The sequence below is a fragment of the Onychomys torridus genome, chromosome 1, assembly GCF_903995425.1.
Source record: "Onychomys torridus chromosome 1, mOncTor1.1, whole genome shotgun sequence".
Taxonomy (NCBI): Eukaryota; Metazoa; Chordata; class Mammalia; order Rodentia; family Cricetidae; genus Onychomys; species Onychomys torridus.
Genome location: NC_050443.1, coordinates 130,248,698 through 130,371,267, shown reverse-complemented (window position 1 = coordinate 130,371,267; position 122,570 = coordinate 130,248,698). Strand labels below are relative to the sequence as shown.

At 39.9% G+C, this 122,570-nt stretch overlaps 4 protein-coding genes and 1 pseudogene across 6 annotated transcripts; 3 read left to right on the top strand and 2 right to left on the bottom strand.

Annotated features, from left to right (window-relative positions):
* Positions 1–18,846: 18,846 nt before the first annotated feature.
* On the bottom strand, positions 18,847–19,510 carry LOC118577719 (annotated as a pseudogene).
* A 29,869-nt stretch (positions 19,511–49,379) lies between these two features.
* On the top strand, positions 49,380–56,617 carry Oosp2 (oocyte secreted protein 2). Its single transcript, XM_036184899.1, has 4 exons — positions 49,380–49,455; positions 51,958–52,139; positions 54,125–54,228; positions 56,485–56,617. The coding sequence occupies exons 1-4, from the start codon at positions 49,380–49,382 to the stop codon at positions 56,615–56,617; spliced, it is 495 nt and encodes a 164-aa protein (XP_036040792.1).
* Positions 56,618–62,335: 5,718 nt separating this feature from the next.
* Ms4a3 (membrane spanning 4-domains A3) lies at positions 62,336–73,696 on the top strand. The gene is made up of 6 exons (XM_036183923.1): positions 62,336–62,422; positions 63,266–63,403; positions 66,517–66,573; positions 70,430–70,588; positions 72,158–72,259; positions 73,625–73,696. Exons 1-6 carry the CDS (start codon positions 62,336–62,338, stop codon positions 73,694–73,696), a joined length of 615 nt encoding a protein of 204 aa, XP_036039816.1.
* An 8,107-nt stretch (positions 73,697–81,803) lies between these two features.
* Positions 81,804–88,585, top strand: Ms4a2 (membrane spanning 4-domains A2). 3 transcript variants are annotated; one of them, XM_036179938.1, is made up of 7 exons: positions 81,804–81,865; positions 83,163–83,286; positions 83,788–83,922; positions 86,392–86,448; positions 87,180–87,224; positions 87,555–87,653; positions 88,487–88,585. In XM_036179938.1, the coding sequence occupies exons 1-7, from the start codon at positions 81,804–81,806 to the stop codon at positions 88,583–88,585; spliced, it is 621 nt and encodes a 206-aa protein (XP_036035831.1). The 3 variants fall into 3 exon arrangements, with proteins under 3 accessions (XP_036035831.1, XP_036035823.1, XP_036035839.1); XM_036179930.1 differs by having other exon boundaries at positions 87,069–87,224; XM_036179946.1 differs by lacking the exon at positions 87,555–87,653 and having other exon boundaries at positions 83,788–83,802.
* Positions 88,586–103,080: 14,495 nt separating this feature from the next.
* Positions 103,081–117,312, bottom strand: LOC118584086 (membrane-spanning 4-domains subfamily A member 6B-like). Its single transcript, XM_036188477.1, has 7 exons — positions 117,204–117,312; positions 115,020–115,182; positions 113,734–113,868; positions 109,170–109,226; positions 106,129–106,332; positions 104,511–104,612; positions 103,081–103,735 (listed from the first exon to the last, which is right to left on the bottom strand). The coding sequence occupies exons 2-7, from the start codon at positions 115,164–115,166 to the stop codon at positions 103,640–103,642; spliced, it is 741 nt and encodes a 246-aa protein (XP_036044370.1). The 5' UTR covers positions 115,167–115,182; positions 117,204–117,312; the 3' UTR covers positions 103,081–103,639.
* Positions 117,313–122,570: the final 5,258 nt, after the last annotated feature.

Genomic DNA, 122,570 nt, shown 5'->3' with positions numbered 1-122,570 from the left:
AATAGCTCCCAGGGGTGGAGATTCCTGAACCCCTCCCCTCTCTGTGCTGAATGCTAACTGATTTGATGTTGTACAGGTTTTATGGAGCTGCTGAGAGTCCATGAGTACAATACTCCTGTCATGTCCAGAAGACACTGTTTCTGCCTGGTCCTCCCTGACCACTATACACAGAGAAGACACCAGTCAGCGACTGACTGGCCCTGTTGGATCCACATTACTTACATCTTTCCTTTACCTTTGCTTCAATTAGTTCCATTTGAATTTGACTTAAGTGGAGTAGGAACAGTGACCAGACAGTGAGGATGGAGCAGAGTGGTGGTTGGACTCTGTAATATCAACCTCTTAGTAATTCTGTATTTTGAAAAGATACTCACATGGTTCAAATGTATATTAGAGTTTAATGTGCCTTCTGCAGGTCAGAGGGACTGGGAATAAAATGCAGTTGACAAGAAAAAACACATAGACTTCTTATTCTGAGGAATAAAAATTTCTCTTCTGCTTTATTATTCTTTCTGTTGCTTGTTATACTCTGTTCTTTTCCTGTGTTCTACCCTGATGTTTCTCTTCTTGCTCTTTCCTGATGCCTTCCTTCTAATTACTTCCTCATGTCTTCCTTTTACATCTTTCCTGGTGTTTTCCTTCTGACTTCTGTATTTTTCCCCTTACAGCTTATATATCCTAGCAGAGTCTTTCAAGCAATATAAAAATTACAATGTGGTTACATTCTATTTTTTAAGTGAATGATTACAATTGAATAAAAGTAAAAAAAAACCCCATGTTTTCCATATTCCTTACATGATTAAACATTTAATGTATTATGGGTGGAAAACAAATTATCCCCAAGAACCTACATATAGTTAAACATTTATCTTTTTGACTTCTGGTAGATCAGGAGCCTTTAATCCATAACCATTTACATAGTTAGTAGTCTTTATAATTGCCAGAAAACAGGTGACTAGTTTCACTTTTCATATTTAAAGTCCAGTCCAATTAACTAACCATCCAATTTTTTGTTTTTTAGTTACATGAAGTCAATTGTTTAAAGCTTAGTTTTAGCTGTGATGCACACTGAAACCCGTGAACACATTTTCCAAAATCAAAAAGAACTTGAGCTAATTCCTAGGACTTGATTGTTTTCCTTAATCATTAACTTAAGCCACAGTCTGTATGGCTCCTCAAGAGCAACTCCTAAGTCCTAGCTTTGAGATACTTCTTTATTCTTATTTTCTACCCTCTGCAGCCCCTGCTTTATCAGGGGTGGGGGGCAACACTATATGCTACCTTCACCTGTATTAATTTTCCCACTAAACTAACCTCTATCATAATCCCTTACTGTATTTGTTAAAAACTCTTAATCATCAAAATTCTATTTAAACTAACACTATTATCATATAAAATCATTACTTCAATTAAACAGTACAGTTTAAGAGGAAATCATCTTCACAATAACCCACAGGTAAAAATGCCCAGCAGAATGGGGGGGTATTTCCATGATATAATCACACTATGTTAAAGGCACTGGAGATTCCCCCCAAACCCATTCACAACATGCTAGATAGGCCTGTTGGTATTCCCTCATGGAAGGAGCAGTGGCAGCAGGGGTCCTGACTCTTAGATGAGTCTACAGCCATTTACTCCTTCCTGCCCCACCTGCTGTACCTGGGCCTGCCCAACTCCATGTGTTTTGGGAGGTGCTAATGTACCTGAGAGGTGGACAGTAAAAAGAAAGATTCATCTACACAGCTTCTGGGAGATCATCACCTAGGGGTGAGACTTTTCTATGTTATAATTGTTTTGGGGCTCACTCATGCATCTGTAAGTAACCGTCACCCATGTTCTTGTAAGGAAGTCCTTGGTTCATCATTAGAACCAAGGGGCTGGAGAGGTGGTTCAGTGGTTAAGAGCACTTGCTGCTCTTTCAGAGAACCAGAGTCCAGCTTGATGAATACAAACAAAGGCAACACATCTTTGCATAGTCAAACTAATATTCTGCAACAAGTGTGTGCATGTTAAATTATTAACAACATATACATAGACTCATTTTCACAGTATGGAATGGAAATGTGTCTTTATTATACAGAATATAAAAGTGCTCCTATGTACCCATACTGTCCTCTATCAGTCTCATGGAAGAAGAGGTATCAGGTCAAATGGAGGGCCTTAAACACTATGCATTCATTTAGCTAAATTCATCTCATATGTCTTGTCTTAGGGTTCCTATTGCTGGGAAGAGATACCATGACCATGGCAACTCTTGTTGGGAACCTAAAATTGGATGACTGCACCTTGACCTTTCTTGCTTGGATGATCTGGCATAACTACACCCTTGACTTACAATACAACCATTACTGACTTACAAAACAATCGTTCCAGGAAAAAACCACAAAATGTACTTTTAGATTAACTTCTTGGAATATGTTTGATTGATCAGTTGTTCAAGCATTGGACCAAAGAGACCTCACTCGGACTCTTTTCTAACAATATTTTCATCTCCCTCCCTTCCCCTCATATCTACCAGTATATAAGCTTACTTCACTTTGCAATAAATGAGACCTTGACGTGACTCAGACTGACTCTGTCTTTCTTTATGCGCGTGGTCTCATTTCTCTCTCGCCCCCATTGGTCTTTCAGGTGGTGCCTCCTCTGGTCTGACCTAATAACCTGGCCTGCAGGACGGGTCAAACTCTTATAAAGGAAAACATTTAATTGAGTTAGCTTATGGTTTTAGAGCTTTACTCCATTAGGATCATGGTGGAACATGGTGGCATGTAGGCAGACATGGTGCTGGAGAAGTAGCTGAGGGTTCTACATCTTGATCTGGAGGCAATAGAGTGTCACACCAAGCCTGATCAAAGGAGACCTTGAAGCCTACCCCCACAGTGTCATACCTCTGCCATCAAGGCCACACCTCCCAATAGTGCCACTCCCTTTGGGGCCATTTTCTTTCAAACCACCACAAACACCATATCTTTAAGATGTTAAATGTTGGTGTCTGTGGCCTGAGCTATACAGAAACCACATGGAAATCCATGATCCATGCTGCAGCTGACTGTAAAGGACAAGGAAGCTTCTTTTGCAGTGGTGTCAATGACTGCAGACCCATAGTTGAGAATGAGAGACATAAGGCTGCTGTGAAATCTCTCTCCCTACCCCCAACCCCCAAAAAGACATAGTCTAGACACAAAGCCATTGAAGAGAACTCTTAAAAATTATGATAGGGAAGCTGAAGTGTATCTCTTCACAATTGGTGGCTTCTGGCAGGGGTGGGGTTGGGGAAGGACTCAGTTTTCTTTAAGGGCCTGGCCACCAGGTGTTTAACCATGCTCCAGTGAGTATATAGGCTGCACAAGTTGGACTTGGTATTTTCTTTTCTTCGTTTTCTTTTGTTGTGGGAGATGCCACAAAAATTGAGGGTAGACCTGGGAGGACTGGGAAATGAATGTGATTGGGATGCATTATGTGAAATTTCCAGATAATCAATAAAAATAGTATGTTAATAAAGATGTTAAATGTTATAGTTAAAGACAATTTACATGGGAATACTGGCTCAGTTATAGATATGTTGAGTGCTCACTCTAATTTTGACACTGCTTTTTGTTTTCCAATTCTATACTATACATAATTTAATTGTAGCACACCTACTGATTTTTCACTTTCCATGGAATCTCATATTCTGAAGATGTGTGTGTGTGTGTATGTGTGTATGTGTGTGTGTGTGTATGTATGTGTGTGTGTGTGTGTGTGTGTGTGTGTGTGTAAATAAATGAGGTATGTCATGACACATGTGTAGATGTCAGAGGATAAATTGTGAAGGTTGGTTCTCTTCTTTACCGTGTTGGTCCCAGAGACTGAACTTAGATGGTCAAACTTGGGGGCAAGCACATTTACCCATGAAATCATCTTGCTGGCTCTTATTACTGAACATTTTATTTCACATATAAACTCCAGATGTAATTAAGTAGCTGCTTTTATACTCTTCTCCTCTTCACATGTATCCATGGAATGTGCTCATTGGAAACTCAATATGCATGAACAGGCAAATTCAAATATCAATGGTCGTCTGCTAATAGTGAGGGAGGAAGCATGGGCAGAACTTCTGGGCAGTGAGAGTAAGTACTGAAACGATCAAGCAGACACGATAACAGGCTGTCAGTCTTCTTTCAGAGATCAGGCCTCAATTTCAGTTTCCTGAGACTTGAGCAAGCCGTTTCCGGGAGGGCCGTGAACAAAAGACCTTGCAGTAGCTCCCTTTCTACATGTACTCTGACTGCTCAAGGTTCAGCCAATTGTTTACTCTCTGGGACCCCTTACAGACTTAGAGCTACATGCATGAGTCAAGGACAAAGCCTGGGCCACTGAGTCAGCCCCTATGTGCTAGGCCAGCCAGCCTCCATGGCAGCTCAAGGACAAAGCCTAGAACTTGTCCAGGCCTGCCCCCAAATGGAAAACTGTAACCCTCAACTAACCCTAGCCAATTAAAAGTTAATAACATGATTGCCAACTCACATAAACCAACCCCGGGTCTGTTCCTATGTAGTCTGTAGACCCTCAAGCCCCCCTTGCTTTAAAAACCCTGCCCCATTGCTACTCAGGGTCTCTCCTGCTCTGCTGCTGTGTCAGATGGACAAAGCGTCCTGAGTTAACTCATAACAATACAAAGACTCTTTGCTTTTGCATTGGATTTGGTCTCTTGGTGATCTTTGGGGGACTCTGGGTACAACAGTAGTAGGAGGATTTAGGTTTGAGATAGAAGAAAGAAAAGGAAATGACAGGGAAATGCTTGGGGCCAGCCAGCAAAACATGGAGGAAGCAAGAAAGTAGGACATACAGAATTTAAGAAAGCCCTGAGGTAAAATGTAGATGAACAGAAACAGGTTAAATTAAGTTAAAAGAGCTAGTGGGACAAGCCTAAACTAAGGCCAAACATTCAAAATTAATAATAAGTCTCTGTGTCTTTATTTAGAAGCTGGTTGTCAGCCCAAAGAAAATTTCAACTACAAATATCACCCAGTGTGGGGCTTGAATTTCCACATAGGAACTGAGAAAGCTGGAAAAAAAAAAAAAAAGGAAGGATATGGCTCCTTTAAGAGGTGTGGCTGTGCAGCAGTACACTTAAGCAGCAAGCATGCTAAGTAGAAGCAGCAAGCTAAGTAAAAATACCTGCTACAGTGTGGCACCAACTTCTTAGACCTGGGGTGGTTAAACATAGCTTCCAGTTAAATGCAGCTCCCAGCCAGGCCCACAGCCTTAAAGTGCAGCTCCCATGGACCTGAGGAGGAGGTGGAGCCAACTGCCAAAGTAGCAAGGCTGGAGGCCTAGCTGCTGCTTAGCAGTTTAAGGTTTGGTTTATGAGGTCAGAGAACACTACAGGTACACATAAAACAGGTCCAGACCAAAAAACCCTTTAAAGAGTTTACAGTGTGCACAGGTACTTTTTATTTATTTTTTATTTTTTTAATTTTTTTTATTAAATGTCTACCCCTTTTCTTCCTTTGTCCTAAAATGATAGTTTTGAGAAGCACTTTAAGAATTTCTTATATCACTCCCCATCAGTATGTTCTAGCTTTTAACTGATTTTAGTAATTTAATAATTGCTTACCTTTAGACATAAAATTAATAATTGTCATTAAGAGTGTAGTCAAAATATGACATTCATTACCTGTGCAACTTTATCTCCTTTTTTATTATATTTGTGTTTTAATTTTACACATCAACCATGGGTTCCCCTGTCGTCCCCCCTCCCACCCCTGCCCCCACCTTCCCCCCAGCCCCTCCCCTCCATTCCCATCTCCCCTAGGGCCAAGACTCCCCTGGGGATTCAATTCAACCTGGTGGATTCAGTACAGGCAAGTCCAGCCCCCTCCTTCCAGGCTGAGGAAAGTGTCCCTGAATAAGCCCAAGGTTCCAAACAATCAGCTCATGCACTAAGGACAGGTCCAGGTCCCACTGCTTGGGTGCCTCCCAAGCAGTTCAAGCTATTTAATTGTCTCACTTATACAGAGGGCCTGATCCAGTTGGGGGCTCCACAGCTTTTGGTTCATAATTCATGTGTTTCCATTAGTTTAGCTATTTGTCCCTGTGCCTCTCCAATCTTGTTCTCAACAATTCACACTCTTACAGTCCCTCCTCTTTCTCTACAATTGGACTCCTGGGGCTCCACCTGGGGCCTGGCTGATGATCTCTGCATCCACTTCCATCAGTTATTAGATGAGAGTTCCAGCATAACTGTTAGGGTGTTTGGCCATCTGATCACCAGACTAGGTCAGATCAGGATTACTCTTGACCATTGCCAGCAGTCTACAGTGGATGTATCATTGTGGATTTCTGGGGACTTCTCTAGCACTTTGCTGCTTCCTGTTCTCATGTGGTCTTCATTTATCATGGTCTGTTATTCCTTGTTCTCCATTTCTGTTCTTGATTCAGCTGGGATCTCCTGGTCCCCTGAGCTCTCTTTCCCTGGAATCTTGCCCTTCATTACTCCCACTGTCGTCCAGGTTGTTCATGTAGATCTCATCCATGTCTCTGTCATTGGGTGATCCCTGTGTCTTTCCTAGGGTCCCATTTTCTAGGTAGCCTCCCTGGAGTTGTGTAGCAGTCAAGTCATCTTTGTTTTACATCATCTTTGTTTTACATCTAGTATCCTACTATGAGTGAGTACATACCATGTATTCATTTGTGCATAGAGTAATCATGACATCAATGATTCAGGAGATGTGTAAATGGTGATCTTACCCAAAGCAATCTACAGATTCAACGCAATCCCCATCAAATTACCAACACAATTCTTCACAGATCTGGAAAGAATAATACTCAACTTCATATGGAAAAAAAACCCCAGGATAGCCAAAAGAATCCTGTACAATAAAACAACCTCTGGAGGCATCACAATCCCCAACCTCAAGCTCTGCTATAGAGCTACCATAATAAAAACAGCTTGCTACTGGCATAAAAACTGACATGAGGACCAATGGAATTGAATTGAAGACCCTGACATTAACCTGCACACCTATGAACATATAATTTTTGACAAAGAAGCCAAAAATGTACAATGGAAACAAGAAAGCATCTTCAACAAATGGTGCTGGCATAACTGGATGTCAATGTGTAGAAGGCTACAAATAGATCCATATCTGTCACCATGCACAAAACTTAAGTCCAAGTGGATCAAAGACCTCAACATAAATCCAGTTACTCTGAACCTGATAGAAGACAAAGTAGGAAGTACTCTTGAATGCATTGGCACCGGAGATCACTTTCTAAATATAACACCAGTAGCACAGACACTGAGAGCAACAATCAATCAATGGGACCTGTTGAAACTGAGAAGCTTTTGTAGAGTAAAGGACATGGTCAACAAGACAAAGCGACAGCCTACAGAATGGGAAAAGGTCTTCACCAACTCCACATCTGACAGAAGGCTGATATCCAGAATATATAAAGAACTCAAGAAATTAGACATCAAAATGCCCAACAGTCCAATTAAGAAATGGGCTATAGAACTAAACAGAGAATTCTCCACATAGGAAGTTCAAATGGCTGAAAGACATTTAAGGAATTGCTCAACATCCCTAATTATCTGGGAAATGCAAATCAAAATGACTCTGAGATACCACCTTACACCTGTCAGAGTGGCTAAGATCAAAAACACAAAAGACAGCTTATGCTGGAGAGGATGTGGAGCAAGGGGAACTCTCCTCCACTGCTGGTAGGAATGCAAGCTTGTACAGCCACTTTGGAAATCAATATGGCGCTTCCTTAGAAAATTGGGAATCCATCTCCCCCAAGACCCAGCTGTAGCACTCTTGGGCATATACCCAAGGAATGCTCAATCATACCACAAAGGCATTTGCTCAGCTATGTTCATATCAGCTTTGTTTGCAATAGCCAGAACCTGGAAACAACATAGATGCCCTTCATCTGAAGAATGGATAAAGAAAATATGGTACATATACACAATGGAGTACTACTCAGCAGAGAACAACAATGACATCATGAGGTTTGCAGGAAAATGGATGCATCTAGAAAAAATCATCCTGAGTGAGGTAACCCAGACTCAGAAGGACAAACATGGTATGTACTCACTCATAGGAGGATACTAGATGTAAAACAAAGATGACTAGACTGCTACACAACTCCAGGGAGGCTACCTAGAAAACAGGCCCCTAGGAAAGACACAGGGATCACCCAATGACAGAGAAAGGGATGAGATCTACATGAACAACCTGGACGACAGTGGGAGTAATGAAGTGCACAGGTACTTAATAATGAAAAGAAAATGGGTGTAGACAGCCATAGGAAAAATAAATAGCTTAAAAATAATTAAGTAAGGTCTTTAAAGAAAGAATAAAGTAATATAAAAAATGAGTCACATAAAGATAGGAAATACACATGGACAGAGGTTTGGTTATACAGTCCAAACAAACTCATAAAGTTGACATATGTCTTTTACCTGCTCATACATAAAACAAAAAAATCGTCTTTGACTGCCTTATGTACATGTTGTGGGCCATGTGCATTTTACCCTTTATTATTAAGCATAGAAATTAAGATATGAATTCTGGATGAGGATGCAAGTCTACTAACCAGGGGACTGTGGCTGTCTGGGGAGTGTATTGCCTGTGGAAATTATCTTTAAACTATTCCAAAATTACCATTCTAAATAAAGGACGTGCTTGCAATCCACACTTAGGAACTCTTTAGGTGAGAAGCTGGAAGGAAACTTAAATTTGTAATGGTGTCATTTTTAAAAATAAAGTTTTACAATAAGTTTTTAGATTTCTACATTTTATTTTATGTGTATTACCGCTTTGTCTGCAACTATGTTTATGTACCACATGTGTCTGGTACCTGCAGAAGTCAGAAGAATGTATCAGATCTCTTGGAACTGGAGTAACACATGGTTGTGAACTGCCATGTGGGTGCTGAGAACTGAACCTTGGATGATCTGCAAGGGCAACAAGTACTCTTAACTGCTGAGCCATTTCTCCAGCCCCAAAGTTTTACATTTTTAGTAGCAATTTTTAGTCATTGTCAATGCTTAAACCCTGACTTGCATAATTGTGAGATGATTGATATTTGGCTGCTCTTCATCATGAACTCTGAGCGACAATTTGGCAGTTCTTACACTCTAATCCTACTTTAGCAGAACAGTACATAAACCATTGGAATTATCTGAACCAGGAGAGAGCAGATACTAGACTAAATCCTCAGTGAAAAAGCCCACTTGCTGTTATTGGAAGCTTACGGGCCTATTTTTGTTTTCTTTCTTAACATGCCTGCATTGTTTTTGTAAAAAAAATTAGGAATCAGAAAAATTAAATAAATATGAACCTATTTCATTTTATTTTATTCTGTACATAATGAACATATAAACATTGTTATCTACCTTGGTTGAATGATCCTCTAATAAATAAGTAATTTGGCAAAAAAATTTCAGCATTATTTTATGTTTTTCTGTATTGTTGGCTAGTTAAAGCTGTGTTCACCTCTTTAATAATGAAGAAAAAGGGAAAGGCGGTGTCAGATTAAAGCTACTGATTATGGTCCTTATAGATTTGAGAAAATGAATACTATTCATTTTACAGAATAAGCAATGTAATAATATATGTTATTGCAAGAAACAATTTTGATGTTCAAAGATGAAAAACATTCACTTGTTCCTTTTTTTTTTTATCAGTTCATAATCCTAAAGATTTGGTTATATAATTAAACTTTGCAACATACACCAAAAGTTGTCCTGCACTTAGAAACTGGGGCAAGCTATGACATGCTATGTCATCTCTAGTGATAAATTATCAAGTTTTACCCTTTGACAAGAAGATTTTTCAGAGACTAACAGCTTCCAAAAATTGGAAACAGGTGACACTGATATTTGTGCCAATTATTTTCTTTTAGGATTTTTTAAATTATCAGCTTCAATTGTTCAAAATGTCCCTTGAGGATTTTTCTTCAGTACTCTTGACATGCACACATTCATAATGAAATGAATTTGGCAAGCAGAATTTCCCCAGACTTTTGGATTACAGTCATGTGTTCGTATTCCTGAATCAGAGTCTGCTGGAGCTCATTCCAAATACTGGATATGCATCTTGGCCCAAGTTTACTGGGTCTGAGTGACTGACTAGGAGATAGAGAGTACCCCAGAGTGAAACACAATATCCTGTGTCTCCAACCAACTCATAAGTGATTCTCTGATACTGTCCTGTAGCAGGAACCTTAAAGGTCTTATTAATAAAAACAAAGGAGCCAGGTATTGGGGTGAACGCTGGAAGATCAGAGAAGCAGAACAAGCCACAGCTACCTCACCTTGACAGTTCCTAAGCTGATCCTATTTCCTCAGACTGGAAGCCTCTGTGTCCTCAGGCAAATGGGTCTCAGCTGAACTGCTGCTCAAAAGCCTAAAAGCTTAACCAGCCAAATGCTTCTAGTTTCAGGTCCTCACGTTGTATATACCTTTTTGCCATCACTTCTTGGGATTAAAGGCTCACTTCCTGGGATTAAAGGCATGAGTCACCATGCCTGGCTGTTTCCAGTATGGCTTTAAACTCACAGAGATCCAGATGGGATCTCTACCTCCCAAGTGATAGTATTAAAGGCATGTGTGCCACCATTTTTCTCACCTCTATATCTAGTGGCTGTTCTGTTCTCTGACCCCAGATAAGTTTTAGAGTGCACAATATTTTGGGGAACACAATATCACCACACTGTCCAAGTGCATTTCTCAAATCATCTCACAGCGTCTTTTAATGTTAGCAGAAATGTATCAAATATCACACAAGACTACAACTTCAAATATGTCTACATCTTTGGAGAGGATGCCATTGGAAGGAGTAGAGTCTAGGACCACTTTTCATGTTTTCTTTTCTGATTTTTTAATTTATAGCTTCAGCTGTGATGTGGGGGAAAAACGCTGGGATTCCAGCACCTTCTAGGGTGATGAGTCATTGCCTACATCTGAGGAGACAAGAGGCTTATAGACACCTGCAGAGGCTCATTCACCTTGACATCCTGTTTCCTGTGAGCCCTTGGGTCACATTTACAGCCATGGTGAAAATCTCTGGCGTGTTAGGAGGACTCCTTGTGTTTTTTACCTCAACTCTTGGCTGTCTTGACAGTAAGGAAAAGATGCAATTCTAGAGGTCATAATTAAAGAAAGGGAGGTGTCATTTCTCTAAGCATGCTACTGACCTTGGGGCTATTTAAAAGTAATTTGCTGATCCATTACTAATAATTAATGACTGTAATCAGGTATGATTTTATGTATCTGTCTTCTCCACTGAATTTTCTCCTAAAAGTATCCACCACACTGGTCCCAGGATGCTGCCTTTTCCTTGAAAAATATTTTCAGATTAAACCTTTCTCTGCACATTTGCTTATTGATTTGCAATATGTGAAAAATACTTATCTTGAGAGGAAGTTGTCTAGGATTGCATGTTTTGACCATGTGTTATAAAGTTTAGACTGATAGTAGTCAGCTACGTTCAGTTCTAAGTGATTCCTTTGTAGACTGAGCCTCTCAATAGATTTACATCATTTTAATTTTGCTCTGCCACACAAAAGCTATGGGATAAGTTTATCTTTTGTAAATATGGGAAAACAATGAATTGAATTACACAGGAGGTAATAAAAATTGAGATTAAACAATTTGTTTTGAGTCTTAGAAAGTTATCAAAGTAGGCACAATATTGTTTTGTTTAGAACTCTTTAGTTTCATCTAGCTAATCGGGTCATATTAATAGGCTCAAATATTTTAACTACAAGTTAAGTTTTACATGTAAATATGTGGTACATTCTCTTAGTTATGTGTTCATCTATTCTTTTTATTTTCAGGTCTAGATCTTTTTTTATGTTGGAAATATTTTGAAAATGTACTTATGAGATCTGTTGGTCAAAATTTGAATGATATCTAGGAATGCAGGGAATCTTTGCCTTAGAGACTCTCAGGAAATCGCTCTTGAATCTTTCATGTTCTCATGAAGGAACTGAATCATAGAGATGAACTGGCCAAACTAGAGGAAGCTGCAACCAGAAATACCCATTCTCATTCTGTATTTGGGAATTCAGCTCAGTCAAGACACAGGAAGTTCCTTGAACTATCATTTTGGGACAGAAATGTAATACGATGTTTTCCCTTTTTTTCTTTTAACAGTAAATGTATCCTGTGACATATACAGGGTCAAGGTGGAAGTGATACATTTTTATGGCATGGGAGACCTGCTACTTCAAGCCCATGAACTCTCCCTAGGATGTGGCTGTCCTGTCTCCTACATTGATCACTACACTGATCATGAAATATTTGTGTTTGTTTATCTTCTAAAGTCCTGTGGCATCAGGGTTCATGTAAGAGAATTCATTTTAACAAAAAAACATATTGTTTGACAATGGCTAAAAATCAAGCTATTGAAATTTAATTGTCAATTGATTTAGCTTTTAGTCACACATTTTATTTTTGTGTGTGTATGTCTTCCCTGCCTGTGTGTGTGTGTGTGTGTGTGTGTGTGTGTGTGTGTGTGTAAGACAGAGAACATTTTGTTGGAGTTGATTCTCCATCTATATTGTGGGTCCCAGGGAGCTAACTCAGGTCATTGTAGCAAGCACCTTTACCTCCTGAGCCATCTCTCTGGCCCTGCCAGTTGATTTTAAACATCATGTAGTGTTAACTAATCTATTAAGCATGGTTACTTCTGTGGTAGAAGAGAAAATATAGAATTACTAAAGCTATGCTATTCTTTATACATTCTACTATTGTGTACGTTTTGTCTTGGTTATAGTGACCTTTACAAATCTTTGTGATTAAAAATCTTACCAGAAATGAATTTCTTTCTCTAACAGCCTTTAAAATCTGAATTCTCATTATTGACTTCAGATTTCAATAGATTCAGGGCATGTAAGGGTGTACTACTGCTATAGGAATATGAGAGGGCCCAATCTTTTCTGAAATCAGAAAACTAGTTTTCTTTATATGAACTTGTTCACTGTGATTGGTAGCGATAGCTTCCTGTTCCTTCAGAACCACATTTGCCCCAGTCTTAGTACAATTTGGGTGAGCTGGTTTCCACCTGGCTTCAGGTGCATTCCTTGTTTGTTGACTGCTGTAACTTTAACACTTAAAGCAATAACCAAATTTTGGCAAATACTCAGCACACAGGTTGCTCAAATGCAATATGCAAATGTTGTTTAGTAAGATGCAAAAATACAAGTACTTAGGAAAAAAGAGGCCATGTCAATATTCATTTCAGAAAATTGTGGTAAGTCAAGTGCCAACCTAGTTTTTTCTTTCTGGGATATGTTAAGAAGAGATTCCCGCTCTCTCTCTCTCTCTCTCTCTCTCTCTCTCTCTCTCTCTCTCTCTCTCTCTCTCTTTCTCTCTCTTTCATTGAGGTCATAATGCAGTAATGTTTAAGCAGGCAGTTTCCAGTTGCCACCCAGGAAAGAGAGGAACCAGAGAAGAGGGAATTCAAAGGCACATAGAGAAACAGGAATTTAATAATGAGACTTGTTTTATTTTTACTTTTTGAGACAGGGTCTCAGTATGTCATCCTGATTTGTCTGGAACTCATTTATATAGACCAGGCTGGTCTAGAACTTACTGTGATCTGCTTGCCTCTGCCTCCTGAGTGCTGGCATTAAAGGTGTGCACCACCATACTTGACTTGATAATGTGATTTAGATTCTGTTATCCATATGTTCCTTGAATCACATTGTCCTGGGAACTGTTTATCGGAACTCCAGATTGGAATGAATTTCTTTCATGTATACTGCATGTTGTCCTGAAACCATATGGCCAATGCTAAAATTTTTTACTATGAACATTTTTTTTTGTTTGCTGGTTATCTGTGGGCATTAGCCGAAGTTTAGAACATCACATTGTATAGATGTTAAACAGTATGCTTGAAGATGAACTACATGCAAATATTGATCTTAGGTGAATGCATGGAAGAGGTGAAAACAGTTCTAGAGTAGAAGTACTCTAAACATTAGCACATGATTAGATGCATGCAAATTGGCTTTCATTTTCAATGAAACCTAGTCATCTGATAGTAATTAGTATAGGAATGACCTCAGTTGTTTTTCTTTGGAAATATTTGAGTTGACTGCTCTCATATTGAATGCAAGATGTTCTCTATAATGCAATTAATGAAAACAGAGTCTAGAAATTTGAAAAAGAGCAAGGAGGGGTTGGAGGGAGGGAAGAGAAGGGGGAACGATGTAATCATATTATAAGCTCAAAATGTAAAAGAAATAATAAACATTATAATTAAAAATAGTAGTTATATAAGTGTCTGGCAGCTATGATCAATAGAGCACATTCAGAGAGCTGCTGAGGTTTCCATGTTGTTTTCTTGGAACAAAGTGACACTTGTTTAGCTATTTTTGTATGACAACCTTCGCACCCCACAGCGTGAGAGTGGATGGAGTGATAGACACAATATGGCCTGTCTTGCAAAACTTTTGCCAATGCATGGTTCATATTATATTCAGTTTATAAACAGGAGACATACAACTTATGAAGTTGTCAAGTATTTAGCAAAAATTTGCACCAGAGTAATTTAGATCCTCTTCAATCACACCCTGATTCTTAAGTATGATTATCAAAAATTCTTAAGTATGATCAGCTATGAAAATTCAATTCCAAACACATCAAAGACCCTGATACCATGTCTGATAGGGACAGACATTTTATCAGTCAATTCTTTGTTCCATTTTATATCTTGCATTTGTATCTACTTTATATTATATCTACTTTATATTATAAAGCTGACTGGCTCATTTTCATATACTACATTTTAAAAATTGAAACAATTTGTAAGAGATTATTTAAGATAACCAATTTTTTTTTCTTTATGTATTTAGGAATTGCCACAAGGCATACTCATTGAAAGTTCAATCACATATGCTTCAGTGCAGCTAAATATCACTCTCCAAATACCAGTATCTTGTTTCATTCCAAGGTAAGTGTAACAGTATACTGACGTTTGGGTTATCTGGTACTGTCTTTGGTTACTAGAGAAACTATTGGACAATATGCTGAGATTGAGTACAAGGCTGAGTTGAACCTAAAATGTTCTACTTAATGTAAGTCTAAGCACAACTCAGTTGATTAGCTCAATGTGTTTTCAGTGTGAGGAGGTATATGTCAGCTGGTATTTGGCCTAAAATCTACCATTACTGAAGAGATTCTAGCTGGGAATGGGGTGTTATGAATTTTTTTTCTAGGATGTTCCTGTCAGTTTTTCTGTGTCACCTCATCTGTGACTATTGCAGGGGCTTTTAGATTTTTTGTGAGAATGATAGCTATATGCCTGCAGATGAGATAAGCCAAAAGATTCAAAATCAGAATGTGTATCCAATTTGAAAGCTAGGACAGAAATGGTCTTTGATTTTTTTTTTCCCTATGAGACATAATCAAAATTTAGACTAAAACTTAGAACCCGTAAAGAAGAAGACGTTGGCACAGGTGACAGAAATCTACTGTCCTTCGTCCTGGGTGGACTGTCGCTGAGGCTTCTCGTTTCTCTCTGCACACAATTTTCATTCCTACCTCCATGTTTGAGGCAACATGTATTTAACACGGACTTAAACTGTGCTCTGCGACAGTGTTTAACTGACTCGTGTCCTTGAGCTTTTGCACAGTGAACACAGTTAAGGAAGGACCCATAACTTCAGTTCTATCAAGTCTCATTCTTTAGGACTTCTAAGTCTAGTCATAAAGGATTTAGATATGAGGACATTTTAGTACAATGGATAAGTATAGTCCTGTTTCCTAAAAATGGCTTGGACTATGATACTTTCATGGAAATTACTTAGTTATGCTGTTGTATATTTTGGGGAATATGCACATCTACTCTGTACCATATTTCTACCCTCAATTCTCTTCTGTTCAAACCTTTTGCCTGACAGGTAACTACCCTCAGTGTTTGTGGGATTGTCTTAATGCAGCTACTAATGAGGAGACTTATAATGACCCCGGTTACCTATCATAACTAGCGACACAAAACTGTACACTTTAAAAATTTATACATATGTTGGAACACATATTTATTTATTTAAAAACCCCTAGTAAATATAAAGCAAATAAAACAAAAATAATTTTCTCTCCTAAAACTGGAGGTGGTTGTTCTGGGGAATTCACTTTCCAGCTATTTTGTGCTGGGAACAAAAGCAGCTATTACTTGGGTAAATTTGTCTTTTGTTGCTGAAAATTAGTTATGTGGCCATTTATCAGTTGTAAATCTTTAATCATGCTCTGTGGATTCATGATCAGATAGAGACAATAGAGCCTATTAAGAATTTCTGAAACCTGACAATTTTAGGACATTAGCTTTGAGTCTTATGAGTAATTTTAGAGGTAATGGAAAGTTAACATTTCCCTGTGAATTCTGTGAATCAACTGCTTTCCATGTTTGCCTAAGCAGTTGACTTGGTACTTTATGACTTACAGCTCAAAGACACCTGGCTTCTTTTGTCACTAACCCAACTCCTTCCCTATCCCTGAGAGTTTGATAGAGACACAACATCTACATTCATTTTCTTGTATTCAGAAGATGTTTAGGCTACTCTGTGATAAATAGAAAGAGGAAATAAGCATGAATTTAGAAAGCTATAGAGATAGAAGTTTTTACTGTCACCAAAATTGAATGTTTGGAATACCTAGGTAAAGGAGAGGTTTTGAATTTGTGCCATAAATGTTTACATTGATAAAAAAACAGGAAAGGCCCAATAACTTGATGACATATACCAAATCAAGTGTCCTTATGATTTTCTTCAGAATTATTGTAATTATGATTTCCTTTGGCTAGTAGGTATTTCCTCAGTATTTCTCATTATTTCCTTATGTAAACAGATTAATTTTGCAGTTTCACCCCCAATGTCTGTTTTATAATATAATATCTTTTAGATGGGAAAAATCTCTTTGGTAAATAGGTAATGGGATTGTGTTTATCTTTTATGTAATTAAATTAATAAATTTCTTTATCATTATGTGTGTTCCATGGCACATATGTAGAAGCCAGAGGATAACTTTATGAAGTGAATTCCCTCTTTATGTGTGTTTTAGGGATAGAACTCAGGTTTTTGGGTTTGCACGTATATTTTACTTAGGGATCCATCTGACCAGCTCCAATATTGGCTAATTAAAAAAAAATTATTTCATTTTATGTGTATGAGCATTTGTCTAAATGTATGCATGTGTACTATGTGCATCCCTGTTGCCCACAGAATCCAGAAAAGGGCATCAGATTCCCTGGACTTGGAGTTACAGATAATTGTGAGCTACTGTGTGGGAACCTTAGTCCTCTGGAAGAGCAGCCAATGCTCTTACCTACTGATCCATCTTTTCAGCCCAATATTGGCTAATTTTTAATAAGATTTCCTTTTTCATCCTAGAAGAATTTAGTGCCTATTACAGAGGTCATTATTTTTTTTCCTTTTTGAGACAATGTCTCATGTAACCGAGGTTAGCCCTGAGCACTGTAGTCAAGGATGACCTTGAACTCCCAATCCTCCTGCCTCCACCTCCTAAATGCAGAAGTTGCTAGAGTGCACCACCATGGCCAGTTTGAGATGGCTATTGTTCAATGAGCCAAAGAGTTACTTAAAAAGTCGATAGTCTTGGAACTTAGTTTGCCAAAATGAGTATTATTTTCACGTAGGAAGGAACCCTCATAATTCCAACTTGAGATATTGCGGTCATATCAAATTTGTTACCTAAACATGCTCCAGAAAATAATGACCTACAATTTTTTTCCAAGCATCTTTTAACAAAGAGCGTGTGTTATGCATTCTCTTATAAATGTGCTACTTGAATTACTAAAATATTGTAGCCAGGTGTGGTGGTGCACACCTTGAATCCATTTGGGAGGCAGAGACAGGTGGATCTCTGTGAGTTCAAAGCCAGCCTGATTTACAACGTCCAAGTTCCAGCACTATCAGGGCTATTATACAGAGAAACCCTGTCTCAAAAAACCAAAAAAAAAAAAAAAATTATAATAGCTTCTGGGAATAGAATAAATGCTTCTCCCATGATTTTGCCTGGTCGGATCTCAGTGCTTCTGGTCTCTGTGTTACACCATAGCTTCTCATCAGTACCAGTACTGCTGTAAGACTGTATTTTCCTTCTTTTCAGGAACACTTTACCATTTTTGGATCAGAAAAGTCCTCTTTTAGTTCAGTATGGGGATTCAACTGAAGACTTTGAAAGATACTATAAGTATAGATGCTTCAAATTTGATGGCCTCATGAGGATTTCACAGTTTCTTTGGAATACAACTAATAATGTCCATGACCACCATCCTTTACCCATTTCAGTGGGATATTTTTTTAAACAAGAAATTTGTCATACTGTTCACATATAAGAATAATTTCAGCGGGGTCAAGGGCTCCCCTGGATTTTAAATTTGTTACAAAGATACTTTTAAATAAAGTTTAGTGGTTCCTTTTTTTAAATAAATTGTATTTATTTGGAAGCATTCAGAATGTCAACAAAACAGCTGCAATTCTTTTGTAATTACAGAGTGGTATTCAGTTAACAGAACAACAATTATCTTCATATAAGATACATCAGCAACAACTGAAGATGAAGGACAACAAAACAAAACAAGACAAAACCTACTGTTCCCATACCTAACTAATTTGTGCTGTACACCAACAAGAACCTGCTTTAAAATTTCATGCCAATTTACAACCTCCAGACTGTACCAGGCAAGATTAGTGGCTATTGAAAATACCACCAGACAGGGCTCTCTGAAGACACATTCGATAGTGTGTTAACTTTACAAAAAGAGACACTGTACTGTTTAAAATCTTACACAGCATTACATTTCAATTTTTTTCTTTAAAAGGAGTGAGTTATGTGTGTACAGGGGGGTTAAATGCTTTATAGAAAAAGTGTGATAGAACCAACTTAACATCTTCCTCTTCGTCTTCCTCTTCTTTCTCCTCTTCCTCATCCTCTTCACCCTCCTCATCATTTCCTCTTCCTTCTTTTCCTTGCTTTTTAAAGCCTTGACCACCCTCCTTTTCACCACATCGGGTTTTCCTTTAGCTCTGTGGGCAGCAACATCCTTTTCATATTTTTCCTTCAGCTTGTCACGTGCAGCAATGTTGTTCCACATCTCTCCCAGTTTCTTTGCAGCATCACCAATGGATAGGCCAGAGTGTTCTCCTTTGATTTTGGGGCACTACTCAGAACAGAACAAGAAGGCTGGCTGAAGGAGGCCTCTTGGGTGCATTGGGGTCCCTGAACTTCTTTTTGGTCTCCCCTATGGGGGGGCGGGGGATGTAGGTTTTCATTTCTCTTTCATAACGAGCCTTGCTAGCCTTTGCCATGTCTTCAAATTTCCCCCTTTCTTTAGCAGACATGGCCTTCCACCTTTCTGCGTACTTCTTCGAGAACTCTGAGAAGTTGACAGAAGCATCGGAGCTGCTTCTTGTGCTCCTCTGGGCAAGTTTGCTCAAATAATGCAAGTGAGGACATTTTGCCTCTCGGCTCCTTAGGATCTCCTTGGCTCATGATTAGTTGATTTTTCTCCGTGAGGCACAGAGTCTCCCAGTGCCCATCTGGCTCTCGTTTCCCCTGGTGCTGTCCCTGTGGAGCTCAATGTACTGCAGTGCCTGTCAAGTTTAGTGGTTCTTAATATTTCTATTTTATTTGGGATAAACCTTAACACCTGAGTTACAGGGTGTAAAGTGCAAAACAAAATTGCATTTTGCTTACTTAAGGGGCTATGTATTTCCATTTATTTTATTTCCATTTATTAGCTCAATCTGCACTGATTTTCAATTGAATAGTTAGTACAGTGGAATCTATTTTTTTAATCTCTCATTTTCATCTTTCTCATTTTCAAATTTCCATTTTCTTTTAATGATCTATGCATAAGATAGGACAATGCATTAAGTCATATTTCATGTATATTATTTATGTAATGAAAATGTTTTCTTGGAAATCCAAGAAATGTTTATTGTAATATTTGGCAAATCTTTTCTTTAAGGAACCAGCTAGCAAATGTTTTTATATTTGAAGAACAAATGTAGGGTCTGTCACAATTAACACACTCACCATTGTATCAATGAAGAAACTGGAATTGACAAATGTGTGTTGGTGTGTTCCAGTAAGCAGGACATGAGATGAATTTCACTGTCAATGCAAAATAAAGAAAGTGAGGCAAGGGTCCCAAGTAGAATAATCAGAAAATTCTCAAGCATAAGAGGTTAAATTTAAGTATAGTGTATTACTGTTCTAGTAACTTCCATGTTGATTTTTTACCCACAATTAAAATAAATTAAGGCTTAATTTTTGTGTATGTGTGTGTATATGCACATGCGTGCAGGTACCTTCAGAGGCCAGAAAAGGGCAGATAGTCATCTGAAGCTGGAATTACAGGCAGGATGAGGGTGCCAAGAACTGAACTCTAGTCCTCTGTAAAAGCAGTAAGTTCTCTTAACTTCTGAGACTTCTCTTCAGTCACAATTGCCTACAATTTTTAATAAAAGTATTTTCCAGAAAAAAATCAGAATTTTCCTTAAAATATTTTGATTCTGGTTAACACATGGGATTCAGTGTGACTTCAGTAACCCACATATATAGTATGCACTAATTAAGTCTAGCCTCCTGGTTTTTTTTTTTTTGGTTTTTTGAGACGGTTTCTCTGTGTAGCTTTGTGCCTTTCCTGGAACTCACTTGGTAGACCAGGCTGGCCTCAAACTCACAGAGATCCGCCTGGCTCTGCCTCCCGAGTACTGGGATTAAAGGCATGTGCCACCACTGCCCAGCATCTAGCCTCCTTTCATCCTCTTTCTTTCCTATTTCTGACCTCCAATAATCAATATTTTGCATTCAGGTTGGTATTTTTTTTTACTTATGCATATGAAAGAGAAAATGTGACTGTGTGGCTTATTTCACTTAAACCCCTCAAGTTCCATTTTCCTGCAAAACATAGAATTTAATTCTTTGTAAATGAATGTCATGTTTGATTTATCCATTCTTCTATTGATATACAGCTAGGTTGTACATCCTATATCCTAGGTGTTGTGAAGAATGCTTCAATAAGCATGGGTCTGAAGGTCTCTCTTTGGCAGGCTGTTTTTATTTCCTGTCTACATACATTGCAGCATGTGACAGCAACGTAGATGGTCTTTTCATTTTTAGGAACCTCCATACTGTTCTCCACGATGGCTATATTAATTTCAATCCCCAGTTGCATGGGTGTTTCTGCTCTTCATATTCTGGCCATCACTTAATATTTTTATTGTTCTGGTAATAGCCGTTTACATTGTAGTAAGATAATATAGCTCATGGTTTTGATTAATTTTCTCTGACTAATGGATGATCATATTTTCATAATTGTTGACGTTTGTATTTCTTCTTTTGAGACATTCGGGTCATTCGCCCATTCTTTCATTAGATTAACTTTCAAGTTTTTTAATTCCTTACACAATATTAGATATGAATTATATGTAAAATGCACAGTAGAAAACACTTCCCACACTCTGCATGGTCTTTTCAGTCTCTTGGGTGTTGTCTCAGCTTTTGGAGCTTTTTAGTTTGAAGTAATACCATTTGTTTACTTTTTGTTTCCCATTCTTTTGGGGTTATAGGAAAAAAGTCGCCTATTTTGATAGGGGAAGTGTCTCTCCTACAGAATTTTCTAACTTGTAGACTATTTAATTTTTTATTTGTATTTTTCTGTATCTTGTTTTGTTCAGTCCTTTTCTTTTCTTTTTCTGTCTTTTCTTAATATTGTACTAATTTCAAGTCAGTTTGATAATTTAGTTTATCAGTCTTAACTCACAAAAGGTCATCATCTGGACAGGGAATGAACTGTAGTTGTTTTCAGTGTAGTTAATGACATTTGCAGACCCAAAGTATATCTTCCTTGTTCATGTGTCTTTATTTTAGAAGTAGTGGATTAACTGGCAGCATTTGAAAAAGTCTTGTCAAGAACATATTCTTGGGGAGGCCACACGGCTCACTGGGTAAAAGAGCTTGTTATTGAGTTAGTCAACCTGAGTTCTATACCCAGGACCCACACAGTGAAAGGACAGAATTAACTCACACAACTAAGTTGTCTGCTTACCTTCACATGCATGATGTGGCTCGCGTGCGCTCGCACACACACACACACACAAATAAAATATACTTTAAAATTCATGTGAATTTAGGTAGTTTTTTAAATCTCTTCACTCCTGATCTCTGGACTAAAGATTAGTAACCAGGAGGTGCAAGGGCTGGTGGAAAATCATGACAATACATTCATTATTCCTAGTTGCACAATTGAAATCAAGAGATTAGTATCCTGAAGGTAGTGGGATCAGGACTTATCCCTGGCACATGAACTAGCTTTTTGAAGCCCACTCCCTATGGTGGAATACCTTGCTCAGTCCTGATGGTGGGTGGGGGTGGGCGGGGCTTGGTTCTGAGTCAACTTGGTATGCCAGACTTTGTAGACACCCTAAGAGGAGGCCTTACCCGACTCTGAGGAGTGGATGGGGGATGGAGTGGGGAGGAGGGGGGTGAGAAGGGGAGAGAGGAGGAACTGTGGTCGGTATATAAAATGAAAAAAAAAATTTAAATAAACTTTCTTTGAATCTGGACTCTTCAATAATTTAGACATAATGTAAAAGTTCAATAATTGAAGAAACCTGTGGCCTGTGAGATTTCAACACCAGATAAAGATCATGAAGTGTGTAGAGTGATTATGAATAGTTTAGACTGGGCGATGGTGGTGCACGCCTTTGATCCCAGCACTTGGGAGGCAGAGGCAGGTGGATCTCAGTGCTAACCTGGTCTACAAAGTGAGTTCCAGGATAGCCAGGAATGTTATACGGAGAAACTCTGTCTCAGAAAAACAAAAACCAAAATCAAAAAACCAAAAAACCCCCAAACAAACAAAGGAATACAGTTCAGCTGTGGCAGTGGTGCATGCCTTTAATCCCAGCAGAGGCAGAGGCAGAGGCAGAGGCAGAGGCAGAGGCAGAGGCAGAGGCAGAGGCAGGTAGATCTCTGTGAATTGGAGGCCAGCCTGGTCTACAGGGTGAGCTCCAGGACAAATTTCAAAGCCACACAGTGAAACCCTGTCTTTTTTTTTTTTTTAAGAAATTTTTCATTCACTTTACACACCAATCAAAGATCCCCTCTTCCCTCTTCCCACCCCACAGCCTCCTCATCCCAACCCCCCTTAACCCCCCCCCCCACAAGAAGGCAAGGGCTCTCATGGGGAGGCACATCCAGTAGAGGCAAGTCCAAGTCCTTCCCCCTGCCTCAAGGCTGCATAGGGTATCCCACCATAGGTAGTGGGATTCAAAAAGCTTGTGCACCAGGGAAGGATTCTGATCCTACCACTAGGGGGTCCCCCAAGCAGATCAAGCTACACAACTGTATTGTCATGCAGAGGGCCTAGTCCAGTCCCATGCAGGCCCCACAGCCACTGATCCAACTTGCATGAGTTCCCACTAGTTTGGTTTGGTTGCCTCTGTAGGTTTCGCCATCATGATCCTGATACACTTAATCATAGAACCCCTCTTCTCTTTCTTTGACTGGATTCCTGGACCCTCTTGCTTCCCATGCAAGAGTTTTGTTAAGTTTGGTGGCTAACTGTCAGTGCCGTTAATCTGTATTCATAAGTGGAAACCTTGTTGTGAAAAAATAACAAAAATACAGTTTAATGGCATTGACAGCTAGCCACTAAGCTTAACAAAACTCTTGCATGGGAAGTGAGAGGGGTGTCATCACATGGAGCATATTATGTCAATACATCTCAAGTGTTAGTTGGTACTGATAAATATATTAACCAGTAAAAATTAGAATTGTTGAAAAAAAAAAAACTTCTATAGCCATGAATTATTTTTCAAAACTCCCATTTATAAATTTCCAGGGCCAGCTTGCTTTATTTTATTCTACCACACATACAAAATAAATTGAATCAAAAATAAAAGCTTCAAGAGAATTGAAGGGGGAAAATTTTAATCTCATTTTATGAAGTTAAATTTCTAAAAGTCTCTCTGTGTACGTGTTATGTGTATGTGTATGTATTCATGTGTGAGTATGGAGGTCAGAGTGTCCTTATTTTTAAATATATTTTAAAACATATTATTAGTGTATGTGTGTGCACACACATCAGCTATATATGCTAAAGAGTGTGTATGGAGGTCTGAGGACACCTATGTGGAGTCAGATCTCTCTGCCTTGATGTGGGTACCAGGGATTGACTTGGGCTGCCAGTGGGTAAAGAGAAGAAAATATATGATTTCCATGGATGAATGTAGCTGTAAAAAGTTTAAAATGTGGGCAACCCATCCAGAAATATATGATCCCAAATAATACCTGATGGTAAATAATTTTATTTGTAATCTAGATAATACATTTTAAGACTAAATAATGGAAAAAACTAGATTTTTATCACAGTATCAGATTAAAAGATAATAGTCATCTCAGATAGATGCAAGGAGTATATTTGATAAATTAATCAGACAATGATAATAAACTGGGTGAATAATACAAAAAAGTTTACTCAGTGTGGGAAAGCTTAAAATAGCCTACACCAAACACCATAGACTTCATAGTGAAATGCCGTTCACTTCCCCTGTGTGGTCAATGTACCTGTAACTGCCCCATTGACTCAGTTAGAGGTTGGCTGTTCTAGGCAGAACATGTGGCAGCATGAAGAAAGTAAACATTAAGAAAGCAGTCCGGAGCCTAGATATGAAGAAAACTAATTGTTTATCTTTCAGAAGGGAACATAATTTCACAATTTTTATATTAACAAACTACTTATTGAAGAAAATATAAAAACTGTGTGTGACGGCACATGCCTGCCATCCATGCACTGGAGAGCAGGAGGTAAAAGAGTCAGGGGTTCAGTCATCCTCAGTTACATAGTAAGTTCAAGCCCAAACTGGGCTATGTTAAACTCTGCCCTCCCCCGCTCAAAAAAAAAAAAAAAAAGTTAAGGGGCTGGAGAGATGGCTCAGAGGTTAAGAGCACTGACTGCTCTTCCAAAGGTCCTGAGTTCAATTCCCAGCACCCACATGGTGGCTCACAACTATCTGTAATGAGATCTGGCACCCTCTTGTGTGTACATAATAAAAACAAAAACAAACAAAAAGCCCCCCCAAAACCTTAAATAAATAAATAAAGCCATGTTACCCGGGTTTGCCTCTGCCTTCAGCCTCTACCTGATGCAGTCAGCCCTAGTTAAGTTTTTTTTTAAAATTCAAAATAGAATCTTTTCTCATATTATATACCCTGATATCAGTTTCCTCTTCCACTAATCCTCCCAGTTCCTCCCCAGGTCCCCTCTCCTACAGATCCACGCCCTTTCTGTCTCTCATTAGAAAAGAACAGGCTTTTAAACAACATGATAAAACAAAAACCATCACAGTGAGGCTGGATCCAGCAAGCTACCAGAAGGAAAAGAGTCCTAGCAGCAGGCACAAGAATCAGGAACCCACTCATTCACACACTCAGAAGTCCCATAAAAATACTAAGCTGAAAGCTATACTATATAGAGAGGATCTGGTGCAGACCCTTAGTCACACTTTACAAGCAAGCTAGATTATTTAATACCTAGATAGATAGCCATATGGTGTAGTGATTTTTTTTTTTAATCAGAAAAATCAGTTTCAAGCAGATTCAAAATATCAATATGTTAAATAACATTCTAAGGCTTTCAGAGTGAGCACTAGGAAATATTTTATGGACTCCAGGTCTGGAATGCTTATTAAAAGAGAGAGTATTGTGGTTGATATATTGTGCACCCCAATAAACTTATCTGGGGTCAGAGAAGAGAAAAGCCACTAGATAGACATAGAAGCCAGGCATGATGCCACACACCTTTAATACCAGGACTTGAGATCTCATGTCTTGCTTGGGAAAGACACACACCTTTAATCTCAGGAAGTGATGGCAGGAAGCAGAAAGGTATGTAAGGCATGAGGACCAGAAACTAGAGGTCTTTTTTAAGCTTTTAGCAGCAGTTCAGCTGAGATCCATTTGGATGAGGACACAGAGGTTTCCAGTTTGAGGAAACAGTATCCGATGAGGAATTGTCGAGGTGAGTTTAGCTGTGGCTTGTTCTGCTTCTCTGATCTTTCAGCATTCACCCCAATATCTGGCTCCCGAAAGATTGATTAGAACATACTGTAACCAATTATTCTGTTTACCAAAATTCTCTACTGTATTTTCTAGGGGTGTGTGTGTGTGTGTGTGTGTGTGTGTGTGTGTGTGTGTGTGTGCAGCATACATAGTTATACAAAGCAGTGGGTTGATTCATGTGATTATGGAGTCTCAGAATGCTTACATCTGATGTTAGTAAGCTGGCAATCAGGAGAGGTGACAGCAATATTGTTCTTACCCAAGTCCAAAGTGCAAGAACCAGGAGGCAGTACAAATAACAGGTTCTAGTCCCCATTCAAAGGAGAAGCATGCTGTCACAGCTTGGAGTCAGGCAGGGAGGGGAGGATCAGGAGCAAGTGTCTTATTCATTTAAATGTTAGTGTCACAGAGAGAGAACCTCCAAGCCACACCCAGGATAGCATTTTCTAAAGCATCTACAAAAGTAGAAGATATTCCCAATGTGGGCCAGGAAGGTGGTTTAACAGGTGGGCAGTTACCAAGCCTGGTGACCTGAGTTCAGTCTGTGGGACCCACATGTTGGAAGAGACTCAGGTTCCACAGTTGTCTTCTGACCACCACAGACAGACAGACACACACCATGGCACAGAGTTCTCCCAAAATCTAAAAACAAATGTGATGAAAAATTTAAAAACAATATCCACAATGTGTGTAAACCAGAAGAACCATGTTTAGATGATATATAAGACTGTATGCACAACTAACTAGAAAACCAGGAAACCATTTCAAGAGTTAGCACCCACATAGTCAATGAACACAATGTCACAGGAAATCATGTGATGAAAAGGTGCTCAACCTCATTAGTGGTTCAGGGAATTTAAAACTAAGTCACAATGAGGAAAAAAAGCCAATCAGAAGCATGTCACCTGTGTCAGCCCCTGACACTCAATGATTCTTGTTCCTTAGGCTGTAAGTGACAAGAATCAAACAGGTGTGTGGAGCGTGGCTAAGGACATTCATATACAGAGGGGTGCTGGGGAGATTTATTGTTTTTATTTGTACTATAATTTTCAATACTAAGGTAATTAAAAATAATAAAGTCTAGTGGACTAGGCTAAGTGTGTGCTAAGATAAATGCCTGTCAAATTTAATATGTGTGTGAATGACCCAGTAATCTTGCTGAAATGGGATTTATGATTGATTCTGTAGATGGGAAGTGGAACCTGGTATTTTGCATTCTAACAGGCTCCCAGGTGAGGCGGTGCAGTAGCTCCAGGCTGCTGGACCACATTTTGAGAAGATTTGAAGAGTCTCCACCCCTGCGCATCTAAGTAGAAAGTAACCGCAGACAGCTGAGTGTAGCCCAAAGGTTTATAAACTGTCAAGGACGTCTGTTTCCTTCCAGTTGGTTCTCCGAGGCTGCTGCACTTTGGAGTTCAACAGAATGAAGCCTACAGCTGCGTCAGGCGGGGTCTTCCTCCTTTGTCTGTTGTTTTGGAATGTTTCTGGACTTGAGCCAGGTATAAATAAGAAATATCTTTGGGAGATGTTGATTTAAAGAAACATTTCTGAGGAACGTCTTACCCTTCCCTCACTGATTGTACAACAGCAAGGGTTGATGTTTCCAATGAAGCTTAGTTTAAACTGAAGTTAGCATGTTGAGGCTGTGCTTAAGGTCTTTTATTTTATTTTATTTTATTACAATCAATTTGATGGTTCTTCAGATTCAGTTTATATGATTAACAGCCTCTTTTTGAAAGGTTAATTTTTTTAAAAGTTTATTTTGTGTGTGCAGGTCCGTAGAGGCTGGAGAGGGCAGCTTTCCAGTAGTCCATGCTCCTCTGGTTTGGAGGAGAGGAGTTTCTGCTGAATCTTCTGCCTCCACCTCCCTTAATTTATCTATTTATTATTATTATTACTATTATTTTTTTGAGACAGAGAGTTGTGAATGCAGCGTGTAGTGGCTTGGCATTCACTAGCTTAGGTGCTGGCCTGAAACACTCAACAGTCCTAAGCCTCTTCTTTCCTTTTCAACAACTAGTCCTGTGTTTCTTTTGTAACTTGGATTTATGTAATTTGGGACAAAGTCAAAAAAGGCTTCATCAGCTACAGGGATGTGCCTATATGTATGAACCTGGGAAAGGAAGGTGCTCCAGGGAATGAAAATTTCAGGTGGAATATAGTTGCTTCTTTTATATACTGAGGTTCCAGAAACGGATAAACCCCAACTCTGGTACTTAACTGGGTGAACTTCAGCTAGTTACTTGAAGTCCATGTGTCTAATTTTGTCCATGAGTGAAAATTACTTGGGGTGTGTTATATCCTAAAATAAGATGATAGTTGGGCCGATAAGATGGCTCAGTTGGTGAGAGCGCTTGCTGCTAACCCTGACAACCTGAGTTCAGTCTCTGGGGAACCGACATAGAGGAAGGAGAGAACTGACTCTTGCATGCTGTCCTCTGACCTCCACATGTAAAAGGTGACACGTGAGTGCCCTTCCCCCCATAAATAAAAAAAAAATAATAATAAAGGAAGACAAGAGAGCCAATGACCTGAAAACACCCAAATCTGTCTTGGTATTATGGTGCAGGAGATGAGAGAATGTCTCCAGCTTGCATGAACGTGGCAGCCCATTAGCTGTTTCTCATGCTGCCATGAGGTGCTTGCCTGTGAGCTTTCTCCTGCATTTGTAGGGGTACCCACCCCCACACCTGTAGGGGCACCTCCCAAATCTGTAGGGGCACTCACCCCTCTTTACTTGGCACTCTGGCTCTCAGATGGGGGAGTTTGCTGTTCAGGGCAGCTTGGCAGTTTTGCCTGTTTCAGTTGGGTTGTGACTGGTACATCTGTGGCTGATCAGGGATGTTACCAACCATTCTACCATGTACAGCCAACAAAGCCATCCCCAAGCATCCACAGATGAGCAAGCAGCCAGGCAGGTCCTAGATCAGTGGTCCTCAACCTTCCTAATGCTGTGACCCTTTAATACAGTTTCTTATGTTGTGGTGACCCCCAACCATAAAATTATTTCATTGCTACTTTATAACTGTAATTTTGCTACTGTTATAAATTGTAATGTAAATATCTGATATACAAATGGTCTTAGGCAACCGCTGTGTAAGGATCATTCAATCCCCAAGGACATTGTTACCCACAGGTTGAACCACTGCCCTAGAAAGTTTTGCTTCTGCTTTGAAGTGCTTTAAAAGCACATGTTTTTGAAATCTCCCTTTCCTTTCAAAACTCATCTGAAGGCACTCATTTTCTCTTCATGGACCTCTCAGTGAGTAACAAGCAATGGCAGGTTGTCTGTAACAACCCTGAGGCACCAACTATTGCCGTTTTTTCATGATTGCACTTGGTATCTGGGGAATGGTGGAGCTGCTATTGTCCTGTCTGGCTGGGTACTCTCAGATCTGCTTGGTTGTTCTTCGTTCTGGGGTTCTCCTGCCCAAAGGCACTTTTCCTTTTGTCATGTGAATGTTATATTTACACAAGATGGAAACAGTGTTGTGTGGCTGAGGGTAGGGTTGGAATTAAATATTTTTGAGTCAGATTAGCACTAGAAAACTCATGAAAAAAATAGGTTTTAAACTCCCTGCTCCAATGGTATTACCAATCTATTTTATTTTGTTAAATATCGCCGTTTTCCTGATCTTTCATGCCTGGTACACACAAAGGTTGCAGTCGGTTCTTCCTCTAGAAGAGACTAATGTTATAAAAATCAAACAAATGGCTGTGTGCCACGATCGCTCCCATCTGTTCTTCATAACTTTTCACTTCTGTTATTGTTCTTGGTCTTCTTGCAGTTCTTGGTACCCATTATATTAAATGTACTAAAGTGATGTGTGAGAGAGCTCAGGGTCTTATTAATACGTGTGAAGTGATTAAGCAGGGCAGGAATGCCCAGGTGGTGCTGATGTTCTCCAGCCTCAGATCCAACTTTGGTTAGCAAGGCCTTGAGTGAATTACTAATATCGTTAAAGGGAAATAGGCTACCTGTGTGAAGAGAAGATAATTTACTTATGGTGTTCTAGTTCTCACCTTTTCACTCTAAGCTATGGCCCTTCACTGGAGAGACTGTAGTCTCCAGACTTGACAGGCTTTGTGCATTATTTAACATTTTGAGCACCCCATTTTCATTTGGGAAAGGAATAGATTACCTGTCCTATCCATGAATCTCCTGGTACTCAGTAGCAAGAACATATGATGTGTTGATCTAGCAACAGTAGAACTCTCCATCATGTGGGAATTAAAGCAAACTTGTGGTATGATTTTTTTCCTCAAGAATGATAGCTAGCCTGCCCAAGAATGGTTTAGTTTCTAAGGGAAATGTGTCCATCATTGAGTTTCCTAGTTCACAGATCTTGGACTGGATAAAAAGAAAAATGGACAATTATTATTTCTGCTTGGGCCTGGCCATTAGGATTATATCATAGTAATAATATTAAGAGGCAAAGGATTATTGGATATGTTTCATTCCCACTCCAAAATCTCAACTCTAAAGGTGTCAGTACTGTTCTGGCCATCTGTGTCCATCAAATTCTTCATAAGGCAATTGGTGCTATTCATTTTTACAGCAAAGATACGTTTCCCATCAAAGCTAAATAAGGTGTGTATTATTATTGTTGTTGTTGTTGTTGTTGTTTTAGCAGTGACTTCAGTGTGTTCTGATGATTGGCTGATAGTGAGAATGAAAAGGAAGCCATTTGATAATGACACAGAAGTGAGAGCTGATGACATAATCCTGGGGGACAACTGCTCTGTAACCAGGCTACTGAGCTTCAACTATGAGTTTTCCTATCCTGTTGTTTCCTGTGGGATCAATAAATTTGTAAGTGGTACATGATTTTCCTTTACTCTGCATATTTTCTGGGTATATAGTCTCATAATCCCTTTATTCTGCTGAGCATTGAATTCAAGGTCTTGCCATGGTAGGCAAGTGCTCTACCCACTGAACCATCTTACCAGCATCAGGATGTTTTTTAAATTAAAAACTTTCACCACAATTATATCTCATGTGATTGTTTCTTGAAAAAGGTCTAGTACACACACACACACACACACACACACACACACACACACACACACGATAAAATTTCTAGTTAGGAGTTTTGTAAAAGTCCATAGTTATAGCTTACATCTTCTCTATTCACCCCATGTCCTGTCAAATTATATATTTTAGGACACTGTAAATAGAAATATATAAATAGGGACCTGTTTTGGAAAGAGAAAACATACCTTAAAGTGTTCAAAGTTGGGGGCTGGAGAGATGGCTCAGTGGTTAAAAGTATTCCAGGGGACAAGGGTTTGATTTCAGGCACTCACATAGTGGCTCACAACTGTCTGTAACTTTAGTCCCAGGAGGTCTGGTACCCTTTTCTGACCTCCAAGGTCATGGCACAGTCACATAGGCAAAACACCTATATATATATAAAATTTATATGAATAATGTATAATGTACATAATATGTAGATAATAAAAAATGAAAGGAGTTCCCAGTGTTGCCTTTTGTTTTTCTGTTTGGTTCGTGGAGATAACAGCAAAAGAGTTTAAGGTCAAACACACACAAAAAAATGGAGAATAAAATGTTTTTCACATCTATTTTATTTCTGCAAAATTAATGTAAAATGAAAATTTCCTATATTTCTACAACTGATAGATTATATTCACATTATTAAACCACACAATTCCATGCCTCCTCATTTCAGGTGTTCCAGGGAAAGGTTTTCATCTTGTCTGAGATCACATATAGGCTGGAGTTGGATCTCATCTATCGATTTCAGGTGGTTTGCTCTGTGAAGAAGTAGGTATGGGTAGACAACTGCTCTCCTTATACATTTCTAAATTTATCTGTTGATGTGTAGATGTTTGGAGACAGGTATAGCTACTGAAATGCCTTAGAGGATGTCTCTGGTACATCCATGTTTGCTAAAACATACTCTGTTAGGAAAAATTGCAAGTGTACAGAAGAATTGAAAGGAATTTGTAGGGAACTTCTGTACACTAGAGTCTATCATTCAAAAAAATTTTAAAATTACATGTTATGTGTGTGGATGTGTGTGTAGATGTAGATGTGTCTGGGTGTACTATTCCACAACATGTGTGTGGAGGACAGAGGACAACTTAAAAAAGAGTCACTTACCTACCATATTGGTCCCTGGGGTTAAACTGAGGTAGTCAGGTTTGGTGGCAAGCACCTTTACTCACTGAGTCATCTCACTGGCCAAACTTTATCATATATATATATATATAGTTTAAAAGTATTCAACTTTAATATGTATATACTTCCCTACCATTTTAAATTGAAATGAGTACATTTCCCTCTAAGTATTATATGCAAATAATGAATTAGAATGCAATTGCAGAAATTTTACATACAGTCAAATGTAACTATACAATTTCTGTGGAATGCAGAAAAGTAGGAATTCAGCTAACTATGGCAAAAGCTATTACCTGGAAGAGTTAAGAACTCTTCCAGAGGATAAAGCCAAGTCTTAGAGAGACTTGGTGATATTGGCTTTTGAATATTAGCTGTTTTCTGCTATGAATTTCTCATGTGCTATTTTTCCACTCCCAGAACAATGTGTTTGATCATTCATTGGGCACAATTTCTTCTATACAATTCAAGTATTTGGATAATATCTCCCAACTGTGATAAAAGCAATCACAGTCAAGACACCTAATTTCAAGCCTTTCTGTAACTATTATCATTAGCAACATCTGGCCAGGACCTTCTCCAGATGAAAGTATCTTATCTGAGATACTTTCCAGACTTTCTAAAGAACAGACCACAGATAGCATCCAGACTATCTGTTAGAGAAAGCCAGGCAGATGTGCTAATTAAGCTTAACCCTCCTCTCTTCCAAACGTTGTCTCTAGCTCCAGATCTCTCTCTAACAATTAACTCAGAACTAAAGGGCTTTTACTTACCATGTAGGTCAAGCTGTGACTCAGGTTGCCTAGCTACTGAGTGCACTTCCCCTGCCCTGCCAGAAAACAGCACAGCTAAGTTAGATTTGGGGCCAAAGGAAAAATAAAGGCAGTTTTATTTTCACTCATGACTGATAGACTGTTAACATTTTAACTAACCACTTCTAAGAATATAGTTTGAGCACATAATTTCCCCTTCCAACTGAATTTAGCCCTTATTTGATTCTATTCCCCATTAGTCACTTCCTTTTTGGGTTGTAAACGATAGCTGATAATTACTACTCATTGTGTGGATCTTATCTCCTTTTTTGACCCTGAAAGAATTCAAGCCTGTGTGACCTTGCCTTAGCCAGAGAATTGCTGCTTTGTGTGGGTCTATAACTGAAATACCTGGGAGATAAGGAGAAGTAGAAGACAGAGACTCGAAAGGACTAGAAGAATGAGATGGAAGATGGGAAAGAACTAGATGGGAAAGAGCTAGATGATGGGAAAGAGCTAGATGATGGGAAAGAGCTAGATGATGGGAAAGAGCTAGATGATGGGAAAGAGCTAGATGATGGGAAAGAGCTAGATGATGGGAAAGAGCTAGATGATGGGAAAGAGCTAGATGATGGGAAAGAGCTAGATGAAGGGAAAGAGCTAGATGAAGGGAAAGAGCTAGATGATGGGAAAGAGCTAGATGATGGGAAAGAGCTAGATGATGGGAAAAGAGCTAGATGATGGGAAACACGCTAGATGGATGGGAAAGAGCTAGATTGATGGGAAAGAGCTAGATGATGGGAAAGAGCTAGATGATGGGAAGAGCTAGATGATGGGAAAGGCTAGCTGATGGGAAGAGCTAGATGATGGGGAAAGAGCTAGATGATGGGAAAGAGCTAGATGATGGGAAAGAGCTAGATGATGGGAAAGAGCTAGATGGGAGAATTGAGATGAGAGAACTTAGAACAGCAGAAAAATGCAGAGAGAAATCAGGTAAGAAAGGAGTTAAGTAAGAGCAGAATGGAAACTGTGTAGAACGAGAACTGACTCAGAGGAATAAAATATATGGACTAAAGTGTTTCGTGTATGTGTAGATTCATTTGAGAATCCCTCAGATTAATTAATCAACCACTGGTAGCATCTCTTCTGGAACTCTGGGAAAAGACTATAGAGGAGTTGGACCCTAATAGTTTTTGATATACAATTGTAAGTATTTATCTAATAAGTTCTATGTTCTACTTTCTCATTTCAGTTCCATTGATGTACTTGATCTTTGTGTCAGTATCACACTGTCTGGACTACTCTTAAGTTACCCTGTGACTTCACAACGTTATTTTCAGTCATTCGGGATGTTTTCCCACAGGTTGTCATTATAACCTCATGTTTCCTGATGGGTGGAAAAAATCAGACTGTATTAGGAATCTTAAAAGTACTTGTTAATGAAACTCAAACCCAAGGCCAGTTATTGAGGTGATTGCTGGAAAATCAGAGAAGCAGAACAAGCCACAGCTTCCTCACCTTGCTAGTTCCTCAGCTGTTTCCTCAGGCTGGAAGCTTCTGAGTCCTTGTCCCCATGGTTCTCAGCTGCACTGTGTTGCTCCAAAACCTAAATGTTTATCCAGCCAAATGCTTAACTAACTACATGCTTTTTCTTCTAATTCCTGGTCCTCACGCCTTATATACCTTTCTCTTTCTGCCCACACTCCCTGGGATTAAAGGTTGGGTTTCTGGAATTAAAGGCGTGGGTCACCATGCTTAGCTGTTTCTAAAGTGGCCTTGAACTCAGAGATCCGATAGCTCTGCACCACCGCCTAACTTCTGCTATGGCTTACTCTTCCCATTTTCTAGCCACCATTTTTGGCTTTGTTCTAGTGGCTGTCTGTTCTCTGACCCCAGATTTGTTTATTTCGGGGAACACACAATATTTCAGGGAACATAATACCCACCACATTTCCCCTGTTTTTGTCTAAAATTAAAAAAAGCTTATAACTAATACAAGAAAAATCATATCCAATAAGTATATACAATATACATAGTCAAGATTTACATTAATGATGTCTAGTCCATTAACATATGACAGATTCAGATAAACAACTCCATTAATATGTAACAATGTCTAGTCCAGTAACATTTGATAAACTCAGACCAAAAATTACTTATCCTATTTAAAACAAGTAGTTCCTTTTTAAATGTAGATCCAATAATTGACCTTTTTATCTGATCATATCCATATTCTCTTTTTTCTTTTCATAATAGCTTCAGTAATCTACCTTTTGTCATTTTTATATTTTCCCTTTTTTTACAGTAGATTCAGTGATCTACCCATTTATCCTATTATTTCTTTATCTTTTACCTCAGAGTAGATTCTATGATCTACCTCATATCTATATTCTTTTTCTTTCTTCCTTTCTTTTTTTTTTTTAAATCTCAACTCTATTTTTGGGTTAATTGTCAAGTCCTGTATCATTTGTTCAGCCGCTGCATAATGAGAAAGTGCAGGGCTTGTTTCAAGTCCTTGTTCAAGTAGTCTGTCAGGCTGGATCATCTCAGCCAGTCATCTCGAATTGTCCTGACCAGTTTGTAGTCCAGAGTCGATCTTTTCGTGGTGCTAATGGCTTTACATGAATTCACCTTTGTAGGGTCCCATCATTCTTTTGAAGATTTCAAAGTTGCTGTTGGGCATGTTCAATGGTTCTCTGAAGACTTTTTTTTTTGTGCCTCTATGGTTTGGAGCAATCACAATCTCATGTCTGTCTGTCTTTCAGAACCATGAACGTTCTTCCCTAGAAGAGAAAATCCTCACAGCAATTTCTCCCCACCATTTGTCTTGCCAACCTTTTCCAAACTGACCTTTGCCGATGCTTTCTTGTAACACGCTGGTCCTGGCAATTCTTCTCTGAACAAGCGGCAGTAAATTCTTTGTCCCAGGTAGCAGCATCACCACAGTCACCAACACGATGAGAAGCAGCTGGCAACTCAGAGCAGCAGTCACTGCCTCCATGGTCCCACTGACACTGTTTGTGTCTCTGCCCCAGCCAAAGCTTCTCCTAGGCCGGCCTCAACTCGGGATCCTCCTGCCTCTGCCTTCTTCAGTAAATCCTACCAGCATGTGCCACCACAGACAGCCGAGTGTAGCTCGGGCCTGAGCTGGGGCTCACAAGGCCACAGGCAAGAGGCTTTTTCATATATTCCTACCACGAACGTTGGGCGCCAGATGTAGTAGGAATCTTAAAAGTACTTGTTAATGAAACTCAAACCCAAGGCCAGTTATTGAGGTGATTGCTGGAAGATCAGAGAAGCAGAACAAGCCACAGCTTCCTCACCTTGCTAGTTCAGACAGGGAAAGTTCTGTGTCCTTCAAACATTAAGTAACCTGCACACCATCCTGTCCAGCACTGTAACTAGAATGCTACATGTAGCATTTATCTTTACACAAAACTGAAGTTTAGTCCTTTAGTCAAACAAGACCCCCCAACCCCAGGTGCTCAGTGATGTCTGCTTGTTTGCAGTGCTGATTTAGAATACGTCCTTTGTCATAGAATGTTATAGTTAGTGCTGCTTATGAGAATACACATGATTCAGATTCATCACAAATATTTAGGGTTCTCTTGATGTGCCTTTGAACTTTTTCTTTATTTAAAATTTTTTTTTAATTTTATATATTAATCTCAGTTCCCCCTCCCTCTCCTTCTCTTGCAACCCCCACCTCCCCTCATCTCACCCTCCATCCACTCCTCAGAGACGGTAAGGCCTCAGGGAAAACACACAGACAGCTGACCCAAGCTGTGAGCTCATGGATTCTGGCATGTCAGCTAGGGAACACACATGCAACCGAAATAGGCCCTCTGAATGTGGGTGACAGTTATGTGGCTAGATCTGTTTGGGGAGCCCCTGACCAGGACTTATCTTGGGTGCATGAAATAGTTTTTTGGAACACATTCCCTAGGGTGGAATACCTTGCTCAGCCTTGACATGGGGGAGGGCCTTGGTCCTGCCTCAAATTAGTATGCCTCTGAATTTTAAAATGGCATTTCTTCAAAGTCCTGTATTTAAAAAAAATTATTTTAATTATGCATATGTCTCAGTGTATGCATTCATATCATGAATACAGATGCTTGTGGGGCCAGAGTGTTGGATTCCTTAGAGCTAGAGTTACAGGTTGTTGTGGGCCACCTCGTGTAGATGCTGGGAATCAAACTTGGCCCCTTTGCAAGAGCAGTATATGACTTTAACCGCTGAGGCATTCCTCTAATCCCCAGTCCTGTATATTTTTTTTTTTTTTTTGATGATAGCTGACTTTAAGTTGTGTTCTAATACTAGAGATGAAGACAAATATCAGATGATTTGAAGGATGAGTGGTGAGCAAGACGTGAAGCACAATTGAACATTTCTGATACTCCAGCTAATATGGTGACAGCCTTCTTCAGTCATCACACTTGAAATTAATTCTGTAAAGAATGTACTATAAGCTTTCCTCTCAGTGAAGGCACTGAGGTTGTAGGCATTGTACAGCCCCCTAAGTAGAAAACCCCCATACTCAAGACATTAAGACATACTAAAGCCAGGATCTGATTGTTTCACAGGTGTCAGGTTATATCAGTGCTTCTGCAAATCTTTGACCAATCTGTTCTTTGTGGTCTTCTCTAAATAAAGCATAAAACTGTAGCCCCAAAGCTGAGGCTAGGGGAACCTTTGGTTTTCTGAGGAACAGGTATGCTTCTCTGGTTGTGAAAAAAAAAAATTCAAAGTAGTATGACTTCCACATACACCTTGGAACAGTGTCAGAAATGTGCCTAGGTCCTTTAACCTGAGAATTGTTTCCCAGCCTCCCCTCAACCCCAGTGGCTTCAGTAATAGCTGCTGTATTTTTTGTAAGAACCATGTGTTTATCTGTCATGTGATTAATCCAAGGTTAGCTCTTGTTTCCAAACTTCAGTTGCAAAGCAGTTACAGGCAATGAGGTATATGAAAAGGCTGCCTTCCTTTCATTCATGTGTAGAGAAAGAAGTAACAGCATGGAAGGCACATTGTAACTCCTAAAATGGAATTTGGTGGACCAGGTTGGTGGGATAGCCTTTCTTCTTAACACTTTGAGAGGACAGCTCACCTCCCTAGTGGATTGAGTCTGATGGTAGACTTGTTTTCTATATGGTGGATGAAAGTCTATTTTTATTTATTTTACATCCTCACTGCAGTTTCCCCTCCCTCCTCTATTTCCAGTCCCCTCAACCAACGCCCCCTCCAATCCATTCCTCCTCCGTTTCTATTCAGAAAAGGAGAGGACTCCCATGGATAACAACAAAACAAAGCATATCAAGTTGCAGTAGGAATAAGCACCGTCCCCCATATTAAGGTGGAGCAAGGTGACTCAGTATAAGGACTAGGGTCCCAAATGCCAGCGAAAGAGTCAGAGACAGCCCCTGCTCCCACAGTTAGGAGTCCCATAAGAAGACTAAGCTACACAACTGTCACATATATGCAGAGGGCATAGGACAGTCCCACACAGGCTTCCTGGTTGTCTGTTCAGTCTATGTGAGCTCCTGTGAGCCAAGGTGAGTTGATTCTGTGGGTTTTCTTGTGATGTCCTTGACTCTTCTGGCTCCCACAATCCTTCCTTCTTTTCTTCAGCAGGATTCCCTGAATTCAGCCTGGTATTTGGCTGTGGGTCTCTGTCTATTTCTATCAGTTATTAGATAAAGCCTCTCTGATGACAATTGGACTAGGCATCAATCTATAAGTATAGCAGAAGTATCATTAAGCATCCTTACATTGACTTTTTTTCTCTCCAGCTGTGTTTGGTTCTATCTTAGGTCTCTGGGCCACCCAGCCTCTAGGCTCTGGCACACCAGGCAATGTCAAGGGTGGGATACTCTTGTGGCATGGGTCTCAGACTGGTCTCAGTCATTGCTTGGCCACTCCCACAATCTCTGTGCAACCCTTATACATCCCATAGGCAGGACAGAGTATAGGTCGAAGGCTATGTGGCTGGGTTGATGTTCCAATCCCTTCACTAGAAGTCTTGCCTCGTCACAGATGATGACCAGTTCAGACTATATATCCCCTATTGCTAGGACTCTTATCTGGGGTCATCCTTGTAGATTCCTTAGCACCAGATTCTACCTGACCCCAAAATGTGCCCCCTTTCCAGTCATCTCTTTCAGTATTCTCTCCCTAGCCCCCACTCCACCTGACCCCCCATGTTCCCATCCCCACTTGTGCCCAGTCCACCTATGAGATCTCTTCTATTTTTCCCTTCCCAGGGAGATCCAAGCATGCCCCCCCTTGAGCTCTCCATGTTACTTAGTTTCTCTGAGGCTATGGATTGTAGCATGGTTATCCTTTACTTAAAGCTAGTATCCATTAATAAGTGAGTACATACCACATTTCTCTTTCTGGGTCTGGGTTAGTTATCTTACTCAGGATGGTTTTTCCTAGTTTCATCAATATGCCTTTAAATCTCCTGTTGTCCCAGTTTTTAACAGCTGAGTAATACTCCATTGTGTAAACGTGCCACATTTTCTTTATCCATTCTTTACTTGAGGGACATCTAGGTTGTTTCCAGGTTCTGGTTATTACTCTATGAACTTTGAACAAGTGCCCTTGGGATATTATTGAGCATCCTTTGGGTATGTGCCCAAGAATCTATTCTATTTTCATTGTTAATCATCCACCCTACCCCCCACCCCCCATACTAGGTAGCTGCTGCTGCTATAGTGTGTGTGTGTGTGTGTGTGTGTGTGTGTGTGTGTGTGTGTGTGTGTGTGTAGGCTAGATGTAACTGGTGTGGAATCATAGTCTGTCAGTTCCAGATAGAATATTTGTCATATTAGATGATGTTTGAGACTCTTATTCTGAGATTCTAGGGCCAATTCTAGATAGATCATCTGGGTAAATATTAACTTTATGATTCTATTAAAAACTTCATATTCATATTCATTAAGCTAACTTCCCTTTCTCTCCAATCATTTTTTGTTTTTGTTTTTTCAAGAAAAGTTTTCTCTAAGAGCCCTAGCTGCCCTGGAACGTGGCTTTGTAGACCAGGCTGGCCTTGAATTCACAGAGATCTGCCTATCTCTGTCTCCCGAGTGCTGGGATTAAAGGTGTATGTCACTATGCCTGGCTCTCTCCAATCATTTTTAAAGTAGTACACAAATCGCAAAACATCTAATTTTCTCTTAGATTATCTGTACAACTATCAATTCTATGCTTTTTTTCTCTTTGCTTTGCTTTTAGGCCTAAATTATTTTCTATGGAGTCTTTTGGATTAAATGGGTATAGTGTGAGTATCTTCGGTAGTGGCACTCAAGTAATCGGACAACAGTCATCAGTTTCCTTGCAAAGTAAAACATGTGAACCTATTTTAGCAGTTCTCATAAGGTAAGAGAAGTCTATTACTTCATGGCTAATGGTAATTTGTTAATTAAAATTTCACTGAAGGAACTGTGTGTTGAATTCTGTGTGTTCAGTATGCTTGCATTTTATAATAGATCTTCCAGGCTTGGGCATTTGTTTCTATCACAGACAGTTCCTTGGTTAAATGTCCATAAACATGAATAGATTACACCCTGTCAGGCTCCTTACATTTTTATTTTGAGCACTAAATTGTTTTCAAGAAAGTCTGTGATAAGGAGAAATAGCTTTCATAGACAGCCAACACTAGATCTCTGGTTTCTTAACATCTATAGAAAAGCAACTAAGAATATACATATATGATTTGGGGATAATAGATGAAGAGAAATAGGTCAGCAAAGCTTAAAAATTTCAAGAATTTGTTACTTCTCAGTGTTTTCCTCAGATAATACCTTCAGATAAGTATTTTTGATACACTTGGGTAATGTCATTGATGATATTTTAACGATAGAGATTTGATTCTTCCTATTGCTTCAGGTTGAACATCTGAGGTTTCTGAAAAATTTGCTGGGTGAGCTTTCTATGAAAGTGATTTTAACTGCTTTCCTCTTAACCCACAGGACTAACTGCCTGTGAACCACTGGCTTAATAATCCCTGTGTTAAGACCCCCTGTGTTCCCTGAGATACAGAAGCAAGTGGTGCAATACTAGCCTGGGACCCAGTTTCGGCCACGCTGTTGTTTTGTTCAAGCCCAGTAGTAACATCTGTTAACCTGTTTAAATGCCTTCTGGGATTTAGGAAACTATAGCTCTGTAATGTCATGTTTAAATGTTTTACTGAGTTAATTCTAAGGGTATTTGTCACCAGAACTTTCTATTTGGAGGCCAAAGTTCTAATAAAGCTGTTACCGTGTGAGAGCTTGCTTGTAAGTCAGGCCGCATGATGAATCCTTCTCCCACATTAAAATATGAAAACCTCAAAGACCATGTGTCTCTCAGCTTGAATTTGGGCTTGAAAGGGGTGTTCTAATTCATCTGTGAATTTAAATTATCCAATATATCTGTAAAGGTAATTTCACAGCAATATGGAAGTCTATGCGTCTGAGCACACATTGTTAAGGGTGCTGGGCCAAACTCATTCTCATTGGCCCAAATCACATGAAAATGAGGACAACTAATAAAGTGAAAGAAAGTACACTGACTATTAGTTTCAAAGCTCAGCCCTGAGCTCACTCCAGAATCCTACAACACAACAAACAGGTCCAAGTAACTGCTAATGGGATGCCCTCTACAGCTTCCATGCAAGTTTTGGACAATTGGAAACAGTTCTTTGATTTATTTTTCTATTTCTGTTTAGAGACACCATGGCCAGAGCAACCTATGAAAGCATTTAACTTTTTTTTTGGAGTGGGGGTCATGGTCATAGGGTGTCTAGTTAGGTCCATAACCATCATGGTGGGGAGTGTGGCAGCAGGCAAGTAGGCATTGCACTGAGCAGTAGCTGAGAGCTTACATCGAATACACAAGCATGAAGCAGAGAGAGGAACAATTGGAATGGTTTGGACTTCTGAAGCCTCAAAAGCCACTTCCCAGTGACACACTTCCTCCAACAAAGCTATACCTCCCAATCCTTCCCAAATAGTTCACCAACTAGGCCAAGCATCCAAACATGAGGCTACAGGAGGTCATTTTTATTTAAACCACCACACTCAGTAAATATGAATGCTCATTTTCTTTTCTTTGAGATTGTGTCTCACCATGTAATTCTGACTGTCTTGGAATTCACTATGTAGACCAGGCTGTCCCTGAACTCAGAGATCCTCCTACCTCTGCCTCTTGAATGTTGAAAATGAAGACATGCACTAGCATACCTGGTAAGTGCTCAGTTTTTTTAATGTTGAATTTTTGATATTTTGGTAGACTTGACTATGTCATTTGAAATTGAATAGGGTCTTTGTTTCAAATATACATGGGCTTACTTTATTGGTGCTTGCTTTTTAATAGAAATCCCATTTAGTATGCTGTACCTCTGGGTGTATTATTGATGTACTTATTTTTCCTATTAATCCATAAATAGTTTCTTTTAAAGTGTAGACAGTTATTTATGTTGATGTGAAGTAACCCTATACAGACTTTTTCTGATCTATTATGTCAACCCTGGCTAGCAAAGCTAAGTCTCCACACATTGAAGGATAGCCCAAAAGATCTGTGTGGGATAACCCGGGGCCTCCAAGAATTTGCACTCAAGAGTAATGCAAACAAAGCCCTTCTCATTTTTATTATTAAATCAAGCAAAAACATGAGGTAATGTTTATAGTTAGCTTAAGCAAAAAAAAAAAAAAAAAAAAAAAAAAAAAGTACGAGGGACTACACTGGATGTTTTGTCTTATCTTTTGGTCATGTCAAAAGAGCCAAAATATTTCTCCCAGGTCTTTGCCTTTCCCACAGAGATAATGTGCACATGTCCAGACATTTCCCTCATGTCCTCGCTTTTATGTGCATTCACTTATTGCAGCTGAAATTTTCTCTGGTCCTGCCCAGCCACTGCTCCCTGGATGGCAGGCTGGCATCTTCTGACTCAGCCTTTCTCTTCCCAGAATTCTCCTTGTCTGTTTATTTTGCCTATACTATACTTCCTGCGTGGCTACTGGCCAATCAGCATTTTATCAACCAATCAGAGCAACACATTCACTATGGTGATATTTCATTTGTATGTTAATAAAGTTGCCTGGAGTCAGAGCTAATAGCAAGTCATAGCAGAAGCTAGGCGGTGGTGGCACACACCTTTAATCCCAATCACATGACAGGCAGATCTCTGTGCGTTCAAGGATACAGCCAGCATGGAGACACACACCTTTAATTTCAATACCAACCATACAGACCTAGAGGTCTGTATAGACAGGCAGTGACGAATTCATGTGGTTGGGTTTACAACCAATAAGAAGGCAGAACAGAAAGTCAATAAAAAGGCAGACGCACAGGAAGTAGGCCTCTTTCTGAGAGGAAGGACAGCAGTGGCAGTGAAGGATAAGAAAGGGTTTTTAGCTCTTAGCTAATGCTCTGACCTCTTGGGCTTTTAACTCTGCATTTTAACTCTGTGTTTCTTATTTAATAAGACTGTTACATCTACAATTCACAGCATACATAGCAATATCACCCACCAACTTATTATAGTTTATGCAATTCTTTCTGGAAAGCTACCTTGTGGGAAGAACATTCTGCACTCTGCATCATCCACAGTTCACATCTTTCTTACATGGGACCCCACATACTAAACTTACTTCCGTCAAGCCTTCACTAAGACAGTTCATGAGTTCCATATTGACAAATCCAAAGGCTGCATCTCAGTCTTGGCAGCAGCACTAGACACAATGGAAAAACATAAGAATTCCAATTTCCTATTGGAACAATGTTAAGTGGGGCCACTTCCATGACACACCACCATGACACACCACCCTTCCTTAGTGACTGCTATCTCAAGAGATCCATCCTGACTGAAACTTCTCTTCCTATTCTGGGGTTAAGGGTGAGTCCCTAGGTGGCTAATCTTATGTCCCTATAGTTCCCTCTTGGTGAGCTCATCCGTATTAGTTACTCTAATTAGCATCTCTATGCTGACAGGCTTAAGTTGTATTTCTAGTTTAGGCTCTACCTCTTAGCCCCTGTCTTAGAATACACATTTAAATGTGCATTTTCCTGTACAAATCCATCAGGTTATTGAATAGCAGGGTTGGTCAAGTATGTGATACAAACCAGTGTACACAGCTTGCCATGAGATCTTTATCCATCGATGTGCAGCTGCAATGCCTTCTGTGTGTTTTCTGTTTCGCCACTCACAGTGTTGAGAAACTTGCACTTAAGGGCTGATATTTAAATATTTTTTACTGCTTCAGGTCTTAAATGAAACCAGCTTTCTCTCTTTACAGCAAGGACACAGGAATGAAGAATATAAGGATGGCCTCAAACTGTGTGGGATGCTGTCCAGAGGCACTCAGCAGGCAGTGTGTGCAAACATCTGTACATGCATCAACAAAAGATATTATAGTATTCAGTTTGAGTCTGTGAGCCCTCAGACTTCCACAGGCCACATATCTACTTTGTTTGCTTAAATAAAGCCAGGCATGGTGGTGTACAAAGCCACAAGGAAGTAGATTCAGAGTCAGGAACTCAAGGCCAGCCCGAGATACACGAGGCCCTTTTTCAAAACACCTGAAAAGTGCTTAAGTAAGGTTTAAGAATCTTACCTGGAAACAACCTAGATGCCCTTCAACTGAAGAATGGATAAAGAAAATATGGTACATATACACAATGGAGTATTACTCAGCAGAGAACAACAATGACATCATGAGGTTTGCAGGCAAATGGATGGATCTAGAAAAAATCATCCTGAGTGAGGTAACCCAGACTCAGAAGGACAAACATGGTATGTACTCACTCATAGGAGGATACTAGATGTAAAATAAAGATGACTAGACTGCTACTCACAACTCCTGTGAGGCTACCTAGAAAACAGGACCCTAGGAAAGACACAGGGATCACCCAATGACAGAGAAAGGGATGAGATCTACATGAACAACCTGGACAACAGTGGGAGTAATGAAGGGCAAGGTTTGAGGGAAAGAGAGCTCAGGGGACCAGGAGATCCCAGCTGGATCAAGAACAGAAAGGGAGAACGAGGAATAACAGACCATGATAAATGATGACCACATGAGAACAGGAAGCAGCAAAGTGCTAGAGAGGTCCCCAGAAATCCACAATGACATATCCTCTGTAGACTGCTGCCAATGGTCGAGAGAAAGCCTGATCTGACCTAGTCTGGTGATCAGGTGGCCAAACACCCTAACTGTCGTGCTGGAACTCTCATCCAATAACTGATGGAAGTGGATGCAGAGATCCTCAGCCAGGCCCCAGGTGGAGCTCCAGGTGTCCAACTGTCGAGAAAGAGGAGGGATTGTAAGAGAGTGAATTGTTGAGACCAAGATTGGAAAAAGCACAGGGACAAATAGCCAAACGAATGGAAACACATGAATTATAAACCAAAAGCTGTGGAGCCCCCAGCTGGATCAGGCCCTCTGGATAAGTGAGACAATTGAATAGCTTGAACTGTTTGGGAGGCCCCCAGGCTGTGGGACCCGGACCTGTCCTTAGTGCATGAGCTGGCTGTTTGGAACCTTGGGCTTACACAGGGACACTTTGCTCAGCCTGGAAGGAGGGGACTGGGCATGCCTGTACTAAATCTACCAGGTTGAGCTGAATCCCCAGGGGAGTCTTGGCCCTGGAGGAGATGGGAATGGAGGGGAGGGGCTGAGGGAAGGGGGAGTGGGGGCGGGAGGGGGGAGGACAGGGGAACCCATGGCTGATGTGTAAAATTAAAACACAAATACAATAATAATAAAAGAACCTTACTTCTGCTTCATCTCTGTTCAGTTTTCTTTGTAGTTACATTAGATTTCATCACTAACAGCAAAATTCTGTATTAAAACTGGATTATGAAGATGGATTTTGTTTATTCCTTGCCTTTGTGTAATCTTTGGAATATCCCTTAAACTCTACAACCAGCTGAGCTTAAGTTTGAGGAAAATGGTCATATGGTTTACACACACACACACACACACACACACACACACACACACACACAGACACAAATATTTATATGTATACTGATAATTTGGAACAGAGTGTTTACACTTGTTATGTCTTTTAGTATTCACATTTACGTAGTATTTCTGTTTTCTTTGTACAGACACATACCTTAAATTTTCTTTATTTTTGAGAATTTCATGGATGAATACAATAAAATATGATTATCCCCCCTTTTTCCTCCAACTTCTTTCATGTCCCTCCCAACATGTCCCCTCCCTACTTCATGTCTTTTTAAATTAAAACAAATTTAAAAATTAACTTACTCTACATGTATGGGGTGTTTTGCCTGAATGTATGTCTGAGAACCACATGTGTGTCTGGTAACTGAGAAGACCAGAAGAGGATTTTATATGCCCTGGAACTGGAATTACATATGGCTGTGAGCTGTCATCTGGCTGCTGGGAACTGAACCCAGGACTTCTTGAAGAGCAGTCAGTGCTCTTAATCACAAAGCCATCTCTCCAGCTCCCACCCCTATTTCAGATAACTCAGTAGGTCCAGTTAGGGCTGCCCATATGTGCATGGATGTAAGACCATCCACTGGAATGGGGAAACCGACCGGTGGCCCCACCCTCAAAAAGAAAGCTTCTTCCTTTCTCAGCAGCTATCACCTGCCAATAGCTCCTCAGTAAGGGGTGGGGCATGGACAGCATACCTCCCATCAGTGCTGGAGTTCCAGCTGAGCCTTAGTTTATTTAACTTTCTAAAATTTACATGAGTGGACTGGAAAGGATGGTCAGTAAGTCTAGAGGTTAAGCTATTTCCTAGTCGAGGCCTTTTAAAATCACCTTAAATGTTTATACAGGCATTGTTTAAAATGTAAATGGAGCCCAAACAGATGTTAGATTACAGCAGAAATACTAGTAACATTGGTGAAATGTTTAGAAAAGGAAAATGAAAGAAAAATATCCGATGGTTTATCCCATCTTATCCTGGTAGTTGGAGACTGGGCTTATCAAGCTTACTTTACCTTTTTTATTGTTATGTGTACTGGGGCTTTGCCTGCAGTTATGTTGATGTACTATGTGCTTGTAGTGTCCACTGAGGTCAGAAGAGGGTGTCTGATCCTCTGGGACTGGAGTTTCACATAGTTGTTAACTGCCATGTGGGTGCTAGGAATCAAGCCCAGGTCTTCTGGAAGAGCAGCCAGTGCTCTAAACGGCTGAACTATCTCTTTGGCCCTCATCCAAGCTTTCATGATACAGAGAGTGGTGTGGAACACAGACTTGGGGATCATATTGCTTATCTGCTCATGTGATGCTGGAAACGGAAGTTCTTTTGATAACACTCAGAGAAGCATTGTTTGTGCAGCTGCCCAGACTTTGTGGGGGATTTGCTCCAGGACTCTCCACAGATACCCACACCTCCATATGTTAAAGTCCCTTTTATATCACATAATTTGCCTTTTGTGTATAAACTATACATATTTCCAAATCTTGTAATCATCTCTATATTGCCTTTAGCAGTGGGTGAAGTGCAAATGCCACAGAGAACATCACACTGTGTTATTGAGATAACAGCAGCATTCTGAAGATTTCAGCGCAGATACATGTTTTTTTTCAAATATTTGCATGCAAAATTGGTTGTATCTGCATATATGGAACCAACACATACAGGGAATTGACCATACCCTTTGAGACAGACTGAAACCTTGAAAATATAATTAACATGTAACTGAGCAATAATAGACATTCAATCCAGACTCCTAATCTTATGTATTGTTACTTGTTGACATCCAACTTTACTTTATACAGTCAGTATTCCTTAGCTTCTTGTCTAGAGTTGGGCTCCTGTGAGCTTTCCCTTTTCCATGCTATCTATCATGTATGCTGATGTTGTCATTGTTCAGGTCATGCAATTCCCTGACGTTTATGGTCCTCTGTCTCTTCTAAGTTTTTTGACCCCTCTTCCACGATGTTCCCTGAGCCTTAAGTGCAGGGGTTGTGGGGCTGGGCACCACGTGATCCTTTCTTTTCTGCATTTTGATTAGTTGTGGTTTCCTGTAATGGTCTCTATTGCAAAGAGAACTACAGGTGAATAAGGAATGCTGAGAGCAGGAGAAAAGTCTTCTCAGAGAGGAGTCCCCAGCTGGTTATCTAAGTGGTCAGCCCTGAAGTCATATACATACAAATAACATTATATAGACTGAGCAGGTCATCGCTACATATTTAGGTATCTCTCTCTCTCTCTCTCTCTCTCTCTCTCTCTCTCTCTCTATATATGTATATATATATATATACATATATATATATATATATGTATGTATTTACACACACATACATATATATGTTTAACCACAAAAATAAAAGAGGGCAGAGGCTGTGAATTTGAGAGAAAACAAGGGTGGAGTACATAGAGGGGCTGAAGGGAGGAAGAGGAAAGAGAAAGGGGAAATTAAGTGATTATATTTTAGTTTCAAAAATAAAAAATATAAAGACTACACTTCCATGTTCATGTCATGATTGACACAACCAGAATATGAAGTAGACATACTTGTCCCATACCTATATTGCTCAGTATTAGAATATGAATAAAGTTGTGTATTTTATATCCATATGAAGTATTTTCTTCTGATCAAATGATAGAGAAGTTTGAAAGGATTGATATAACTAAAACACTACTAGGAGGGGTCAACAGAGTTGGATCTGTGGGGTTTTGTTAGTCCAAGAAAAACGTTTTTTTTTTTTTTCCCTTTGGGTTCCCCTTGTCTAGGCATTTATATTCCTAATCAATACTTTTTTTTGTCATATTTTGGTGACTCAGCCATCCAAACTCATGTCAATTAAGAAATAATTGTCTTTTAATTTAACATCTATGTTATTTAGAGTATTCGTACATCAGCTCAAAGCTTATGACACCTGAAAATTATGCAATAAACACTATTTCCAACAACATAGTAGTTACTGTCAATATTGTAATTGTGGGTGTCCAGGTGACTTTAACAGTCCATATGCAAACAGTTATCAATTGACACATCTTAAAAGATAATATTTTAATTAATTCTTTGAGAATTTCATATGCTATACAGTGTAACTTAATAATATTTACTACTGGCTCTTCCCCATAATTTTTCTCAGCTCTACCCCTCTCTTGATGCTCCCCCAACTTCTTGGTCTCTTTTTGTTATACCCCACTGAGTCTAATTTGTGCTGCACAGGTCTGGGACCATCCACTAGCCCATGATCAACCTACCAGGTATGCCTCTTTGAGGTTTGGGGTTTAAATAACTGGAAGAACCTGATTTGTAAGCAGTTAGCATATTGATGAGAGCCCCTCACCCCTGCAGGCTACCTAAATAAGTAGAAAAGTGAAGACAGCTGAGCTTGGGCTGCCAGACAAAATCATTTAAACCAGACACGCCTTCCCCTTTGTTTCCATACTGGTTCTGAGCTGGAGGTCTGCCTAAATGAAGGTCTCTATGGCTTTGGGGGTCTTAGTTCTCTTTCCTGCCTTGGTTTGGCCTTGTGCTGGGAACATCGAAGGTAAATGAGCATTTGGAGATACTTCCTTTAAAGGGTTGTGCATGGGGTTGCCTTCTATGCAGGTCCTTTTGGAGAATGCCTCCTTGAAAGGGTAGTGTGAAATTTTTTTTTTTTTTCTCCGTGCAGGTTCTCTCCTCTCTGCAGAGCTGTGATGTTGCTATAAATTTTCTGGAATACAAATACTTTCAGGCCAAGTAGACATTTTCCTCTTTCTGTCAAATGTCTAAGTTCTCAGACATCTCCTATGTTTTTGTCTTTTCTCTGTCATGCATCTCATTTACATAAATACTCCATGCTCCTGTGTCTCAGCCTTTTCAAACCTACTGGTAATTATTTGTTCTTGATAGTATTGAAATCAATCGTATTCTGACACTGACCTTCCTGCTTCCAGAATCTTCATATTTCCACTTGATGGTATCACTTTTTGTTCTTTTAAAAGTATTGCCTTGGCTAGTGGTGGTGATAGAAGTCTGTAATTCTAGGACTTGGGAAGGGGGAGCTGAAGATCAGGAGTTCAAGGCCATCTTTGGCTACATAGCAGTTTCAAGGCTAGCCTTGGCTACAGAAACATACACACAAAAGTACTGCTCTGTGAGTTACCCACATCAGATCTTTGATGATCCTAGGAAGCCAAGAAGATAAAAATAAATCAAATTTGTCCTGTTACAAGTTTATTTTGATATCTTCCCCCCATTTTACCTGGAATCAAGGTATTTCTTAGCTTTAAGAGCTGACTAAATGCTAGCTTTTCTAAGGCAGAATTCTCTGTTATTATTTACAAAGTTGACTTGTCTATTGCCCTCTGTTGGGAGTGGGGTTTCTTTCAGAACCGATGTGCAGGTTTCTTATCTCTTTGGTCTGGAAGCCTTGTAGGAGTAAGGACCATATACAGTGACAGGCTAGTGCAGCTGGATTAGTGCAGTAGTTAATTGCTGAAATTAATGGCACAAGCAGATACAAAGTGATAACTGGCCTATTCTGGCTCTCAGGGATGCAGTGAGTAAGGCATCTGTGCCCTGGTTGTAGTTAATGTTTTGGGGGCAAGGAAGAATTTGCTTCAGTTAATATATCCAACAGTTATCTATACATGGTCCTCAGTAGTTTCTCAGATGTTGGACGGACCACTGTGCAGCATCAAGCTGATTGGAATGTGGGGATGGGTAGCAATAGAGACGCTGAAAGCACAGACTTTCAGTATGCCCAAGTCTACTTACTCTTTCAAACCCAGTTTTAATTTCAGATGTTGAGATATATTTTTTCTTTTAAGGAAGATCTTCCTGATTCTCCTATTGAGGGAATATTAGAATAACATTTTAAACACACAAAGATGCATAGATGTAGAACACCTGCCTTTTCCAAACCTGAATTTCCCCAAATTTGCCTTTCTTCTTGATGGTGGATGATCTGTAAAGGCCAATTACTCACAGGCTCCATTGATTTTGGAGGCCTCTGTGGCCATACTCTCATTGACTACGTATATTTTACATTGTGGTAAAATCCAGTATGGGAAGCTCCTCCTGATGCACCCATTAAGAGCAATGTAAGTGGTTGACTTCCTGAAAATTTCAATGCAGAGGCCAATAGTGAGTTGTACCTAAGGGTGGGTTTTACAACAAAACTCTTACAGCACTTCCAAACCTGGAGGTGGGGGGTGTTTTCTCTCTTCTTACTCCTTCCTCTCAGGCTGAGGCTGTTCTGAGTTCCTCTGGACTTTATTTTCTTCTTGTCTTCTCCCAAAGATTGTGGGAATACATCATTCCCTTTCACATACTGCTGAATATAGCATCGTTTGTGGAATCTCAGTTCTTCAGTGTAGTAGTAGTGTTACTTTTGTTTATGTTGCATTTGTTTAACTTTGTGAAGCTGTGTTACTATGCCTGTCTAAAACACCTGATGGTCTAATAAAGAACTGGCCAATATTGAGGCAATAGAGAGAATTGGGCGAGGCTGGCAGACAGAGAGGATAAATAGAAAGAAAAATCTGGGAGGAGAGGGAAAAAAGAGTGCTAGCAGCCAGAGAAGGAGGAGGACTCCAGGGGCCAGGCACCAGCAAACCATAGAGTAAGAGTAAGATTTATAGAAGTAAGAGAATGGGAAAAACCCAGAGGCAAAAAATAGATGGGTTACTTTAAGGAAAGTGGCAAGAAACTAAGCCAAGCTAAGGATGAGCATTCATAAGTAATAATAAGCCTTCGTGTGTGTGGTTTATTTGGGAGCTGGGTGGCGGGCCTCCTATACAGAGCAAAAAAGAGCCAAGAAACAAACAATACTTCAGAAGGAAAAAATAATTTTATTTTGTAATCTTTGTATATTGATGTTTTTCACCTGTGAAGTATCAGACATCTATGTATGTGAGAGTAATTAAAGAGATGTATTTTGAAAATAATGGTAATCTCAAAACCTTCCATAGGTTATTTAAGCCCTGTTTGCCTTTGACAGAAAAGTAGCTCTCTCTTGAAGGTAATACACACCTGACACTTTCTCATGTGTATCTTTCTGCAGTGGTGATAAATTGTTCTATAGACTGGGTGATGGTCTTTGTTAGCACAAATTCCAAGAACAGAATCCATCCATATGTTTTTGCTGATGAGTTAGTTCTGGGACAAGGTTGTCCTGCAACTCAAATACATACATATCAATATGATTTTGTCTACCCTGTTCATGACTGTGGCATCAGGACAAAGGTGAGAATGATACTGTCTATAAAATATTAAATGTTCTGTTATGCTTATTTGTTTACTGTTAACATTATGGTCCTTTAATCAAACTGCATCCCTGATCCTATTGATATTATCTAATGAGTACAGTACATACAGCTCCCCAACTTACCTCTCCCTGATTATTTGGTCAATTGTTTGTAGCATATATCTGAATAGATTCTAGTCTATTTCACAATAGCTTAGCAAACAGCTTTTAAGCAAGATTTTATTTTTCTTTATCTGTATTTGTGTATGCATATGTGCATTGTATCCAGGTACCTGTGAAGGCCAAAAGAGGACTTCTGATCCCCTGAGGTTGGAGTTATAGACAATTGTGAGCCACCTGACATGGGTGCTGGGAACCAAGCTTGGGTTCTCTGCAAGAGCCTCATGCATTTTCACTCACTTAGCCATCTTCCCAGCCCCTGGCAAACAGATTTACTTTTTTTTTTTTTTGTTTGTTTGTTTCGAGACAGGGTTTCTCTGTGTAGCTTTGCGCCTGTCCTGGAACTCACTCTGGAGACCAGGCTGGCCTCAAACTCACAGAGATCCACCTGCCTCTGCCTCCTGAGTGCTGGGATTAAAGGCATGCGCCACCACTGCCTGGCTCAGTTTTACTTTTTTAAGTGCTCCTAATGTGCCATACCATCAATCCTCCCAATATGCATGATAGTCAGTGTCCAGTCATCTGAAATCTGTCCATGCTCCAATAGGATGTATGCCTACAGGGCAGTGGATTTTCATTGGAATTGAGTATCTGTTGGCTATTCAGCTAGGGATGAATCTGAAACTGTACTCTCATCCTGAGACATTGTTTTCCTATAGATTTTAATTTATATTTTTACTATAGTATTATTTTGAGCCATTCACTGATTATCTTAGTCACCTATGATAGGGCCCTGCATTTGAAAAATGAGGCACCTGCAGTTTCAGATGGTGTTTGCGCAGTCGGCCTGGGGTGATTAAGGTGGAGGTTACAATATCAAGACAGACCAACTTCTCACCAAAACACATGGTTTAAACCACTTTTGTTATTTGACTCTAAACTGTTACTCAACCAAACAAACAAAAACAAAAAACAAAAACAAAACTGCCAAGGGCTAGAGAGATGGTCGTATGGGTAAGAGTGCTTTCTCTGCAAATATCAGAACCTGAGTTTGAAGCCCACAAACCATGTAAAAGGCCAGGCATGGATGTTTAGGCCTGCAATCTTAGCACTGGGGAGCAGAGATCATTGGATGCTGAGGGTGTGCTGGCCAGCAAGCTGAGTCCAAATGGTATGCTTTTGGTTTAATGAGAGTTCCTCTCTACTGGCGATACGTGGAGTATGACAGAGGAAGACACTTACATCATACTTTGGCCTCTGTATGTGCACACATGGGTGGGTACACCCACACACTCACATATATCAGTACATAGAAAGAGCTGGAGACAGACAGAGACAGGCAGACAGACAGAGACAGAGACATAGAGAAACATAGAGACACACACTGAGACAGAGACAGAGTCAGAGAGGTACAGAGACACACACAAAGACACACATAAAGACACACACAGGGACACAGAGAGAGATGACAGAGAGACAGAGAGATAGACAAATAGACAGAAACAGGGATCCACAGAGAGAGACACACAGAGAGGAATAGAGAGAGACAGACACACACACAGATAGAGACAGAGGCAGACATAGATAACTATTGAAAGCTTTTCATTGATAATTATTATACAATCTCTTAAGTGGCAGTTTGTTTATTGCTATGTCTTAGGATGCTCCTATCACAAGGTACATTCAATTCACTATTACAGTCCTCCTTTCCTGTCTCATTCTTCAGTGGCTGGACCTTCACATGCACCTGAGAATGACAGAAACCACCTTCTGACAGAATTGAGGCTTCATGTTTTGTGTTCACATCTGTGCATGGCTCTTCCATTGCTGGGGCACTCTCCTCCTAAACCATGTGATTTCCTAGGTTATCTCAAAGGACACTCTCCATTTTGAAACTGAGCTGCACTTTATTCCAAGGAACACTCATTGTGAACCTCAGACAATCCCTTTGCAGTGTTCTGCCTCTCGGTGAGTCCTCCAGACTGTCTCCTTTGGTCTGCTTTCACAGGGGCAGAGATTTTAGAGGCTGTATCCCAACTTACCCATGAGAAGAATTCAAACAAACCCCAAATTATTATTAATAAACTAGTTCAGTAGATACCCTCTTATCTTTCATTTAAAAAATTAAATATATCACCTAATTTTAGAATCAAAACACTACGGAGTGAAAAGATTCTAATATATAATCTAGTGGACTGAGATTATTTTACAGTTTTGTAGTTTACAGCTGCAAATCAAGATAATCAAATACTTTATCATCTTTATTAAGTAGAAGAATTAGACATTGAGACATACATATCTTGTATAAAATTTTATATATATATATATATATTAATTTGGGAATCTGGAAATTTAGTTTTTGTAACATTTACTTGTTCATTTAATTATTTTGTGTGGGGGTATGTGCCACAGTGTTTATATGAAGGTCAGTGGACAACTTGTGGGAATTGTTCTCCTTCCAGTCTGTGGGGTCTGGGCATTGAACTCAGGCCATAAGACTTCTTGACATACACCTTTTCCTGTTGAGCCATCTCACTGGCCCATGGCATCAATGTATTTTGCTGTTGTCATCTTTATAGTACACTTCTCCTGATAAACTTTATTTCATGTGAGGAGACTGCATGGCTAAAATGTGAATGGAAAATCAATCTGCCCCTTTAATATGAACTTGCAGAGGATGAAGAAGAACTTGTCCACCTGTATGATTAAATGCATTTGTTTACAGTTTTATGGAACTAATATTGGATCCTGAATGTCTTAGTGTAGGTTTTTATTGCTGTGAAGAGACACTGTAACCATGGCAACTCTTATAAAGAAAACATTTATTTGAGGTGGCTCACTTACAGTTTTAGAGGCTCAGTCCATTATCATGGTGGGGAGCAAGGTAACATGCAGGCAGATGTGGTACTGGAGTTGAGTGTGCCACCTCTTGCAGGCAACAGGAAGTCAGCTGTCTGAGCCTGCCAGCACAGTGACACACTTCCTCCAACAAGGCTGTGCCTCCTAACAGTGCCTCTCTCTTTGGAGGCCGTTATCTTTCATAGCACCATATGCCCGATAGGAACTTTGAGATGAAATGCAATAGCATTCTTGTGCACTGTTTACCGTGTCATAGAAATGTTTACATTGGATGTTATAGACCCTTAGGGGACAAGTGTAGAAACCACAGGACAACTTATATAACCTTGTCTAATATATAAAAATACTTAATATCAGAAGAGAATTTAGAGCTCAGAGCAAATGTGCAATATCTTTTAATATGGCAAATCATACTTCTGGTTTTTTTTTTTTGTTGTTTCTTTCTCTGTAGTAAAGTACAAGATAAAATTGATCATCTTTACCACCTTTAAGTATGGATTTTAGTGGCAAAAAATATGTTTACCTTGCTAGTATTTCTGACCTTCCATATAACTATTTCCTAAGGTAAACAAAGTTGAGGGAATTAATGACATTCTTGGGTATATCAGAACCCCTAATAAAAGCCAAACTTGATTAAGTCATGCATATACATGCATAAATACATACAACTTTTCTATATACTACCAATTTTTGGTGTAATGTGGAGTTCTGACCTGTTGCCTCAGGCCTAGGGCTTCTGCAGAGTCTTCCAGATTAACAAGAGATGAATGGGCATTCCTCTGCAACAGTAATTACTATCTTGTTTCTTGCTTACCTTCCTTAGAAAAACGATGGCTATGGGCTGGAGAGATGGCTCAGCAACTAAGAGCACTTATTTCTTTTGCAGATGACATTGGTTCAATTCCTAGCACCCATGTGATTATTCGCAGCCATCCATATCTCCAGTTCCTGGGGAAACAAAGTCCTCTTCTGACTTCCTTAGGCACCAAGGCAGGCACATGGTGTACATGCTTACTTGTAGGCAAAACATTCATACACATAAAATAAATCTAAAACTTTAATATGATGGCTGGTCAAACAGACATACACTATCAGAGTTTTAGTGCATAGATTTTTAAGGTTGTACACAAATACACATCCATTCATTCACGTTCAAAAATTCAAATCACTTACTGGCCAGAAACTCTCTATGTAGACCAGGCTGGCCTTGAACTTGCAATGATTCTCTTGCCTCTGCCTCCTAAATCATTATATTGAAAATGATGGTGTTTAGTATAGATAAGAATGATTTGACCCCAAGTCTAGACTCAGTAAGACGTGGCACCAAGAACTCCAACTTTGAATCTCTCTTCCCTTTTTCTTTAGGAAGTCAGCGTGGCTTACAGCAGTGTCTACAGATGAGGACCCCAAAGTGGGTTCAAATTTCTTTATGGCTGACTTTGAAGCGACACCCAAAGAGTTGGGGTTATTAAATGTTCACCAATCTACTTCCTCCTGAATAGGAGCTGAGAGTAGTGCTGGCATGGTGAACTTCACTGGGAAACAAACCCCTTTTCAATAAGAAGAACAATGCTGGAATACATTTCTCCTTAGACATCTCTTTCCTGTATACCAATTAAATAAAGGCTCTGCTTATAGAGATGTATTCTTTAGTAATTTTACTCATGGCTATGGCTTATGAATTTGAGTTATGTAGTAGACAATTTATATTATCCATTTAAGTTTTGTTTTCTGTTTTGTACCTAGATTCAAGAATATGTCCTTCATGGCAATTTTGAACATTTAAAGTTTTTTTTTTTTTTTAAGTTGTGGTATGTGAGTGTACATGCATACCAAGATACATGTGTAGAGGGCAGAGGACAACCTGTGGGAGTAGGTTCTCTTCTTTAGCAATGGCAGTCCCAAGGATGGAACTCAGGTTGTCAGGATTGGTGGTAGTAACCATTATCTGGTTATCCATCCTACTAGCCCACATGTTTTGATCTAATAGAAATATGTTCTAAATGTTTTCAGTAGGAATGATGAACAGTGATAGGTATATTAATGTCTCAGAATAGAAACTTTGGGCTTAATTTAGATTTTAACATGCTAACTCTCAGGAAAGATAAATATTCTCTTGTTTGTAGACACTTGAATATGCTTAGTGTCCTAATTTAAAAAGCTATGTTCTCACCCTAATTTAATGTGACAACATACTCAGATGACTAGAAGAAAATTCAACTCATGGTTTTTAATTTAAGCAAACGGCTTCATTGTTCAAATTTGATATCATCTCCTTTCAGGTTGGCAGGTATGGACTCATCCTCTGGGGGCAGTTGACTAGGAGATTATTTATCGCCAAGTACTTCTGTCTTTTTTCCTCTCAGACAGAGCCTACCCTCAGAGCATGAGCCCATAAGCACAGAGGTAGGTGAGTATAGGTTGATGTCACTGAATCCATGAGACAAAATATGTCTTCCTTCAAGTATGGTTCTTATAGTCTATCACGGCAGTAGAAAAGCTGACTAATAGACAAGGCAGTTCAGTTTTTCCCAATCAGCATTCTTAGGGTACAACATGAACAGTGCTGGGCTTCAGGGGGATGATTCTAAAATGTCTTATCCTGATGCTCGATCTCACAGTCCAGTGGTTAGACTGAGGTAGGAAAGCAATGTGTCTTAAATGCACACGAACATTTAGGGATGAGCCAGGAACAAATTCAGCTTCCTCCTTTATTTCACTAACTATTTAACCTTCTTTAATTACCACAGCTGTTGTTTTCCTATTAGAGAAATATGTGCTGGTTTAATGCATACAAAGATGCCTATTTTGGCCTATAAAATGCCACTTCATGTGACTTAAAAGCTTTACATGCATTCTGTCCTTTGAACCTTTTACTAAGGACTGTAGTGGGTGCTCTAATTTTCAGGTTACAAATGAGACAGCTGAACCCTCAAGAACTTTTTAAAATGACTTTTCAGTTCTAAATTCAAAGAAAAATCTTAGATCCATTTTATTACACTTCTGTATGTTCTTTCTTTCTTTCTGCAAATCATGTTCTTGCCATTTCTTTTTTTGTGATATTCCATCTGCAATGGTTTTCACTACAACAGTAAATGGGTGCAGTGGGAGTAGGGGTGGGAATGTGTTATGCCCTTTACCACTGTCCTTTCTACCAACCCCTTGTGACTTCTGTCCAGGTTTACTTCTCCATCTGTCCCTGTACTTGGGTCTGGGCTCAGGTGTCAGCCTTAGCTGCAGAGCTCCTGCTGAGCCTCTGCTTGCCTCATATCCACAGTCTTTCATCCCCAAACTGTCCTTAGGTTGTGGTATCATACCTTCTTCCTCTTTCATGTGCTCTGTCCCCACTTATAATCTGGCTTTCAGGACTAGGACCTCACTTTTTATTCTTTTTCTCTTCCACAAACCCCCCACTTTACCCTCTCTTATCATTCAGAATATTGGTGGTAACATGGACATAAAAGGCAGTTCTGATGAGATCTTAGCAATGAGGAATAAGAAGCTGGAAACCAGAGTCAAATTTATCCTTTTTATATAGCTGCAATAAAGTTGGCAAGATTTCATGCATGAACTGGAGGTGTATTTGGTAGAGTGCTTGCCTACTATGCACAAAGCCCAGACTTTCATCCCCAGCACTATGTAAACCAAGCATGAAGATGCGTGCTTATAATCTGAGAACTTGGAAAGGGAGCAGGCTCAGAAGTTCAAGGGCATTCTTGCTTCTACAGTGAGTCTGAGGCTAGCTTGAACTACATTAAAAGGGGTTATGTTGGTATCCTAGGATTTTATAGAATGTAGAATGTAATGTGATCATTTTAACAACAGATAGTGAGGTTCAAGAAGGAAAGAGCTCAATGTGGAATTTGTAATTAAAAAAAAAAAAAGAAACCAAAATGGAAGGAGTTGAAAATATTTACAGAATGGCCAGGTGAAGAATACAAAGTCATGTGTGTAGTTAAGGGACCGAGATTAGCATAGACAGAGGGGTCATAGGCAATGAGAGAAAAGTCCAAGGATTTGAGAGCTCCTCAAGGCTTCGTTTTCAAGCCTGGAGCTCTAGAAGAACAGAATGCTTTGGGAGATGGGCACAGGCTGTCCTCCAAGTGCTCCCTGACATAGCCCCTAGAACTCCACTCCTAATATTCTAGAACAGTACTGCTCAGATGTTTCATCCATGGCTCAAGTAAGCCGAGGTGTGGGTTAGCCTGCTTCAGAGAAGGTGCAAGCTGTGAACCTTAGTACAGCCCATAGATCACCAATTCTCCAGGTGTGTAAGATGCAAGAGCTATGATGCCATTTTAGAAGAATGTTGCAGACATTATGGAGGCCTAGGCATAAACGGCTAGGCATAAAGCCCTCAAGGAGGCCAGACTGTGGGGGACAAACCATTCCCACCATACAGAAACCACCTGAATTCTAGCCTTGGAGGGTTGCAGGCACAGGGCCCCAACCCGAGAGCTCCAGAGCCTCAGATGGTTCCCAAAAGGGGTAGGGGGAGTCAAGGCAAGGCACTGGAGGACCATCATTCATCCTAGCACAACCAGATCATGAGACATGGCTAATGCCATGATCAGCAGCATCATGGGAGTGAGGTATAAACAGAAGTATGTCCTAATAGAGGACAGAGTTTGGAGTCTGTTAGTTATTCTTATTGCTGTGACAAAATACCAGATAAGATCACCTCAGGAAAGGAAAGTTCTGTCTCTGTCCACAATTTGGAGGTCAAATGCCAAAGGAGGTGTGATGACAAGGGCTGCTCCAGCTGACACCAGGCTGCTCTCACTCTCTGCAGTCAGGAAGCAGAGAGAGGTGAATGCTGGCGCTCAGCACTTTTTACTTTTCATCCAGCCCAGGGCCTCAGACCGTGGAATGTTGAATCCCATATTCAGGATCTGTATTCCAAGTTAAGCTTCTAAGGTACCTCATGGAAGGACTCAGTTATATTTCATTTTCCAGCTGGTCTTAGATGATCCATTCTGAGCACCTATCCTCTGTTTTCTTTCATGTATTCTCCCTCGCTCTTATTCTGTTATGACATGGCATGAAGGACCCCAGCAGGTGCCAATGTTCTGACACTAGACTTATCAGCTTCTATGACCATGAGGCAAATAAACTTTTATTCTTTATATCTCACCCCAGTCAGTGGTATTCCCTTATATTATCAGGCAATGGACAAATGTAGCTGGTTAAATCTGGTTATCTTTTCTATGCTAGTTTTATCTTCCATCCCATTGGCTCAGGAGTGTTATCTAGGTTGTGGGTTGTCCTGAGGATAGAAGAAATAGATGCCCATGAAGCAAATTGAACAGCAAGCAGCAGTTGATATATAGTAACCATAATATATGTACACACAGTCCCTTAGTGGCCCTGGTATGTCCCTCCTTCCATTCTGCCTGGCTTCACCTTTCATTACATAGCCAGACCTATTCTTCCTCCATTCCACAATAGCTTCCCACTGACCTACCCATATTTTCTGCTTCTACTTCTTGCTCCATTAATGTGTGAAGCAACATCTTAGAGCCAGAGGGTGATGGCTCCTGATACCAGCTTCCTTCTTTATGGGTGAGCCTTGGGGAAGTGGATGGGTCATTGGAAGCCTCAAATACGGGTATGATTAGCACACCTTCCAGGCAGCCAGCAGAAACACTTGCACTGGATCTGCTGAGATATTGCATAAGGAAGAGATTCGTTAAACCTGAGGAAGAAGAGACTGCTGGATTTGAGGGGCAGACCGATTCCTCTTCTGTAGTGATATGGACTTGCAAGGAAAGGAGTCTGTCAAAGCCTGAAGTCTCCAAGGTAAATCCTACAGGCTCCTTACTCCATAGGAATCCTCCTTTCCTTTCTGTCTGCTAATGGTGCCTCCTGATGGCCTTCTTGGGATGCCTAAATGCTTTCTATTTAGTTGCTCAGTAGAGGTTTGGATTTTTAGATGTATGGATGACTGCCCTTAGAATGCAGATGTTACCCTGGGTGCCATTATTTTTGGCATAATACAGCTATTTATTTGGAAAATGCAGACACAGACACAGACACAGACACAGACACACACACACACACACACACACACACACACACACACACACACACACACTTTGATATATTAAGAGGCTGCCTCTGAGTTTGGTGGCCAGTTCTGGCTATGAGAGGATACTCCTGAACTATGAATGAGTTTTGGTGAGACAATTCCTGCACAGGCTCAGAGGAAGATTGTAGTGATAACTAGAGGCAGATTTTGACCCTCAGCTCTTTGATTCCTGCCTGGTGGACTTGGGGGATGTTATTTGATGCTCTATTTCTTAGCTTCCCCATCTAAACTGTAAGATGGAAAGGGTCATAAAGACAATACCCATTCCAATGGATGTCCTGAGAGATGATATGAATAAAACACCCAGAAGAACTTCGGCTACTCAGTTAGAGCTGGGGAGGTGAACTACTTAATATGTTGTGAAAAGGCTTATGTTTTATTGATTTTCAAAAAAGTTTAATTGACCATATTTTATAGAACATACTTTGCTTTAAGTGAAGGCAGAAGCTCATCTTTGATTCTTTCTAAAAGAAAAAGAAAAAGTCAATGTGTGTGTCAAACTACATTTTCTTCCCTCCAAGTCCATTCTATGGCGTTTTCAACATAAAAAGACCTAGTGCCTGCTGATGGATTTTCTATTATTATCCTTAGACATGGCTCTTTCTGAAGTATGTATTAGCTGGGTACCAAGTGTGAGACAGTGGGACAATAGAGCAAAGATGATGAGCACATAGAGAAACACAAACAAACACCTTGAAAATTGAAACTCAGACTGAGGAATGTTAAAGGGTTGCTGAGTGGATTCCCAGAGCAGGCAGAAATGGTTCATCATTCGGACTGGGCCAGGACTAAAAGGAGTTTCTTGAAAGTTTGACTCATGGGTTGGAATTTGGTTTGGTAAAAGAGAGGTACTATCCAAACCAAGTTGTAGCAGAGAGGGAGGGGTTGCTTTGTGAAGGGAGCAGTTCTAGGGTGGAAAGGGACAGAGCAGGTTATGAATCCTGACACTCGGGACAGTAATCATGATGAATGAACAAAACAGAAATTTCCTGTTACACTAAAAATATTACTAGAAACTGATAGAAGGGAGCATCAAGCTTTTGAGTTCTTTTCCAGGACAGCCACAAGCAGCCCCAAATGGCCTCCCAGGGATTGGATAATGCAGGACTGGGAACCTCAGCAGGTCACATGAACCAAGAGGAGACTGATGGTTCTGGTTATCAGCTCCTGGATGTATCACGTGATGTTCAAAGAGGAGCACTGCAAGCTCTGGGGGTAAGTCAGCCTCTGTCACAAAGTCGGTTTGTACAAGAAGGAACAAAAGATTACATGGATTCCCTCTGAACTTGCTGAGTTATTTCTCACTAAGTCATTGAAGACAAGATAGGGCCATGGAGACCTGAGGAACAGAAATGGAGACTCAGTCTCTCATAGGGTAGAGTGTCCTAGCAAACCCTGGAGAGTTTATTCTAAGACTATTCATTGTTTCTTGGTGCTTTCTGACCACTCATATCAGGAGGTTGAGTTCTGTGAAGTCCCTCCCCTCCCCTCCCCTCCCCTCCCTTTCCCTCCCTTCCCTCTCTCCCTTCCTTCCTTCCTCCCTCCCTCTTTCCTTCTCCTCCCTTTCCACTTTCCCTTCCCTCCCCTACCTCCCTCTTTCCTTCCCCTTCCCGTCCTTCCTGCCTCTCTCCTTCCTTCCCCTCTTTCCCTTCCCTGTGGTCCTCATGCATGCCAGGAAACCACTCTATTACTGAGCTACAGCACCACCCCTTTGTGCATTTTTAGACAGGGTCTTACTAAATCACACAGGTTGGACTTGAACTCATTTTGTAGCTCAGACAGATGCTTCTGCCTCATTCTCCCAAGTTGCTGAGATTGCAGGCCTGTGTCATCAATGATGGCCATATTCTATATTGTAAATAAACAATTTTAAAGTAAAAATTTAACATCTGTTTTCCTTTGTCCTACATGGTTCTAAACAAAATCTTCTTAGAACAAGATCTTGCTTGGTTAATTTAGGCTTCGCATTTTAACCATTTAAAGCTATAGGTATCTGCTCTTTTCTGCGGAAAATAAAAAAGTAGTATGCCTTTTATCTTTTTTTTCTTCTTTTTACAGGCCATCCAAATCCTGAATGGAATACTGATTCTGGCTCTGGGTGTATTTTTGGGTTGTTTACAATATTTGTCTCACCACTTCAGACATTTTTTCTTCTTCACCTTCTACACAGGCTATCCATTCTGGGGTGCTGTGTTTGTGAGTATCCATTCCCTCGGCCACAAATGATTTCTTATCCTGCACAGCTGGTGTGCTGCAATATGAAAGTGTTCTTTGAAGATTAGCGGCTGTGGTTTTGATTTATAATTTCTGACAAAAGTAGGCAAAATCACTTTTTCTTTCTATTTTGTAGGAACCACTTCACTTTGTATAACAATTTCCAGTTCCATCCATTTTCCTATGCAAGTTATGGCTTCACATTTCTTTATGGCCAAATAAAATTCCGTTATGCATATGTAACACATTTTATTTATCCATTCATGAATTTTTTATTAAGGTATTTTCTATTCATTTTACATATCAACAACAGATACCCCTGTCCTCCCTCCTCCCACCCCCCACCTTTCCCCCCAATCAACTCCCCCTATTCCCACTTCCTCCAAGGCAAGGTCTCCTATGGGGAGTCAGCAGAGCCTGGTCCATTCAGCTGAGACAGGTCCAAGCCCTTCCTTCCTGCACCAAGTCATTGATGGGCATGATGGGCATGGCCAGTTCTATCTCCTGGGTGGGACTTAGAGTTCTTGGATATGTACACACACACACACACACACACACACACACGTGCACGCATGTACAGAATCCCATATCTTCAAAGCTTTCTAGACTCAGGAATATAAATTCTGTATGTTTTCTCTTCTATGCAGTGCCTAGATTTTAATTTTTATATATGTGCCTAAATATGTGTGTGTATGGGCATAAGTTGTGAAACTAGAATAGAGACCAAGGGAGGAGAAAAGAGGTCTTAAGGGAGTGAGGAGGGACAAAAGACAACAACAGACTATGCGCGTCATAAAAGTAGACTGAGGGCTGGTATCAGTTCTCAGTTCGATAAAAGTGTGTGCATTTTCAGTTCACGATGTGAAGCATGTACTGTGGACTGGACATTCCTAAAATTGTGAGATAGTTAATATAAATTTTTTTTGATGGAAGAGCTAAACTCTGAAATATTCCTGAATTGTTCTGCATAATAAATCTTGACAACCCAAATGAAGAGTTTCTGTTCTGAATTTTAGAAAAGATAGAAAGGAAGAAGCACCAAGTTTTATTTTCTCAGAAAGTGAGATTAGTTTGTTTTAAAATAGAAGGGAGCCAGAGGGATGACCTAACAGTTAAGAGCACTGGCTGTTGTTCCAGAGGACCCAGCTTCGATTCCCAGCACCCACGTCTGTAACTCCAGTTCTAGATCTGATGCCCTCTTCTGACCTCTACAAGCACTGCACATATGTGTATAGACATACATGCAGGCAAAACACTCACACACATAAAATAAAATTTAAAAAGGGAAGGGATCAGAGAGCATCACCAAAAGATTGGGTCATTGATTCCAATTCTAGAAGCTTCTCTCTGGGTCAGAGAAACTTTCAGGGTAAGTCCAAGGCACATGACCCATTCTCCTTATCTGCCCTTGCCTGTAGTCAACAACTCTGGTCCAAGCCCTCCCTACCGTGAACATGCCTGCTGTGTGCCCACATTACAGTGCTTTCTTTCTATTGCTTCATCTTCTAGAGTCCTATCAAGGATGTGGCACTAGAGATTAAATGTGAAATTTTGCCCTCCGTTTCCTTATTAGGCTGTCAGAAATAGCAAAAGGATCTTCTTTTGGGAATCTCTGGAACTAAATGAGAGCTATGTATTATTGTTAATTTGGATGCTTTTTGTATCCTGGGCAAATAGGTACTCCCATTTTTGTATCAATCATTCTAGCACCACACTAGTAGGTGATGTTAACATGGGGATATGATGATAGATGGGGAAAGAAGCTGAGGTGAAGAAACACTTAGTCATCTGCCCATGAGATGAAGCTGGTATTGAAAACAAAGGTGCTCTTTTACGAAGTACAGTGACAGGAAGACCTGTGATAATCTCTTTTTATCTGAGGCAGAGCTCAAAGCCTGTTCCTGCATTTTCTTTTTTATTCTTTTTTCATACATTATATCCCAACCACAGTTTCCCCTCCCTCCATTTCTCACAGTGTCCCCTGCTCCACCAAGATTCACTCCTCCTCCATTTCCCTTTAAAAAAAAGTGCAGGCCTCCCAGGGATATCATCTGAACATGTTATAGCAAGTTACAATAAGACTAGGTACAAAACCTCATATCAAGGCTGGATGAGGCAACCCAGTAGGAGGAAAAGGGGCCCAGCACAGATAAAAGAGTCAGAGACACCACACTCCCACTGTTAGGAGTCCCACAAGAACACCAAGCTACAAGATATATATGCAGAGGAGCTAGCTCAGACCCATGCAGGTTCTGTGATTGCAGCTTCAGGCTCTGTGAGCCTCATGAGCCCTGCTTCATTGATTCTGTAGGACGTGTTTTTCTAGTGTCCATGACCCCTCTGGCTCCTACAACCCTCCCCCCAACCCTCTTCTGCAGGGTTCCTCTGGCTGTAGCTAGTGTTTGGCTGTGGGTCTCTGCGCCTGCTCCCATCAGTTGCTGGATGATGCCTCTCTGATGACAATTGGACTAGGCACCAATCTATGAGTATAGTAGACTATCATTAGGAATCATTTCATTGACTTTCAGAATTCAATAGTTGAATTTTATTTAGCAAGCCTTTATTCTCCAACATTTGGTAACTTGGTAAAGGATTCTAAAATCTTACCAATTTAAAATATGGTTTAGATAATCATAAATATATAGAAAATTCTATTTACCAAAATTAGAGTCATGGAAATAACAACACATTAAAACAGTAATTTAAAAACTAGAGAATACAGAGATGGCCATTTAGATTTATAAATTCTCTTTTGAAGCATCTAGACAGATAAATCAGATGCATGGGTAGTGATACAAGAGTTTTAAAAATATATATCATTTATATTAACATAAACAAGAGCATGACCATAGTAATCATTATTTATATCCACATATAAACCTGTTAAAAGCTAGACATAAACAAAATGAAATTATGAATTTACTTAGAATACGAAGTATGTTAAAATTTTAGTTATATAAAATAATGAGTAATGTGAGATACACTTGTGTAAATTTGTGTGACTTCTGTTAGATAACTACTGTCAAGGGGGTGCTGAGGAGAAAGTGGTCAAGACTAAATGTCCCTTTGTCTGTCTTACTTCCTATTTTAAACAGTTTATCAGCTCAGGATCCTTGACTGTTGCAGCAGGGAGAAAACCCACAAGAATGCTGGTGAGTGTCAATTCTTCCTCTTTTTCTCTGTAACCTGAGGAGTAGAAAGAAACTACTCAACAGTAGGAAAGCAGAGGCTGGTGAATCCAGCTGAGGAACCAAGTCTCATTTAATTCACACACACACACAGTCAGCTTTCTTCCAACATTCAGTAGTAGACAATAAAGGAAATCGGATAAACCATGAATACTCATATCTGGAATTGTTATTCTAAACAGCCAGTGAATCTGAAGCTTAGAAGCAGGCTCCATAATTTTTGTGTGTTGTTAGGTTTAACGAAGTATTTTTAGTGAATGGTCTTTCACTACTACATCCCACACTGAAAGCAAAACTTTCTATTCTTTTAATCCTTTTCTTTCTTTCTTTCTTTCTTTCTTTCTTTCTTTCTTTCTTTCTTTCTTTCTTTCTTTCTTTCTTTCTTTCTTCCTTTCTTCCTTTCTTCCTTTTTTCCTTTCTTCTTCCTTCCTTCCTTCCTCCTTCCCTCCCTCCCTCCCTCCCTCCTTCCCTTCCTTCCTTTCTTCCTTTCTTTCTTTTGAGACAGGGTTTCTCTGTGTACTCCTGGCTGTCTTGGAACTAGCTCTGTAGATCAGCCTGGCATCAAACTCACAAAGATCTGCCTGCCTCTGACTCTTGAATGCTGTGATTAAAGACATGAGCCCCCATTGCTTGGCCTTTTTAATTATTCATTACAAAGTTACTAACTCTCTGTGTGTGTTCTCTGAGTTACCTAGCCATTTAACCCCATCTGCTCTGTTTTCCCTTGTCCTGTCACGGCTGTTTCATCATAATATTTCATTCACAAACACCTGTCTTTTTCTCTCATCCCCACTCCATGATGATGGGCTTGCTCCCTGTTCTGAGAAACCGGAAGTCATGGAGAGACTTTCAGACACACACCCTGTAACACCTGTGTGTGTGTGTGTGTGTGTGCGTATGCATGTGCGCGCGCACGGCTCACACACATGCTAGATCTGCTCCAGTGTATGTTTTCCTCCAGCCTTTTACTGTGGAGGAACTCTTTAAAGTTAATCCTTCTACTTGGGTGTTCTAGACCATGTCCTTTTCTGCTATATAAATTTATCACCCCAATTTGTCCCCGTTAAGTCCTTTAAATTAGCATATAAGCACATTACTATCATCTGTCTGTCTATATATCTATCATCTCTATATCTATCTATGTATCTATCTATCTATTTATCATCTATCTATCTCATCTTGGCATTATTTTTTCCTGTTGTGGAATAATCATTTTGTACACTGTGAAGATGTGCCACTGAGATTGATTTAATAAGAAGCTGAATGAATGGTCAGCAGCAAAGCAGGATTTTCAGGGCAGAGGGGATGCTGGGAAGAAGGAGAAGAGCTGAGTTGCCAGCTAGACACAGGAAGCAGGAAAGCAGCATGGACAGTACAGAGTAAAGGTAATAAAGCCACAAGGAAGAAAGTAAATTAATAGAAATGGGTTAATTTAAGTTATAAGAGCTAGTGAGACAAGATATAGGCTGAGCTTTCATAATTAGTAATAAGTCTCCATGTCGATTTTTGTGAGCTGGCAGCCCAAAGAAAAACCTGCCCACATTTTCCTGATAGCCAGGTGCAGTTTATGCTTCTGTTTGTGCCTAAACTCTTTTTTGTTGTTGTTGTTGTTGTTGTTGTTGTTTTTGTTTTTTCAAGACAAGGTCTCTCTGTGTAGACTTGGCTGTCCTGGAACTTGCTCTATAGACCTGGCTGGCCTCGAACTCACAGAGATCTGCCTGTCTCTGCCTCCAAAGTGCTGGGATTAAAGGCGTATACCACCATTGCCTGGCCCTAAACTCCATTTTACACTCTGTCTCCAATTCTTGTCTGTTCTGCTGCAGTTAAACCTTCCCAGTTCTTTCTTTACTTCCTGTCCTCTGTAACTTCTCTGCTATTGAAAGTGCCCAGGTTGCTAAAGCAGTGTTCAGTTCTTGTCATCTGACTTTACCTATGGGCAGCATTTAGCTCACCACCTCTCCTGATATTTTTTTTCTCCTGGGCTCCAGCACATCTGAATAGTTCCTCTGTCCTTTACAGTCTTCTTTCCCGTTCCTTTTCTTTAGACTGCTTAGTGTGGGTGCTCAATGTGCCTATCTTTGGCAGCTACCTGTGATGATATTTTATTTGTCCTTTAATAAAAAAGCTTGCCTGGAGATCAGAGGGAAAAGCCAGCCACTATATTAAATATTGAAGTCAGGCAATGGTAGCACATGCCTTTAATCCTATCATTCAGGATGCAGGGATCTGTCTGGATCTCTGTGAGTTCAAGGCTACCCTGGGAACAGAGCCAGGCGTGGTAGCACATGCCTGAAATTCCAACACTAGTTAACTATAAATGTTTGGAGGTCTGTATAGACAGACAGGAAGTGACAGAGCTGGGCAGGAAGAGGAAGTGATGTTGCTGAACAGAGAGCGCAAATGAGATAGCAGAACAGAAAGGCATATAGGCTGGGTAAACAGGAAGTAGGTCTCTTTGGAAACTGACAGTTGGTAAGGTGAGTTTGGCTTATGGCTTTACCTATTCCTCTGATCTCTCAGGTTTTAATCCCAATATCTGACTTCAGTTTTTTTTTTTTAATTTAATAAGACCTTTTAGCAATTTGTCTACAGAAACCCTGCTCAGTCCATATTTACTTCAATGATTTCAGCCATTTTCATTGCTTCAAATGACACCTGTATGGTCACACTCCTGAAATACATGTTCTTGCCAAGATTTTTCTCCTGAGCAGCAGGAGAAAAATCATCGACTTTGCTTTCACTTAGAAGAAGTCTGAAAGGTCTGAAACCCAACTTAAACTATCCCTGGAACCTATTCTGTGACATCTCATCTTCATGTCAGCTGATGGAAATTTCATCTTTCCAGATTCTTAGGCTGACAATATGAGCATATCCCAATCTTTTTTCCCCATTCCTGAAGCTAATATCTCAGCAAATCACATGGGCTCCATCATCAAGTTAAGCTTGTGTTTGACCTCATTTTTCCTCTGATGGCATTCCAGGTAGTCTCTTAAGTGGGCTCTCTGCTTCCATTTGTGAGCCTGATTCTTCCTGTTCTCAACAAAAACAAAGTGACCCTTTTTAGGCTATTTATTTGTCACCTCTTTGCTCAAAATCCTCTAACAATTTTGTATTTTTCTCAGAATTAGAACTCAAGACTTTTTTCCCCATGAATTACAGGGCTTTATATAATACATCTCTCTATTAATTTTGACTTAGTTTCCTAATCTTATCCACCTTGGCTCCCTTGTATCCTGGGGACACTGTGGCCTCAGGGACTTTGACCTGTCTTCTTTACCCAGACTTCCTCTGGACCACCTGGGGAAATGCTCAATTATATATCCCTGACTCTGTATGTTATTATTACTTAATGTTACAAACCTCCACTCCTTTCACTAGATTTCCATTCTTCTTATACCATTCTATTAACCTCAATACTTCATTACTTAAAAATATGGCATAATTTATATGCTAGTGTATTTTCTTTTTAAAATTGATACATTAAAATTCATACATTATAGGGCAGCTTTGAATTTTAATTTCTGCTATCATAGAATACTGGTATTACAGGCATCCTCAACAACACCCAGATTATGCAGTACTAAAGATTGATCCCAGGGCTTCATGCATATTAGGCAAGTGTTCTACCAACTGAGCTGTGTACCCCAATCTCTTTGTCTTTATTGCTAGATTGTACCAAGGGGGAATCTTTGCTCATAGGAGCTTGTGCTGCATCTAGAATGCTCTTGGGTGTGTAAATAGATACTTCTTTAAATGGAATATTGCCAAGGTGTTGAAGAATGTTCTACATATATTAATGAACTATTTTTTTTTATTTTAGATGCAAAACAACTTTGGGATGAACATTGCCAGTACTACAATTGCATTTGTTGGGACTGCTTTCCTCTCTGTACATTTGGCAATCAATACCCAGGCTTTCAAGAGTTGCCAGTCTTCACAGTCACCTGACTTATGCATTTACCTGAGTTCCTCATCAAATGTAGGTTTTTAAATTGCTAATAACATATTTCAAACCATGCAAAATACACAGAAAAACAGTGTGTTATGTACTATGTTAACTTGAATGTTGGCTTTGCTCTGTATTAGTTTTGTAATGAAGGGCACATTAGATAAACTGTCTATATTTTAATTTTCTTATCTTTGAAGTAAAGATAATAATGAGTAGCACCCATCTAATGGATTGGTATAAAACTCAATATGTTAATATTTGATAAGTAATAAAAACAGGGCTTAACTATCATGTTGTATTATTATTACTACTATTTATTATACTCTCCAGAGAGAATACATTAAACAATTTATTTCACATACCTTTGTTTGATGAAACAAACTTCAGAGACACACAGCTTATTCTGCAGTCTGGAATGTTTGGTCGTATTAGGAACACACTCTATTAACTAAGCCACATCTATTTTATCTATCTGTCTGTTTGTCCATCCATCCATCCATCCATTCATCCACCCACCTGTCTGTCTGTCTATCTATCTATCTATCTATCTATCTATCTATCTATCTATCTAAATCTAGCCCATATATATGTATACGTATGTATATAAATATATGGGCTAGATTGTGTGACTATGTGACTATGTTGCCTATGTTCCTTGCATTATGTATGTATGTGCATTGTGTGCATGTCTGGTGCCTAAGGAAGTCAGAATATGGCATTAGATCTCCTGGAACTTGAGTTACAGATGGTTATGACAAACCATATTGGTGTTGGGAACTGAACCCAGGTCCTCTGTAAGAGCCACAGATGCCCTTAACTGCTGAGCCATCTCTCTAGTCCTTCCTTTATTGTATTTTTTTAAAAAAAATTATTTATTTTTATTATGTATCCCTGAAGGCCAGAAGAGGCCACCAGATCTCATTACAAGTGGTTGTGAGCCACCATGTGGTTGTTGGGAATTGAACTCAGGACCTCTGGAAGAGCAGTCAATGCTCTTAACCATTAAGCCATCTCTCCAGCTCCTTTATTGTATTTTTAATCACCTAAATTTATATTCATCTGAGTCTATTTTTTCCGGATTAAGTGGAAATTTAAAATTCCACTTCATAAAAATTTGATTATGTATTTCTTCTAGGTGCTCAGCAATAATAGAAAGGTAACTTCTGCAGTAATGTCTTATGGTTTTCCTAGCATTATAGTTTGGTCTTTGACCTAGTGGAAATGCCTACCCTTCCCCTCTGAAATCCTCTTGGTGGAACCATGGAGGGATCATTTTTTTGTTCATTTTGCTAAACTGTGTATTAATTTCTGTAATTTATTATATTGATAGTGTCAAAAATTTTCATCTATGATTTCTTCTTCCCTTGACTAGTTCACATAGGTCAATCTAGAAATAACATATGTCTTTCTCCTGGGACAATATTTTTATGATTTTGGATTGATAGTGGATCTCTTCTTCAGAATTTGTGTGTCTGCACCTTCTGTCTAATTTGTATTTCACTTTATTCCCTTCTGAGGGTTTTGCAGTCAGTTTTTTTTTCTGACAATTTTTCCCACTGAATATTTCCACTGATTTGATCTGAGGCATCATTTCCCTAGGGCCTTGTGTCTCTAATGCTGATCCTCACCCTGCTGGAGCTGGCCATCACCATTTCCATCTCAGCCATGTGGTGCCTAGGAAATGTTTGTGGTTCAAGAGAGGTGAGTTTGTGGAAATGATGAGCAAGTTCTATCATCTGCAAATTCCACAATGTGTGAAGTTATTTCTGCCTTTCAGAATGAGAGATTATACATGGTTATGATTAGTGGGGTTCTGGAAACTATTTATTAGATCAAAGTGTGAGATGAAGTAAGCCTGGAAATGATTCAGATTTGAAAATGCAAGCTATAGATTAATATATATTTTAATATGGTTAAACTAATTTTAATTGTTTTATAAGTTTTTACTTTTGAGCTGTATGACTCAGGATGGTCACATATTCTTGCTGGATGGTCACATATTCTTGCTAGATATTTAGAGCTTCTAATTTGGGTTCTTTAAATTTTTCCCTTTCAATTTCTTTTTGCCCAAGAAAGCTTTACACAGACCTATATATGCAGGTATACAAAATAGCTATTCAGATCAAACATTTATTGATAATAAATAATAAATAAATTTATTTAAAACAATTAGTTGCTATGTAATTTTACCACTTATTAAAGACCAAAGCAAATTTGCATATTAATGAAATGAATGTGCTTGTTTACTATAATAATGAAATCTCAGATATATATTAGATGCTGCAGGATGGAGATCATCTTTCTAAGAATTGATTAATATTCTGATTTTATTATTGTTAGGCCTGAGAATAGTGTTTTGTATTAACATATAGTACAAAATGACAGAAATATGTTTAGTATGTTTACAGCTATTTTGAAAACTGCTGAAAATTCTGTTTTAATCCTGAGTCAAAATTCATTCAACAATGTTTTTTGAAATAAGTCAACAAACAGCAACTTTTAAAATCAAACACTCTGACATAAAGCAACCCAAATATATGCTAATTTGATGCTTACATGCTAAGGAAGAATTATAGAAAAAAATTACAGGTATTTGCTATCTGTAGTTACACTAGTATGCTGTTATGAATCGAGGTTGCTGCCATTCATACCATACAAAGAGTATACAACCTGAGCAACACCCACTGGTGTTTTGTGGTGTGGCAGCAGCATGCTGTGTGTTCAGACAAAGTCCACAGTGAAGGTATGCAGTTCAACAGGGGCAAGCATGACCAGAAACACTTTGGATAGGTTATGCATTTGATTTTTATTGACTTTCCTTTGCAAAATCTCCATATTCAGTTCTGAAACCACCTACATAGCAGCAACCCATAGAAAAGAAATAAAAATGTTTGGTTTGTCTCCTGATTCATATGCATATAACTATTGTTCAGTGTTTAACAGGGTAGTCATCAGTGAAAGAATATCTGTGGATCTGTAGTAGTGATCATGGTAGCAATAAGGAAGGATGGTGTGGACAGGGGTGATGATGAACCTTTTATTGAGAACTGATGTCTCATTTTCTAGGCAACTTCTTCACCTCCTAATTCTGTGGAATCAGGAATACCTCCTGATGGAAATGATTCTGAGAGAACCTGAACACTTAGCCTCAAACCACCACAGAGTGAGAACTTCACTTGAGAACTCAGGCGAGAATGGAATGCAACCCTTCTGTCCTGGCTCTGTGCATGAGAAAGCTGGGCATCTGTTCCAACCCTTCTCCCATGGCTGTTAACCCACTAGCAGGTTCTAGATCTGGATGAATAAATATATTTACTTAGACATTCTTGGATTCTGCAGCTTCTATGGTCATTCTTCCAAAGCTGTTTCCAGATCTCTCTCTCTCTCTCTCTCTCTCTCTCTCTCTCTCTCTCTCTCTCAACACAGTGTCTTATGTCCTGTAGGATGGCTTGCAACAACCTACATAGCCAAGTCTGGTTTTAACTACTGATTTTCCTACCTTCACCTCCAAGTCTCAGGATTAGAGGCATACACAAACATACTCAGTTTGATATTTTATACTCACAGTCCTCCTCCCAACTGCTAAGATTACAGGCACAAACTACAACATCCAGCTATAATCCCTGTTGTGTGCATTTTCCACACAATCCAAATTGCATCCACCTCATGGGAAGGAGAATGAGCCAGATTTTTTTTCAGCACAGAAAAAAAAATGCTCTTGATTTTGGCTGACATCAGTATTACAATCTAGAAAGTAAAACAAAAACAAAACAAAGCCAATGTGATTAATTTACAGTTTACTAGCCTTGAAATTTAAAGCTTTGGATTCTATTTCACTTAGGTTCTGGGAGTCACACATGTCCCAACACAATGGTGGTTTGGATTAGTGGCTTTTGTTCCTCAAAGGACCTTGGCAAACTATAAAGTAGAGACATGAACAACAAGGACAAATTTGACAGATCTAGGGTTCAAATTCAGGTCATATCACTTACTAATATCTGTATGGCCATTTTTCATTAATTCTACTTCTATTATGTTATAGATAATCTACTTCCTTTTATTTGAATATGTCTTCAAGCATCCCTTATCACAACATATTAACAGTGTATAAGGACACTGTGATTTTATCACTAGCATCCCCTACATCCTGAATTGACAGCCACCTTCAGCCTTTGGTAGAACTAACCTCACTTTGAGGTTCAGGGACACATTCTGAATGATCTAACTCTATTTAGATACTTACCTTGATGACTGTGTTGTTCCACAGCATCTCCACAGCCAACGGTTTGGCTCTAGTGTGGAGCCATCTCCACTAAGATGGAGGCTTTATAACTTTCTCATAAAATATATAACTCAAATGTAATTGGAAATAGAAGCCATTAGGAGATAATGACTTAAGGTTGTTGAATCACTAAGCTGAAGGCTACACAAGAGAAATTCAGAAAATAGAAATTGACTTTAACTTAAACACTCCTGGGATTGGCATCTAGAATCTAATGTCTCTTGAGTTCATGATGTGAGTGTATGCAGGCCAGGGGACAACCCCAGGTGTCATGCCTCATTTTTTGACTGGCTCTCTCACTGGAAGTAGGGCTCATCAATTAGGGTCAGTTGGCTGACGAAGGAGCTCTAAGATCTTCCTGTCTACCCCTTGCCACTGCTGAGATTACCAGGCAGGGCATGCCACCACACCTGGCTTTTATTTATTTCAGTTTAAAAAATTTACTTAATGCAGGATCAAACCCATGTCTTTGTGCTTGTACAGTGAGCACTTTATGATTTATCTCACCAGACCTGTATTTTGTAGCCAATAATTTCCATTTTTGTTGTTTGTTTCCTTCAATTTTTCAAGCTTCCCCAACTCTTGCTGTAGTCAATTTAACTTTTAAAGTATGATTTATGCATTTTTTATTTTGTAAAAAAAAAACCCAAAACCTTTCTTTCCTGAATGTCTAAGATATTGTTTTGCTTTTTATTATTATATTTTTAAATGTTTTAAGTTATGAATTTCATTTTCATCTATAGAGAATGACATTATTGTACTGTTATTATTACAACATCCTTGTAGAAAGCTAAAAATTCCAGAACTTTCCACTAAAATGTTGCCATATTCAGATACAGAATTGTACATACACTTCCTAGTTCAGTGACACTTTCCCCTTTTGTTAGGATAACACATTATTGTAGGTTAATAACATCACTTATAATAGTTCTTGCTATCTAGGACAGATTTCTTCTGTATATATTTTTTTCATGATTTGCTTGTTTATCCTTGTTTATTTACATCTATATCTTTAAAAAATAACTTGTTAACATTCTGGTTATATATGAAAATTTTGACTTAAAATAATTTTAGAACATCTTTTATTCATTCTTTGAAGATTTTTGTCCATGTATACAATGTATCTTGATGAAACCCACCCCCAGTTCCTTCTTCCCATTCCTTCTAGACAATCCCTAACTTTTCTTTCTCCCCCTCCATATTCCCTATATTTCTCTCTTTCATTTTGTAATCCACCAGATCCATTTAGTACTGCTATAGGCATTCTGACTGATCTTGTTGGCTCGACCTTATGCAGGTCTTGTGCAGTTATCCATAGATCATGAGTACAAGATTTTGTAAGCTAAATTTTTTATTTAAAAAGCAAGCCACATAGGATAGAAAATTGTTTAAAAGTCCTGGAATTATAGCAGAATCAAAAAATGGACTTTGTTAAACCTTCAGATGTAATGATTTTAGGATCATAGGTAGGGGAAATGTATGACTTAAGAAAACTGTCATGGCAACCATTCATGACACAATATGATAGCTGATATCTAAACCTTGTCTGTGAGTCTACAGCTCATGATGTTCTCTATCAGGAGATATTCTTATTTCTTAAAGTACAACCATATATCATGCTTACTTTCCCCATGAGCATCCTTTTGTGTAGTTGAATGAATATATATATATATATATATATATATATATATATATATATATATATATATATATATATATATATCTTTGGAGGCCTGCCACCCAGCACCAAATAAACACACAGAGACTTATTTTTATGAATGCCTGGCCTTAGCTTGGCTTATTTCTAGCTAGGTTTTCTTAAATTATCCTGTCTGCCTTTTGCCTCTGGGCTGTTACCTTTCTCTATTCTATATACTTTTCTTCCCTTCTTACTCTGTGGCTGGTTATATGACTGGGTGGCTGGCCCCTGGCTTCCTCCTCTCCTCCTTTTCTCACTTCCCTTTTCTTTTGAACCTAGATTTCCCCTCCTATTTATTCTTTCTGCTCGGCAGCCAAGCCTATCCCTCTCCTACATAGCTATTGACCATTAAGGTCTTTATTAAACCAATCAGGTGTTTTAGGTAGGCAAAGTAATACAGCTTTACAGAGTTAAACAAAGGCAATATAAAAGACTGCAACACACCTTTGCACCATTAAACAAATATTCCACAGCCTAAATGAATGTAACCCATCTTAATATTCCACAACACTTTTGGATAACAGAGGATGATATATGGACAGATAAGAATTAGTATGAGTTATACAATCACCTTGGTAGTTAACTGGCCCATGGGCTGTAACACCAGACAAAAGCTGTCTACAATGAGGATTCAGGGAAACTTTAGAGCCAGCATGAACTGCATGATTTTTTTTTCTTTTTTCAAGACAGGGTTTCTCTGTGTAGCTTTGTGCCTTTCTTGGATCTCGCTCTGTAGCCCAGGCTGGCCTCGAACTCACAGAGATCCACCTGCCTCTGCCTCCCGAGTGCTGGGATTAAAGGTGTGCACCACCAACGCCCTGCAAACTGCATGACTCTTACTCTGAACATTTCTGAAATCCTATGGGTAAAGAAATGAAGGTTTTCCCTTAAAGTTTGCACTTGGCACTTGAGCTCTTGGAGTCATTTGTCCCATGACCATTTCTGTAATCGTATGTCCCATGACACATTGGAGCTTGATGTCAGTCTAAACTGTTTCATTCTAAATCATATTACATGTGTATAAAAACATTTCTTTTTTTCTGTTTGCATGCGTGGATACACCCATGGTGTGAATATGGAGGTCAGAGGACAGTGTTGTGGAACCAGTTCTCTACTGCCACCATGTGAGTTCCAGGGATTGAAACAGGCCCTCAGGATTGGCAGAAAGCATCTTTACCCACTGAACCACCTCACCAGGCCTTTTAGTCACCTATTTTGAACCCAGATTTGGCTCTAAAATGTGGAACTGTGAATATAAGACAGGAAGGAGGAGATGAAAGGGGACTGTGGGAAAAGGAAGATGAGAGAGAGAGAGACAGAGGCTCTAATTTCTTGGTGGAAGGCACCAGAAAATACCCTCTAAAGATAACCTAACTTAACAACTTTTACATGAAAATTTGTGAATATTTATTTTAAATAAATTTAGCATTTACTTTGAGAAAACATTTTCTCATGGCGGATTAAAAGTAAATTTCTTTTGAATTTGGGGACACACCCTTAACCAAGGAGCCATTTGTAACTGATACCTGCTGGGAGAAGGAAAACTATTTTTGTCCAGTGGAGTGACGCTGGGTATCAGCCCACCCTGGGGAAGGTCCCATGCTTAGGATCAGTGAACCAACACAAAAGGGCTCCATGGTTGGTTGGTTTGTTTGTTGTTGGTTGGTTGTTGTTGTTTGTGTGTATTCTTTTTTGTTTGTTGTTTGATTCTTTTTTTTGTATTTTTGGTGATTTTTTTTCATTGTTTTGAGAGAAAGAGAGAAGGAACATGAAGTTGGGTTTGTCAGGAGGTAGGGAGGATATGTGAGGACTTGGGGGAGGAGAAAGACTATAATGAAAATACTTTCTATGAAAATTAAGAAAAATAAAAAAGATCTAGGATCTAACTGTAAGTATTGCAGCTCAGATGGAAAAGTATCCTGGCAGTTAGAAGCCAAGGGATACCACAGTCACTGTAAGTGTAGCAGCTTATAGCTATGCTCCAGGGAGGGAATGGTTCCCCCAATATAAGAACAACTTTGCTCCACTAGCCAAAAGTTTCCCCAGCAACAGTGTTACAGTTCTGCTCCACTAGGGAAAAGTTTCCCCAGCAACAGTGTTACAATTCTGCTCCACTAGCCAAAAGTTTCCCCAGCAACAGTGTTACAGTTCTGCTCCACTAGGGAAAAGTTTCCCCAGCAACAGTGTTACAGCTCTGTGGCTTGGGTAAAAGTTGTTACAGCTGGACTCAGCTCTGGCAAAAATGTCAAACCACACACAACAAGCCTCACTCAAGAAGTCTATTGAGAAGACAGAATCCAGGAGGGTGGTTGCCTCTAGGGTGAGAAGAAGCAGCAAACTGAACAGGGTACAGAGCTTATATAGGGTTTCTTGTGGGGGCAGAGCTTTCCAGGGTGGCTTGGGATTGATGGGATTTTGTAGCCTGATTCTGGGGCAAGCTCAGGGATTGGTGGGATTTCAAGCCCTGCTTCTGGGGTCAGGTCGGGGTCAGGTCAGGGTCAGGGTGTTTTTCCTTGGCCCTGGTCTCTAGTTAGGGACAGTAGGGACAGGTTTTTTTTGTTTTTTGTTTTTTGTTTTTTTCTTGGCCCCTGTCACCTTACACTAAATAAACAAACTTGATAGTCGAATAGAAAGCCAGAGTAAGAGGCATGTGAAAAGTCTGTGTGTGCCAGAGAAGAAATGCTATGTAGTGGGGGAAGAAATGCTAATTGTTATCTCTTCCTTCCAGGCAGACATATGGTTAAAACTCATCTTGATAACAGTGGCCAGCCCAAAAGGAAGTCATTTGATCATATGTTCTGATACTCGCTGTTATGGAAGGTGGGACAATATGGCTGTGGGGAAATGGGCTATAAGTACAGGATGTGCTTAGTATCTCAGGAAGGGGAAAGGTGAAGCTGTTGATAAACACTGGGGCATGAAATAATCAGGAGGTCATAAGTCACCTTTCAGTACTGTATTTGCATTTCATGAGTTGCTGTTGACCATTCTCACAGAACAGCATTATGTCTAAACATAAAAGGGCACCCTCAGACTGTTAACTGTCCAAATCTCAAATAGGATTCCTGATTTTTTTTTTTTTTGGTTGAATACAAACCTTTATATACTACTAGGAGACGTGTAAAGGACCACTACATTGCTTCAGGGCATCACCCTGCAGACATGTATGGTTTTGCAAAGATTGGATAGGGGAATGAGATTTCTAAGCCGACATTTTAAGGCTAGGTTTAACTATCACCTTCCCCGACAGTTCCTTCTCTGAACTCTGCGCATGCTTCATCAGGCAGAATTGTTGCAACCTCTTTCATGTTTTAGCAGTCTCTGACCTGTGACCTCCTGGATAATCATTTTTCTTTGTTCTCATCTGCAATACTGTGGCATAGATAAGTCTGGGATCATGGTCCTCAATAGTGCCTGCTCCATGCTATGAGCAGTCAATAGCAAGAAGCATTGCGTCCTTTCTGTATGAACGAATAAGAAGATGGGGCTTACTCCTTAATTCAAATAATGTTGTTGTCAGATTCACTGATTCCCAAAGATACAGAGGAAAGAAAGTAGAGCTGGGGCAATGAAATTTTGTTAGGAAAGATTTGGTAATATGTACATTAGAATCCTTATATATCTTAATTTCTCTTGAGACATTTTATATCTCAGGAAAATAACTCAGGTAGTTAGGGTATCATGCAGAGTATCTTGCAGTAATAAAAAATTCATAAATTAAACTGAAATATAAACAAAGCAGACCTGTGGATTCCCTTTGTTTGTTGTGTTCTGGGGTAGTTAGTTGTGATATAGTTTGTCTGGGCAGACATATTACTCAGTTCCTACCATTCACATTTGCTCATAACATTTCTATTTATGAATTCACATATTTTCCTTGTCTTGTTCTTACCATTATAAAGATTGCAGCAGTTGCCATGGAAACATTCAGATAAGGCATATTTCTTTTTTTAATTAAAATGGGACTGGACTTGCCTCAACTGAATCTACCAAGCTGAGCTGAATCCCCAGGGGAGTCCTTGCCTTGGAGGAGGTGGGAATGGGGAGTGGATTGGGGGAGGGGGGCATGGGAGGAGGGAGGACAGGGGAATCTGGGGCTGAAATATAAAATTAAATTAATTATAAAATTAAAATTTTTTAAATTCATTTTACATACCAACTGCCAGGGGCCCCTCAAACAGACCCAGCTACACAACTGTCTCCCATATGCCAGTGGTCTAGTCCACTCCCATGCAGGTTCCACAGCTGTCAGTCCAAAGTTTGTGAGTTCCTTTGAGACTGGTTCAGTTGTCTCTGTAGATTTCCCCATCATGATCTTGACCCCCACCCCTTGCTCATGTAATCCCTCTTCCGTCTCTTCAGCTGGACTCCTGGAACTCGGCCTGATGCTTGTTTGTATATCTCTGCATCTGTTTCATCATGATGACAGTTAGGGTAGTCACCATCTGATCACCAGGATAGGCCAATTCAAGCACCCTCTCCACTATGGCTAGACGTCTAATCTGGGGTCATCCTTGTGGATTCCTGGGAATTTCCCTAGCACCAGGTTTCTCCTTTACCCCATAATGTCTCCCTCTATCAAGGAACACAAGGGAATGGGATTATCAAGCTAGGGGAGGGACGGAATGGGAGAGTAATGAAAGGCATATTTCTTAATTCAAATAGTACATTGGTTAGTTTCAGCGGCATGGTGGTCCTGTTTTCAAGATCATTTGCTGCAGATAGAAAATACTATCTAGGTAATAGGAAGAGAGAATGAGAAGGAGGTGAGGAAGAGGGAGGGAAGAAGAGTAGGAGGGGGAGAGGAAGAGAGGATGCGAAGTCCAGACACATTTTGAAATTGATACTAGTGCTAACACACACATTTCAGCTTTGAGGCCACACATGAAAACAAATTGAAGAACTCATGACATAGCAGATGAAGTTCTAAAGAGTACATCTAGTTTTACTTCTCTCTTTTATCTTCTCAGAGCCTAGATGCTTCACTATTAGGTTCCATTAATCCCACTTCTCAGGCAGAATTATGCTCTAAACTGCTCAAGTTTCTCCGTTCACCCTGCTCTCTATTCAGTAGACATGTCAGTCTTATTACTTTCCATTTTAGCAAGAGAAAAGAACCACTGATATCAATCAGCTGGGAGACTTATCTGCATGAAGATAACCATTGATATTCAGAGTCAACCCATCTTAACTGCCCACCCAGAGCACACCACATCTCTGCATAACAGTATCCTTCATTCCTGGATAGCTCAATTCATGAAAAAATGGACACAGAAAGTAAGAGCAGAGCTCATCTTGTTCTCCCAAACCCACAAGAATCCCCCAGGTAAGCAAAGACTATTGCATTTTCCATTGGAGTTATTTATCCAAGACAGAGAAATTCACAGTGCTGGGCAGGCAGATGCCAATTCATAGATTTGTGCACAGACTCAAGTTAAGTTACTTAACTGTGCGGATTACACATTCTTAGTGTCTTTTTCTCTCAACAGTTGGCAGCAAGGTTTTTACTTGGCTTGAAAACTAGGAATACTATATTTTCTAACACTAGAGACTTGTGGTTTGGGGTATGAGATGGGGAGTTTGAACATACAGATCTCTTACCTCTGTGTCTGATGTGTATTATAGGGGTCAGAGGCTTTCTAAGATGACCGTATTCCAGGTTGGCTTTTGTTAAATTTGGAGCATGGAATCCTGCACCCAAGATTAGAATAGGAATGGAGATTGAACTAACCCCTCTGTGTGTGAAGTTGTGTGCATTTGACAAAACACATGCAGATATATTTCTATGCTAAAATGACTTTGAAGTTGACAGTCAAGCATATTTGATTGTTTTTGTTTTAATTATAGATAGAGATTGGTAGAAGGAACTTACGGCAACTTGAGATGAACAAGAGCATGAGGCATAGTTTTTGTTCTCTTCTGTTCTATATAAACACTTAGATCATATTCAAATATCCATAGATTGCTTTGACTCTCTGAGCCTTCTTCTCAGGTACTACACTGTAGCAGGAATCTTAACAGGTCTTATTAATAAGAACAAACCTGAGGCCAGTTATTGGGGTGAATGCTGGAAGATCAGAGACACAGAACAAGCCACAGCTTCCTCACCTCCCCAGTTCCTCAGCTGGTTTTGTTTCCTCAGACTGCAAGCTTCTGAGTCCTGATCCAAATGAATCTCAGCTGAACTGTGCTGCTCCAAAGACTAAAAGCTTAACCAGCCAAATGCTGCTATACCTTATATATCTTTCTCTTTCTGCCGTCACTCCCTGGGATTAAAGGCTGGATTTCTGGGATTAAAGGCATGTGTCACCTTGCCTGGCTGTTTCCATTGTGGCCTTGAACTCAGAGATCCGCCTGGCTCTGCCTCCCAGTGCTGGGATTAAAGGTGTGTGCTACCACTGCCTATCCTCATGTTTAATATTGTGGCCATCTTGTTCTCTGACCCCAGATAAGTTTATTTTGGGGAACACACAATATTATGGGGAACACAATACCACCACACTACACTAAAGATGGATTCTTTTGAAAAACAATTAACAAATAACACTCCAGTTTCTGTCAGTTAACAACTTAATATAGAGAGTTAGAGAATTTTCATGTGATTGAAATTTTGTAAATTTCAGTGTGCCTGACATTGAGCTCTTGGAAACATCTCCTCCTGCTAAAGCTCTGCCAGAGAAGCCAGCAACACCCCCACCACGGCAGACATGGCAGACAATTCTGAAGAGAGATTTGGAGTTCCTGGGGGTAAGTACCTAGCCTCCATTCTCAACTTGGATTCAGAATAGCTCTAGCAAAGAGTATTTGGATATATTAAAATTTCCTCTCGTGGGCTGATGGGGTCCTGTAACATTTTTGATAGGTGAAGAACTGATGGAACTCTTTGCACATTCTGGGAAGAGAGAAGCATTTTCTCAGGAAGACTTTAAGTTACTGGGACATGGATAGAGAACAGGAATGAAGGATAGATACATAATGTCTGTTGTTACTTAGAAAAACAATTACTCACATCTACCATAATTATGGAAATAAAGATGTATTTGACATGTATTGACCATGTGTACATTAGAGTCTACTAATCATAGTTCCATTCTTTATACCAAAAAGAAGACAGTAGAAAATCTCACATTTGGTTCAATCTCAGGAAGGTGTGACACTAAAGAGATTTCTCCTGTTCAGTCTTACGGAGAAATTGGTATAACCTTGAGAAGATATATCCTAACTTTATAAAATTCATGTTTTCCATAGGCAACACAAATTCTGGTTGGCTTGATATGCCTTTGTTTTGGAACAATTGTCTACTCTGCACTCCATATTGCAGACTTTGATGAAGAAGTGCTTTTATCGTATAGAGCGGGCTATCCATTCTGGGGAGCAGTGCTGGTGAGAACACATCTGTAATTGTTTCTGAAATAATGCTGATCAGAGATTTTCTCTTCATCAAATCTACATATCTCTAGCATTTTGATAAATATCTATGTTTTTTCACTTATATGCATATAGCATCTATAAATTCAGTTTCCAAAGCTCTCTCTACATATAACTCATTAACAAGAGCAAAAGATTCTTATCACCCTTAGATGTGGTTTAAGCCACTAAAATACTTATTGACTGAAAAACTTGAGGCTGTATGAAATTGTAAAAATAATACATTAATATTTAAGATGTTAAATGATTTACCTAACACTTGTATTCTATGAAAATGCCATAAACACTATTAATAAAATTACATGCAAAGTACATATATTTTATCCATTAATAAAAACTAAATTAAGCTGGAGTTAGTAAGTAGTTAAGGGTGCTTGCTGTTCTTTCACAGGACCCAAGTTGAGTTCCCAGTGCCATGTCAGGTGCTCATGACTGCCTGTAACTCTAGCCCAAGGGGATAAGAACCTTCTTCTGGTCTTTCTTGGGCCAGTATGTCATACACAAACATATGTACACACTTGCAGATAATTTTTTTAAAAATCTTAAAAAAAACCAAACTCACAATAGCATAAAAGGTTGTCTTTAAGAAGGGAGGGGAAATATTGCTCAGGTAAGAACAAGGTAGCAATACTGGATGGATATCTGTTGGGCCCTTGGCTTGCTTTCGGCCACTAATGTGCTGGATTCCTTTTAAAACATCTTACTATCTAGAAAGCAGGTGGCTGAATGAGAGCACATTCTGTGTATAGAAGAGTTCTGTGTATACAAGGTGTAGAATTTGATAAAATTTGACTCACACACACACATACAATGTCAGCATGTATGTCACCCTCAGTACAAGGAGTCTGTCTATGATTTTGAAAGTTACATTCACTTTACAACTCTTCCTGTCTTGCTGCTCCCTGGCTTCTCATCCAGATCACTAAGACTGAAAGTTAGTTTTCAATGTTTAGAGCATTATAAAAATAAAATTGCATGCTGCAAGGTCTCTTGTGCCTATCTTCCATCATTCCATATCATTATTGTGTATTACTTTTATTGATAATTCAGTTATAAAGATATATTTAAATCTAAGAAAAGTATCACATTGGTTTGATACACTGCTAAATACGTAGTTCTTAGATCTCTTGGTCACTTGCTCAAGAATCTTCTTGACCATCTACCATATTTTCCTTGAACTTTCTTTCTATTTTATTTGCAAACATCATTTAGCTTTAAAATTATTTATTCTCTCTCTCTTTCTCCCCCCACCCCCCGTGTGTGTGTGTGTGTGTGTGTGTGTGTGTGTGTGTGTGCGCGCGCGCGTGCGCACGCCATAGTGCTCATGTGGAGGTCAGAAAACAATTCTAGAGTGTCATTTCTCTCTTGCTACTTTGTGGGATCCAGGAATTGAACTCAGGCCATAGAGCCTGTGTTGTGTTACAATTACTTCTACCTGCCGGACCATCTCATAGGCTCAGATATTTAGCTCTTTTTTTTTTTTTTTTTTTTTTTTTAACTGTTAAAACAAAGAAATACCTTTAAATTAGTAAAAAATTAATATCCAAATAAAATGTGCAAGAAAGTAAGTAGAAGAACTAAAAGCAAGTTTATGGACTTTCTGAATGTTGGTATACAATTTGAAATCATTGATATTTAGCTTTTTAAGTGCTCCCCGGACACACACATGCCAGTTTCTTAGAGGGTGTTCTCAATTTGAAATCATTGATATTTAGCTTTTTAAGTGCTCCCCGGACACACACATGCCAGTTTCTTAGAGGGTGTTCTGAATTTGAGGTCTCACCTTTTACTTTTACTAAATATTCCCATATTTACATTTTCATAGTCAACTATATGTCCATGTGCTACTGAGCAGCTTCCAAAAGTATACACAGCATGGATACAGATTTCTGACCTGGAGGAGCGGACAGCGTAAGACAGGTCATGTGAACAAAGCATTACAATAAATGAGACTGATATTGCCCTTGTACACCAGATGCCACTAGCCCCTGCTGCCTATCCAGGAAGTATCAAAATCCACCTCACAGGGGAGCCATGTAAAGAAGTGAAGAGCCATGGGTCCCATTAAGACCTAATGACTAAGAGCCTGAATGCTCCCTTTTCTGTTTCTCATGGTGCAGCTCAGGCTTTCCTCAGACTTCCAACCTTCCTTCTTCAGTCTCTTGAGTGCTGGGATCACAGGCATGTGCCACCATACTCAGTTCAGATCCTGCATTTTATCAGGACTTTCAGATGGTTTGTATAAGCAATTGAGTTTGAGAAGCATTTTATTGAAAATAATAATGGATACTTGTCTCATGGGAGGTTTTAGTAGATAGCCTTACGGGGCACCTAAAGCTTGTTTTTGTATTTCAAGGGTAGAGGAAGGAATATCCCAGAGAGCAGAGACTCACTTTCCTTTCTCTCCTGTTTCTTTTTGGACAGTTTGTGTTGTCTGGATTTTTGTCAGTTATGTGTGAAAGGAAAAGCACCCTCTATCTGGTGAGTCACATTATGTTTGTAATTACGCATTCTTCCAAGTGGAATTTCAGGGGTGTTAAGGGAGACCCACCAGTATCAGCTGTATTACAGAGAGTGCGCATATGTGGTTCACCTCAATTCCTTTGTGATGGAAGGCTTTTGCAGCAAAAATTGGATAAAATCATTAGAAACATAAATTGTGTCACTTAATAAGCAGTGAAATTTGATTATTTTGACACCATTTAAAAGAGACCCATGCAGGTATTGTCCTTGTACCTATTTAAATAGAGTCTTACGGCTGTGCAATTAGATTTCCAATGGAGATAACTTGAGGATAGACTATGCATGTATGTGTCTTTTTTTTTTTTTTTTAAATGTTGGGCATTGAGCCTCTGGCCTTCTGCAAGGCTTTCCCCTGTGGTCCACTGCTGAGCTACACACCCAGCTCTTGTGCTATTCTTGAAAGTATCTCAGAGGGAAATGGATGCTTACTAGATGATGAGTACATTTGCAAGAGTTCCCTATTTAACTGGAGTTTTAGGCAGCTTTGAGTTACTATACAGGACCAGCTCTGAAAGACAGATCAGTTGATTGGCTGCTGCCACACGGAACCGCACAGCTGAATGTTCTTTGGCCAGCAGGTGAGAGGAAGCCTGGGAGCCAACGTTGTCAGCAGTATCACTGCAGGAATAGGGATCATCATACTGATCCTCAACCTGAGCCACAGTTACGCTTATATGAACTACTGTAAGGATCTAAGCGAGGATGATGGCTGCTTTGTGGCGTCTTTTGTGACAGTATGTATCTCCTGAGGAAACACTGACTGTCTGGGTCCCAGACTAAGTGTGAAACCTCATTTCTTTTCCAGAGACAATATCCCCCATTTGGAGGTTCCATCTCATCGAATTATGAACTTTGAGGGGTTCATGGCCTTACTCCCACTTCTGGTCACATTCCTTAAGCTTAGAGTGATCATCTCTAAGTAGCCACCCCTGGCTTCCTACGTGCATGTCAGTTTATAAAGTGTGCTCCTGAGAGAGGGTGAAAGAGGGAGCTTCTGTAAGGGAAGGGATTGGGTGGGTACATCTGTCTGTGACTTTACCTGTTGGTCGGTTGTTGTTTGACAGGAAATGGTGCTGATGATGCTGTTCCTCACCATCCTGGCCTTTTGCAGTGCTGTGATGCTTACCACCTATAGGATTGGAGAAGAACTAAAAAATAATAAGGTCAGTTGGAAGTCCTGAAGAGCACAGTAAAGAGTTGGTGCTTTGTTCTTTTAAAACACAGTCTTAATTTTTCATAATTATTCTTTTTTTCCCTGAAAAAGTACTTCTCAAAAACCAGCTTTCATAACTCATATTGGAAATCTTATTTTTCACACTGAAATTGCATGTGGTCACAGCACAGTCCCCTGAGGGTTAGACAAATGGAATCTTTATAATTATAGAAATTGTGGGTGCTTTGAAGGGGCTGCGTGTGAGAAGTGAGTTAATGGCAGTGTGTGATAGAAACATGCAGCTATTAGGGTTTTACTTTTCTTCTTTGTTCCCCAAAAGCTTGTTCATTTGTTTCTGCCCCGCCCCCCCCAAATGTATTTTTTATTCCCCTCTCTATTGCTCTAAATAAGCCTCAAGGTTTCTTTGTCCCCTGACTCATGGAACTATGTTTTCACCTGCTAAACACATTCATTATACCCTCAATGGGGATTTCCAGTTCTTGCCACTGTACTAACTCAAATCTGACAAGTGGAACCTATCGCTCACCATCTGTGTCCACTTTAGACACACTACAGTTTCTACACTTCTTATAACCATGGTCCTGAGTCAGAAGATAAACCATTTCAGATACAGAGTAGCCTTAGTAACATGTCACTGACAGGGTTTCTTTTAGCCCCCATTGGCCAGCCCATCTGATTTGATTTCTGGACATTAAGGGAATAACTTGAGTGTTGTGAGAGTTAGGGTGAAGTTAAAAAGACAAAAGAAGAGATTCCTGTTGGATAAACCTAGCAATGGGGAATTCTGGGTAATGATATGGGATCATTTTTTCTCTTTATCAGGTCACAGATGATCGTCTTTATGAAGAACTTAATGTTTATTCACCAATTTACAGTGAGTTGGAAGACAAAGGGGAAACATCTACTCCTATTGGTTCATAATCATCAGGAAACCAGAATAATCTGCTTCATGGTAGACTCCTGAAAGCCAACCTTTAAATGTCTTTACAATTGGTTTGCTCCACATTCTGCCAGTTTTGCAATTAGACTGTTCTCTGAAGCCAACGTTTCAGTCATGCTGTTTCTGATCTTCTAAACATCCCCTTTTGGGGGATATCATCCTTTCCAATTTTCTTGTTTTGTGTCACAGTCTCACAAACATTCATTCAGGAAAGTCACCAAGAAATAAGTTAGCTCTTATTGTATGTCCACAACCATGAACAAAAGGAAAACAAGGAGAAAATAGGCTGAGAATTTAACTAAACTTAGATAATCAGGTAATGTTTGCTCTTTATTCTTTTTAGATTTCTAAACAACTATAGTTGGGCATGATATACATCTACCCATATTCACCCCTATCTATATATGCACTTTTAACATGATATATAGTTTTCTATATGGAAATATTTTGCACCCCAATGATAATGGCTTTTTCAAAGGTACAACATTTCATAAAAATATGTATATATTCTGATTCATCAGTATATTCACTAACATAGTCATTGTTCAGTCATGTTTACCAATTGGTGAGAAGTGAGTAATACCATTAAGTCATTCAGTCTAGTGAGATGGATAGGCAAAATCAAGGACACTCTGAGTGTTTTATCATTCAGGTAGACGTGATGAATGAAGAATAAATTGATTAAGACTTGAGTTGAAAGGGATTCAGTAGAAAAACAAGAAATGATCATGTATAACACATATAGTTAAATATCTACTCTACATTTGGTAGATCTGGGAATGTGTGCCTAGAATCCCAGCACAAGGCCAGCCTCCATTACATTGAGAGTTAGAAGCCAACCTGGGCTACACAGGATCCTACATCAAAGGACCAAAGAGGAAATTGGTTCAAGCTGTTAACACTTTAAAAGATAGACAGCAGTTTGACTGATATATTGAGTATTTGAATCTTTAATAAAACTGAATATTAATAACATTGTGGAGGAGGGAAGCAGTAACATAGAAATCTGAAAGGTGAAGAGTAGCAGAGACAAACTAAATATATAAGTTTACTTTTAGATTTTTACTCCAAGATGGCTATGAGATGTCATTATTAAATGAAGAAGATCAAGATACTAGGAGAATTATTTTGAGATAGAATTAGGGCAAGTTAAACTCCACATGCCTATACTTAGAAGGGGAAAGTAAGGATCAAATCCAGAAAGCATAACAACTAGAAAAGCATATTCCAGGCTGGAAAGATGGCTCAGAGGTTAAGAGCACTGATTGTTCTTCCAGAGGTCCTGAGTTCAATTCCCAGCACCCACGTGGTAGCTCACAACTATCTGTAATGAGATCTGGCACCCTCTGGCATCCTCTTCTATATACATAGTAAATAAATAAATCTTTTAAAAAAGCATATTACAAAACATTAGACAGAAGGTAGCCTATGATGGAGAAGAGTTGAGCAAAGAGAAAATGGTTAACCACCAGAGACTGTACGTGGGAAAGAGGAGAAAACAGCAATCCTAAATGAATGCAAAATATAAACGGGGTTGGGGTGGGGAGGGCAGAGGGGCAGAATGTTTGCAAAGGTGATTAGAGAGGAGGTTGTGAATAGAAGGTAGTAAAAAAAGCAACTGAGAAAAATGGTTTTGTTGTTGTTGTTTAGATTTTTAAAAGAAATTTAAAAAGTTCACAGCATAATCTACTTAATGGAATCCAAGCAGACGTTAAAAATCCATTTGGAGAACCAGTTATCTGCCCCTTGCACACACATAGAACACAGTAGGCACACTTCCATAAATCTTCACATCTTCACACAGCCATACTTCTTTGCTTCACAGTTTCTCTAGCCACTGTGTACTAGAGTAGTAGAGTGTGCTTCCTTCTGATCTCCTTATGCACCATTCAGCTAGCATTTGTATAATAAATCAGATTTATTTCACTTGATTTTTGAGCTTGCAAATAAAGTTGAGAGGATATGGGGGAAGTTTTGAGGAAGAAAACTGAAGGTGGGTATGATCATATTTAATTTACACATTCATAAGGTTCTCAAGAATAAAGAAAAATCATTTAAAAATGAACCAGGTATACTAAAACTATTAATTAAGTAGTGTCAAGAACAAAGAGTAGTTTCTAGGGTTTTCTTCCCTACTCCTTTCCCAGTAGAACTGTGTGTGAATAACTCTGAAGGCAGAAAACAGAATGTGGGACTAGTTACCAACCACATTTTGTAAATAAATAGGGTAAACAGGACGTGATCATGTTTTACTTGTTGCTACTGTTACTAATTCAATTGCTATTGGAGTTTGAGAAAGTGGCTTCTCTTGGTGAGCCTTTATCATTCAGGGTTCATCCAAGCAGCACAAGCTGTAGGAGGCAATGGTAGATGGATGGATAGGTGTAAGAAATAAATTACAAATGGACAATTCCCTAAACCAGAGGTGCATGAGATTTATTAGACTTTAAATGGGCAGGAGGCATTGGATCCTGTCTTTTCTAGCAGCTGGCATCTCCTTGCATGCGCACTTTTAGTTTATCTTAGGGCTAAAACATTACAATCTGTTACATAATTGAGGCCATCTATCAGGAAGGAAGAGGGATGTTTGAGCTCCAGGATGTACATTAGATAAGATTTTAAGTTCTCAGAGCACAGAACTTAAACTAGGAAAAAAAAAACTTAAACAAATTTGGAGTGATGCTGTATCAGACATTGGGAAGATTTCTCCCCACCCCACCCCCCAGAAGCACCCAGCCAATGACAGAGAGCGAGAAAGCAAAAGATTCTGTTTAAAATAAATAAAAACCACTATTTCATGCCAAATCCATGTGTCAGCTTCATTGACCTTTCTTTGGGTTAATGACTTGTTCAGCAGAAATAAAAACAGAATTGCCAGGCTTTTGCTACTTGGAGTGTCTTGAATTTGTTATTAGAGAGTGTTATTAGAGAGTCTTGTTTCTCACAATAGAGATATACAGAAGGGGATCAATTAGGGAGACTGACTCAAATGCTTACAGAGGCTGTTTAGTCACTTTGACAGGGTATCTGCAAGGTGGAGACCCTGAAACACTAGGAGTGTGGTTTAGTCCAAATCCCAAGTCTCCAGTCAAGGAAGCTGTGGTATAGTCTGAGGCCTTGGACATACAGACCAAGCCCAGGAGTGTACAGCCTTCACCTCCTTCTCCCACAGCTGACCCTAGCTCGTGGGACACGGACTCTGGACAAGACAGAGAAGGAGCCTGCATGGGACCGACCTAGGCCCTCTGCATGTGGGTGATAGTTGTGTAGCTTGGTCTGTTTGTGAGGCCCCTAGCTATAAGAACAAGAGCTAGACAAAGATAGGTCTGAGCTAATGCCAAGCAGTTTAAATAATATAAATGTCTTTGTGTTTATTTTACAAGTGGGTTGTTGGAATAACAGGGCTTGGTGGGGGCTGGAGAGAAGGTCTCCAACTACACCTAGCAGTGGGACTGAGATCTGTCCCTGGCTTCTTGGAACCAATTCCCTATGGTTGGACGCCTCGCTCAACTTTGATGCAGTGGGGAGGAGCTTAGTCGTGCCTCAACTTGATATGCCATACCTTGTTGAATCTCATGGGAGGCCTTACCCTTTCTGAAGAGTGGATGGTGGGATGGGGGGGGGTAGAAAGGAGGAGCGGGGAGGAAGTGGGAGGAGAGGAGGGAGGGGAAACTGTGGTTGGTATGTAAAATGAACAAAAAATATTTAATAAAAAATTCCTTCCTCCATTGTAATTCAGGACATACCAGGCACCCTCACAACTTGCTTACAATAGGTCACTGTCTTTTCTGCTGTGTTTCAGTCAATCAACGAATGAGCTCTTAATACCCCCCCCTTTTTAAATTTTCTGTTCATTATGTGTCCTTCACCTTATGTATCTTGATCACATTCATCTTCCTGTCCTTCCATATCTGCCTGCTGCCTTTACAACCTCCCTGAAAAATCAAATAAAATAAAACTTAAGAGAAAATTAAAAACTAAAAAGAAAAATCTTATCATGGAAGCTTAGTGTGACACAGTGAGTCACACAGCAACCCCCCTTTTCCATATATCTTTATGTGCAAATGTTCACTAATGAGTCATTGGACTACTTTGAGTCCTCTGGCTTCTGCTACACTATCAATATTCAATTCTCACCGAGACTCCTCCTGGATATCTTGTTGTTGCCCTGAGTCATGGAGATCTTCCAGGTTTGGTTCTGGAGGATGTGCCCGTTCACATGCTTCAGCAGATCATACATGGGGTGGATGTTGGAGTGAGCCAACTCATAACCCTGGATCTGGGCCTGGGCAGTTTCAGGGTTGGTCAGCCCACCAGCTCTCCACTGTCCTCACTACCAGGGTGAGCTCTCCAGCATTGCCACAGCTAGTTTATCCTATGCAGCAAGGAGCAAGTAGAGGGGAGATTCTCCTGCTTTTATGTCCTCAGGGTCAGCTCACCTACACTTACACCAGCAGAGCCAGCTTTACTGTGTTGCCCAGGAGAGGTGCAGGGGCCACTCACCCAAGTGCTGTAGCTGGTGAAGGGCAGGGACAGCTTTCCCACTCTTAGGACTTCAGGGCCAGCTCTTCAACTTCCTTAGGATGTAAGGGGTGGGGTGGGGGCATCTCTCCCTTGCCCATACCACCATATGACAGATGAGGGGTGGGGCCAGATCTCAGGCCTGTTCACCAGGTCCCACCAACAGAGTCAGCTCTACTGTCCTACCCAGGCGAGGTGCAGGGACCACTTTCCTGAGTGCTGCGGCTGGTAAGGTGGAGGGTCAGCTCCCTCAACTGCTGCGGGTGACAGGGGAAAGGGGAGAGGGCATCTTCCTCTTGCCCTCATCACCACGCAGCAGAGGGGGAGGATACCAGATATCCTTCTCTTATGCCCTCAGGGCCAGCTCACCCATGCCCCTGTCAGCTCTGTTGTGCTGCCCAGGAGAGGTGTAGGACCTGCTCTCCTGAGTGCTGCGGCCGGTGAGGGGCAGGACCAATTCTCCCTAGTGTTGCAGCCAGTGAGGGCAAGGACCAACTCTGTATAACCCTATCCTCTCTGCCTTCAGTGGTATCAGAAGCCTCAGAAGCCATGAACATCAACATAGACCTTGGCCGAAACAGGACCATGAGCCCAGACATGGGCCCTGGCAGCATCCCAGGCCTAGATATCACCATGGCCCTGGGTGGCAATCAAGCCACTTACCTCACCCTGCTTCTCACCACTTTTACCTCTTCAGATATGCCTCTGTCTATAGCCCATGAACCATCTGTCTCTTTTTCTCTCCCATTCCACACTATACATGTGCTCACCATCATAGCACCTGATTGCCAGGCACTGCAAAGGCCATGCTTTCTCCTTAGCACCTTGGGCAGCCACCTGGGGCATGGGTCTCCTTGTGCTCAGTCATGATGGCACTGGGAAGGACCTGTTAATACCCTTCTTAATCCCCAACCTAAAACATTACATTCAAACTATCTGCTTAGAGAGTTCATATCAATAAATGTGTCTGGAGCCAAATTCAACAGGCCTTTAGCTGATGTCCTATATACACTTAAACATCTGTTCTCACATACATTCCCCAGACTTCTTCAGTGTAATTATAATGTAGAAAACTCAGGCAGTCATTTTCATTTTCCCAGAGATCAGTAGATGGCGTGGCTTTAAATGTTTATTTTGTGAATAACACAATGTTTATTTATTTTTACTTTGTCAGTGTATGGTGTATGTGTGTTGGAGGGGCATGTGTACACATGTGGAGGTCAGAGAGGGACATCCAGTGTCTTCCTCTATTACAGTCCACCTCATTGCCTTGAGATAGGATCTCCCAATGAGCTGGTAATTTTGTTTACCTAGCTTAGCTAGCCATCTCTCTGGCTCCATGTATCTCTGTTACTCATCTGGGGTTATAGACATGTGCAGCCATGACAGACTAAGACGTAGTAGGGGGTATTACATTATTTTCTAAAGGAGAACATTTTTCATTTTGTTCTGTATTCTGAGAGCCTTCTAAAATTCAGTATATATCCCACTAATCTCTTAGATAATTATATATATATATATATATATATATATATATATATATATATATATATATATATATATATATATCAGGCTCTGTATAGCTGCCAAACATGTCACATATATAAAGCAGTATCTTCTTTTTAAGAAAGCCATTAAACTCTTTTCAACATTTAGTTTTTTTAAAAATTGAGATGTCTTGAAAAATATTATTGGGGACCAAAAATACTCAGACAGATACTTGTTATGAGTGGAGATGGGAAGGGCTGAGTAATGAACACCTGCGTTGTGAGTACTCAGTTCATAGACATTTCACTTTCCTCTAGCGATGCCCTGAATGTGTGGGGTAAGCTGTTTCACAGAGGCTCATCTCTGGGTTTGCTCCTGTTTTGACTTCCCTGTGTCTCTTTCTGCTGATGGCTAGAAAGACACTCTTGCATCCTCATCTGTTTTAACAGAAGGTGTTTTCTTTTCCATTAAGTATGTTGAGGTGAAGGAGGCACCCTCAAATACTGCAACTGAACCTCAGTCTTAGGTCCAATTAACCTGGGACTCAGGCCCGTGGCCTTCTCAGGAATGCTACCTGCTTCCAACTGTAACGATGGACTCATAGCTCACTCCCACTTCATCTGGATGTAGCTTTTTGTTTATTTTCTTTCCCAGATGAAGTAGATTTGCACCCATGCCTTCAAGTTACTTGTTTGTTTGTTTTTTTCAGATTAAAATTTTTTATTTTCCTAAAGGTGAAAAGAAATAATCTCCCTCTGTATCTCATAGTGTTCCTGTAGGAAGAACCTAAAAGGAACTGTGCATACTTCACTCTGGATCACCTAGTCTCTGTTACACTGTGTCTTGTACTATTCCTGAAGGAAATGCCTACAGGGAATTGTGAATCCCTTTTCTCTGGGTCTCTCAGTCTCCATCACACTCCTCAAGTCAAGGCTTCTTTCACACTTGTATCTCTGTGTGAACAGTCCTGAATGGCCTCGTTCTCTCCAGTTTTAAGGTTAATGGTGTGTTTCCTGCAGACTTTACTCCCTAAGGGATCCATGAACCATGTTAAGATTGAACAATTGAGCTGAAAGACAGGTCAGAAGCAGTGTTTTAATCACAGAAGAGCAAAACCAAGAAAGGAATATGGAGAAAATTGCTCAAGAGTGCATGGGCTATCCAAGCTAGGGAGGGAGATCAGTGTCCTTTTTAAAAAAATGTGAATTGCACAATGAGAGAACAGAATGCCACAGAGATAATACTTGAAGAGATAAGGCTAAGGACAGTGAAAGACATCAAAGCATGAATTAAGAAATTCCCAGGAATGTCCAATAACCAAAATAAGAATACAAACTCTTCATGCCAAAATACCATGTACTAAAGGAAGATACCATAATGAAAGAATGGTGACCTTCTGATCAGGCACAGATAATAAAAATACAGGTAATCAATAAGCTTTTGCTCCTACCTGTGAGAGGAAATTGCAGCAATCACTAAAAGTGACCACATTTATTTTAGAAACATCGAGGTAACTGAACACCCACAGCAGCAGCAGCAGCAGCAGCAGCAGCAGCAGCAGCAGCAGCAGCAGCAACTTACCCCTTTGGCAAAGCTGGTCCCCTCCTATACTCAAGGACAAAAATATTTTCATTACATGTAGTTTTTTTCTATTTTTTTTCTGGCAAATCTCTCCTGGATCATATGATCACACATTACAAATTGCAACCCGAATGCTAACCAAACTCTTATGGGAAATATCAACCTACTTCTGAAGCCCTTTAGTGTGTGATAGAATAAGAACGGTCCACCTGGCTTCAAAGAAAAAAAAACTGAGCATAATAATTCTAGATAATTTTTTCTAAATTCTTGCTGCTGATCTTTATAACTACTTCTTTCCCACTCATCACTGCATTAAAAACTTTATCACAGAGAGGGAAATTCAGGATGTCATGGAACCTCAGGGAGGAAGCAGATGTCTGTTCCTGTGGAGCGGGGGGGGGGGGTGGTCTCTGTCTGGCATTGAGGAGTTTAGTGTGAAGAAAAGAAAAAAAATGGTGAACAATGACTTCAAGGTAGTTTCTCTTCTACATCTTTGTGGAAATGCCCTATATATTCCTGGAGTTGTACAATGTCTGTCCAACTTTTACATCTTGGGCTTGTCCTATACATTCATTATAATGTTGCTAAAGATAATTTTACTTCCTGTGTAGAAAAGGTGTCCTTGTAGATTATCCCAGAAGAGGAACCACTTTGAAAAACAACATTATCTCTCTTGCTTCTCTTCCTTTCTGAGTCATAATTTGACTAGATAATATAACCTCATGTTTTCATATGATCTTTTGCTTTTTCCTTTTTTATTTCTCATTCATATTCTAGAACATAAATATGTCCCCTCATGTTCAAAAATATTTAACATTTAAGCACTCTCATGTTATAATTAAATAAGCATCTTTTCTGCTGGGGTTCTTCCAACTGAGGGGAATTTCTCTTGGTGGAATCAATTGACAGTGTTTCATTAGGGGCTGAGAAGGGGCCTCAGCCAGCTAAGTCCACACTTCACAAGCCGGAGGACTTGAGTTCAGCTTCTCCAGAACCCATATAAAATAGCCATGTGTAGTGGCACGTGTCTCACCCCAAAGCCAGAAAGGCAGAGACAAGGACATCTCTGGAGCATATTGTCCAGCCAATGTAGCCAAATAGGTGAGCTCCAGGCCTGGTGAGACAACCTCTCTGGAAATAAAACGTGGAACATGATTGATGAAGATACCCAACATTGACCTCTGGCCTCCACATTTACACACACTTGTATTCACCCACACATGTTCACTCCCACACAAACATGTGCACATACACAGAAGGAGTAGGAGGAAGAGGAAGAGCTTTGTGATGGCCTGGGTCCAATCAGAAAACTCACAGTAGATTTATTACAGTACATTTAAGATCTTGAGTTATAAAAGAGTAACAGAGAAATTCTAGATGGCATTCTAGACTTGAGTTAATCCTCAGGGAAGGACAAATTTGAAATGGGTTCATTTCCTGGAGAAAGTGTGGTTTAATCACCTGATGGGAGTTTGCTGTTTTATCCAGTCTGGAATGCGTCTGCAGTTAAGCAACAAATAAGTCACAATTTCCTAAGTGTAGACAGAGAATGGACAGTGAGCACTGGTTCCACTGCTGTGCAGTGAAGTTTTGAGTCCAAGTCAGGGCACTGCACTTCAGGGTGCACGGAGCTTACAGGGAGAAAATGCCCACAGCCACAGGAGATTGTCTGTGCCCAGGTTTCCTGTGGATTGCCAATGGAAATAGCACGTCATGTGGGCGAGCATCTACTTTTCTTGGCCAGAAAGTGTCTACGTTGTCAATTGGAGGATGCAGGGCTAGACTGGACGTGCTGTGGGCCTGTGCCGTGCCAGAGATGGCAGGATGCCTCTTGCTGCTGCAGAGACTCTTTTGCTCCCTCTACTGGAGAAACTGAATGCATATTCCTTAACACGTATTCCTGTGTCTGGAATATACTATACAATGATTAATAGATTTTGAGTTACTAGACATTCTTTCTTAATTAGAAACACATAAAAAGTCATGTCATATAGTACTTTCTATAGTGATACATACATATATGTATATGTATGTATATGGTGATTTTGTATTGGAGATTGAATGTAGGGCCTCATACAGGAAAGGCAAGCCCTGTAGCCCTAAATTGTATCTCCGGCCTTCATTTTAGTTTTTATTTTGAAACAGGATCTCACTGAGTTGTTCAGGATGGTCTTATGTTTACTCTCTATCCCAGGCAAGCCCTGAACTTGTAAGGCTTAGGCCTTTCAAACAGCTGGTATTATAGGCACATACCACGAGGTCCAGTCAATGTGAGGGTCTATCAGTCATCTCTTTCTTTTCTTTTTAAAATGTATTCTTCTCTCATGTATTATATCCTGACCACAGTTTCCCCTCCCTCCACTCTTCCCAGTTCCCCTCCTCATCTCCTCTCTCTCCCAGATCCACTCCTTCTCAATTTCACTTCAGAAGAGAGCAGACCTCCCAGGGATATCAACTGAACATGGTATAACAAATTACAGCAAAACTAGGCACAAATCCTCATATCGAGGCTAGATGAGGCAACCCAGTAGGAGGAAAAGGGTCCCCAAAACAGACAAAAGTCACAGACACCCCCACTCCCACTGTTGGGAGTCCCACAAGAAGACTAAGCTACACAACCATAACATATATGCAGAGGACCTAGCTGAGACCCATCCAGACCCCCTGATTGTTGCTTCAGTCTCTGTGAGCCCCTATGAGCCTTGCTTGGCTGATTCTGTGGGTGGTGTTCTGGTAGTGTCCTCCACCCCTCTGGCTCCTATAATCCTTCCTTCCCCTCTTCCATGAGATTCCCTGAGCTCTTCCTAATATTTGGCTGTGGGTCTCTACATCTGTCTCCATCAGTTGCTAGATAAAGCTTCTCTGATGACAACTGAACAAGTCACCATTCTATCAGTATAGCAGAATATCATTAAGAATCAATTCATTGACTTTTTTCAGTCATGTCTGGTTCTACCCTAGGTCTCTGAGCCATCCAGCCTCTGGTTCCTGGCCATCCATGCAGTGTCAGGTGTGGGATCCCTCTTGATGGGAGGGCCTCAAGCTGGACCAGTCATTAGTTGGCCACTCCCACCATTTCTGCACCACCATTACCCCAGCACATCTTGTAGGCAGGATAGATTGTACAGCAAAGGTTTTGTAGCTGGGTTGGTGTGCCAGTCCCACCACTGGAAGCCATGACTGGTTACAGAAGATGGCTGGTTCAGCTTTGTATCCCCCATTACTAGGAGTTTTTGCTAGGGTAACCCTTGTAGTTTCCACATTGCATGCCCCCACCAATGCCCTCCAGTTCCAGTAATCTTTCCTAGTACTCTCTCTCTACACCTTACCCCTCCTGTTCCCATCCCCACCTGGCCCCAGTCCATCTGCAAAATCTATTCTATTTCTCTTTCCCAGGGAAGCTTATGCATCCCTGCCCCTTGAGCCCTCCTTGTTATTTAGCCTCTCTGGAGGGCTTGTCAATCATTTCTACTAGAAGATACACATGTATACAACTTACCATCTTAAAATTTAGTGATAGGACTAAATTATTATTTTAGGCTAAACTGTATTCCTCAGTGCGTCTGTACCACATGCCAAGTGAAATCAGCTGGACACAGAGAAACAAACTTCATGAGCACATGTCCTTACACACAGAATCCAATACTCAGACTCTAACAAAGCAAATTTAGAGGAGAGAAAGAAGTCAAACTATGGTGGCCAGAAGCCTGGAGGTGTGAAATAAGGAACTGCTTGTCCAATGAACAAAAAGCTTCAGTGACATAAGGAAAAATATTTAAAGACACATGCTGTAGTCTGGTCAACATTTCCCAAGTGAAATATATTTAAAAATCACTAAGATGTACCCACCCACCACTGCCCCAGTGGCCAGCAGGAAGGACTGCTATGGGCACGCTCCCCAGCACCCCCCTCGGACCCTGCAGTCGATAAGACCCACGCCCATCACAGACACACCCATCCCTGCAGTCCCAGTGGCTTCCTGAGACACAGAATCCGCCAGCTCCCATTGGTCCAAGAGCCCTGATAAGACCGAGAGCAGCTCCCTGAGATACAGAATCCACCAGCTCCAATTAGACCAAGAGCTAAGACTGGACCAGTGTGGCCCCCTTAGACATAGGCACAGCAAGCACAAATTGGACCAAGAGCAGCTCGCTCAGACACAGGCATCTCTTTCACTTATTTTAGGAGGAGATGGGTAGACTCCAGTGCAAAAATAAATACAACAACATAAAGAGCAATATGGTATCACCAGAACCTAGTAGTTCTATAACAGCAAGACCTGAACATCATAAAATAGAAGAAGTAGAAGAAAGCAACCATAAAAATAATTTTATGAAATGATAGAGACCTTTAAAGTGGAAATGAAAAATTCCCTTAAAGAAATGGAGGAAAAGATACAAAAAAATGGGGAAAAATCAATAAATCCCTTAAAGAATGCCAGGAAAACCATGAAAAAGCAATTAATCATGTGTAGGAAACAGTTTAAGACCTCAAAACTGAAATAGAAACAATGAAGAAGATACAAATTGAGGGAATGCTAGAAATAGACAATCTGAGTAAAAGAACAGGAACTACACATGCAAGCATAGCCAACGGAATAAAAGAGATGGAAGAGAGAATCTCTGGCATAGAGGATACAATAGAGGAAACAGTTTTGTCAGTCAAAGAAAACACCAAAGCCAAAAGAGTCATAACACAAAATGTCTAGACATGTTGATGGTTGGGTCTTGCCTTCCCAGCAACAGCAGAAGCTGCTGATCTTTATGAAGGTGTAGGCCCAGGTCCTGGGGGTAAGTGAGCATGAGATCAGTGAATAAAACTGGGGAAAAGACTGTTTCCTGGCTAAACTGTGTGGCAGGTAATTTTAGTTCTCTATTTCACTCATGCTTACCCTATTCTTCCCCAACAAGCACTTACTATATGGTTGGCTGTGTCTCAGCCTTGAAGAGTGTCTGCAGTCGAAGTGAAGGCACCGATTAAAAAGGAGTGGTATTCTGTGAATTGGTGCAGAAATGTGTGAGAGCGTCCTGATGAAATGATGAGACTTACTTAGGACATTGAACTCTCAGGTTATGATGGATCTATTCTGCCCGAGGAATTGCCTTTTCACTCTTAGTGGCAGATGCATTCCCAGCCTGACTGGAGTCCTACTGTGCCCTCTATTCCTCTGTTAAAGAATTAAACAAACCATTGTCTGCAGAAGTAACAATAAACTTTCCTGAAGGAGATCCAAGTAAGACAATGCTCATTGTCCACAGGTGCACACTCACAACACAATTTTGTTTCTAGATATATGACCAGACTAGTGAGTGTGTCCCAAACTGCATCCAATGGTTATTTCCTCAATTACTATGTATAATTGGAGTAAATACACTGAGGAGTTGGGAGAATCCCCGACCTGTGGAGTGAGGTATATTGAGGTTAGAAAGGTTAGTAGAAGCTGTTATATGTGCTTCTACTTGGGAAAATAGTGAAGTCAAGGTCAGTAATCATGTCCTTGGAAAAGTTACAGAGAGAGTGCCACCACCAATAATGTGAAAGATGCAGGGTAATAGTTTCAATCACATCTCTGTTTAACTTTCCTGTTTGGCCTGTGCAGAGACAGACAGACCATAGAGCATGACAGTTTTGTCTGCTTAAGGTGGTGGATCATATTGCTGCTGCTATACAATGTGATTTCCTTATTTATTTATTCATTCATTCATTCATTCATTCATGTATGCATTCATTCATTCATTCATTCATTCATTCATCAGATTAAGTTATCTCCTGGTGCTGCATGCAGCAATTGATCTGGTAAATGCTTTTCTCTCCATACTTGTCTATAAGGTCCACCAGAACAAATTTACCTTCAGATTGGTGTATTTTGCTTTAAATACAGAAATTAATTCACCAGTGAAACACTCTCTTATGACTATTGCTCCCATTCCCTCACTTGCTTTATGACCATTCATACTTTAAATTCTTCTCTAGTAATTATTCTTGAGTAGCTTTTCATTATTTTTCATCTTCCTACTATTTGTTCTAATTTCATTTAATTGTATAAACTGTTTGCACAATGGTCTTCACTCTGTGACTCTAAGTCCTTTTAGTTTCTGTAGTGTGGATAATGATGTCTACTTGCTCATGAGAGGTTTGGAACCTTTGATGCTAACAGTGATGGCTGAGCTAGAGTGGGGATGCAATCACGAAAACACCAACTATGATTTCTATGTGGTAGGTTTTCCTTCCTCTCCTGAAGCAAGATAAGTCACATGATTGGCAGTAGGCAAGGGCTGGGGGACATGTCTCAAAGAAAGACTCTCCCCTTCTAGAAATGATTTTAGGCAAAAAACAAGAATCAGTATGCTTTATTGTGGACTCAAATACACATTAATGGATTATACAATATGATCCTAATTTTATTGTCATTCTCCACTTTCCATATTTCACTACAAATTTCTTTTTAAATGTGTTTTTATGTTGTATGCATATGATACATGGATGTATGTCTGTGCACCACATGCATGTCTAGTGCCCACAAAGATCAGAAGAGCGTGTCAAATTACCTGGAGCTGAAGTTACATATGTTTATGAGATGCTATATGAGTGCTGGGAACTAAACTCAGGTCTTCTACAGGACCAATCAGTGCACTTAACTGCTGAGACATCTCTCAAGCCTCCTATAAGAACTGAAGAAATGTTTCTCATTTGTCCTGGGAATCCTGGAAATAAGTATATTATATGGCACCTTAAAATATATTGCTACACATTGATTGTTCAATCAGATTCAGTTTAAGGCACACACACACACACACACACACACACACACACACACACACACATCAGAGTTATATTCCCAGTGGTCTTGTCCTCGTCTTTTTTTAACTGATAGACAACAGAGGGCTATAAAAAATTATGTGTTTATGTATCACAGGGGACTTTATTTGTGCTTAAAGGCAAAACAACAACAATAACTGTTACAAATAGACCATATAATCTCAGAAATACTTGATTTTGAAACAAATAGCATGTATAGTTCTTGAGACTTTACTGCAGGTCACTTGTTTCTATGGAACTAATGAATAAAACTGATATGATGAAAGACCCATGCCAACACAGAGATTCTGAACACAAGGACCAAATGGTTAATTATTGTTGTTAACCATTAGGGGACAAGAAAATGTTACTCCTTTGCTCCACCACAATCCCCTGAAACATTATTTTAGTTTTTCAAGAAATACCTGGGATTCTTTGGCCACTATTTGCAGATCTGAGCTTTGGATGATGCCAAGATCATGAATATTAAGACTGAGTCATTGAACACACCCATTCAACACATTACTGGTGTTCATTTCTTAAACAGCCACATTTTAGGAAACTTAAGCATTGCTGCCTTGTGATGGTTGGGTTTTCTGCATTATCATGAAGATGGTCTCTGCTGTAGATTTACAATTTTTTTATTCTTAAGGAATTAATTGTTTCTCATATGCAGGGTTATAAAGTGACTTTGTTTCCATGTTGGATCCATTATTTGAATTATGAGACAGGAAAATCACACTCTAGAATAAAGAAAATATATGATTTCAGATTACAAATGAATATATATGTATATGTATACATACAAATGTGTATATGTATATGCATTTAGGAAGGTAGATAGATACATAGACACATATGGATACATGATAGAATTTCATTCAGTGTTCTACATAGAATTTATAGCTCTTCCAAGATGAGAATAACACTTCATTAAGTTATACACATATTTGATGTATATCATCTAATCTTCATTCTACACTCTAGCTAAGGATCTGGTTAGAGCAAACCTCCTTGGTTCAGTTACTGAAGACATGCACTGGCTGAGAAGGGTTATATGCAATTATTAAACATCATTGCCTTAGTATCTTTGATGCAAGAAAAATTCAACTGTGAAATTGGTTTTTACCAAGTCAAGGATTTTAATGAGACTAGTCTCTGTAGGAGAAAGTATTCCTACTTAGAAGGGAGGCATCGGCCCCAGCATCCTGAACACAGGCAAACAGCATAATCCCAGGAGACAAATTTAACTTCTTAGAGCCTCAGTTCCTTTTTTTTGCAAAAGGGAAGGAAAGAACCAGGTGATGTGTTAGGGTCACCTGTTTTCATGTCCAGATAATCCATATCAGCTACACAATTACCTTCTACCCCTTCACCTACTGTCCGACCTTACTGTCCAAACCACCTGATGTTCACATCATCGTGACTGATTATTCTATCTGCCATTCATGGCAGCATAGATCAGCACCTTCCAGAGGAACACCAGACAAGATTCTGGAAGGCCTGTAGCACACTCACCCGAGAGAAGTCAGAGTGATCCTGTTGCCACCACAACATGGTAGTGAGCACAGCCATACCAAGTTCCAACACACTGCAGATCAGCATCAACAAGAGGGCTCCCTAAATTCAGAAGAGAAGTTGGAATGACTGAGTCAGCTGAAGCCCACATGCCTTGGTGGGAAGTGACTGTAAAGATGAACCCATCTCCACTATCAGAGAGTGAAGGACACCATGAAGAAGTGAAATGGATCACCCAACCCTAGGCTTAAATCAATGCCTGGTCCCTTCATTCCTTCAGGGGAAGTCGGTGAAAAAGATAAACTAAGTCAACCAAGTTGTTTCATGCCACTCCTTCTCACCTGTAGAGGGCAGAGATTCCTGACTACCCTGTTCACATCAATGAGGGAGCAGAGAGGAGTAATAATGACAGTCAGCAGCTCCTGCTGTTGACTCTCTTAGTGGGAGGCTCAGTGAGCCTCTGTTTCTCTAGCTTCTGGCTGCCCACTTATCACATATGTGTATTATTTCCTCTACAGAGACTTGTGAGGGCTAGTGAGGTTCTGACTGTGCCAGCTCTTTGTAAAAGTCAGCACCGACATAACCTTCTTCTTTGAGATGTTGCTTTTTTGGCCTCTTTTGTGATGGTAAAAGGCAGAAAAAACAATCCAACTTCTATAGTTTGTAACATCACAAATCAGCTCAAAGAAGGGCGAATGTTAAGAACACAAAGTTCATGACTTCTGTCTTCATGAAGGCTACTTGATAGGAAGGAAGATGAATGTCATACTGAAACTCATTTGTGCACACACAGGTAGAGAGGAGATAGAGCATGCCTCCATCACCTGGACACTGTCCCAACAAATACACTCCACCCACTCTCTGACTTACAATGTGAAACCATCCCACCATGTCCTTGTACTTTGTGATCCATGCAGATTCCTCCTCAATACTTCAGGTTTCTAAAGTCAGGCTTAGTTATTCCAGATGGTAATTTACTCCCATTGTTCTGTATGTTATTTGAATACACTTTTTCTTATTGTGGTTTCTTAACTTATGAAGACACACTGAGCCCAGCTCTAAGGAACTGAGAAAGCCTGAGGTTGACCATATTTGACTATCTGGCCTCTTTCCAGATGTGCTTTTTCTTACTTTTATTGTCATAAGGTAATAAATATTCTGCAGTATCTTCACTATTGTCTTTCCATATTTTCTCTCTATGTGTCAGGGGCCAAATGCATGTTGTTGGATGTTCTGATAGAAGGTATATTATTGCTATTAGCCATATTGCATTACTTCCTTCCAATAAAATGGAATGGGTTAAAGTACTTGGTTTGAGCTCTCATAATTTATGCTTCTAAAGTTGAAACTTTTTTTCAATTCTTGAGAAGTTCTAATAACAATCTTTATGGTCTCATCACATACATTATCTGGTAATTTCCCCACAGTTTCTTGCTATTACCATGTAAACCCTTATCTAGATGTTTAATTCCATACTCTTGTTTACCTTTACTTTATTCAGCTCTGACTTTTCCCTAAGATCTCAAACCAGACAGAGTGAAAGATATTCAAAGACAGGAAAAATATTACTATTTTGTAAAAACTAAAAATTTTCAATGCAATCTTTAGAAATACTTACAGTCAAAATAGCCTTGGGGGTAGAGCAGTCAGTTCTGACTTCGAAGGAATGGTGGTAGAAGTAATGTTCAGTTGGTCTAAGTGACTTGCTCTGCTCACAGTCCTCTGAGGCAGGATGCAAACCAGCCAGGCTGACAGAGAGGATAATGATGCCAATGAAAGCAAATAAAACACTCAGGATGTTCATGGTCAGGCTTCCATCTACCTGAAATGAGCAACAGGTTCTACTGACACCTCTCTTCCGAGATGTTGCACCACTTCTCTTTATTTGTCTTCATTAGCAGCTGAGATATTAATAATGAATTTCCCGATTCTTCTTAAGTTGTAATTGTGATCACTAGAAAGAGGAGAAGCCCTTGTTTTCCATCCTTATGTTCCCTATGCTCCATTTCCCAGCTAATATTTGCTCAGACCTCTTTACCCAACCTCTACCACATGTATCTTCCCCAAAGAATGTCTAGGAACAGACAAACCCAAAGCGTAAATGGCAATTGGGTAGGCAAACAGGATTTCAATGAAGTGAAAGAATACATGCCCCTGGCAAAATCTTCATCCATGACTTTTAATGGAACCCCATAATAAAAATCTAGGAAACTCTCAAGACAGTGTGAGCAAATGGAGGAGGCACAGACACCAGCTGTGTTTCCTGTCCCTCCACATTCTCAACTGTAGTTTGGATTTCTTGTGGCCTGAGAGCCACATATTAAAGACCTAGTCCCCAGGTAAATGTTACTGTGAGATGTCAGAACCTCTAGGAAGTGCCGTGCCTCACCTCCTGATCAGAGGTTGGCCATTAGAGAAGAGCCTGCAAAGGAGGTATATCAGAACGCTACCTTCAACTTATTCTCTTTTCTTCCTTGCTGCCATGTGGCACACACCCTTGCTCTCTTAACATGAGACACTCACTGCCTATCTCCAAGCTCAGAACAAATGGATCTACCAAAAGCATGTACTATTGAACCTCCAAAATATGAGCCCAAACAAAGCATTCCTCTTTTGGATTTGAGTTATCCCAAGAGTTGAACTTGGACACACCTAATACCAGCTATATATACTCAGAATAACATACTCTGACTACACCCCACACATGGATGCATCAACCACACAGAAAAGGCAGGTAAGGCAGTTCATTCCTTAATACTACCTCAAAGCTCATATGACCAATGGTGAGTGTGGGGACTTTGTTCTCAGTGTCAGGTAGGCTTTGGAAGTCTGGAAAGGCTTATGATTGGTTATAACCAGGGCCATGTGGGGATGGATGTAGATCAAAATCTAGACATGTGACTAAGGATATTGTCATTTGAGGAGACAGTGGGAGGTAGAAAGAAAACAGATTTGGAACTAGAAGTTGGTAAATTGAGGCCACAGTGGCAGAGTTCCATGGTCTTTCATTGTTCTTGAGTACTCAGTACCAATGTTCACTTTGGATCTCATCTCTACAACATTCATAGTGTCAGCAAAATAAATAAACTTTTCTCACTAGTGGCTCCCTTTCTTCCTCAACTTACAGAAAATGAAAATTGAGCTGAGACCTCTCTGAAAGCTATGGTTACAGGTATTTCCAGGGTGTACCCAGATCTCTTGCACTGGAGTGTGATTTAATTTCAGGATACTTATATTTTAGACTGATTGTATAAAGCACTCATGATTTGGTGCTTGGGGTGCTACTTTCCACCAATAGTGACTAAAGCCAAACTCTTGGACTCCCAACAATTGTTGCAGTCAGGATGCTGATCGTACATATGTTCTTAGAACAAACACGTTGATTCTAGCCGACATATTCTTTAGTTTCCATATACAGGATAAAAAGAACATTCTTCAGCATAGGTTAAATGTCTTTCATGAGCCTTATTCTACTGAGAGACTACCTATATCCTCGACTGCTTTTAGTTGTGGTATTTTACCACAGCAACAGGAAAGTAATTAGTACTCTGTGTATTTGAGAGACTGGTTTAGTCAGATCTTAACAACTAAATCCCCAAGATGCTGCATTGTCTGGCATTCTCTCCCATGACTTCCTGAATCAACTCCTTGAGGAGTGTGAGTTGACTGATGACTAAGTGAATCTTTACATATCTCTAAAACTTCTTCTTATTGTCCATCTTTCTTCCCTCAATGACTTCAGTTTTCTCCTGGAAAAAGTTAAAGTCAGTAAAGCTGATTTATTAACCAAAACACATAACTACTAAGACTTTCTGAATTCAAATATTCTGCTTCTTGGTTCAAAAATGCATATTCAATCCCAGCTAAAGCATTGCCTTTATGGAGATATAAATAAGAGATTATTATCACGTGAACATTTTGTCTGGGATTTTTCATGGATTTTAAGTGGTGAGATTATATAGTATATGCACAACAAATACAACTCTTTCAAATCAAGGACATTAGCTTCATTACTAAAGAGTAAAATTTGAAAGCTTTTATGTTAGACTTTTCATTGCTATGACAAAATGCCTCACATAAACAACTTAAGCACCAAAATATATTTTGCTCACTGTTTCAGAGTCTCAGCCCCTCATTGTGGGGTTGGTGTGGCAGAACAGAACAGCTTACAGCATGGTGGTCATAGTTGCCATGGTGGTCATGGAAGCAGAGTAAGAGGATATCTGTGCTAAGCACATTTCAACATTTCCTGTTTATTCCATCTGGGTAGTTGTGCTAAGGGATGACACTATCACATTTTGGAAATAGAACAGCCTCGGAGGTATGCTTTATTAATCTCTTAGGTGCTCCTCAATCAGGTTAAGTTGATGGTCAAGATTAATTATCAGGGCCTGTTGCCTACACAATTGGATCATAAGAAAGCAGGAGTTTTACATGAGATTCCTCGGCACTGGTCTCAGACGTAAGGCATACTATAATTTTTGTTCACCATGACAGGAAGAATATGCTCTATACAGGGATAAGGGGAACCCAGAATTAGTTCATGAAGAGAGCAAATAATTATTGTACAGCTTAGTTTGTAACTTCAATGTGGAAAGCCTGGCCATGAATGGTCTGAGTTTCATCACCATTGGTTCAGGTTGTGACTCTTGTACTCACCAAAGACTTTGTTGACTTTGTTTTCATGATAACTGACAGAATTCCAGAGATAATAAACTGCTCAGACAAGAGGAAAACATTGTTATGTCAATTTCTATGTACAAAGTGACTACAGTGTTACTCTCTGGGTTTCATGACAAACTTTCATGGGAAATTCTCAAGTAACTAATGACCAACGATAAACTTGGGTTCCCAGAGAAGTCTCTTTTCCCTTGTACTATTCAGAAAACACAAGAAAAGGTAGATTAGAGCAGAAATCTATCCCATTAAAATTGATAAAGACTTTAAGAGGTAATATAAACATATTTTGTTAATTGGAAAGGAAAATTTCAGAATCAGATGGTTTTAGATCCTGAGGTATTGGTCAACGGTGAGAGAGAATGGAAAACAGCTATGGGATTTTTGTCCCCTCTTTCATTAAAAGCACTATGCCACTCTCTATAAACCCTGCAAACTTCTCTCAGTAAATCTCATTTGAACATGTTGAAGTATCATTTTAATATGCAGTTTACAATGTACTAGTATTTTAGTGAGGAGTTTGCAGCTACCATCGTTTAGAATGTTGGCCCACTATCCATTTCCCATAATGATCTTGGCTGGCATTATACCTTTATCCTAGTGTCAAGACAATGCTGGTGTCCTAAAATGAGTTTGGGAAAGTACATCTCTGCTTCAGATTTTTGTGATAGTTTGAGATTAACTTGCACTAGTTTTGTTTTTGTTTTGAATAAGAGAAGATATTAACAAGCACTGAAGAAAAGAGAACTTTTAGTGGCTGGCCCTAGGGACTAAGGGAAATGAGAACAAAAGGAAGCATAAGATGGATGGTGAGAAACTCTTAACATGATTCAGAAAATCAAGAAATAGTTTCTCTCATCCAAAAAATTAGAGACCAAGTAGCAAACAATCTTTAAAAATGTTTTTTTTTTTTTAAAAAATGTAGAAACTTTGTGCTTTCTATTCTCCAAAATTACGTAGCTTATCCACATAAAGAATGATGAATCTTTATCTTTGTGATACTAGGGTCTGTGAGAAAGAAAGAATCTATTGGTACCAATCTACACAGGCAATCTCTGAAGTCTCCAGAAGGAAGATGGGGCCCCAACAACAACAACAACTCTACTCAATCCAGAATGATACCATGGTAATCATCATCATACTACACTTCTTGCCAGAATTTCAGACAATCTTACCCATTACTCTAAGAGTTGCTGCAGAATCTACAGTTAGTCTAACTGAGATTTAACTATCTGAGCTTTCTCACAATACCCAACAGAGATACCATCGCCCCCTAAACAACAGGAAGCAATTCTAACAAAACGACGCCCCTTATCCCTTAGGTTTCATATTTCTCAGGGTTATGGATAATGGTTCTAGGGTTGGGGGTAGAAGAAATGGTCAAACTCAGTACTCTCCTTAAGGAAAGAAAATATGTCTCAAAAAAAAAAAGGGAAAAGAAGAAATGGAATGGATATGTATAAGATATTATGGTAGACTATCACATACATTAGTAAACAAATTTAGCAATATAGCAGCCTTTGCACTGTTATGAATTCTTATATGTTGATACAAATATAAACTTTTTATATTCCTATTTAAGATAATTTGTATATTGATACAAATACAGAACTATGTTTGTTATATTGTATACATATTTTTACTCTTATTTGAAATATTTGTATATTGATACAAATATGAATTTATGTCTGTCATACTGTATGTATGTTCTACTTCTGTTTAAGATATTCTGCATACTGATATATATTTAGGATTATTATCATATTGCATATTGCACTATACATTCCTACCTCTGTTAAAGATATTTTATGTATTGTCACAATTTGAAGTCATTGTCCTTTTACTGTACAATTACTTACAGACTGTTTGCCTTATTTATAGGAAGCCTTAGTCCTTAGGTTGTTTAGGTAGATGAGACTTACAGAGTTATTGTCACCTATGCTTGTCACCTCTATAATTATGTTAGTTAGGTTATCCAGATTTATAAATACATAGGTCAGATGGACAGGTAATCTTCAACCACTTCATGGACCTAGAAAATATGGCATTTAAATAATTTAGAATTCTGTTGACGTGAGACACAATTGCTCCTGGCAGCACCAATTTGATCCCGAGAGAATGTTGGGCTTCTAAGACATTTCCATTTGGAAGTTTGTCTTCTTGGCACAAAATGGCCTACTGGACAAAGAACTGCCCTTGCCTCAACTGCTGACAGTACAAATGCTGTCCTTTCTGGACAAGTGGGACACAAGGAAAGTGACCACTGTACTTTGCCAAGACAGGGTAAGATGGTCTTTCAGAATTCCTGCTTCTGAAATGGTCTGTCAGATACTCTAGGCCTGTAGCCAATTTGAATGCACCAACGATACTGAGAAACATTAGGTGACTGTCCAGGCTGCTAGCTGTCTCTGTCTACTCTTACAAGACTCCCGAAAGTTGCTTGCGTCCTTCTCCCATTTCTCAGGTATTATTATATTCCTTCTCAGGTCTTTGATGAGGTTGGAGATTAGCAGTTATAGTTACAACTTAGTATATATACATATATAATATCTTAGATAGAATATATTATGTATTAGACTCAGGTTCTTTAGGATAGGATACCTTTTGGAATGATCTTTGTAACATGCCAACTACCCACGCTCTAGACTTCCCTGGATTTTACTATGTGTTTTTTGCTTGATATTGTTTGCACTTATTGTAATTCCAACTTATCTAAGTCATTATCCCTCATTACTCCTGGACAATATTTGATAACCATCTCTTTATGTATAGTCTTGTATTAGGTTAGAACTTTCTTATTTAGACAAAAGGGGGAGATGTAGTGGGTAGCCATCCCAGCATTGGCCTGGAAGTTCCAACCCCCATTGAGGCTTCAGTAATGATCACGCCCACAAGGCGGGGCAGAGGAGGGAGCGGAAGACCGAGGAGCAGGAGGAGGTGGCTCTCTTGGTTCCAGGACACGGGACGCAGGAAGGGACCGAGCAGAGTTCTCCAGAGAACACCGCCGGATTGCCCTATACCTTTGCCAGACCCTGCAACCTACCCCTTCATTTGTAAGTTACCCCACAAAATAAACCTCCCTTTTAACTACGTGGAATGGCCTTAATAATTTCACCAATAGATGGTGAGAAACTCTTAACATGATTCAGAAAATCAAGAAATAGTTTCTCTCATCCAAAAAATTAGAGACCAAGTAGCAAACAATCTTTAAAAATGTTTTTTTTTTTAAAAAAAAATGTAGAAACTTTGTGCTTTCTATTCTCCAAAGTTACGTAGCTTATCCACATAAAGAATGATGAATCTTTATCTCTGTGATACTAGGGTCTGTGAGTTCTATGCATGTGTTCAACTGCTGAGCTACACCCACAGCCTCACATGCAGAGTCTTTCAATATAACTCTTTTATTAATTAAAAAAATAAATAAAACTAACAGGTACCAAGTGCCTCTTCTAATGCAAGGGATGCTAGTGATATGTAAAGAGCACAATACGGAGAAGAGGGAAAAATAAAGTAACAGCCCTGACCTAGAAATCACCACATCAGCCCCCATGACCAGGGTTAAGTCAACAGTGAAATGATGTAAATAGTATGTACCCTTCATAGAACCAGGCAGTATGGTATATCATTGCTGTCACCTGAACAGTCACTATTCTGTGCTCACTTAAAGATTAAGAAGATATCAGACAAATTAAAACTTAGAAGTATTTCACAAAAAATCCTGACCAGCACAACTCAGAAACTGTCAAAGTCACCAAGGATAGGGAAAGCCTGAGAAGATCCAAATGAGGAAGTCTAATGGAGGCTCTGGAACAATTGGTGGAATGCAGTGTCTTTGAGGGGAAGCTGGGACAGAGGACATTGATGAAAAACTGGTGGAATTAGACATTGTATTGACCTGACTAAAGCAAAAATCATCGGCACAACAGAAGGAAAGGTGGAGCTGTGGATGCATCAAAGAAAGGAATGTAGGAAAGGAGGAGACACAAACATTTTTGAGCTGCAGTAAGCAGATGGGAAGCCATGGGGACAGGAAACCTCACTTGTGCCTGAGACTCATCCAAAACAATCTAGAGGAGACCTGTCCTCTGAAACAAGGATCTTCATGTTCTCCTGACCCCAGATATGGAGCAGTCTCTGAAGAATTTCTAGTCTATCACCTCAAGTGCCTCCAACAGGGCTAGATCCTAAAAATGATCCTTCCTGCAGGGTGGTCCACTGGGTGTCACTGCACTATACAGAATGCTATCTAGACCAGATGAATTCCACTTTCTGGACTTTTCCTTAAACCTACTCAGCCACTATACTAATCATAGCTCAACAGGGTGAGATGTAAAGGTGATGTTAACAGAAATTCTTATTTGAAGTAGATGAATAAAATCTTCAGAATCATGTAACCTCTGCTGCAATACACCAGGACTTTCTGTGGATGACATACAGAAAAACAAAATCTATCATTGACCTCTTTCTCAAAGTAGACAGAAATTGAGATAGGTGACATCTCCTTCCTCTGTTCTCCCCAGCTGGATCCCCACAAAACTCTACTTACGAACAAGGCTCCTACAAATGGATAGCCAGATTTTAACAGGACAGAAAATACTTTGGTAAAGTGTGGGACTGTGGGAACAGATGCCAAAATGATGCCGAGACTCAACACCATCACACCACACATGATCTGGATTGCCTGTTGAAAGAAGAGAGATGGGAGATTACAAACAGCAGTGACAAGAGGGCTCCACTTCTCCCATGGTGCTCATGTATTGTCCCTTTCTAAAACATCACTGTTAGCACTGTAAAAGCTCTGAGGTGAGAGAGAGGAAAGTTCATTCTGGAGGGGATGTGGTTCTGCCACAGCCTCAGGCCACCTTCAGGTATTTTTGTCTAGGAACCCCTGGCATGCTCAAGACCCTTCTTAGCTTCCTCTGGCTGGGGCTGAGCTTTGAGTCCCCAATTAGCAAGCCTCCTGCTCCCTCTAGTGGGAAGAAGAGTGATCTGTTAAGCCCTTCCACCCTGAGGGCGTTCTGGTGGAAACCTACCTCCTCCTCATCACCCAGGGCCCATAGAACACATCATACAGCCAGACTATCTGCCCAGCTCCACAGAGGCTTCAGTTCAGGTGTCCATTCTGGGGGTCCCTAGCCTCCATACTAAAAGGGCAATTTTTGTCTTTGTGACATCCTACATTCCCTCACAGACTCACAGCCCTTATAAGTTTGGTTAAGCAATTTTTACAGTTTTGTTATATGAACTTCAAAGGAATCCAGAAGATAGTATGCCCAAGGCAAGGCCATCAGTTCCATTAAGTTCTGAAACTGGGTGACACAGAGGCCCATGAAGACAGTGTTAGGACAGCCAACACTCAAAAAACGACACAAAATATACGTTCTTTGTCATAACTTCCCTTTACCCAAAAACATCCCTTTAGTTAGTATGAGATGAGCACAGAGATGCAAACCAATGGTGTTTTGTGCCATCTCTTCTCACTAAAATGGAGAAGGGTATTTTACACTCAGTGAGCACTGATAATGTATCTACAAATTATTTTTATAAATAAAATACTAGTAAGTACTCTCCAAAAATGAAAACAAAAAAATGATTTAAATAACAAAATCTCAGTGACTCATTTTTGCAATAAGGGGAAATACTTGTCAATTTTCGGAAAGTCTTAGAGATATAAGCAGCTTGCCAAAGGCTTTCCACTGGTCTACAGACCACTCTGTGATCACTTTGTCAAAACCAAAGGCTTTCCATACCCCAGTCTATTTCTAGTCTTAAGTCACAGTGTCTCCTCTTTCTGCTCTTCACTCATGCCAGAGCATTCAGAGTTGGATTTACCGCAATCACTTTGACTTCTGCCTTTAGATGTTCCTTCAGGCTGTCTTGCCTCTGCTGCGTCGGCTGGGGATTGTCTGTTTGTGGAAAGTTGACTCCATTTGGTGAAATCACTGTGACAGTCTCATTGGTCACAACTTGTGGGATCATGACGGAGCTTCCAAGGCTGGAAGAGAAAATACACTGAGCTCTTTAAAAGAACTGTGATCAATGTAGGAGTTTGTTGTTGTTTTGCTTTGCTTGTTTGGTTGTTTGATTGGTTTTGTTTTATGTTTGGTTGTTTGCTTTTATTTGCCTATTTGTTGAGAGAGAGAGAGGGAGAGAGAGAAAGAGAGAGAGGGTATGAAATTAATGGGAAGGGAGGATCAGAATATATTGTATGAATTTTCCATAAAAAATTAAATACTCTACTCTGAATACAAAAAAAAAAAAAAAATCCAACCAACCAACGAACCAAAACCAAACCAAACAAACTAAACCACGCTCCCAGGTTCTGCTGCCACTTCCCAGACTGTGCACCTCTCTGGATCTGGATTCTTGGACCTGTCCTCTGTCAGAAGAAGCTTCTGGTACAGAGAAATAAAAAAACATCATACCTTGGGTTCCTGAGGTCTTTTCCCATAGTGTTAGACACAGCCCACTGATTTTTTTTAGATAATAAACACATAAAAGGAAGGAAAAGCATGAATCCCCAGAGGTTCCTGTGACCATACCTAAGTGTTCACACAAAATTTGCCAAATGTAGCTCCTGCTCTTTCCTCAATTCTACCTAGTTCAAGTGCATTTTCTTTATTCAATTACTTTCACCCTCAGGTTACTCTGCTCATTATGAGATATTAAATTTCAACCTTCAATGTTCTCCGATTCATGCTAAATAGCACTCAAAATACTTAATCCCATTTGTGTATTTTGTGAGTCTGAAAGTACCATTTTTAGAATTAGCACTTCATATTTTATCATATTTTAGTAGAAGTGATCTTTCAGTGTTTTTAGTCCTTTAAATAATCCTTATTATAGATGAATAAAATCATAATCAGTAAGAAAATCCAGAGTCAAAGTTTTGATGTACATGTGGAAGTAATTCATGTTTGTATGGTGACATAAATTCAATGTTAAACAAATATTTAAAGTTCTTCTTATTAAGCAGTTGCCTACATACAGTTGGGTCCTGGCCCCCAGCTGTCTCTGACTGTGGTTCCTCTCCCTATTTTCTCATCTGTCAACATCAGCCTGTGTCTGATTCTCTATTGTGTGAAGAAGCAGCTGAATGAGGTGGTGTGGGGTCTTGAAGTCATAACAACCTGAGGTTCAAGGTTAGAACTATGTCCTTGTTAACTGGAAGGACCAAGTTGCCTGTGGAATTGATTTCTAAGCTCAGCTTGGTGTTGTGGGATATTTTGATCGCACTCTGATCCTCCCAACCCTGCCCATTAAAGTTAGACCTTGAACCAGGGGCCAGAGCCAGTGACGAGTTGACTGGAATCGGCCATAGAGAAGCCAGCAATTTGGGCAGAGAAGATGTGCAGGGAGGAAAGAGTAGCAAATGGAGTTTGAGCTCCTCTTGGTTCTGGGACGAGGGAAAAGACATGTCTCTTATGGTGTATCTGGACAAAAACCAAGGTCATCTAGTTGCTACTCAGCCTCTCTGAGCTAGCAGGTTTTCAGGTCAGCCTTTGATTTCTGTGTCTTATTGATATATACAATGATAGACTTAAATCAAACCTACATACAGCGGCTGCAGCAGAGCCGGGGCCATAGGACCAGAAGCCCTGCTAGGCCATGAGCTGAGTGGCCAGCAGGGTGCTGACTGAGGGGCTGTGGGGGTGGCAGATGATAATAAAAATATCTGTAGATTCATGTGTAGCCACAAAGCTGATAGAAAAACATCAGCTTGGCTCTCTTTTCTCTGTGCCATCCTCAGCTCTTAGGCTGCCCAGTTAGTGAATGGCCTCAGAGCCTTCGCAGGTACAGGAGTTCTGCTCCCATTAATCACATGGTCTTAGGTCAGTGACCAGCAAGATCACGCAGGTTAAAACAATAGGAACAGGTAAGTCAGATGCCCAGTCCCTTTGTCCATTTACTTCTGAAGTGCCCCGGGGTCTCCATCTCTTTCACAACAACAAGTTCTCCCTAATAAAGTCCCAGAAAGAGTGCTGCACAGGAGAAAGCCTCTTCAGGGTTGCCTACCTGAGCCTGTGTGCCTCCCAGGGGTCTCGAAAATCCCAAGAGATTTTAGTGCCACGTTGTCTCAGTCTGATCCTTGGTCCTTTCTCGTGAAGTTCTGACTCTCCCCAGTCCTTCCTCTTTCAGTGTTCACTACTGCACAGGATGTGATGCTTACAGACTGTGGCCATGTGAACACAGCTGCACTTCCTATTTCTGAAATTCCCAGGAACTTCAGAAAAATCACCAATCTAAACAGCGCTGGGAGCATATAGGGTGGTGAGCTCCAACCCCACCAGCTCCAGGTAATGCCCAAGTCCACGTTCTTCAACCTTAGTTGTCTAAGTGTTAAAGACAGGACAACAGCAAGCTGGGGAAACCCAAGAAGATGAGAGAAAGTGTCTTTGAAAGGCCTGTCTTGCTCTAAGTAGTATTTAATGAACTGTATTGATTACTAATGATATTTCCAGTCATAGTAATATTGATAAATAAAACATTTTACAATATACAATAAAGTTTAATGATAATAATAATCATGACCTTAGGCTTTAAAAGAATATTTAATAATATATAATCAATTGTAATAATTGAACATATTACAATACTTTTGCTACATTTTTACATATAAATATATATATTTACTAACTCCTCAGCCTCTGAAAAAGCTACAAGCAGCCTTGTGGTACTTATTGATTACTGCCCACTTTAAGCCCACCATGCCCTGTACCCTCCTCACTGTCCCAGGACCTAGTGGATTAGTGAGTTACAGCTACTCTTCAGAGCTTTGACAAAGTAGAAGTGTGGCCTCTAGGGGACAACAACACTCACTTTTGTTTGCAGGAGAATTTGCTAATAAACTAGTTAAATCTGTCTACTCAAGATTCCCTCTCCAGACTGTCTTTCATCTCCATGCTCTCACAATTTTAAATGTACTTGAGGACACTTCATGGAGTACCTGAGGTATCATGTAAGACTACTATCACCAAGTCCTACATAGTGACCCGAGAGTGATATTACCCCATATCTTCCCCATCCATCCATTTCCACCATCAATCTCCTCTTCTCCCCAACCTAGGGCTTCTGTGCTTTATTTGGAGAGGGACTTTCTACACTCTGAGCAAAGAGTTGCTCTCTCTAGCCTCAGCTTAGTTCCATCCTGTGCTGACACCTGAGTCCAGCACTATACCTGGAGATAAGAGACTCATTAGCAATAGCACATTCTGCTTAGTCATCTAGGCACCTCTGTTCACAATCTCTTATTCTCTCTAAGCACTTTCACAGATGTTCTGCTCCTCTGCAATCCGCCCCCCAACAGACACAATAGGAAAAGCCTCTTCACATACTGCATTCATTTAGGACTGCTGTTTTTTCTCTCTTTCCCAAGCCAACCTGTACTGTCTCTGGTGATTAATCATTTTCTCTTTGCTTAACTCTTCTCCACCATAGGCTACCTGCTGTCTGATGTTTTGTAATATGTTTTTCTAATTGTTATGTTTTCTGGATTTGATCCTTATTTTCCCCTTCTAAGTATAGGCATATGGATATCGTGGAGATCAGTTTGACTTAATTCTATCTCAAAATAATTCTCCTAGCATCTTGATCTTCTTCATTAATAATCACATCTCATAACCATCTCAGAATAAAAGTCTAAAACTAAGCGTATATATTTAGTTTGTCTCTGCTACTCTTCACCTTTCAGATTTCTATATTACTGCTTCCCTCCTCCACAATGTTATTAATATTCAGTTTTATTAAAGACTCAAACACTCAATATATCCATCAAACCATTGTCTGTTTAACTATCTTTTAAGGTGTTTCATATATATATATATTTGGTGGATTATATAATGCCCAACTACAGCTGTTGGAGATTTTAAAAAGAACTAAGCACCAAATATTGCCCAATTAACATATCCATATATGGTATGTACTCACTCATAGGAGGATACTAGATGTAAAACAAAGATGACTAGACTGCTACTCACAACTCCAGGGAGGCTACCTAGAAAACAGGACCCCAAGAAAGACACAGAGATCACCCAATGACAGAGAAATGGGTGAGATCTACATAAACAACCTGGACGACAGTAGGGGTAATGAAGGGCAAGGTTCAAGGGAAAGAGAGCTTAGGGGAATGGGGGATACCAGCTGGATCAGGAACAGAGAGGGAGAACAAGGAATAACAGACCATGATAAATGAAGACCACATGAGAACAGGACGAAGCAAAGTGCTAGAGAGGTCCCCAGAAATCCACAATGATACCTCCACTGTAGACTACTGGCAATGATCGAGAGAAACCGAACAGACCTACTCTGGTGATTGGATGGCCAAAACCCCTAACTGTCGGGCTAGAACACTCAACCAATAACTGATGGAAGTGGATGCAGAGATCCTCAGCCAGGCCCCACATGGAGCTCCAGGAGTCCAATCAGCAAGAAAGAGGAGAGATTGTATGAGTGAGAATTGTTGAGACCAAGATTGGAAAAAGCACAGGGACAAATAGCCAAACTAATGGAAACACATGAGCTATGAACCAATAGCTGAGGATCCCCCAACTGGATCAGGCCCTCTGGATAAGTGAGACAGATGATTAGCTTGAAATGTTTGGGAGGCACCCAGGCAGTGGGACTGGGACTTGTCCTTAGTGCATGAGCTGGCTATTTGGAACCTGGGGCATATGCAGGGACACTTTGCTCAGCCTGGGTGAAGGGAGGAGGGGACTGGACCTGCCTGTACTGAATCTACCAGGCAGGTTGAGCTGAATCCCTAGGGGAGTCTTTGCCCTGGAGGAGATGAGAATGGAGGGTAGGCTGGGGGAAGGGAGGAGGGGGGACCGGAGGGAGAAGGACAGGGGAATCCATAGCTGATATATAAAATTAAATTAAATTATAAAATAAAATAAAAAAGAACTAAGCGCCAAATATTGCCCAATTAAGTTTAGTTAAATTCCCAGCCTGCTTCCTCCTTGTTTTTCTAGTTCCCGTGGTTGTAGACATACAATAAAAGCAAACTTATTCCTTGATGACATTCCAGAAGGAATGTGTGAGAGGCTGTGACACAAAACAAGAAAGTGGGAGTAGATTCTGGAACTGCCCAGAAACATTTTTAAGATGCGTCCTCTTTGGAGCATGTGTATGATTTCCTGGTTAAACCAGTTCACTGTTTATCCTTTAGAACTCAGCATAGCTTTCTGCCCTTTTCACTGTAGAGCTGCAATTGCCCTAGTGTGGAGACAGAACCTAAGACAGGTTCCAATTACATATGGAAGTTGTGCTATCTTTTGTCATCTTTCTGTGTCAGATGAAACAGAAAACAGTCTTGTAGATCACCTCACTAGGGACCAAGCATCTTGTCCTTTCTAGAGAGAAGCTCAGAATTGTGTTTTCTCCCAAGTACTCTTCTAGAGTAAAAGTGGAAACAGAAAAAGAAAACTGAATATTCTTTACAGTTTAGTAAATGAAACCTTGTAGTTATAGGAAAGTTCTCCTTTCTTCTACTTACATTTTTTGTTATTCCTTTCTATTCTCTTGTTTCTATGCCACCATTTTTTGGTCTAGCCGTGACAGAAGCCATGTGAGGAAGGAAAGTGTGCCTTTGAACTTCTTTGAAGGGCATGTGTTTTTCTGTGTAGGAAACAAGGTCTGTTTCCAAGAGAACCTGTCTTCCAGGGTCCCTGGTGCTTGCTCAGTCATGACGTCAACATGGCTGCTTTGCACTTGCTTAGAGCCTTGCTGGACTCACAGGACACCTTCTGTTGAAATGCTGATACTGTGGATGGTACCCGAAAGCAAGCAATAAGGAAGTGTACCCCACATGCCCACTGTGCAAGGCATTGCACTTCCAGTATGCTTTCTGGGGTGTGCCTTGGAAGATTCTAATTCACCAAGAAAGATATTTCACTGTCTGTAAATATGCTTTTCCAAGCAGGAAAACATGAATGCTAGAAAATGTGCTGACTTATTTCATTAAAAACAAAACAAAACAAAACAAATACCAAGTGCTTCAAATGGAGAAGAAAAATGCATTATTTTGTAATAATTTTGGTCTTGTTCATAATTTCTCGTGGCTAAATTGCGATTGGGAAATAGGAAAGACCCAGTTGTGTATGCAGCCTGGCCACCTGCTCCAGCATTGACCAGATTCAGGGAACAAAGGGCGAGAGTGTAACATAAGCACTTTCATGATCTGACTGAGATGTCTCATCCATAGCTGAGAACTCAGTTCCCATCATGAGAACAGGAAGTAACGCAAAGAACCAAGAAAGAACCACATGCAAGTCAACAGAATTGAGCAAAGTGTTGGGATTCCGCATGAGTGTGACAGATTACCAACTGGAAGCACATCTGTGGCTTTGTCTGACTCTCTAGGATTTGAGTAATCCCAGTAAGGAAAAGTATCTCATTTTTCTTGCTTGAAATAGCTTTAGATCAATCATTTTCTTATTGATACTGGTCTTGAATCAATTGTTTTTAATTTTTGCCCCACATATTATTTTGATAGATAAATTTACTTCATTTTACATGTTTTTTTTTTTTTTTTTTTTTTTGTGTGTGTGTGTGTGTGTGTGTGTGTGTGTGTGATGTGCATATGTGCACTTCTAGTGTGCCTGGTGCCTGCAGAAGTCAGAAGAGGGCATTGAATTCCCTGGAACCTGAGTTAGGGTTGTTGTGAACCATCTTGTGGGTGCTGGGAACTGAAACCAGGTCCCCTCCAAGAACAATAAGGGCTCTTAACTGCTGAGCCATGTCTCTAGTTCCATTTGTCATGTTTTTAGTGTTTTATTTCTGAGGACTGTCTTGGTATAGCTATATTAAAAAGTTAATTTAAAATTATAAGTAAAGAAATAGCAGCAGGTTTGTGGTTTTGGTAAGTTTTTGGCTCTTGGGACACATCAGTACCTGAGGTTTGTATCCAGGCTGCTTGGAGATATGCAAATAATTTAAACTATGCTATGCCAAACTAACACAGGATCTAGACTTATTCCATAATGAACATTAAATATAGGCACATACTCAGAATCAATTTCGCTAAGAATTTACTTACACTTATTTCTTTCAGGGAAATTTAGCCTGATAGCAGAGTTTTTGTACTTTGCTTCTAAACAGAAAGGTAACACGGACATTCAACAAGTGGTAACCGAACTAGGAATGCCCTGGAAAATTTTAAGAACGCTAAGATAACTCAGTAAAACTTGGAGAACATAATATTTACATGGACCTAACCAGCCTGTCTACTGGTAACCTCTCAGCAATGAATTTGCAAATAAATCTTTATCATGATGACAGCCAGTAGAGAACACTCTCCCCCCCCCCTTTGTTTTGTTCTGTTTTGTTTTGTTTTGTTTTGTTTTGTTTTTTGAGACAGGGTTTCTCTGTGTAGCTTTGCACCTT

Excerpts from the sequence above, each read along its gene's own strand:
- Oosp2 (XM_036184899.1), top strand. The coding sequence starts at position 49,380 with ATGAAGGTCTCTATGGCTTTGGGGGTCTTAGTTCTCTTTCCTGCCTTG. Across the intron at positions 49,456-51,957 it reads TTGTGCTGGGAACATCGAAG|TGGTGATAAATTGTTCTATA; the intron begins GTAAATGAGCAT and ends ATCTTTCTGCAG. Across the intron at positions 54,229-56,484 it reads TTGCAGTGTTCTGCCTCTCG|GAAGTCAGCGTGGCTTACAG; the intron begins GTGAGTCCTCCA and ends CTTTTTCTTTAG.
- Ms4a3 (XM_036183923.1), top strand. The coding sequence starts at position 62,336 with ATGAACCAAGAGGAGACTGATGGTTCTGGTTATCAGCTCCTGGATGTA. Across the intron at positions 62,423-63,265 it reads GAGCACTGCAAGCTCTGGGG|GCCATCCAAATCCTGAATGG; the intron begins GTAAGTCAGCCT and ends TTCTTTTTACAG. Across the intron at positions 72,260-73,624 it reads ATGTTTGTGGTTCAAGAGAG|GCAACTTCTTCACCTCCTAA; the intron begins GTGAGTTTGTGG and ends CTCATTTTCTAG.
- Ms4a2 (XM_036179930.1), top strand. The coding sequence starts at position 81,804 with ATGGACACAGAAAGTAAGAGCAGAGCTCATCTTGTTCTCCCAAACCCA. Across the intron at positions 86,449-87,068 it reads GGAAAAGCACCCTCTATCTG|GTGAGAGGAAGCCTGGGAGC; the intron begins GTGAGTCACATT and ends TTTGGCCAGCAG. Across the intron at positions 87,225-87,554 it reads TTGTGGCGTCTTTTGTGACA|GAAATGGTGCTGATGATGCT; the intron begins GTATGTATCTCC and ends GTTGTTTGACAG.
- LOC118584086 (XM_036188477.1), bottom strand. The coding sequence starts at position 115,166 with ATGATCCCACAAGTTGTGACCAATGAGACTGTCACAGTGATTTCACCA. Across the intron at positions 109,227-113,733 it reads CATTTGTAGGAGCCTTGTTC|TTTATTATCTCTGGAATTCT; the intron begins GTAAGTAGAGTT and ends TTGTCTGAGCAG. Across the intron at positions 103,736-104,510 it reads ATCACTCTGACTTCTCTCGG|AGTGTGATTTTCCTGTCTCA; the intron begins GTGAGTGTGCTA and ends TCTTTATTCTAG.